We start from the raw sequence: 144,179 nt of genomic DNA on the forward strand, positions 1-144,179 counted from the left end.
TGGGTATGCCTTTGATGCTGTATCCTGTAGTGTCTCTGTCAATATGTACGCGTATGTCACACGTGTCAATGCAAGGAACTTGTCGATACACTGTGTGCAAGCCACAAATGTCTCTAATCACACAACAAGCCTAAACTGGTAAGCTCAAAGATGGCGTTGGTGTGTCACCCACCGCTCTACGCTTCCTGTTGTGGAGGATTCCTCGCCGCGAAGAAGAGGGAGACGATGCCTCGCCGCGCTCAACCGCCTCGCCGTCGTCATGCCGCCGCAATGCTCGATCGCACATACACATATACTCTCTCTCTCTCTCTCTCTCTCTCTCTCTCTCTCACGCATACACACACATACAAGGAGATGAAGAAGAAGAAGATGGAGATGGAGCAAGAGCACTCTTCAATTGCACAAATGAGAGAATGAATGAGTTTTAGGTTTAGTTGACTTTTATATGAGCTCACCCCTATCACACTTGGGCGCCCATGCTTAGCCAACTAATACCTTGAATGTTCCAGTTAGAGCGCGCCTCTCATCAGCGATCACTCTTACCCTTTTCCTATTGGACCGACAAGCCCGGTACTTGACTCTACCAAGTAAATAATACAATGTCCGTCGTAGGTAATAGGGTGTTCGTGAGCCGTGAGGGTTAACACAATATATAAGTGAGCTCCTCTAAAGGTCTCCCCGGATTCTCTATGCATAAGCATATGTAGATACCATCTATGTAGAAAAAATCAGTCTCCAAAGTAAAAGCGTATTGGGTATGCATAGATGTTTGTGTTAGTCAGGTTGTGCTGAAGTAGAATGAGACAATAAATGTGAGGAAGGCATGATCTATAGCTATCCTTATAGGCCTTGCCCCGACTGTAAAGTTCGAAATAGAGCGTATGAAACTTGGTTGAGCCAAAACATAATTCAATGTGCTAGCCCCGTGTCTGTGAGGAAAACAAGTGAACCCACTCGAACCTGGAGATCTTTGGAGGCCATTCAAGATGGCCAGTCCACATGCAATCCCCATATCTGTCAATTATCCTCCGTATCTAGTGTGCTCATCCTGCAAACACCTCGTCAATCCCATATCATTGAAATCCAGTCCTTTCAACATCTCCTCTGAGGTGTCGTAGAAAGCTGTCAGAGAACGACCCGTCCGGGCATTAAAGCCTCCCAAAAGAATGATATCTCCATCCCTAGAGAACTCCCACATGTCCTCATCCAATATCATGTAGGGTGACTATCCCTTGGGCGATGCATGATGAGATGTGATGGGGGAAAAATAACATATTGCAATGGTCCATGTCTCCTCTCTCACTCTGACCCACATATAACTGGCCTGCTCATCTCTCCGAACAATACGAATGCGGGGCTGAAGCTCCTCCCTGAATAGGACTGCCACACCTCTTGACCCACTTCCTCTATGCGTTGATCTCACATCTTGCCTACGAGTAGTCTCCCAATGGTATCCCGTCACTCTAGGTAATGTGCCGTCAGGAGTCTGATGCGTCTCTCCGAGTAAAAAATAATGTCTCTTCCCTTAAAGCTATCCTCAAATGTGCATATATCTAGCTTCATTGATCCATTACAATTCCATGCTGCCATTTTAAGGTTCGTCCCATAGGTCTTTCACCATCATGCAATGCATTTTTCCAACACCACTAATCTCCCTCCCTTAAACGAAGCAATTTTCCCTCTCTCCCTCGCTGCCTTGATTTTTGGCATCAACTCTTGCATATGTGCCACTTCTATAAGAGTGAGGTCATCACCCAAAAATATTCCAATTCGCTTGAGTGTTGGTCTCTTCTTCAGGAATTCCTTTTCCTAGCTTCCAGTGTAGGCAAACGTATAATGAGTGCTCTTTCCTTGGGACTTCCTTTCTCATCACTTCCCTTCTTGCCAACTCTCCAAGTACCTGTGTGTGTGGGTTCATAAATACCTATGCGCCTCAAGAGCTCTTGCACTTCTTCGTCTACTGTGTGTGGGTTCATAAATACCTATGCGCCTCAAGAGCTCTTGCACTTCTTCGTCTATTGTTCTAGTGTCTTTGAGACCTGTAACATGCACATGAAGGGCTCTAGTCTTCCTCTATTGCTCCTCCTCAATTTTCATATTGATAATAGTGGATGTCGGCGTGGCTTCATTTATCTTATCTTTTTTTCTTTCTTTGCATCCTCGATCCACTTTTCAACTTTCTCAACCTTCTCCTGTGTTTTGAATAGGTGCTCCGCCTATGAAGAGGTTGTTCGTGGCTTCTGCTCTTCCTAGAGTTTTCACCTGCTCCTTTATCATTGAGGGTTGAATTTCTCCCTCCTTTGTGGGGGTATTTTTGCAAGGTGCGAGTTCTCCCTTAAGTGCTTCGATCAATGTATCCTTTTCATTCATGCGTTCTTCCATTTTTTATTTCCAGGATTCAAAAGCAGCAAGTGCATCTTCTAATCTTTTTCATATCATGCAGTCCATTACATTTGCTTCTGCTCTCACTATAGTCTGCATTTTGACCTTCAACGATGTGTACATCTCATCGCGCATACCAAGCATCTCTTTGTCCAACTCTTTCCTCATATATGCATACATCTCTTTTTCAATGTCACCCCTCAAAAGCCTTAACTTTGCCTTAATCATCACCTATACCTTCTCATACATCAAGTCATCTTTGACTCTAGAAAGTTTCTATGCTCTCACAGCACCTGGCAATAGTGTGCTCTCTCGAATCCTCCCTAAATGTTGTTTTTGATTTAGGCGGGGTTTCATAAATATCATCATCCCCTACGTCAACTGATTGGTCCATCCGTAGGCACTTCACACACACACACACACACACACACACACACACACACACACACACACACCTCCTTTGGCGATGGCTACCTTCTGATCACACACCCTCGGGCTGAAACTGTACAACGACTGTATGCGCTAATTGTGTGCTTGTTTGCAGCCCAAGCCAGGTCACTCACTGTTTGCAGACGAGACACTAAGGGGGACTGGTTGCAGCCCAAAACTGCCCAACATACCTCTGTCGCACTGGTTGCAGAGTGCTTAGCAGACCCTCGACCTACTTTCGCCCTGCACGCCACCTGCTGGGTGCTTTCCACATGCTGCTACTGCCTACTATACCTGTAGCATGTGCATACCTATTGCATTTTCTTGCGTGCACCTGTTGCAAAGGTGGTGCATCACCTACAAGCTGCCTCAAGGTAAGGGGTGCACGAAGGCAGCTTCATCATGCAAACGAAGACAGCTGTGTGTGTGTGTGAGAGAGAGAAAAAATGAAATGAAATGTTATATTGAACATCTTTAGAAAGGCCAAAGTGACCTATGAGACCAAACTGATACAATCTTGGTGGATCTAATACAATGTCTGGGTACAAAATATAATGAACTAAAATAACAGCTAAAATGAGTATCATTGTCCAAGGATGCCCGACATCGGGCGCCGTTCGAGGATGTACTATATCGGTCGCTGAAGAGCACCATCAATGTCCGCCTCTATAAATAGTCGTATTGGACACCTCCCATGTTCTGCTAGAATAGTCCCGATCCTCTGCTGGAGCCTCAGGCAATGTCGTGGTGACCCTCGTAGACGTGGGCATCTAGCTCTCCTAAGCTCAATGGCTCTATCAGTCAATATACCTCTGGTATAGGTTGACTCAGAATTCTGTTGTAAAGCTTGCTCATCTATTTGCCGAGTCTCTCCTCTAAATAAGTAAGTGATCTCCCTCTGAATGTCTCCCACTATCTAATCTCCTCAAGAGACTCCCTGTGTCTGCGCAACTCTAGCAAAAACAACCCAAGCATCTCTGATCCTGATATCTCAAGACTCTAGCCAGTGTTTCAAAGCCCTCTCTGAATAAAGAGTGAAAGCAGCCTCATATCTCATACTTTATCCAACAATGACATATGTGATGTAACTCTGTCTCTGGCACTATATAACATAACTGGCAAATCCTGCTCTCTGTCGGTACTCACCTAAATCTGTCAATCTCAATCTCTAGCTGATGCGATATGTGCGCATCTGACTAATAGCACATTGTATCCCATGGGATAAATGAGTGTCCAAAGTTAAGGTCTGATCCCATATCCATCCTATGTGAGCTGGAGAAGATGCTCTCTATAGAAAGCCATCTTCATGCCAAGCTCTCGTGTAGGCTTTGTCCATGTCCTCTTGGTGTCTAACTGAATCAAATCCTGTCTGATGATGCGGGTAATCTTGGTCCGTGCGAGGGACAAGGAAGGTGCATCCAACGATTATTGGAAAGGGGGTGGTTTGTCCATACTAAATCCATGTAGCTGAAACCATGATGTCATTTGTGCATACCAACAAGATGTGTCTCCCTGTGAGGCAAATAGTCGAGAAGACTGCAAAGTTGGGCGAGCATATCTATCTCTAAGGATCTCACATACTGTGTATAAAAGAGAGATTTGGTAAGTGCCTCTATGACCAACGGGGGAGCAACAACATCTACATGAATAATCTTGTGCGGTAAAGAGACCTTGGCCATAATCATCCGGGAAATCATAGAGACCAGAGGCCTCTCCATACATCTCCATCCATCAGTATTGCCAGCTCAACTCTGATGGTCTACTAATGGTCCCTATATTTGCACCCCACAAAGCATAGCTGAAGTCATTAGTGTGTCAAATAGCTAGAGCTTTGTTCGAGGTTCTTGAAATTGAATCTACGAACACATCCTCTCCATGCTCCCTAAAGTTGCATATAATCTCGTCATCCTGGTCTCTGTTGCTGTCCTCAAGGAGAACTTTAGATCACTCCCAAATAAGTGTATGCATCTGCGTCTGTATACTCAACCGTCTACCGACCATATGTGAAGGTCGATACTTTGGTCTTGCCAAGATTCACCAACAATTCGCTATCACTAGCAAAAGAGTGCAATGCATCCAAGTGTCGCTGCATCCCCTTTGACGAATCTGAGATCAACACAATATCATCAGCATGCAGTAGTAATGAGATCCATGTCCCCGCTAGCTGTGCTCCTCTGTCGTCTCCCCTCTCAATGTAATCTGAAACCTCATCGACCAAGATGATATTTGTGCAAACCAACATGAAGTATCACCCTCACTAGCCAACTGTCATGATGACTAAAATGAAAAGACACAAATCTAGCAAGAGCCTCCACTACAATCGGTGGTGCACTCATCTCAGCTCTGATAATCTCGTGGGCACCATGGCCTTTGCCTGGATTAGCTCAGAGATCACGGATACAAGTGGTCTCTCCATGGATCTCCATCCATCATATGTTCACATTAGGCCCCCATATCTGCACTCCATGGAGAATGGGAGAAGTGACTAAAGTGTCAAATAGCCACAGCTTAGCCCATGGCTCTTGAAATCGCACGTGTGAATAAATTTTCTCCGGTCCTCGTAACACTGCATATTCCCTCAATTTCGCCTTTGCAACCCCTCTTATGGAGAAAGTAGGTCCATTGATACAACACCACGATATGTATAGGAATCTATATACTACACTATCTCCTGTCCATATGTTATAATAGGTGCATTGTGCTACCATCAATATGATTTTCCCACGATTATGTGCATACCTCTTATCCTTTGCAGTCTCAATGCAGTCATTATGATCGGCATAAAGTAGAGGTATCCATGTATCTTACAATTGTGCCCCTCTATCCTCTGCAGTCTCAACAGTCATTAATCTCATCAATATACAATCCTGACAAGTCGAAGAAAGTGGGCATTCCTACTTCACAACAATAATAGAGTGAACAGACTCTGAAAGACTCCTTGCTGTCTGCACTCTCCCTATAAACGTCTCATAGAATGCCATGGTATCCCGAATAAGCTCTTGTGGGACTCCCAAGTCAGAGATAGAGAGAATCTCATTTGACCTTTGATTTTCAAGGTAAAAACTTGTGCACTTCAGTTATAAATCCCAATAAATACCTTATATTTGGGCAGAAATCTCAGTTGTCTAACTCTCTTGTCAAAATGAGAAACTAATCAAGGAAAATCAAAGTCAAAGAAACTAATAAGCAAGGGATAGTAAGGCTTGCTTGCTACCAAAAAATGAAAAGAAAGCCATTTCAGGTTCTCAAATGAAGGTACCCATTTACAAACTAAAAACCACAGAAAATTTCAATGCCTCACATGTGAAGGTAGGTCTAGGAAGTACAAAGATGTAAAATATATTCAAATGTATGTTCTTCACTTCACTACATCTCATGTTCAAATGCCCAATGGTCCTACAGGTTCAAAAGCATCTGGGCTTTCTCACCTACCAACAAGGAGGCTCTTCTTCTTTGGCTCAGTCTCGACAAAGCAGATTGGACTGGCAACAGGGCTAAAAGGTTTTGGCCTAGGGAATGGTTTATGTTCAAGGTGTCATAGGCGGGAAGAAACTATGCTTGTCATATGCCTCTCTCCCTTCCTTTGAGGCATTCGTAGCTGCTCTTTTTTAAATAATTTAACACATTTTCTTCAGAAAAAAGAAAGAAAGCTTAGAAGCCTGCATTCATACCCAATCACCTTTCTCATTATATGAGTACATATATCAAGTTTTTTTTTTTTTTGGTTAAAAGATACAAGTAGGCCTCAATTTGAGAGCACATGTGTATCAATTTTTGCTGAGAAATATTACAGGCTGAAAAGGCTCATGACAATGGTAGGTTGTCAAACTGCCCTTTGAAAAAGATTAGTAATTTGATCCCTGTATCTTTCTACAATAGCATTGCGTCTTAACTTCATCGTTGGAGTTAAAAGACCACTTTCTATCTGCAAAAAACAAAGCAGAAATCAGTAAAAAAGTACTTGACAAGAAGTGAGCATGTAGAGAGAGAATGCTTTTGCGTGCACAGTTTCCTTGGAGTTCCACTACCCAAAGACAAGTACCCCAATACTACACACACACATACACATTTTTTTTTGTTTTTTGTAATGCTATATTGAATTACTAATGGGAAACCTCAAGGTGAGGAAAACCCATCAAAAAAGGTACATAGAGAAACTCGGAAACAGTCAAAGTAGAGCTCATAGTGATGGAATGGGAGCTCATCCAAGTCATCAGCAAAGTTAAGAGATTGCCAAAGAGAAACTTTGAAGAAAGGAAAACAATCAAGCTAATCATGGTGAAACATCAGGAGCTTACGAGATCGCCAAACCGACCATAGAATCCAAAATCGAACGGAAGCAAAGAAAAATGCATACTGCTCAAGGGGGGAAGCACTCCACATAATCAGAAATGTTTGCCAAAGCTTGGAAAACGGGTCTTACACATGCGGAGATGCAGTCAACAAAATCTCGTGCGCACGCACGCTCGTGCACACACACGAAGTGAGGTTAGACAGATTACTCCGATGATTTTATCCAAAGCCTAAGTTCCAGTGGTTTCGCAAGTACTCGTGACAATCAATCACAAATTTCCTTTCAACTTGTGAACTTAAAAGATGACAGTCTAAGAAAGAGAATTAGGGAAGCTACCGTAAAGGGGTCCCAGATGAAGATAAATGGTCCAATAGAGATTGGGCACTTTAACAAGCTGCAAATTGCCAAAACAAAAAAGAGTAATAATGTCACAACAAGAATTAAAACCTATCCTAAAAATATGGAAATTGGCCAAATTCCAACACTTACTACTTCTTCAGCTCAGATCGGATTAGCTTTTCATAGCCACTGGTGGACAAAGACTTTGCTTGTAGCTCTTCCTTATTGGGAACAATTAGAGCTCCTAGCCTCCGCTGATCCTGCGGACAATGCGATCAATGAAAACAGAAAACTGGAGATCATATTTGTACGACCAAGTTAACACAGATATTGATCTCAGGAAGGCTCCCTCATTTGATCCATTTTAAAAATTGGAGAAGTTCGACTCTCATAACATACCTGACCAACAACAATTATTTGTTGAATGTATGTACTCTGCAAAGCAGCTTCCTCTATCTGTGTTGGATCAATATTTTCACCTGAATAGAAGGTGAAAATATAAGCTTTCCCTGCTGAGCCCCAATAAATATTTTATAAAAAGAAAGCTAAAAATATACTAAGCACTGTGCACAAAACACCCCATGAACACGACAGTAAAACCATGTATGCTTATTGATGATTAGAAAGATTCATTGTAGGCAAACATTGTTGATAACCACAATTGACTTACCAAAAGATATCTACCACCCTAGAGAACAGTAACCCCAAAGTATCCCTTGGTGATCTCCAGAAGTGGCAATAAGAGAAGGCAGTACATACCACTCCCTAGCACAATTATAGACATACAATCTAGTATCAGCATATTCAACCTCTTCCTTTATGTGCTTAATGAGGTGGTGTTGGAAAGTGTACAACTTGTTGCTTGTGTCTGTGCTTTTTGAAGGCACGCAGTAGATAGTTATAGACGTTAATATGCATCTTGATTTTGGTCAAGATAGTTCAGAAGGTACTTCAGGAATCAGCCAGATCATAGTACTCCATCATTAGGCCCCGGATCATGCTTGAAAGTTCAGGATTAAGGAATCCAAACCAGATCCGTCTTGGATAAGTTTATCCTCAAAGATATCCGTGAAACACCTACACTGGATGGACCATGTTATGGAAGGCCACCTTTCATAGAACCATGAAGATCACCATCTCTCTCTTCAGCTTCTCTTTCCCTCTCTGCCAGATCTACCCCTACCTTGTTTCCAAAGAGCAGAGGATGTAACCAATGGATGCAAGCATGAAAACATGTTTGTAAATGACAAGAAGCATATATGCCCGGAGAATACACTTGATTTCTTGTACTACTACACACATATGCCTGAAGAATCCCCCAGCCTGCCCCAACTAATGACATAAAGGAAAGGAGTACAAATAAACAAATATATTACTACCATGAAGCACAAATAGAAATCATTTAAAAGCAGTCACATACAACAAAAGAAATAGACAATTCCTCTTAACCACTCATAACCTGTTGAGAGAACAATGGTGTCCTTGGCTCGACCATCTAACACCAAAGTTTCACTACATGCACGTGCTGGTCCAAAATCAATCTTTGGTGCAATCCAGCCAAGGTCTCCAGTATCAAGCCATCCATGCTTGTCCAAGACAGCAGCTGTACCCAAAGAATTCTGCAAAACAAATCAAACAATTGCTTTCTGACAGTGCATGGATGTGCACACACACGTGCATGCGCACACACATAACACACAAGCAAACTCTCTCTCTCTCTCTCTCATTTGTACACAGCTTATGGGACACCACCAGGGACAGGTATGCCAGGCTTGCTCTCGAGTCATCCAGACAGCTGGCATTACAGGGAGATACATCATGTTGGTATGCACAGATGAGCTCATGGTTTCAGAGGCATGGTTTCAGCATGGACAGGCTGCCCCCTTTCCAGTATTCTCTTGATGCACCATCCTTGGCTCTTACGCGGATGGAGACTACTAGACTCATTCGGCAGGATCTTATCCAGCTTGATAGCAAGAGGACATGGATAGAACCATCACGGGCGTTGGGTACGAAGAGGGTTTTCTATAGAGAACATCTTCTTCAACTCACGACAGACGGATTTGTCACACGGCCCAGTTACATGGACACACATCTATCTCATAGGTTACGATGTGCTATTGGCCAGATTCGCACATCTTCACACCAGCTTGGGATTGAGACAGGTAGATTCAGAGGCATACCAGCAGACAGTAGGATATGTCAGTTATGCCATGCAGAGCCAGAGACAGAGTTTCACTACATATGTCGCTCCACAGTCTACTATGAGATACGGGGACGCTTTCATTGTCTATTCAGAGATGGTTTTGACTCGTTAGACAGAGTCATGAGATATCAGGATCAAAGATGTCTCGGATTATTCCTACTTGAGATTCAGAGACATAGAGACGCTCTATTGAATGGGCAAAGACAGAGACAGTCCCAGAGACGCATCTCAGATTTCTTCAGTCTGAGTACCACAGAGTCAGAGAGGACACCACCACCAGAGAGCTCGGTTCCCACCCATACACACATCAGCGGTACTCTCATTGATCGAGCTATTGAGTTAGGGAGATCGAGACGACCGCGACTGAGGAGGGGGGCCACGCAGCACCAACGGAGATTGCGGCAGAGGATCCACAGGATTCTAGCACGACACCCAGAATGTCGGTCGGGATAGGCTTCATGCTACTGCTATATTGTATCATGGTGACACTTATCCCCACTTTGTACCTTTATGGCATGATACCATTGCTCAGCCTACCAGCCACCCATAGGAGTCGGTAGCACTCCTATCATTTCTTTGTTTGTAGTTTTCTTGTTTGTACCCAGACTTGGTACTAGACTCATCATTGTAATCAGTTGGTCTCATAGGTCATTTTGGCCTCTTGTAGACGTTAATATATCATTTCATTTCATTTCATTTCTCTCTCTCTCTCTCTCTCTCTCTCTCTCTCTCTCTCTCTCTCTCTCTCAGATCTGTTCATGTCAATGCGTAGAGCTTGTTGACTTTGCCTTCTGTCGCATATCCAAATTCTCAACCGTTGAAGAGATTTTTAAAGGTCTTCTGGAAAACTTCCCTTCAATTCCCGCACCGGATTTCAGCTTTTCTCACCTGCCACCACTGAGAGGTGTTATCTCTATCAGATTCTCCACAAGAATCCATGTGTGATCGAGGATCCTTTATGGCTTATGCCCTGTAAGATAGAGCGATAAAAACGGAGTGCGCCCGATGAGCGATGAAGGATGGGAGTAGCTAATAAGTCCGGGTTCGGTACACGAAGATTCTTCAATAACAATTTCTAAGTCTGGGATCAGGACACAGATTCTTCAATAACAATTTTTCAAAATTGTGCCCAAGTGCCCTGTTTGCTTTTTGATAGGATCAATATGCTTTGAGAAAAGCACACGCCTGATGCTCTAATACCACTGCAACAAACTTGGACACCCCAAGTCTAGAATTTGTCGCGAAACGAGACAGATTTACTTAAAACACTTCACAAAATTAAGTCACAATTCAATTGAGTCGACATGACCCCACGTAGTTCCATGCCCAGAGAGATCGGCCCCAAAGACTGACGCCCCTTTCGTATTTCTTTTATATTAATGCTTGAGCAAAGTACAATACCCGAGGGGTCCTCTGCTCTTAGACTCTACGTCTAGATGCCCTGAAGAGTGAGGCCCTTGGGTCCTTTTTATTCTCACAAGGGATGCCAAAAGCAGAGCCCCAAAAGCAATAAACTCAAATTCAAGTAGTCCAAAAGCTACTGGTCCCAAAAGCTAGCAGAAAAAGCATTGGCGCTTTTTGTGGAATTCCGTACAGCCACGTCAGCGGCCTGTCAACGCGTTTTACGAGCTTCCATACAACCAGCTGTTAGCCGTCAGCGCAAATCTGGGACTATCCGTACTGGTCTGCTGCGTTTTTGTTCGGGTAGACTGTCACGTCATCATTTTGTGACATAAAACATCTTCCTTGTTTTTCATACTCGATTTGTTCTTCAAGACTTAACTAGCCTCCTACAATTCCTAGAGAAAATTTTTTCATTAGATGTCAAACTTAGGGGTTTCCTGAGTTTTAGCCTTTCCTTTATTATCACTAATAGGTGAAGAGTAGTAGGCATTGAGCACTAATCCCGAGAACACACCATGAATCACTTTCGCTACACATAACAGATCGATGGCAGCCTTGGTGTTGTTCTGGGTGAGGGTGGTGCATCGTCTGATCGTGTACACACCCCCACTCTCAAATTGATTCTTCACCTCCCTCTCATTAAGAATCCCTCTCGATTCACCTCTCTCCCTACTCTACATGGAAGAGGCATATAGGAAACAACATTTTTCATTGGACTACAAGGACACTGTTTTTTTTAATTGATCGAGCAGGTCCTATGGCAGTTGGATGCATTAGGAGGATAGAGCATCCACAATAGAGACAACAGACAACGTCTCAGGAGAGGCAAGAGAGATCATTAGGATTGAGGAGGACAGAGACTGAGAGAGCCACAGAAGAGAAGCAAAGAAGAGGAGAGCAACGCAGACAGAGGTGCCTCCAATCAGACATATATATAGGCGTAGGGATCTACCACAGGATCCACCACTTGCTCTTCATCGGCAGAGATACCACTTGCTTATCTTGAGCCCACTAGGGTTCCTGGAGATTTTGCTCTACCTTCATATAGTTTTGACAAAGATGATGTTTCTCTTGCCATGCTCGTGACATAGTAAGAGGAGAGCTTTCCCCCTCTTGGACCCGAGAAGAATGTATATGTTAGGAGATCTGAGAGACTTTCTTTGAAAACCAAGAAATAGTCGGGGGCATTTATTGTATAATTTATGAACACTTTTTGGAATCACAACTCTGGTGTGGTTGGCTTTATACATTTATCTTGAGATTGTGCCATTCAACTGTTTATTTTTTAGAAGATTTTTCGTGTGGAGAGAGAGAGAGAGAGAGAGAGAGTTAACACATGACCTCCTCTAGGAAGAGCCTACCACTCTAACAGGCTGCCAATGGGCAGTAAACTCCTGATCAAGCAAAACCTGTAACTATGTAATTTTTGTAAATAATTGATTTTACTAGAAAATAATTATTTAAATAGTTGTGTGCACACCAAAATAGAATTAGTAGTTCTAGGGCCTTAGGTAGCCTAAACGTGGACTAGAGCACCTCAGGGAGACCCTAGCAGAAAAAAACCCTAAAGCCCTAGTGATTGGGAAATTGGGCCTTCAAAAGGAGTAGACAATGTGAACACCAACAATAATTCACGCTGCAAGCTGAGGAATTTGAGGTTCGCTCGCTATTGCTGCTCGCCCCCCCCTTGCTGCGCCATCGGTACCCTCCCCCCCCCCCTCTGCCCCTACACTGTCCCCCCACCCCCTTCAGCCCCTGCGCGTTGCCCCTCAGCCCACCCGCTGCCCCCCCTGTCTGCACGCTGCCCCAAAGGCTGCCCGCAGCCCGCTGCTCTCCTCTCGCTTTGCCTTCCCCACTCCATCCCCCCGCTCGCTGCTGCTTGTGCACCCGCACATTACACGGCTGCCCTCTTCGCCCTCGCCGTCCCCCCATCCCCGCCCCCTCCCCCTCCCCCCCTATCCTCTTCGCTCCCGAAGGCCCTCTGCACCTAGCTCGGCAGCACTTTCTCTTCGGAAAAGTGCCTGGTTGACTTGTTTGCAGGTTTTTTCTTCACCGCCCGCTTCTTCGACTCAGCAGTAGACACAGATGGAGGCTCCAGCTTCACCACAGAGGGACTCGCCTGAAGCCCCCTCGCCCGACCCCGTTGAGCCCACCATTCGACTTGCTCTTTCGCTGACAGAGCAAGCGAGCCTTGCCGCAGAGGTAGAACGCTTGCAGGCGACTTCTGTCATCTGGAAGGTTCTCGGCACTCGTCCTAGCAGAGGAGAGCTGCGAGACCTTCTCCAGGCCCGCCTCCTCGCAGAGGTGGGCAAGATCTTGGATGTCCAGATTCTCGGACGGGGGTACTACCAGATTGAGTTCGAGACTTCCGAGATGGCCTCCAAGGTCATAGCTATGAGTCCATTGGCCATCCGAGCATCACGCGCCCACTTTCGACAGTGGCGACATGGTTTTGACCCGACTTCGGATGTGCTAGTAGAGGAGGCGGACATCCCCATCTCAGTCTGCTTTCCGGGTTTACGGAGGGAGTACCTTCCACTTCTCTGGAGGATTGGCTCCGCCATCGGGACTGTCCTGGAGACACCTCGTACGACAGCATCAGTAGCTGCCAAGGCGGCTGGCATCCCTTCAGTTCGAGTTTTGGTCAAAGATACCCACACGCTCCTGAAGGTCATCCTTCTGCCTCGGGTGAGTGGGGGTTGGTTTAGATAGAGTGTGGAGAACTCGGGTCTCCCGAACCAGTGCTTCATTTGCAGACAGATGGGCCACCTAGCAAAGGCCTGTCCACAGAGGAGACCACGACCCGCACCTCAGCCTCAGCCTCAGCCTCAGCCTCAGCCTCAGCCTCAGCCTCAGCCTCAGCCTCAGCCTCAGCCCCAGCCTGCCAAGGCTGGGCCGCAGCCACAGCCAGCGACACAGCGCACAGATTCAGCGCCACCCTCCGAGCCTGGGGCTCCAGCGGAGGAGGGGTGGCAGCAGGCCCGTGGCCGTCGACGCCAGGGGCCACAGCGACAGCCTAGCACTCAGAGTGGCCCTCAGGTGCCTACTCAACAGCAGTGGGTTCCCACGGGGAACCACTTTGGTCCTCTTGAGCAGGAGGAGCCCCCTACGCCAGCCTCCACCTCCGCTTCACCCTCGCCAACCGCTCCGCCTTCCGATCTCCCCTCCTCCTCCTTATCCCCTCCCCCGCCCTCTGCTCCCGCCCACTCCCCACCTCGCCCCCCCCTTGTCTCTGTCGCCCCACCCCGCTTCTCTTCTCCCCCGCCCCCCCCAAGCCCCTTCTCCCCCTCCTCCTGCTTCAGTACCTCAGTCGGCTCAGGAGACTGTTCCCTCGCCGGCGGCTAGGAGATCTCTTGGCAGCGCCTTTGCCACGAGTCGCCTAGCGAGAGAGGGTCAGCCCTTCATGCGGCCCCCTCTGCAGATTCAGACATCTTCTCTTGCAGCTATCCCTCGTGGTTTGACGAGCATTGACCTCCGATGCCGCTGGGATTTCTTCGATTACGGGTTCACTCGCTTTATCGGCGATTCCGCAGCAGACCACGAGGCAGCCTGCTTCAGAGTCCACGCTTTGTTCCTCGCCGCTAGGGGGACAGAGGCCTTGGACTCGGCAGTTGGTTTCTCCTTCCCCCTCTGTGGTAGGACTGAGACAGAGTGGTCCCTCGACTCAGTGGTGGGATGGTTGCATACACAGGTTCTCGAGTTCTCTCACCACATGGGAGAACTTGGCGTTACAGATTTGCTGCAGACTTTGTGGCCACTGGCCAAGTTTGCGGTGACACCCCCAGACTCAACAGGATGTAGACACATTGTGGTGTACTTTTTTGCTCACACGCAGTGTTTGCCTTGCTATGTATACATTCATGAGGACTCCTGGACAGAGGAGGTTGCTTTACGCACGGCTCGCTCTACTTGGGCTTGGACCAGGCACTCACTGCAGTCTCGCCTATCTAGAGGACGCTTGGATGCGGATTACTCCCCATCCAAGCCAGCCTCGAAGATAGCTCGTCTTGCTGCTGCGACAGCATCTGTTCTCTCTCGCTCCCCATGAGGATCGTCTCGTGGAACGTGCAGGGACTAGGTGGGCCCCAGTTTCAGCGACAGCGGGGTCGATTGCGTCAGGAGCTTCAGCGTTGCCTTGTGGGAGGAGAGATTGATCTCCTTATGCTTTAGGAGCACCATTTGTCTAAGAGCCGCATTCGGCGATGTGGTCAGATTTTGCGTGGACGTTATGATACCTTTTGGTCAGCTGCTTTTGGACCTGGAGGCATCCAGGGAGGGGTATGTATGACTATTGCGGACTCATTGCAGCAGGCCATTGTGGGTAGAGGGATTATTGTGCCAGGCAGGGCTCAGTGGATTACTATGCAGGTTCAAGGTGGCCTTGTGGGTTTCCTGAACATCTATGCGCCCAATGTGGCGAGTGCTCGTGCAGAGTTTTGGTCACAGATTGTTGAGTCTTTGCCACAGGTTGACCAGTGGTGTGTAGGAGGGGACTTCAACATGTTGGAGGACCCTTCTGACAGGATCGGAGGCAGCCATGCTACTGTGCATGGAGTCGAGTTAGCAGCTTGGGAGAGGTTGTGTATGACTTTGAGGGTCTCGGATACATGGCAGCATTCTGGCTTTGTGAGGCCTCCAAAGAGTCTTGCCTTCTCTAGATCGGACCGCAGAGTGGGAGGAGTGAATCTATCGCACATAGATCGCTTCTACACTAGTGACCACTTCAGTGACTTGGGGGGATCAGTGGGCATCCTGGCAGGGACATCCTTCTCGGACCATGCACCAGTGATCCTCACAGTGGCAGACAGGCAGAGGAGTGGGAGCACGATGCTTCGCATCCCAGAGCGGGTCTTGTTGGACTCAACACTCAGAGAGAGGGTCGAGGCTCTATGGACAGAGGGCATGGACATCCAGGCTCCACCTGCAGACAGAGTGGCCTCAGGCCTAGCTCAGCTTAGCCACTTCTTTCTCCAGGAGTCTCTGGCTCGACGGGCTGCAGCGAGAGAGGAGGAGGAGCGTCTCAGACGAGGCATTGCTTCACTACAGAGGATGCAGGAGCAGCATCCAGACAGTCCATGGTTGGAGGAGCAGTTACAGCAGGCTCGACAAGAGCTTGCATGCACAGAGGAGAGGCGCCATGAGTTTGCCTTTCACCGACAGGCATCTCAGTGGACTCAGGTGGGTGACAGAGTGACATGTGCTTTTTTTGAGACAGTGGGACCTCGGCACTCGCATGCCAAGGTCAATCAGTTGAGGAGACCCGATGGGTCAGTTGTTTGTGAGCCAGAGGATATGCGTGCAGTTGCTACTGACTTTTACCGTGAGCTACTGTCGGCTGAGCCCGAGTCAGAGAGACAGGATGCTTGCAGGGAGCAGGTTTGGGCACAGATGCCTTGTCTTGTGACTGAGGAGATGCGCCAGAGGCTAGAGATACCTCTTCAGCTTGAGGAGCTGCACACGGCTCTTAGGGCCCTCCCTCGTGGTCGCTGTCCAGGTGAGGATGGGCTGACTCCCAGCTTCTGCTTGGAGTACTGGGACCTGCTTGGCCCAGATCTATGTAGTGCCTTTCAGTACATTCTGCACACAGGAGTGATGCCGGATAGCATGAGTGAGGGCATGATTTACCTCATTCCAAAGGAGGGTGGCTCCTTGGATGAGATTCGACAGTGGTGCCCCATCACCATTCTCAACTCAGCCTACAAAATTCTTGCCAAGGCTCTGAGTTTGAGGATTCAGCCACTTTTGGAGAGCCTTATACATGGGACTCAGACAGGTTTTGTCAAGGAACGCAGTATCCTTGACAACATCTTCACTTTTTGGGAGGCTTCTGCCCTTGCACGGCTCCGTGGGGAGGACCTTGTGATTCTTCTTCTCGATTTTGAGAAGGCATACGACAGAGTTGATTGGGACTTTCTAGAGGGCACGCTACGCAGAATGGGCTTCTCAGATGCTTGGATCAGAGGGGTGTCAGCTTTGTACAGACAGGCTCACAGTCAGGTGCTGTTGGCAGGAGGTAGAGAAGTGAGCGCTTCATGCTCACACGTTCGGTCAGATAGGGCTGTCCTCTTGCCCCTTTTCTCTTTCTGTTCTATGTGGAGGCGATGAGCAGATTTTTGGTGTCACAGCAGGTTGGTTTGAGAGGCTTAGCACTCCCTATACGGGGAGATGAGCTTCTCGACCCTGAGTTTGCCGACGACTCAGCCTTGTACTTAGAGGGCTAGGAGGCCAATCTACATAGATGTGAGCAGGCTTTGGAGACCTTCTGCTGTGCATCGGGCGCATTGATCAACTGGAGAAAGACAGTGGCTTTCTCGGTTGGCAGTGCTCCTGTGCCAGATTGGATGCTAGGAGAGGGTTTCAGGTGGATTCCTCCAGGGACTGCAGTTCGGTACTTGGGTTGTCAGGTTGGTCTAGACTTGTCCCCCGAGCAGCAGATTGCTCCTCTTCTCCTGTCCATCAGGAGAAAACTGTTACATTGGAGCTCAGCCCGACTTTCGCTGGCTGGTAGAGTAGTAGTTGCCAACCAGGTGTTGTTGGCGACTATGTGGTACATCACTTCTTGTTGGATCTTCTCGAGTTCTTGTATCAGCCAGGTAGAGAGGCTGATCAGGAACTTCCTTTGGTCAGTTCGTGATACTCAGATTGCCCGAGCCAAGGTGGCTTGGTCGGTCATCACACTTCCTTGTTCTCAGGGAGGGCTTGGGATCATTGATCCTGCACAGTAGAGCAGAGCCCTTCTTAGGAAGTTTGTCGTCAGAGGACTTCTTCCAGGCGAGGAGCCCTGGAAGGAATTCTTGTTGCAGAGGCTTCGTGCCAGGGTGCCTCAGTCAGGAGGCCCTTGGCAACCTTCGACCAGATGGATCTTTTCAGAGCTACGCCGAGTTGGTTTGAGCAGGAGACTGGAGGACAGATTCGCTGTGAGTTTGCTTCGATCTTGGGAGCTCTTACGGCGTGGCCTAGAGCAGTGACATCCGACGTGCATGGAGGAGCGCCTATGGCAGCCCCTCGTCTGGAACCCCATGGTTAGCACTCAGAGAGGCCACTTGGTTGGGAGTCGGCCTCATGTTTCTTGGGGTCCCATGGCGGCAGGTCCAGCGCGCTCTCTAGGTGACTGGCTAGAGTTCACAGGTTTGTCAGAGGAGGTGCAAGCTGTCCAACTGCAGGCCATGAGAGGGGTGCAGAGCATGTGTCAGGACATCTCAGAGTCAGTTCCAGCTGAGTGGCTCACGCCTCTCGAGCCAGTAGCACCCCGGTGGATGGGAGCCTTCACACGACTGGAGGCTCTCATTTGACCCGCAGGTAGCAGAGTGCTGTTTCCAGAGGATCCGAGTTGTGGGCATCTGTGGGAGGACTTGCGTCATAGACCCTGACCCAGCAACTCTTGAGACTGGACACTGGAGGCTATGGGCTTGGGAGTGTTGTCCACTGGCACGAGTACAGTGGGATCCTGGTGAGTGGCTATGGAGGGACCCCTTCTCTTCTGCCGACCGCCCAGGAGTCCCCTTCTTTCAGTACACTGTTCAGCTTGGACGTCACATACTTGCAGCACAGAGAGAGGCCTGCCCCGCTGCAGCACGTCATTGGCAGGAGGAGGGCCTCACAGTCGAGTTCTTGGCAGAGGCCGTGGGACTCCAGACAGCCGAGGCGAGTCACCTTGTTCCAGTGGCTGGTTGCACACAGAGCCACATCAGTAGGGAGTTGGCTGGTGCATAGTGGTCTCTCGGCCGCATGTGCAGCCTGTGACCAGTTGGTGGAGAGTCAGCGCCACTGTCTTTGGGACTGTCCCTCGGCCCAGCAGGTGTGGCTACGTGTTCTTCGGCTGATGCCTGCCCTTTCCACGGCTCGACAGTACACTTGGGGGGCAGCGGCTTGGTCCACCCTCACGGGCCCAACACTTCAGTTTGAGCTATCTTCCACCAGCAGGATGATAGTGTTACAGGGGGGGCCACCTACACTCCAGCCTGCTACAGAGATTACTCCACAGGAGTTGTGCAGTGAGAGAGAGGAGTGTTGGTAGCGGAGCTCATCAGCGGCCTAGCTCTCTGGTTCATCTGGCGGACCCGCTGTTTCCGCATCTTTGAGGCTCGTCCTGTGCCACCAGCAGAGACTGTTCGTGACTTTTGGCTAGAGCTGATCCATACTCTCAGAGGACAGCTTGAGGGACTACAGGGCAGCTCCGACCGCATGCGGGAGCGCCGCGAGGCTTTTCTTCGACTCTGGCGCCCTAGGTCTTTCTACACCATAGTCCAGGGGGTGCTCAGATGGCACTACTGTCCACCTGTGTGGCTCTCCCCTCCTCCCATCTCTTGATTTAGCCTCATTGTATATATGCTGTTTTTTCATTGGGAGAGTCTCCCCATCATGCTTGTTGTAGCCCTCTCTTGCAGAGGTGGATGTAGCCCTATGGGCAGTTTTCATTAACTAATAGAAGGATCTTTTTCTCGGAAAAAAAAAAAAAGGAGTAGACAATAGCCTCAGATTTTAGGCTCAAAAAATTACGTGCATCAGTGCGAGCACAGGAATAAGATGGGGTCCTCAGAATAGTGATCCTAAGGCAAGGATTATTTTTAATAAGGCCTTAGGATAAGCTAATTAAATTAGTTGTGCCCAGGCCAAATGGCCGGACAAGTGCGAACATGTGATGCAGGAGCAGTGCTGGTACGACAATGTGCCGGTTGTTTTCCTAAATAGCATTCATGTGACCAGTTGTGAGTTAATTGCACAGTTTAATAATGGCCTAGTGAACTTTTAAAGCTAAAAGCTGAATGGTTTTTAAGTTATAAAGTAAGTGTGCCACTTGGCACACTTACCCATGCAAACTCTCTCTCTCTCTCTCTCTCTCTCTCTCTCTCTCTCTCTCTCTCTCTCTCTCTCTCTCTCTCTCTTCTAGATGGCTATATGAGAGCCTCACGCCTCTCACTTAAGAGGTTGGCAGTGCACCCCCCTCCCCTATTGAGAGCGTGCTCTATGCACTAGAGCTCTCCATTGAAGCTTGAGGATCAGCCCTTGTGGTGTATGTGGAGACTTTGAGCTCCCATCACCTAGAACAAGGTTTCTCTTGATCAGAGGCTGCTGTGGAGGAAGATTGGTCGTGAAAAGTGGAAGGAAACTCCTCCTCTCGCGGTTAGCTGCTGTAAATTCTTTGTTTTCAGCCCCTAAACACCTCTATTAGCGTGACTTTCAGCAGGGCATTCATAGAATCTCATCCTTCTCTACCTACCCTACGCATACACCAAGTTTGATGCAATTCCATCGCAAAAAAGGCCTCCATTTCGGCATTGGAACATGCACATGTAACAATTTCAGGTTATGTGCAGAAAAATACAGCAAGCATATGTGTCCGTGTTTCGCATGTTTCTTCCTTGTGTTTATCTAGAATGACTAAGTATGAAGGTGACCAATTAGCGGAAGATATAGTCTCTTTTTTGAGAGCTTCCAAGGAGGTTTGTGGAAGATAGACTCTTGCTTACGAGAGCTTCTAAAAATCCCACAGAAGAGGGGAAGAATCCTCTTAGCAGTTAGAGAGTAGTTCCCTCACTCTCTTAGTCAGAAGCAGAAAAAGAACAAGAAAGAATGGAGGACAGGCATTTGCCCTGTTCCTGTGCTTGTAAAGATTCTCCCTTAGTAATAAAGATATTTGCTTTATTGTGGGGGGGGGGGGGGGGACCCGCCCATTTTCTGGTCCCCAATGATGTGTCTCTCTCTCTCTCTCTCTCTCTCTCTCTCTCTCTCTCTCTCTCTCTCTCTCTCTCTCTCTCTCTCTCCTCAATTCTCTTGATTATATGAATTGCATTTAAAAGTTAGTTTACGCTTCCGCCTTTTGTGACAAACCTCACCATGAAACTTCATTCGGATGTGGCGTCCATGGTGGCCAGTCTCTACAATGCTAAAGTCGAGATTATTTTGTTGAGCAACAATTGGGTCTCCTAAGTCAGGATCGAAGTACACCCACCATTCATGATGAGAAGGTAAAAGAGTCTGTCCCCTGATTAGGGCGTGCCAGCCAAATGGAATAGCCTCGTCAATCTCTCTCGTACGGGTAGCAACCCCTCTGCGGATCTTGTAGGTAGCTCCAATCACCTGTGCCCCAACCAAGGAAGCTTCTCCATCATCCCATCTAGCCTAGTTAATATGTGTCTTCTCGCCTAACTGACGGCCTTTTGAATCTCTCACATATGCATTCCATACAAGGGGCTACCTCGCTACCTCCTCAATACATGAAGGCGGGTAGCGAATCAAAGCAAGACATAATTCCTTCCAAATCCGTAGCAAGCAACACATAAATGATGACAAATGAGTCGCATCCAAGGGTGCATCTATAAAGATGAATCTGATGGTCGAGCGCCAAACACCTGTAGTATCTAGAGAGCCAGAACTACAAGATGTATGTGCAAGCATGGTGTAAAAACTATTTCCAAGGCTCACCCCTGAAAACGATCCGCAAACTATGAACTTTGCAAGCAATGCCTTCCTTCGCATCTCTTGACCACGAGTCCATTGGGACACGGTCATTTTTCCTATAGAGGAGGGAGGACTACCCCACAAGAAGTTGCGTACAAGGCGCTTCAAACGCGCCATGATGCCTGAGTGAAGAGTCATGCAAGATATGGTGAACCAAGCCGTCACAAGACAAATGTCACGTGCAAATCTAACCCTACGTGCATGTGGACAAGATGCAACTCCTTCTAGGGTTTAGCTCAGCCTAGAAAGTGTTCTAGCACCCTTGCGAGTGTTAGATTTACACCATTCTGCTGCTTCATAGGTCTAGGACATGCATGTATGGCTAGTGCCTCCAGGCTGGCCACCCTTTGCATATGCATTTAGACTGCATTGTCTGGCCGCCCACTTTGTCCGGGCACCCTCATATTTCATTTATTTCTTGTTGGGTCGTGGGGGATTTTTCCAGGCTTTGCCCTGCCTCCCCTTGGGCACCTATTTATGGGGCAACCCCCTTACCCACTTCCATCATCTGGTTATTGTGTATTGGGTCTTCTGCTCATGGTAGTCATGGGAGGCTGATCGCCCCCTCTTCACCATCTCTAGCATTTGTGTTCTCTCTCTCTCTCTCTCTCTCTCTCTCTCTCTCTCTCTCTCTCTCTCTCTCTCTCTCTCTCTCTCATGCTTCCGCACACAAGCACTCTCACATGGTATTAGAGCTTCAGGCTCTCCATCTCCGAGGCGCATTTCAGCATGAGGTTCCTCTTCCCAAGATGATTTCGGCCAGCGTTTTTACATCAGCCAGCGATCAGCATTCTGCCAGGCAAGCGAAGATTCCTGTAGGGTTTCTATAGCAGGAATCCCCATTTCCACCTGCGTTTTTGCTTCCTCCATTGGCGATCGCCTGTTGGCTGCCAACGCCAGCCATTTCTAGACATTTCTGTCGCGAAAACCCCTCCAAATCACTTGCGTTTTTTGCTGCCCCTAACGTTTTTGGGGAGCACCTGCGTTTTTGGTGGAAAACCTTGCGTTTTTGGTGGAAAACCTTGCGTTTTCAGCAGAGGGGGGCAGCGCCAGCATCAGCCACTCAAATCTTTGCCCCACCGGCTCAGCATCCGGTGCCTTGCCGGCGAGAATCCTCTTTAGATCTACTGTTTTCAGCCATATACACTTGCTGTTTTTTCTTTGTTTTCAGCCCACCTCAGGTTGTGACATTGATTCCCCACCCTCCCTACACCCCTGCACTGCTCCGGACATCGCCGGGAGCGTACGAGCACACTGAAAATTGCTGGACAGCAACGTTTTCATCACCTTGCAGTTGCGTTTTTGGGTGGACAGCAGACACATGGCTTGTGTTTTTCACAGAGAATGAAGTTACCTCCTGAGAGAACACCCCTTGGAGGTGGTCCGTGCGGTTTCTCAGTGACTACTGCAATACACGGTATTCGACATCGGCTTGATCATCTACGAGCATACGATCCTTGGGAGATCCATTCATTCCAGCCATCATTCGGCGGTTGTGCACTCCAGAGGGGGTGGTGACTTGTGGTTTGCTATGGACACACCTATGCATTCATATGAGGAGTTCACACGAGATATGGCCGTGCTCATAGCATATGGGATTCAGACATTCCCACAGAAGACACCATCTTGGGTGGCTAGACACTTACCACTTGACCTCGACACGTTAGATCACTTGCTTACACACGAGCGTCTACATGGACTTAGGAAGAGGATCTTGGATCTCTTCTTCGACAGGTTCATTGCTTGGATCTACAGACTCGAGTGGGACTTCCGTGCTTTGGACTCTCTTGGAGAGTTTACCCGCAAGATGTGGGAGATCAAGGATCCCGCGACTACATCCGGAGTCAACTGGAGCTTGGCTTGGATGGTAGTGCGGTTGCTCTTCTACACTCCTGATCATTTGGATTGCTACCTTCAGAGTTGCTTACACTCACCCTCAGTAACCTTCAACAGACTTATCCCCCGACCTGGGAAATAGGACACTCCCAGCTCATTCACACCGAGATGCGGTTTGGTGGCGTTGACGCGGATTCTATTTTGGTTGACACCGGAGGATTGGAGGCAGGAGATACAGACAAGACGGCACAAAAAGATTGGTATGGCCTTTCCTCTTCTGAGAGGATCTTCATAGTGCAGATTGCTCAATCTGGATTCCCTACTTCTACAGGATGATCAAGGTGCAGACAGCTTGGTCTGACCACACCTCTTCTTAGAGGTCCTTCATAGTGCAGACTGTTGAGTCTGGCTTTCCCCTCATCTTGGATCACCCTACCTATTGACAGGACACCATCTGGTGGTGGTCCGTGCAGTCTCTCGGTGACTGTTGCAGCTTACGATAGCTTCTACAGTGCAAATTGTTTAGTCTGACTTTCCTTGATTCGGAGGACATTACGGCGCAGATTGCCACATCTGGCCTTCCTAGAGTTTTACACAGCTTAGACACCTGGCCACAATGAGTTACAAGTTCATGCATTGACACGCTTCCGGTCATTCTCATGACAGTTCCTGGGCTTCCCTAGTTTCTCCACACGTTTTGACTACAGACACCACAAATCCTATTGGGCAAGACACTTGCAGGTCTATTGGCACTTCTTTTACGACAAGGAGTTGTTTTCACACTCAGTTTGGAACCTTCACGTAGTATCTTCACCCTGTATCAATGGAGTACAGCAGTTTGTTACATTGCTCCTGACGGCACTTTACCATGGAGATTTCTTGGCGGTCGTGACACCCCAGACCGCTGCTACACTCGCGGAGTTCGCTGAAGTATTGTCCTTCAGTGGACGTCGCAGCAGACATCTTCATCATTTGCCTCACATCTTCGGCTTCACGTGGTTTGTTCAGCATCAGTTGTTGAGAGGGGGTGTTAGATTTACACCACTCTACTGCTTCACAGGTCTAGGGCATGCATGTATGGCTAGTGTGCATCCGGGATGGCCACCCTTTGCATATGCATGTAGACTGCACTGTTTGGCAGTCCACTTTGTCCAGGCGCCCTCATATCTCATTTATTTCTTGTTGGCTCGTGGGGGATTTTTCCAAGCTTTGCTCTACCTCCCCTTGGGCACCTATTTATGGGGCCAGGGAGGTACCCACTTCCATCATTTGGTTATTGTGTATTGGGTCTTCTGCTCATGGTAGTCATGGGGGGCTGATCGCCCCCTCTTCACCATCTCTAGCGTTTGTGCTCTCTCTCTCTCTCTCTCTCTCTCTCTCTCTCTCTCTCTCTCACACACACACACACACACACACACACACACACACACACACACACACACACACACACACGCTTCCGCACACGCGCACTGAGCCTGTGCGCAGGACATGCATGTCTAGGCACTTAGAGTAGTTGCATAGCCTCTGATTGCACAAGCCATTAGTACCCTAGCATAAGCATTTAGCAGCCAAGCATAAGCATTCACCGCATACGAACCACCTCTTACCGCAGGTGAACCCACTCTTATAAGTCACTTAATAATAATAAGTGACTTGGGCAATTAAAAGCAAATCGAGGAGGCTGATCTGTCTGCTCGACCCAGCCCATAGCACATATAAGTGCAGCCCCTTGGGCACAAGGGAGAAGAAGCAGGAAGAAGAGGCAACACCAGTACCATCAGTACTACAACACCAAGGCCAGCAAAACCTAGCGCTTTGCATCAGCATCTCCAGCGGTTTTAATAAGCAGCACTAGAGTTTTACATTCAGCATTCAGCCCTCAGACCATCAGCATTCTAGCGTTTTTCAGCAGATCATGGACGTTTTAGCACCTAGCTACAGTAGCATTTTCAGCATGCCATATTCAGCCTCATCAGCGTTTTCTGTTTTCAGCCCGTCGCCGTCCCTGGCGAAAGCAGATCATCCCATTGCCTCGTCGCAGTTGCACATCCCTTAGCACCTTCATCATTTTCAGATTTCAGCCTCAATACCCCTTTAGCCTTGCAGTACCAAGCATCCACCGCAAGCATCATCAGCACCTTAGCATCTAGAACCATTGTACCAACATTGTGCAATCTAAAGCAAATACCTCTTTATTGCTAGAGAGGGGGGCCCTTCGAGGGGGGTGTCGGTCCTCTCTCTCTCTCTCTCAGCACTTTCACTCACAATTTGCATTCTCTCTTGTTTTGGTCCATTGCATAATCTCTCATAAAGTAAAGGGGGACTCTCTCTCCCTTCAATAAAAGGAACCTTGAATATGCATCGAGCACTCATCCTGAGCATTCACCATCATTCACTTCCGCTGCACATCACATTGGTATCAGAGCTCTTTGGCAGTGTTCGGTATTATCACTCAAGGAAAGAATCATAAAGAACTACATATTCTTTTTGGCTTCTTGTGATCGCACGTAACCCAAGACCACTTGGGTGTGTCGATCCCTAATCTGTGTTTTTGAAGAGTGACAGGTAACCCCAAAAAAGAAGGGCTTGTCTAGCCTCCCCTCATTCCTCTTTCCACTCACTGAGAGCGGACCTGCACTTAGCGGCAGGTCAATTGACGTGAGGTGGGAAACCTTAATGTGAGTGCACGGCCACCAAGGGGTGCACCCGTAGGAAGGAGTTGAGCTTGGGTAAGAGAAAAGCCTTCTTAAACTCAAATTGCAAGCAGTACCAAGTACCAAGAACCCCAAGTACCCAAGCACCTTGAGTACCCAAGCACCCAAGTCCCCCAAGTACCCCAAGCATCCAGAACCCAAGTACTTAGTGCATGGTCATCACCATAAGCGGAATGGATACTCCTAAAAGTGATGAGAGTGGAATTGGAGAAGATGTCCCTACTGAAACGGGCCCGTAGGGCGGTAGACTTTGCATTTCACTCGAAACTTTACTTTACTTGAACTTTGGGACACAGAGAAACTTCACAATTAAACCTGTGACCGGAATTAACACTTCAAGTGAGGAAGGAATGGAAGCTAGAGCGCTCCAAGCAGACGCCCACAACCTGTTGGCCCCAAAGACTGACGCCCCTTTCGGTAGATCACATGTATAGCGATCCCCTTGCGTCCCTGAACCTCCTAGGGGTATTAGGGATCGATTTAGGGTTTAGGGTTTAGGGTTTTGGCCCGCACCTGTTGGGCTACTTACCCTTTGAATCGAACGAGATTTCTCGCGTGAAATCTCTCCGAATTTACCTGTACCTATGGGGGATTAGCAATTAGCTAATCCAGTACATGGACAAGAGGCTCTTGCCTTGGCATATGCACATGAACCCACATAACTGTACATACACATGAATAGCCCTCAAGCGAGGCATCACAATTCTGTATTCAAAAGGGGAGAGAGGTGTGCGAGAGCGGAATCATCCTGCTACATAGTGCAAGGGAAGGCAAGCTTTTCATTAAAGCTTCATCACCTGCACCAACTACTCACACACACACACACAAACACACACACACTCACAATGAGCAAAATCAGCTTCCCCTTTTGAAATGGGCGCTCCCTCTTCATGCTGACTTAGAAAAATCATCTAGAGTCGCCATGTGTCCACTTTGCCTCTTTTGAGTTAATTTCCTAGTACCCACCGACTTATAAGTGTAGCGAGGGAGCCTAAATAACTTTGAACTGAGCTTAGACATACTTTTACTGCTCGGATTCCATTGCCGATCGGCCCGACCAACTCGTGGTGACAAGACCTTCCCATCTGTGGGTGAATCCGTTGGCCCCGTTGGCCATTTCACACTGGCCATACAATGTCCGGCCATTTGCAACTTCAAGAAGAGGGTCCAAAAAATTAAATAAAAATCAAAGGAAAGAAACCAACAACTACGGTTAGCACTTGCCTTGTCCTCGTGACATACCCCCCTCTTGAAATCGCAAACATCCTCGATTGCATGCCATATATACATGCCATTGATGATCTTGTGTTGTTGGCACCCTTTTATCATCGCATGTACCTGCAAGAAAGGTCTTAACACATAGATACAAATGACTTAATGAGACCTTCATACTTTTGTCATTTCCATCTATTATAGAAGTGAACATTATACCTTGCTGAAGAGCAATGCACACTTCTATTACAGTGAATCCATATGTACATTTGATGTGCAGCTCCATCATTACCCCTCCTTTGAGCACGTTGAGTTGGGGCATACGTAGGCTGTAACTCAAAGGCCTCAAGGTAAAGCTGCAATACATTTGGTGACTCCAAAAGTTCACACTCTTCCATCCACTTTGCATCCATAGGTGGATAGTTCTTGAACTTCACCAAATAGCGTCTTGCAACCTGTCTCTTAACTTTTCTTTCCTTATGTGCCAAAATCTGCTCGAGTACTAAGATCTCATCAAGTTCATCAACTTTTGGTTGATCCACTTGTGGCATATCTTATGGCACATCACCCACAAAGGGTCTTAGAAGACTCACGTGAAACGCATTATGAATCTTCCAAGTGTCAGGCAATTTCAGCCTATAAGCAACATCACTGATCTTATCAATCACTTGAAAAGACCCATAGTAACGCATATTGGGCTTAGGAAACAACCGTTCCTTGCCCTTCATCTTCTTTAACCTTGTCTTTTCAAACCTCAATAGAACCTAATCACTAGGTGAAAACAACAGTTCAATCGGTGACGCTAAGCAGCCCTTTTCTGCTTTGCCCGAGTCTTCTCCAAGGCAACTTTGATTTTCTTATACATTTCATCCATGTTCTCAACATATCAATCTGCCTCAAAGATCTTGTCCTTTGTATGCAAAATGGGAGGAACCTTTTTGCCACCTTCAACAAGCTCAAAAGGTGCCTTGCCTGTGGACGAATGCACCGTATTGTTGTATGCATACTCAAGCATAGGCAAATATTGTTCCCACTTGCCCTTTCAGCAGATCCAAGACAATAGAATTAGCCTCTCTTACTGTCCATCAGTTTGTAGATGAAACGAAGACCAGAACTTGAGCGTAGTGCCCATGTTCTCAAACAATCCTCTCCAAAACAAACTCGTCATACAAGGATCACGATTACTGACAATCGACTGAGGCATACCATGGTACTTGAACACATTGTACATAAACAACCGTGCCATCTGGTCAGATTTTATCTGCTTTTTGACAGGAATGAAATGAGCTTGTTTGCTGAACCTGCAGATAATGGTCCATATAACATCATTCCCTCTCGACGTTCTTGGAAGATCAAAGATAAAATCCATAGCAACGCTTTCCCATGGCTTATCTGGAATCGGCAGTGGCTATAATAACCTTGGTGCCTTTTGCCTGTCAAATTTGACCTTTTGGCAAATCACGCATGCTCGCACATAGGCATCCACATCTCTCCTCAAAGTAGGCCAATAAAAGAATGTCTCTACCGCTTTCACTGTTGCATAAATTCCACGATGCCCTGCATACGGTGGGACATATGTCGCAATGGCCTAGTGACACATAGTCTACTATGCATCATCATAAAACCATCCTTGAGGAGGTAAGTGCTCATGCATTGCCCATCTTGCAAGTGTTCAAAGATCCTTGAAAAATCTCATCTGTAGCATATTGTTCCTACATGTCATCATGCTCATGATGATAAGGAATTGACACAGCTAAAATTTGTGGCTTTCTTGATAACGCATCAACGTTCTTTTTGCCTTCCGCATGCATAATCTGAAAGTGGAACATAGAAAGAATGTTTGCCCATCACATATGCTTTTCGGATAACTTTGACCGTGTCAAGAAGTATCGCAAGGTTTGATGGTCAGTTTGGATAACAAAATCAGCACCTAAGAGGTAGTGCTTCCAACTAGAAAGCGCATGAATCACGCAGGTGGCGGGCTGAATTGGAAAAACTTGTGGAATTGGGGTCCTAACCACCTGTTCATGGACGGAAGGAACCTGTCTTAGAGCCCCAATAGACTCCGCAACGTGCGAGTGCTCCCTATCCTGCTCGGACGCATGAAGGACTTGGGCTTGAGCCTCAAGGGGCTCTATTGGCTGTGTGTCTGCTGTGGCACTGGTGGCGCTTGCAAAAACTCCATAAACAGCGCGTTCTACAGGAGTCCTGAATGCATCATCTTCAAGTTGACCAGTCATAAAGCCTTGCACTCATGGAGCATTCCCATCAACAAAAGGTACAGATAAGGGTGGCCTAGTACTCTCGCCAACCTCAAACACCGTAGGTATTGTCTGCCTGTCCTGCGAAGAGGAACCCTCTTCCATGATGCCTTTCCCTTTGTCGGCCATAGCGTAATTCCAAGATCTTGTACTCTGTGTCTTCACCAAAAACCAACTGAGTCTCACTTCTTAAGGAAAAAATGATTTTGTCTCGGCTACAGAACCATGAAACCGGCCAGTAGGGCGGTAGACTTTGGCTTTCACTTGAAACTTTACTTTACTTGGACTTTAGGACAGAGAAACTTCACAATTAAGCCTGTGACCGAAATTAACACTTCAAATGAACATGGCTTGGAAGCTAGAGCGCTCCAAGCAGATGCCCACAAACTGTTGGTCCCAAAGACTGGCACTCCTTTTGGTATATTTCTTTATTCTTATCAAACAGGGAATAAAACTTGCAATTTCCTACGAGCTGTCCAACATAATCTAGGCTGAGAAAGACCTGTTCTGGCCCGATTTCAGCAACATAGCTGTACTAGGAAACTTCACAGACAAAATCCTCACGCAATGGATGACTTTCCCGGCGCATAAGGGCACTTTCTAAAACCTGGCGAGAATCTGCAGCATGCTGCATTCTCTGTTTTTTGCCCCGAAAATGCACTAGATCACATGTACAGCGATCCCCTCACTTCCCCGAACCTCTTGGGGATATTAGGGATTGATTAGGGCTAAAACCCTAAATCTGCAAATTTACACAGCAGGCTGTAATTTCCTGTTTTGGGCTCCATTTTGTGTGCCAATCGCATCCGTAGCAAGCCCATGTACGCCCGCACCTATTGGGCTACTTGCCCTTTGAATCGGACGAGATTTCTCGCGTGAAATCTCTCCGAATTCACCTGTATCTACGGGGGATTAGCAATTAGCTAATCTAGTACCTGAACAAGAGGCTCTTGCCTCGGCATACACAAATGAACCCACATAACTGTACATACAAACGAATAGCCCTCGAGCGGGGCATCACGATTCTGTATTCAAAAGGGGAGAGAGCTACGCGAGAGCGGAATCATCGTGCTACATAGTGCAAGGGAGAAGGCAAGCTTTCCATTAAAGCTTCATCACTCGCACCAACTACTCACACACACACACTGTAGAGCTCACAATGAGAAAAATCAGCCTCCCCTCTTGAAACGGACGCCCCCTCTTCATGCTGACTTAGAAAAATCATTTGGAATCGCCATGTGTCCACTTTGCCTCTTTTGAGTTTATTTCCTAGTACCCACCGACTTATAAGTGTACTGAGGGAGCCTAAATGACTTTGAACTGAGCCTAGACATACTTTTACTGCTCGGATTCCATTGCCGATCGGCCCGACCAACTCGTGGTGACAAGACCTTCCCATCTGTGGGTGAATCCGTTGGCCCCGTTGGCCATTTCACACTGGCCATACAATGTCCGGCCATTTGCAACTTCAAGAAGAGGGTCCAAAAAATTAAATAAAAATCAAAGGAAAGAAACCAACAACTACGGTTAGCACTTGCCTTGTCCTCGTGACACCTACACCAGGAGGATTGTTTCCAGATCCTCCTCCATCGCCATCTACGCTACGGATTACACCAAATGCTATGGAAGCCTTCATGAAGTCTCAACAGCTACAGCAAGAGTCTCAACGGACCGCCATTGAAATAGAACGGGACGAACAGAGGGAAGCTCAATGCATAGCGGTTGAAGCAAAGAGGGTAGCTATGGTGATGATGCTACAACAAGAGTCTCAACGGGCCGGCATCGAAAGAGAACGGGGCGAGCAAAAGGAAGCTCAATGCATAGCGGTTGAAGCAAAGAGGGTAGCTATGGAGCTTGAGCATGAGCAAGCACGCGAAGCTCAACGCATAGTAGTTGGAGAAAGGAAGGAATAGAGCTAGAACGAGGCACAATGGGACCAACGCATGAAAGAGTTGAGCCTACACATACTCTCCCCGAAGAGTGAGCCACTCAAGGAGGCCGGCAAGTCATCACATAGCGCAGGTGGAGACAACGACTCTAACAATCCAGTCATTGAGAAGTTGATGTTCAATAAGTATGATGGTAAGATGGATGATACTGTGATTCATTCTTGGCTGCATCAATTTAATGCTTACTTTGCGTCTAATAAGAAAACCAGCAACAATAAAATTTTGATTGTTGCCATGTATTGTCACGTGACACATCCAACCCTATGTGTCCATGGACAAGCTACAACATGACCAGGATTCAATTCAGTCAAGTCAGTCTAGAATAGGAAGTGATTTGGCACTTTTGTGAGTCTGTTCGCAGACCGTGCATGTCCAGACACTTAGGGTGGGTTCAGACAAGGCGGTGGCAGCACCACACACAGACGCCTGCAGGCAGCCAATCCCCGGGGCACACGTCAGATGGGGTATTCACATAGCGCGGCCGAAATACTGAAAAAGGCAGGCCAGCTCATGGAAGCCATTCAGCGTTTTTCTTCCAACCCCCCTCCCCCCCCCCCGCCCAAAGGACTTCCACCCTCCACGTGGACTGCCGTGTCAGAGGCTGACCCTCATGAACATTAAGAACGTCAAGCTATTAATAAAATAAACTTTCATTACCCCCTCTTTACTAAGGTTTATGAAAATTACCAAAATACCCTTTTATTATGAAAATTACCAAAATACCCTTTTATTATAAATTTTCTTTTGGAGAAATTTACTCTCACAGCCAAAGGAAATTTTAGAAAATTTGAAGGGCATTTTGGCAATTTGACACTATTGACGGTATTTTTACAATTTTTGGAATTAGAGGGTTATTTTGGGAATTTTCACAAATCAAAGAGGTATTTTGGTAATTTTCCCAAGGTTTATTGGGACACTCGATAAATATTTTTTTCTTTTACTGTTGTTCCGCCGCCGCCTAATGTTCACAATAGACGACGGAAAAAAATCGAGTCATTTTTTGTTCCACCCTTTATGTGAACATTTGGGTGGCCGAAGTGTGCATTTTGTAACTCTTCCACCTGGAAAAGCACTTTTTGGAGTGTTTCTTCCACCTCCCCAATGTGAACCCAGCCTTAGATTAGATGCATATCCTCCGGTTGCACATAGCATGATCATCAGCATTACCATCAAAATCCATCAGAATCCATCAAGGGAATTTTCCAGTACATAAAACCTATTTTCCCTATTTTTTGACATTTTTCACTTATTTATTAAGCGACTTTTGTTGAAAACTAGGTAGGGCAATTTTGCTAAGATAATATATAAGCAAACAAGAGTTAGCACTTTCTGGCAGAGGAGGCAGCAGGAGCATTGCTCAACAAGGCCACTCTCAGCAAGAACAAGAACCCAGCAGCCTGGCGTTTTCCCCTCAGTAGGCCAACGTTTTCAATGCCTGCAGTTTGCGTTTTCAGCCAGCCTAATCAGCGTTTTCCCAGCCCTGCAATAGGTGATTCTGCATCAGCAAATTACAGAGCGTTTTTGAAACCAACAGCTTCAGCGTTTTGAACCGGCAGAAAATCAGTGACAAAAGCCAGCAAAAATCAGCGACAAAACTGCATCAAAACCAGCGACAAAACCGCATCAAAACCAGCGTTTTCAGTCAACAGCATTAGCGTTTTTGCAACAGCAGCGAGTCAGCATTCAAGCACTCAGTTTTCAGTATTAGCCTCGTCCTCGTCGTCCACACCGTCAACATCGACGTCACAGCATTAGACTCATTGCATCAACCCTTGTATCAGATTGTGCAATCAATAGTAGCCCCACTCTCGCCATCGAGAGTGGGGCCTTCGAAGGAGGGTTTTACAACTTCCCGGTGTCGTATTCTCTTCTCTCTCTATCTCTCAGTCTCAGCACCTTCACGCACATTGTCTATCCACTTTGTTTGTGATCACTTGTATTCTCTCATTAAAGCACGGAAGGCTCTCCCTTCCCTAAGTAAAGGAACCTTGAGCACAGTTCGGAGCACTCATCTTGAGCAAAGTTCAACATTTCACTTCCGCTGCACCTTACATTGGTATCGGAGCTTTGGCAGTGTTCTGTATCACTCAAGGAAAGAACCACATAATTTTTTTTGCTTGTTGCGGTCGCACGTAACCCAAGACCTCTTGGGCGTGTCGATTCCTAATCGTGTTTTTGAAGAGTGACAGGAAACCCAAGAAAGAAGGGCTTGTCCAGCCTCCCCTTGTGCCTCTTTTCAATCATTGAGAGCGTACCATGCACTTAGCGGCCGGCCAATCGACGTGAGGTGGGAAAAAGCAACCTTGGTGTGAGCGCAAGGCCGCCAAAGGGTGCGCCCATGGAAAAGAGTAGAACTCGGGTGAAGAGAAGATCCTTCTCTAACACAGATTGCAAGCGAAAGAAGACCCTCAAGAACCTCAAGACCCTCAAGACTCAAGAACCTCAAGACCCCCAAGAACCCAAGAACTCAAGACCCTCAAGAACCCAAGACCCCCAAGAACCCAAGAACCCAAGACCCACAAGAACCCAAGTTCCCCGTGAACTTAAGAACCAAAGATCACAGTGTATGGGCATCACCCGAAGCGGAATGGATACTTCGCATGGAGGTGATGGGCATGAAAGTAATGAAGAAGAATTTCCTCACCATGGAGGTTTTCCTAACCCTCCCCCTACGCCATCTATGCCAGGGATTGCACCAAATCCTATGGAGGCTTTGGTCAAGACGATGATGGACATGAAAGTAGTGAAGATCACAGTGTATGGTCATCACCCGAACCGGAATGGATACTTTGCATGGAGGTGATGGGCATGAAAGTAGTGAAGAAGAATTTCCTCACCATGGAGGTTTTGCTGACCCTCCCCCTAGCCATCTACGCCAGGGATTGCACCAAATCCTATGGAGGATTTGGTCAAGACGATGAAGCGAGTTGTGATGGCACAACAACAAGAAGAGAATCGCGTTACAATGGCACAACAAGAAGCGACTCGCATTGCGATGGCTCAACACGAAGCGCAGCACGTTACCTTGGAGCGCGAGCGCCAAGAACGACAGGCATCCTACGAGGAACGGATGATTTGCGAGCGTGAGCAAGCGCGCTTGGCGGACAAGGAACGAAAAGAAAGAAAGGCAGCTTTGGAGCGTGAGCGTGATGCTGCGCGCTTGGCGGCCGAAGAAAGACGAGCGGCCTTGGAGGCCGATCGAGGCACAGAGAGAACTACGCACGCAAGAAATGGTTCGACAGGTTCTCGCCTTGAAGTCCGAGCCAACCAAAGATGTTGGTAGTTCATCTAGTGGCGCAAGCCGAGATTCGGACTCCAACAACCCAATCACACAGAAGATCCCGTTCAGTAAGTATAATGGTAAGATGGATGCTACGGTTATTCATTCTTGGTTGCATCACTTTAATGCTTATTTTGCGACAACTAAGAAGACAGGAAATAGCAAGGTTTTGACGGTAGTTATGTACCTTGCCGGTGATGCCATCACGCATGGCAAGAAGCATAGTTAGCCGCACACCTAGAGGAAGCCGACGAATTCACATCCCTTTCCTTCAATTGGGCCGATTTCCAAGACAAGCTCAAGGCGCGGTTTATGCCACCTTAGTACCTCGCACGATTGAAGGACGATTGGCGCGCTCTCAAGCAAAATGGTATGCCAGTGATGTCTTTCTCTAATCATGTTTTGCAGCTCGGCACTCAATTACGCAAATCGGATGCGGAGCGCAAGGAGGCATTCCTTTATGGATTGGACGAGTACATCAAGTATGATGTCGAGGTGCTCGATCCAATCGATCTCAACAAGGCGGTCGCGATTGCTCTCGCACAGGATGAAGCACAACAAGGGAAAGCCCAAGGAAAACAAGACTTCCACAAGTACCTCTCAGACTTCTCAAAACCCTCAGAACGGTAAGAATGGTAAGAACGATAACTCTTCTAACCAATCTTCCAATAGTCTCTCAGAAAAGAACTCTCAAAGTGAACCTAAGGGTCAAGCTAACACAATTGCTAAACCTAAGCTCACTCCATATGAAAAGATAGCACAAGGAATTTTAGGAGGATACATCACGTCGGAAGAGCAAAGCACTTATTCTAAGGAAGGTCATTGTTTTCATTGTCACATTAAGGGTCACAAAAAAATAACATGTCCTAAGCTGGAATTGAATGAATCTAAAGAACCCACAGAACCCACTTCCTCTGTCAATGCAATAAATGACAACACGAGCGTGCCCCAAGTTTCTCTTGACCCTCCCATTGATGAGTCTCTCATTAAATGTTATGGTCATATGACGGGGCAACGTTTTGTCATATTGTTTGACCCACGCAGTATGCATGATGTGATTAGTCCCTCTCTTGTTGAGAGAGACCGCCTAGAGGTTAATCAAAAATCTCCTCTCGAGGTCTCTCGCTTCGCTCATGCTCCTCTGTCAATATAATCAGAGACTTTATCAACATACATACCAAATAAAGTAGAGGACAATGGGCATCCCTGTTTCACTCCGATAGTGGAGTGAACTATGTCAGATATCCCCTCTGGTGTGCATACATGAGAGAGAGAGAGAGAGAGAGAGAGAGAGAGAGAGAGAGAGAGAGAGAGAGAGATGAAATGTAATATTAACATCTTCAGAAGGCCAAAATGACCTATGAGACCAAAAGGTTACATGTGGTGAATCTAATACCAGGTCTGGGTACAAAAAGTACAAAGAACTGAAAAGAAAATAGTGGGTAGGGGTGGGATGAAAGATGATACAAAGGGAAGACAAAGGGTGAGCTGATACAATGGAGCTCTTTGACAGTCAAGGAATCATATACATATACATCAGTATCCGGGACGGCTCCTATGTCGCGCGAGTATGGTATGGATCCTCTGTCGTAGTCTGCGTCGATATCGAGAGGGCCCTCTCATCCGTGGGCGACTGGACCGCCCCAACTCTATCGCCCGGTCAAGCAATATGCCTCTGGTACCTTTGGTGTTGTTATGTTGTGGAGGCTGCTCGAACTCCTCTGTCTGTGACTGAAAGAAATCTGTGATCTTCCACTGTCGCTGGATCTCTCTCATTGTGTCCCTCTTCAAAGGTCCTCTTTGTGTTTGCGGATCTCCAATAAGTATAATCCAAGAGATCTCTGATCCTGGTATCTCATGACTATAGAAAGTGGCCCCAAACCCTCTCTGAATAGACAGTGCAAGCAGCCTGGTATCTCATAGTATACTGGGCAGTGACATATGTAATGTAGCTCTGTCTCTGGCTCTATTTGGTACATTTGACAAATCCTGGACTCAGTGGGTACTCCTCTAAATCTGCCTGTCTCGATCTCTAGCTGATGTGAGGATGTGCGTATCTGACCAATAGCACATCGTATCCCGCGGGATAGATGAGTATCCATGTATCCTGGTCTGATCACAAAACCATCCTCCGTGAGTTGGAGAAGATGCTCTCAACAGAAAGTCATCTTCGTACCTAACTCATGTGTAGGTTGTATCCATGTCCTCTTCGTATCCAACTGAATCAAGTCTTGTCTGATGAGCCTCGTAATCTCTGCCCTTGTGAGGGGGATGGAGGGTGCATCCAGAGAGTACTGAAAGGGGGGTAGCCGGTCCATACTAAAGCCATGTAACTGAAACCAAGATGCCATTTCTGCATACCAACATGATCTATCTCCCTACAATGCCAGCTGTCGCGAAGACTCTAGTGCTAATCGAGCATATCTGTCTCTAGGGAGAGCCCAAGTGCTACGCATAAATGAAACTGATCAAGTGAGTGCCTCCACTACCAATGGAGGAGCAGCGAGCTCTGCCGTAACAATGTCATGTGGTACTGAGGCCTTGGCCCTAATCATCCGCGAAATAATAGACACCAATGTCTTCTCCATACATCTCCATCCATCAATACTCCCAGCTCTGCTATGATGATCAACTGAGGGGCCCCATATCTCCACTCCGTACAGCATGGCCGAAGTGACCAGAGTGTCAAAGAGCCAAAGCTTTGTCCGAGGTTCCTGGAACTGAACCTTTGAACATATCCTCTCAAGTCTCCCCAATGCTGCATAGACTCTGGTCAATCGCGTATCTGTTGCACGCCTCAGGGAAAATACTGGACCATTGAAAACCGCCCCAAGATAAGTGTATGTATCTGCATACTCCAGTCTCTCGACCATATGTAAAAGTGGGGACGGACCTCCTTACCCACTGCGCCGTGGTGTTAAACACCATTACCTTGATCTTACCAAGGTTCACAGACAATCCACTGTCCCGTGCAAATACATGAAGTGCATCCAAATGACGTTGCATCCCTTCTGGAGAATCGGAGATCAGCACAATATCATCAGCATATAATAGCAACGGAATCCATGTCCCTGCAAGCTGAGCACCTCTATCACCCTCTGTATGTACATAATCTGAAAACACATCTACATATATCCCAAAGAGAGTCGGAGATAGGGGACAACCCTGCTTCACCCCAATGGTGGAGTGAACCATGTCCGACATGCCCTGAATAGTGCGTACCTGTCCTACCACTGTCATGTATAGCTAAGATCCCCCAGATCAGCTCTGTGGGCACCCCCATGTCTTGCAATTTGCGTATGATTCTGGCTCGTGGCACTGTATCAAAGGCTTTGCGGAAATCCACAAAGCTACAATATATCCTCCTGCCATGGTGTCTACCCTCCTCAATAATGGCTCCGAGTGTCAAAATCTGGTCAAGAGTGGAGAAACCTCTCCTGAACCCTGCCTGTCCTGCTGCCCGTATGCCCTCTCTCTCTGCCCATCCACTTAACTCATGCTCAAGAATTGATGCATATAGCCTAGCCAGAGTGTGACCAACCATGATGGTTCGTTAATTCCCGGGAAGCATAGGATCTCTCGACTTGAAGATAGGCACAATAGTGGACAAACTCCAAGTCTCAGAGAAACCCTCATACATGGCTCTATTAAACATCATAGCAAGAGGCTCTGCAAGCATATCTCTGGCATGGATAAAGTGCTCTGCTACCAGACCATCATGATCCTATGCTCTTCTTGTCTTCATCTTGTCAATGGCTTTCCTTACCCTCTCAGCAGTAAAGAAAGTACATGTTTCTAGGCATGCCTCTTGAGGGTCAGGCAAAAGTGGCTGCCCCGATGCTGTATAGAGAGATGTAGCATATTCCCCCCATGTCTTTGTGGAAGTGATGGTTGGCGGTGGAGAGTGCTCATTGAAAAGCCTCCATGCCTCACTAGTGTCCTGACTCATAAACAACTGATACACATCACACTCTAATTGAGATAGGTAAGCCCTCTTCTTTCGTCGCACTAGGCGGCGAAAGATAATACGTGACTGTCTATGTGTAGTAGTACCCATGAGCACCTCTCTCATCCTCGTCTCTCTACATTCCTCATCATACCAATTGAACTGAGGCATGCTCCCAGATTGTCTGCGTGTAGGCTGGTTGTGGGGATATGCCTCTGATGCTGCATCATGCAGCGTCTCTGTCAGAATCTGGGTGAGCTCATCTAGTGGTCGTTTTGGCTCCTGAGTGCATAGCTGCCTGTATATCTCATGAGTGTACACGTGATTCGTCGAAGGTATACCGAGTATGTGTGGAGGCCTCTCCCAATGGAGCTGTGTTGAACTGGAACGATAGAGTGAAAGACAAGATAGCATGATCGCCTGCTACCCCCAACCGGTCTAGTTCCCACCACGAAATCTTGAAAGGAAGGAATGAGTCCTGGCGGAGCCATAACATAATCCACTATACTAGCGCCATGCCAATGTGGAAAGCATGTAAAACCACCACTGTAGGGAATCTCTGTAGGCCATTCAAAATGGCCAATCCATGATCAGTCCCCATATAAATCAAGTATCTACCATACTCAGTTTGCTCTTCATCCTATGATAATCTAGACAAGCCCATTATCAAGCTCCGCATCAACTCCTCTGAGGTATCATAGAATATTGTCTGGTGATGGGCAGTGCAATCCCCCAAGATAATAATGTCGCCGTTTCTGGAAAACTCCCATATATCATTATCTCAAATAGAGAAGGGGGATTGTCCTCTAGGTGATGCATATACTGACGTACTAGGAGGAAAATAGCAAATAGCGATGTAGAGATATCCGCCTGTCTCTGCCTTCAATCTCATCCACATGTACCTCCCATGCTCATCCCTCCGAGCTATATGTATCAGAGACTTTAGCTCCTCCCTGAATAAGACTGCCACTCCTCCGGAACCTCGTCCTCTGTGCTCTGATCGAGTCTCCTGTCTGCAAGTTGTCTCCCATCTGTATCCGCTCACATGGGGCATGGACTGCCCCGGGGCTTGATGCGTCTCATAGTAGAAAATGATGTCTCTCCCTGTGAAACTATCCTCAAAGGCCCCTACATCAAGGCGCAAAGATCCATTACAATTCCATGTAGCCACTTTGAGTGTGGTCCCACGAGAGAGAGAGAGAGAGAGAGAGAGAGAGAGAGAGAGAGGAGCTTGTATTAAACATCTTCAAAAGACCAATATGGAAAACAAGAGTTTTCAGAGAGAGAAGCAAACCTTGTAATAGCCCTTCATGACTTGTGGGCCCTGCACTTTGACCAAGCCCCTCCTACCATGTGGAAGTGCCTCCCCAGATTCAGGATCCACAACTTTTATATTGGTGGCATATAAAGGTCTACCGACTGTCCCTAAAACCTGTGATTCAACAATTCAAAGTCCAGCAGCTTAATCTTACCTACAACAAGCAGCTATAAGAATAGCCATCTTTAGACTTGAAAGGTATAAATCAACAGTCCTATAAATTGACTTCTTACAAGTTTTTCACCATCAATGACACTGCCATTGTGAGGTGAAACACATTCCATTACTTTCATTTGGTACAATATTTTCAAATTTGAAGAGGGAGTTAGTAATAAACTGCAGGAAAAGAGAACAAACTGGGCAGAAAGCAATCTGTATGATAACACCTAGACATGTAAATTGAATTCTAACTTTGTGGTAAGACTCGGACGTATTTCTGCTTATGTTGAAACAAAAGTTTCATCAATTAAACCTCAAGCACTGCTAAACAATCTTCAAGCAAGTTGAGCAAAGATCATCAGGCAGAGCCAATCACACAGAGTCGCTTATAAGATTTTCGCTCAATTATGAGCGATTGCAGCAATGTAATCCAAGCTATTATACTGCTTACTACTTTCTACTAATCCCTTTCCTTTCAAGTGGTGTGTTGCGAGCCTACATGGATCAACATATAGTTTCATTCCACTCTGGGGTTAATATGCACACTTCTTCATTGGACAGCCCTATTCACTTATGTGCCAGTGAATGTTGCCAATACAGACTTTCAGATTAAAAAATGTGTTCTTTGATTTTGCCCTCGTCTCCAAAAGTAGGCAACAATTTGAAATTAAGTGGCTTCATTAAAAGTGCCAAAAGCATTGATTGGAAGCTAAATTCGATTCTGAACCAAGAGGCTATAAGAATCTCAATCATAAAATGCAGTTGGTATTTGGTATAATGTCAGAATGCTTCTATGGAAATCAAAATAGTCATTTACATTATTTGCAGAGTCTCGAGCCGCAACAACTGGAGAGCTCTCTGTCAGGCCATAACCATTCAATATAGTGATATCAATAGCCTGTTAGATAAGAGAGACAAGTCCTAATAGTCATAAATCAGATAAAGATCAGACATTTAAACCCATGAAGAAAGTGGTGCTGATGCAAGGAATAAAAACATTCTGAACTTCACCTCAAAAAATCGATCCACATGAGGTGCCAGGCTCCCTCCTCCACTGATACCTGCCTGAGCCACATGACAGATTTTTAAGGTGCAGAGCTAGTAGATAATTTGGAAGGGCATACTTGAGGCAAGACAGAAACGATGGATCAATACGAAACCCTCTTGCTCCACAGGCTCAATGCAGCTCAGTAGGAAAAACAAATACAAGTAACAGAAAGAGAGTAGCACCTTTTTGATTCCAATGGCTGCGTGTATTTTCTTGTATATCAAAATCCTCGCCAATATATGTAAAGGAAACAGAACAGCAGCCAAAAATGTTGCAAAACCCCATTCAAACACTGCAACCAATCTAAATGCTCTCAGCCTTGCTCGAGATAAGGCCTTTCCCTGAATTCATTAAAGCAGACTGTAAGCCCATCAAAGAGAATTATACACAAAATTACTTAGGAACAACAAACGCACCATACCTCGCACACTCGCTTGCACTCCTTGTAGACCATGCTAATGTGAATCAGGCTAAAAGCAATAAGTTTCTGCACACTGGATCCAGAATGAATCTGCTTTTGAACTCCACTGCAGAAGAAGTGAAATTATAACCTCATCTCAATTCTCCTGGAGTGACAATTCGAAAAACCTTAACATCAGGATAACAATTATAGACGCTTGAGCTACCAAAAAAATCTATCTAGCAAAACCTATTGCATGCTAGTGTTTGCAAAAGCACAATGCACACAACATAAACTGCATATATCCAAGCCTGACAGGAGCATGCTTCATTAAAAAACACCTTTCCATGACTCTGATAGGTATTATGACTATAGCTACATATCAGACACAGAAATGAACATGTGGTATCATAACTTTTGGATTTTCCTCTAAACACTAGCCAAAATTAGAATTCCTTTTGCATTTGAGTATGCACTTTCTGCATACTCCCCAGGGAAATTCCTCTCAATCTAGGAACTGCAGGACTTGCCAATTGAAGAACGTTGCACTTTGAGTGCTAGGAGAAAGCAAACCTTGTTAAACCAAGGGTGCAATCATGGTGAGCTTGCAAGAGGGTTACTGGACTAGTTTTATGGACCTTGCATAGTAGACTTGGCCAATAGACCATGGACCTTGACTGTTGACCCTGACAGTAGACTTTGCAAAGTACAGCTCCAAGTAGACCTTGCACAGTTCTAGTCCTAGCAAGTAGATCTTGAACCAATCACCTGTAAACTAGGTCTTGCACATTGGAATGTGCTTATGCTTTAGCTAAGGCAACCTTGGCAACCAGCCTTAGTGAGACTTCCAACCCTTGGCACTTAGTAACACCAGGCATTCAATGAGGGGCTGTGAGGGGATCGACAGCCGGGGCTAGCGGGCGGAATCTCGAGGCGGGGTAAACCCGGGGTAGTGCAAAAAATGAGGCTGTAGGGAGACTCTACTAGGTGAACTAACATGTGGAGCATGGGGAAGCCACATGCCAAGCATAGTCACAAAGGAATCAAGGGATTGGCCCTATGGACAAGGGGGACATCATCCTTGGGTTAGGGATAGGTTGGGACGGAGGTTGTCTAAGGGGACACAGCGAAGACATCCCATCATCAGATTCTTGAGGGGTGTGAGGCAGGGGCCGCGCAATTCTCCAAGTAAGGGGGGTCCCCCTCCCATTGGCACGCCCACCCGGTAGTGTCTATGCATGCTAGCAATCTCTGTCTATCCTCTCCCTCCCTCTCCCAAGCAAGGCCCAAGCCTCAAGTATCCCTTTCTCTTTATCTATATACTATCCACCATCTCTATGTTCCATCTAGTTTAGGACTATCCATCTCATAGGTCATTTTGGCTGTTTGAAGACGTTAATATAACATTTCATTTCATTTCTCCCCCACGTACTAGGCCCAACAAATTGCAATTCCAACTATTGCACGAGGATAGCCTCGAGGAGAAGTTGTCTACATGCCTCGACAAAGAAGAGAGTTAAGCTTCTTGAGATGTGTTGTGACAACTCTGTCACATGGTGTCACTTGTCAGACCAGAAGGGAGAGCAGCAGGGGCTAGCCATAATCCGCTGTAAAATGCAACGTGAAACACAGCAGCATGTAAGAAAAACCTGATGACATGGCAGCCCTTTCGCTGGTAAATTTTGAGCGCCGGTCAGAAAAAGCAGATTTAAAGGCATCGCCTCAATGAAAAGACAGATGTTTGAGGCAAGACAAATTGTGGGCACGTGGTCGCACCTTGTAAAATTCTCTCGAGTAATTAATAAAGAGATACCATGAGGGGTGCTTGTTTGAGGACAATACTCTCTAGAGCAGAACCTCACCGCTCTTGTGTTGTTTAGAAAGTGCAAGTGTGATTTTCCTAGTTTAAAGCGTCTGCCCTAGGAGCCTGGGTTTTAGTCTCGGTCGTTCTTCTTGTGCACTTTTTTGGTGTATGAGGGGAACGGCTGAGAGTGCCCAAACCTGACTCATAAAACAAAAAAATTTCTTAGTTCTTTTCAAGTCTTTGAATTGTCGTGATTACAGTGGCATTAGAGCTCAGCCTCCTCACAAGAAGACAATCCTACTTGATGGAGGCAAAAACAAAAACCTCCCACTGCCGCAAAGGCAACATACGGAACTTCAAAGAACCCTCTTGCTTCCCAAAATCGTTTTCTCACAGAACTCTCCGCGCTTTTACAGAATCCTCCTATTTCGGAGGCTCTTGCGATAATTCCTTGTGATTGTGGATATTGGTGATCTTGTTCTATGCACCTTATGTAAAAGGTGAAGATTTGTAGAATCATTACGCCATTTTGGGATGTACTTTGCTTTGGTCGGCGCCTCTTTCTCAACCCCAACTTTCAGTTGCTCCCGCTCATTCACCAGTTTCCTCTATTCCACCGACATTTATGGGATCTCTACCTTCTCATATGCCTTTGTTGTCACATGTGGCATTACCTAAAGGACGAACTCCGGAGAAAGAGAGGTCAAATCCCTAGTGAAAGATGCAGAAAAAGTTTAACCAACTTTCAAGTCTTGCCGAGTGGCCTTTTTTGAAAAGGTCAGTTCCCACCAACTTATGGGACCTTGTTCAATGTGTCAAATGGGGCCTACGGACACAAGGAATTAAAAATAAAGCAGGCCCACTCTCTGATCCCCAAAAATTGCGTAGAAGGCTAATGATGTGGTAGCTATACAAACGAATACGATTCACGTTGCAGATGTGGCAGGCCGTACGGATTTCCTCCATTTGTGTTGGGAGCTTCTGGTGCCATCTTTTGGGGTAGGATACTTTTGGACTTGACGCTTTTCATGTAAGTTGCTTTTGGAAGTCCCAGGGTCTATAAATAAGTTGCCAAGGCCTCTAGATTAGCTTGGGAGCATTGCTGGGAGAAGAGGACCCTTGGCAATGTACTTTGTGAAGCTTAATAATAAAGAAATACCAAGAAGGGGCACTGGTCTTTGGGGCCAGTCTCTCTAGGCGTGGAACTCCGCAGTGCCGTGTCGGCTCTCTCTCTCTCCGTTTTGTTTTGTTATTTCAGTTTTCTCACGTGTAGCAATAGATCATGGGCTTGGAGTGTCCAAGTCTATTACAATGGTATCCGAGCTCAAAGATTCTTCTTCTGCGGAGGATCCGATCCCTATTGCAACGCACATAGGTTCCCGAGGAGAATCTGATAGAGCAGTCAAGATTTTGTTTGTCAAGAAATCTTCGTGTCCCTGCCCAGGACTTATTAGGCACTCCCACCCTTAGTCCATCGTACATCGGGCGCGCTCCCGTCTTCATCGCTCTTGTCTTAAGGGGAATAAGCCATATACAACCCAAGAGCACACATGGGTTCTCGTGGAGAATCTGACAGAGATAACACCTCTCATTGGGGAGGCCAAGAAAAGTTGAAATGCGGCGCGGGAATTGAAGAAAAGAATGAAGAATTGGGCAAATTCTCAGAGAGGAAGTTTGCCAGGGGGGAATACAAACATCAACTGCAGGTTGACACGTGTGTGAAAGACTGAACTCCAGAGACCCGAAATTTGCGAAACACCTGAAGAATTACCCGATTGATGAGATTCACTCGAGATGGCATGAGACCATAGACTCTCCTCTCAAATCGAAAAGAAAGCTGAAAGGACAGATGAGTGCAGAAAAGCAAAAACTGTACTCGCAAAGAGAGTTGGATAGAGCTCTTGACAATAAGCTGAACCAGATAATGAAAGGTTTGAAGCACTCTCGGAAGAAGAGGAAATCTGCGGATTTCCCCGGTTATTTGGACTGGAAGTCGACTTTGGAGGTGGCAAGCAGATCTAAGAAGCGTGCTCATTTCGAGGATGACTTAGATTTTTCTTTGTGTTCAAAGAGTTCCCGCAGTTCATCGTCCTCTAGTTCTAGTGAGGATGAGAAAAGGGGGAGAAAAAGCAAGAAAAGCAGATTCCTGAAAAACTCTAGAAGACATGGGAGGCCATCTAGCAGTTCAGAGAAGGAGAGCTCGTCCTCTTATGACAGTGAATAGATGAGTAGGAAGACCAAGGAGTTCAAGGAAGGGGGTTAGGCCATCGGGTTTGAGACGTTTTCAGGCTACCTGAACACCCATCGAGCCCTTGAATTTATACAACAATTTGATGTCGCCTTCTCTGGAGGTTGGTTCACAGAACGCTCCAAGGTGTGAAGGGCGATATCTTACTTGAAAGGAACTGAACAAAATGGTGGTCTGCTTTGTTGTTAGCAGAGAAGTGCCTGCGACGTGGGTAAAATTCAAGAAAATTTTCACGTCAACTTGGATATCAAACGAATAGGAAAGAAATGTCGTCAAGGCTTGGCATCATTTAAGAATGACTAAGAAAGATGTCACGTGACACATCCCAACCCTACGTGTCCGTGGACAAGCTACACCATAGCAAGGTTCCCGTCAGTCAAGTCAAGTTTAGATTAGCAGTGATCTGGCAGTTTTGTGAGTCTATTCGTAGACTGTGCATGCCCAGTCACTTAGCATAGATGCATATCCTCCGGTTGCACACATCATGATCATCAAAATTCCCATCAGAATCCATTAGCATCAGTTAGGGGAATTTTCCAGTGCATTTAGCCTATTTTCCTATTTATTGGGATTTTCACTTATTATTTTTAAGTGACTTTCCAACAAAAGTAGGTAGGGCAATTTTGCTAAGTTAATATATAAGCAAACCCAAGTTAGCACTTTCTGGTAGAAGAGGCAGCAGGAGCTTCCCGCTCAACAGGCCACTTCTCAACTGTACCACCCCCCCTCATGACCCCCATCGCCATACCTCCCTCTTCTTCACCGTTTCCACAGATCTCCCATCGCCTTGCAAGTCCCCCTTTGTGGCGATAGTACCCGGCGGTTCAGCACAAGGCCTAGCGTTTTGCTTGCCAAAAACGCCACCATATCAGCCCAGCGGTTTTCCCACAAAAACGCCAGCCTAACAGAGCAGATTTTCAGCGTTTTTTTTTCAGCCTCTCAGCGTTTTTGATCTGCAGTTCAGCCTTTGAAGAAACGCAGATTTTCAGCACCAAACACCGTAGCAAATTCACCCCAAGAAGGTTGCAGACGGTGCCCCATTTTCAGCCATAAAAACACAGCCCAAAACAGTCATTTTCAGCCACCGAATCAGTCCCCCCGAATTCAGCGATTAGAAGATCCCAGATTTCAGCCATCAAGTCGTCGTCGTCACCACCGTCGTCGTCATCGGCATAGTCCCATTGCATCAGTCCATTGCATTCGCATTGTACACCTTTGTGCAATCAAAGTAGACCACTCTCGCCGACGAGAGTGGGGCCTTCGGAGGAGGGTTTTACAACCTCTCGGTGTCGTATCTCTTCTCTCTCCTTCTCTGAGTCTCATTCACTTGCACGCACAACATCCACTCACTTTGTTCGTGACCACAACACTCTACAAGACGGAAAGCTCTCTCTTTCCCTAAAGAACTAAAAAGGAACCTTGAGCAATAAAGATCACTAATCTTGAGAAAATACAACATTCATTCCGCTGCACCTAACATTGGTATCAGAGCTTTGGAAGTGTTCTGCATTACTCAAGGGAAGAACCACAAGAATTGTTTTTGCTTGTTGAGGTCGCACAAACCCAAGTTCGCTTGGGCGTGACGAGTCCTAATCGTGTTTTGTTGAAGAGTGACAGGAATCCCAAGAAAGAAGGGCTTGTCCAGCCTCCCCTTGTCTCTTTTCACTCATTGAGAGCGGACCGTGCACTTAGCGGCCGGCCAATCGACGTGAGGTGGGAAAAAGCAACCTTGGTGTGAGCGCTAGCCGCCAAGGGGTGCGCCCGCAGAAAGGAGTAGAACTCGGGTGAAGAGAAGATCCTTCTCCAACGCGATTTGCAAGCGAAAGAAAACCTCAAGAACCCCAAGAACCCAAGACCCTCAAGACTCAAGAACCTCAAGAAACCAAGATTCTCACGAATCAAGGACCTCAAGAACCTCAAGACCCTCAAGAACCCAAGTTCCTCGCGAGCTTAAGACCCCAAGATCATAGTGCATGATTGTCACCCAAAGCAGCATGGATACTTCGCATTCAGGTGATGAGCATGAGAGAGGCGATGAAGGATTTTCCCCACCAAGAGATTTTTCCAACCCTCCCCCTTCGCCATCTACGCCAAACCCTATGGAGGCAATGATGAAGCAAATGATGGCCATGATGGATAGACAGGAAGACAAGCGCCTTGCTTTAGAACGCGAGCGCGACGCAAGAAAAGAACCAAGGAAGGAAGAAGCGGCAGCAAGAAACGCAACATTGGAGGCCGAGCATGAAGCTCGACGAGAGCTACGCACTCAAGAATTGCTTGCCCAAGTTCTCGCCTCGAAGACCGAACCACCCAAAGATCATGGGAGTTCCTCTCGTGGTGCAAGCCACGACGCGGATTCCAACCATGAAGTTACAGAAAAGTTGATTTTCAGTGAGTATGACCGTATGATGGATGCTACTCTTATTCATTCTTGGTTGCATCAATTTAATGCTTATTTTGCGACAACTAAGAAGATAAGCAATAGCAAAGTTTTGACGGCAGCTATGTATCTTGCGGATGATGCCATTAATTGGTACCACGCATGGCAAGAGGCACAGCTAGCCGCGCACCTAGAGGCAACCAACGATTTCATGCCCCTCTCTTTTAGTTGGGCTGATTTCCAAGACAACCTCAAGGCGCGGTTTATGCCACCTCAGTACCTCGCACAGTTGAAAGACGATTGGCGAGCTCTCAAGCAAAATGGTATGCCGGTTATGTCTTTTTCTAATCGTGTTTTGCAACTAGGTACCCAATTACGCATGTCGGATGAAGAGCGCAAAGAGGCTTTTCTCTTTGGATTGGACGAGTATATCAAGTACGATGTCGAGGTACTCGATTCAATCGATCTCAACAAGGCGGTAGCGATTGCTCTCGCACACGAGATGAAGCACAACAAGGGAAAGCCTAAGGAGAACAAGACTTCCACAAGTACCTGGCAAACTCCTCAGAACGGTAAGAACGGTAAGAATGGTAAGAATGATAACTCTTCTAACCAATCTACCAACAGTATCTCATCAAAGAATTCTTCCAATGAATCTAAGGGTAAGGCTAACACAACTGCTAAACCTAAGCTTACTCTAGATGAAAAGGTAGCACAAGGAATTGTAGGAGGTTACATCACTTCGGAAGAACAAAGCACTTATTCTAAGGAAGGTCGTTGTTTTCATTGTCACATTAAGGGTCACATAAAAAGAACATGTCCTAAGCTTGAATCGAATGAATCTAAAGAACCCACAGCACCCACTACATCTGTCAATGCAATGAATGATAACACGATTGTGCCCAAAGTTTCTCAAGACCCTCCCATTGATGATTCTCTCATTAAATGTTATGGTTGTACGTCGGGGCACCGTTTTGTCATATTGTTTGACCCAGGTAGTATGCATGATGTGATCAGTTCCTCCTTGTTGAGAGAGCCTGCCTTGAAGTTAGTCCGAGATCTCCTATCGAGGTCTTTGGCTTTCGTCCTGGTATGGACGCTCTCATCACCGAGGAATGCCTTCATGTGTTATTTTCAATTCAACAGACTACCTTCACTAGAAGATTTGTTGTTTCTCCTCTCTCAGGATGTGATATGATTTTAGGCATTAAGTGGTTTCGTGAGACTGATGCTGCCATAAAATTTGCGGCTAATACTATAACTCTCAATGCCGACAGTGATTCTCCTACTGTCTTTCATGGAGTGGATACTTCTCCTTCTCCATCTCTCATTGCTAATATGCAGGACAAGATTAAAAGGATACGGGATAAGGAGATTCTCTCAGTCCCTTTTTCTTCACCGCATGACACACAGGATTTGCATGATTGTGTGAAGCATGATGATTTGAAGGATAATGATTTGCATGATGATTTGGATGGAAAAGACAAGCATGATGAATTGCATGAAGAAGATGTGATTGTTCACCAGGATGAGGTGTTAGTAGATGCTTTTTCTAGCGAAGCTAACCTCGTTGTAGATTCGATCAATCACAAAGATCCGATCTTGGCTCTCGAGCCTTGGTCCAAAGAACCCTCACAGGAAGTATTGTGTTCGCATGATTGATACGCACGCATTGTTCGAGTGTTCCATTCGTGAACGTTTCCTCTATTTTAGTCAACATCGTTATGTGATCCCTTTCCCTAGGCATGACATACTGTATGTTGAGCACGTTTCTCTCACGGATGAGCACGAATGTATGTGGACTGTTCATGAAAAGCTGAAAAGTTTGTATGTAAGGAGTCGCATTCCATGTCTCTTCCTTGGCATGACACAAATTTCGAACGAGCACATGATAGTATGAGCACCAAGCATGGGCATTTCTATTGTGATTCGCCACAGTTGATTGATTTAGATCAAACAGAAAGGATTCGATCGCATTGTTTGCATGTGTTTGATGAACGGGTTGTCACTCCGTTTCTATGTTCATCTACATTGCATACAGAGTCTTTAGAGAAGACAATATTTTTTTCCTTCACTTTAAATGGAATAGGTATGCTCATGGTTTTGTGTTGGAGATGGTTTCAGGAATTTTCAGCCATGGAGATTCTTGAAGACGAAAGAAGCAAGACTCTAAACAAAGTTGAAGCAAGGAAGGAGCCACAGAAGATTTTGTGTCGCTTTCGGCGCGGCCCAAAGAAGCAAGCGTTGCAGACCTTTATGAAGTTCAAGTACCGCACGACCCACACATCAGAGTGGGCCGACGAAGCGTCCCTTCCAGGATTCCGGACGCTGTTGGCGATCTCCCTCGACGCCATACAGTTTGGTACCAGTATCTCACTTTGAAAAGGAGGGGATGTCACGTGACACATCCCAACCCTATGTGTCCGTGGACAAGCTGCACCATAGCAGGGTTCCCGTCAGTCAAGTCAAGTTTAGATTAGCAGTGATCTGGCACTTTTGTGAGTCTATTTGTAGACCGTGCATGCCCAGTGTCACCAGAAGGTGTATTTTTCCTGTTGCCTTCTGTAAATAAGTACTAGATATTTTTATTTATTTTTATTTTTACTTGTTTTCCCCAGAACCCTTGAAAAGGTACAAGTGGACATTGCATGGCCAATGTGAAACAGCTGCGGCCGAATAGGTTTCTCACAACGGGAGTCTGGGACTAGTCGGGCTAGTTAACACTGAATTCTGTTGAGTATGGAAGCCTGTGTGCGCCAAATAAAATCTGGGCCACTCGGAAAGTCACAACTTTATAAGTCAGTGGGAACTAGAGAATTAACTCAAAAGGGGCAAACTGGACACATGGCGGCTCCTGGTGCATTTTTCCACTTCCATCAGCAAGAGGGGGCGCTCAATTTGAGAGAGGAGGCTGATTTGACTCATAAGTGACCTACAGAGTGTGTGTGAGTAGTGCGTGCAAGTCTACAGCTTTAATGGAAAGCTTGCCTTCTCCTCTGTCTTATGTAGCGCGATGATTTGCTCTCGTACATCTCTCTCTCCCCTTTGGCACATATGGTACCACTAGTTGGGCTACTCAGTTGAACATGTACAGTTCTGGGGGTTTATGCGCGTTTGCCAAGGCAAGAGCCTTTTGAACAGGAACCGGATTAGCTAATTGCTAATCCCCCACAGGTACGCACAGTTCCATCGCGAAAGATTGCGAGTTCGGAAGTTTTCTCGCGTGAAAACTCGTCCAATTCACAAGGGAACTATCCCATTGCGTGCGGGAGCCCTTAGGACACGCGTAGGCGTGTTCGCTCCGCTAAAAACGATCCGAAACAGCGAATTACAGCCTGCTGTGTTTTTCTGCAGGTTTAGGGTTTCGCACCTAAATTGCAAGGGAACACCGGGGGAGCCTCGTGAGAGCCTTGGGATGCGTGTACAGGCTTTTGGGCACCCGGCAGTGAAAAACAGGGAATTACAGCCCGCTGAATTTCTGTGACAGCTCACCAGAAAGCTTCCAGATAGCGAGGGAATCCGTCCTAGATAGGTGTTTTTGACCTACAGGGGTTTTTGCGCCGTTATGCTGCCAAAATCAGGCTGAAAACGCAGAGGTGTTTTTGACCTACAGGGGTTTTTGTGCCGTTACGCTGCCAAAATCAGGTCGAAAACCTGCGTTTTCAGCCCTCGCCAGGTTTGGACAGCTTTGTGAAAGCTTGTGCGAAGTGGTCGGATCGTCTACCTTAATTTGAATAAAGAAATACCGAAAGGGGTGCCAGTCTTTGGGGCCTACAGGGTGTCGGTCTCGTGTGCGCAGTGACATTCTAGTCGCGGGACGCAACCGTGTTCTCTTCCCTTCAGAGTGCTCTGTGTAAAGTTAACAGGTAATTGAAATAGTACCGCCCTCTACGTTGTACAGGCCGGTTATATGGTTCCATCGACGGGATAGTCACTTTTTCTTCAAAAAGTGCAACGTGGATTATTATTGGTGAAAGCAACACAGAGCTTGTCGTTATGGCAGAGAAGAGAGACCAAGTACCTGAAGAGGGATCTTCCTCACATGGCACAGGGAAAGTTCCTTCAACTCTTCAAGAAGACTACAGGTTGTTTAGAACTCAACTGCGTTGCTGCATGGACATGTTTCAGCAGTTGGCTAACAACCCAAGGATGCAGGAGTTCTTACAGGCTCCGACACAGGGTTTTCAGCCTCCTGCACAAGGCACGACTGAGCCGTTGCAGGAAAAGGAGATTTCCAATGCGCAAAGGACTCATGATGCTCGAGGGAAAGCCCATGTGGTTGAGCAACTAGCGGTGTCCAATGATCCAAAGCAGCTTGCTTTAGCTGGACAGGAACCGTTTGTGAATGGTCAAGGGAGTAATGAACACGCTATGCGTCAGACCCTTCCATTACCTAATACTTATCCTGGTTATTTTGGAGGTGGTTCAGTGTTTCAAGCTATGGCTGGACCTTCCACAGGTTATATGCCAGGGAATGTGTTCGGGACAATGCAAACAAGCATAGGTAACCCTATGTACGCGAACATGGGTGTCCAACCAACTTTTCAGGGTGCCTATGGCTAGTTTCGAGTGCCTAGAACAGAATTTGGTATGGCTGGTTTTTCGCAGCCATACGTACAAAATGCAGATATGACAGGTAAAACAGTTGATGTGAGTGCTGGAATGAACAATCATGGAGCACCACTGTTACAGGCACCTGTTTATGATAATGTGGCTCCTTTGAGTCAGCTTAAGGATTACAAGGAAGGTGGGCAGGGAGTGAAGTTTGAAACTTTCAGAGGAACTGAGGATCAATTGAAGGCTTTGACCTTCATACAGCAGTTCGATGCAGCTTATGCTGGAGGAAACTTCACAGAATCTTCAAAGATACGCAAGGCTGCCACTTTCTTGAAAGGGAATGCGCTTCAATGGTGGACCGCATTGTTGAACCAGGGTCAAGCCCCAACAACGTGGGTCCAATTCAAACAGCTTTTTGCGCCTGCATGGTTGACGAACACTTTTGAAGTGGATGTGATGACAGAATGGCACGAGTTGAATGCTAAACAGTGTGCGAACTTGGAAGAGTACAATAAAAAGTTTTGGGCCGCGCTGTTGCCAGTCACCTCTTACAGGTTTGTGCCATTGTCAGAACAGATTGAGAAGTACTGTTGCGGATTGCCCAAGAAAATTAGGGACTACTGCACAAAGACTACTGTCATGAATATGTTTCAGTTGATAGAGAATGCAAGAGTGGCCAGCAATCTGTCGAAAGGAGATTCCAATGAATTTAATAGCCACAAGAAAGGGTCCCAGGGCAAACAGTTTTCAGCCAAGGGCAATGTTGCAGCAAAGCCTTCTGAGCCTCCCACAAAGAAGCCCTCCACTGAAGAAGGTGATACATCCAAGAAGCAGTCTAAGTCTTCTTCGGGACGAGGACAAGGATAAAAGAGGCATTTTTCTGGCAAAACTTTTGAAGAACGGAAAGCTCTTAGGGAGGCCAAGAAATGCTACATTTGTGAACAGGAAGGACATTTTGCAAATGAATGCCCACAGAAGAAGTCACAGGATAAGGATGACAAGTCAGACCATAAAGGGAAGAAGCCAAAGCCAAGTGCAACACTTGTTCCAGATTTGGCTGGAGACCAGCCAAACACAGATGCCACGGAGCTGTGCAGAGCTTGGGGCAAAGTTAGAGACCAGACAGTGCTGGTTTTCTTTGATCCAGGAGCCCGTGCAAATTTCATATCACCAGAATTGGCATCAAAGTTGGGCATTCGTGCAGAGGAGATGGGTATGACAGGGAAGCAAGTTTGGCATGCCCAGGTCATTCAGAGCCCATTACTCCCATTTTGGGGAAGCTTCGTCTGCACATTCAGAGCTATGTGGATGCGGAAGAATTTCATATTATGCCACTTGAGGGCTGTGATGTGTTACTGGGTATCCCATGGTGTTACACGTTGCATGCTATGGTGGATACTTACAACAAAAAGATTACCCTTGTACATAGAGGAAAGACTCATGTCCTTGATGTAAAGCTTAAAGGCGAGTCTGTTCCACTTATTTCTGCTTTTGCTATTTCATCTGTAATAAAGAATCATCTTTCTGCGTACTTGATCTTTGCAAAAGAAGTACCTCAAGTTGTATCTGATTTGTCTACCTTAGATAAAGACAGGTCAACTTTTTTGAGTGGTTTCAGTGATTGTTTTTCGGACTCTTTGCCAGGGGAGTTACCTCCTGAGAGACCTAAGGATCATACCATAGATCTTGTGCCAGGTTCTAGTCCACCGAATAGACCACCATACAGGGTTAGTGCAGCCTTGTAGAAAGAGATTATGAGTCAGGTCAACGAGCTTTTAGAGAAGGGGTTGATTCAGCCCAGTTCATCCCCTTTTTGTTCGCCTGTACTCTTAGTGCAGAAGAAGGATGGTTCATGGCGCATGTGCATTGACTATCGCGCCTTGAATAAGAATACCATCAAGAACAGGTTCCCCATACCAAGGATAGATGACATTCTTGATCGGCTTGAGAGAGCGTCATTGTTTACAAGAATAGACCTAAAGAGTGGCTACCATCAGATACGCATTAGGCCAGAAGATGTCCATAAGACTGCGTTCAGGACAACATTTGGTCTCTATGAGTTTCTTGTTATGCCATTTGGTCTCACAAATGCTCCGGCCACGTTTAATAGAATGATGGACAGAATTTTTAGACCACATAGAAACTTCGTAGGTACCTTCTTTGATGACATGATTGTCTATTCGAAATCCGAAGAGGAGCATAGGGATCACTTGACTGCAGTGTTCAATGAGTTACGTAAGAACAGACTACTCATTAATGCGAAGAAGAGTGAATTCTTTTTGCAAGAGATTCACTTGGGCACATTGTTTCAAAGGATGGGGTACGCATGGATCCCGCTAGAGTGGAAGCAATTAGGTCATGGCCAGACTTGAAGTCCGTACATGACATTCGAAGCTTTCTAGGCTTATGTTCCTACTCTACAGGAGGTTCATCCGAAATTTTGCTGAGATTGCTTCTCCACTCCATGCACTACAAGGAAAAGGAGTTACTTTCAAGTGGACAGCCAAGGAAATTTTAGCGTTCAAACACTTGAAAGAGAAGCTGACTTCAGATCCTGTAATCATTTTGCCAGATCTTTCGAAACCTTTTGTGGTTCAGTGTGATGCGTGTGGCCATAGTCTTGGTGCAGTTCTAATGCAGAATGGCCGAGTAGTCGCATATGAGAGTAGAATTCTTTTGAAGACTGAAAGGAACTTGCAAGTCTATGAGAAAGAATTGTTGGTAGTAATTCATGCTCTCACTAGTTGGAAACACTATCTGCTAGGGGCTGATTTTGTTGTCCAAATAGATCATCAAACCTTGCGATATTTTCTCACACAGACGAAGCTGTCTGAGAAGCACATGCGATGGGCAAACATCTTGTCAATGTTCCATTTTCAGATTGTGCATGTGCAAGGGAAAAAGAACGTGGTGGCTGATGCGTTGTCACGAAAGCCCCAAATTTCAGCAGTGTCAATTCCGTACCATTGTGAACTAGACGAAATGAAGACACAATATGCTGAAGATTCAGATTTTGCAAGGATCTATGACCAGCTTGTCGATGGGCAACATCATGAGCACTATATGCTTAAGAATGACTTTCTCATGATGCATGGAAAGTTATGCGTTACCAAACAGTTACGGCCCAAAATTTTGATGGAAAGTCATGCTCCACCTTATGCTGGGCATCGTGGAATTGATGCGACAGTGAAAGGGGTTGAGGCATTCTTCTATTGGCCAACTTTACGTCAAGATGTTGACACATTTGTAAGATCATGCTTAGTATGCCAAAAAGTCAAATTTGACAGACAAAAGCAACCGGGATTGTTGCAACCATTGCCGATCCCTGATAGGCCATGGGAAAGCATAGCAACGGACTTTATCTTTGATCGTCCAAGGACGCAAACAGGCAATGATGGGATTTGGACTATCATTTGTAGGTTCAATAAACACGCCCATTTCATTCCTGTGAGGAAGAAGATAAAGCCAGACCACATGGTCAAGATATTTATGAGCAATATCTTTAAATATCACGGGATGCCTCAATCAATTGTCAGTGACAGGGATCCACGTATGACGAGTCTTTTCTGGAAGGCATTGTTTGAGAACATGGGCACTACGCTAAAGTTCTCTTCTTCCTTTCATCTGCAAACTGATGGACAGTCAGAAAAGGCAAATTCTACTGTCCTGGACCCGCTCAAATGTTATGTGTTAGAGCACAAGGCAACTTGGGAACACCATCTTCCATTGGTTGAATATGCTTACAATAACACTGTGCATACGTCAACAGGTAAGGCACCATTTGAGATAGTGGAAGGAGGGAAGAAAGTCCTGCCCATTTTGCAGACTAAAGACAAGATTTTTGAGGCAGACAAGCATGTGCAAGATATGGATGAAACATACAGGAAAATAAAGATTGCTCTTGAGAAGACTCTGGCTAAGCAAAAGAAAGCTGCTAATTGTCACCGTCGTGAACTTGTATTTTCACTTGGTGATTGGGTGCTTTTGCGCTTTGAAAAGGCCAGGTTAAGGAAAAGGAAAGGCAAGGAACGCTTGTTTCCTAAGCTCAGTATGCGATATTATGGTCCTTTTCAGATTTCAGAAAAGATCAACGATGTAGCTTACAGGTTAAAGCTACTAGAAGGCTGGAAAATACATAATGCTTTTCATGTCAGCCTTCTAAGACCCTTTGTCGGTGATGTGCCAGAGGATATGCTTGATGAGGAACAACCCGAAGTGGAAGAATTGGATGAAATCCTTGTTCCTGAACAGATATTGGCACATAAAGAAAGAAAGATTAGAGGAAAGGTTGCAAGACGCTATTTGGTGAAGTTCAAGAACTATCCATCATTGGATGCCAAATGGATGGAAGAGTCTGAATTGGTTGATTCACCTCAGCTATTGCAATTGTATCTTGAAGCCTTTCAGATGGAACCCACAGTGACTTGATGTAGCCTTTTCTCGAGCAAGGCAAGAGCATGGTTCATGATGCTCAAGAGAGTAGTTAAGCAATTGTATCTACTCTTTCCATACAGAATTTAGCTACAGAAGTTTGTGCTTGAGAGTACACTAGAAGACTTCTATGCTTGATATATGTGTCGTAGCCAGGTTGGTGGGATTGTTTAATCGTCCAACGCTACATTTCCGGAAGCATGTATATCTGGGATTCCCATCATAGAATATATGTGATATCAGGAGATACTGCATGTATTATTGGCATGCAAGCAAGGTCGCTTGCAGTATTTCAAGGGTGGGGTGTGTCACCAGGAGGTGTATTTTTCCTGTTGCCTTCCGTAAATAAGTACTAGATATTTTTACTTGTTTTCCCTGGAACCCTTGAAAAGGTGCAAGTGGACATTGCATGGCCAGTGTGAAACGGCTGCGGCCGAATAGGTTTCTAAATTCTCACAACGGGAGTCTGGGTCTGGTCGGGCCAGTTAGCACTAAATTCTGATGAGTATGGAAGCCTGTGTGCGCCAAATGAAATCTGGGCCACTCGGAAAGTCACTTACAACTTTATAAGTCAATGGGAACTAGAGAATTAACTCAAAAGGGGCAAACTGGACACATGGCGGCTCCTGGTGCAGTTTTCCACTTCCATCAGCAAGAGGGGGCGCCCAATTTGAGAGAGGAGGCTGATTTGACTCATAAGTGACCTACAGTGTGTGTGTGTGAGAGTAGTGGGTGCAGGTCTACAGCTTTAATGGAAAGCTTGCCTTCTCCTCTGTCTCATGTAGCGCGATGATTTGCTCTCGTGCATCTCTCTCTCCCCTTTGGCACATATGGTAATGCCCCACTAGTTGGGCTACTCAGTTGAACATGTACAGTTCTGGGGGTTTATGCGCGTTTGCCAAGGCAAGAGCCTTATGAACAGGAACCGGATTAGCTAATTGCTAATCCCCCACAGGTACGCACAGTTTCATCGCGAAAGATTGCGAGTTCGGAGAGTTTTCTTGCGTGAAAACTCGTCCAATTCACAAGGGAACTGTCCCATTGCGTGCGGGAGCCCTTGGGACACGCGTAGGCGTGTTCGCTCCGCTAAAAACGATCCGAAACAGCGAATTACAGCCTGCTGTGTTTTTCTGCAGGTTTAGGGTTTCGCACCTAAACTGCAAGGGAACACCGGGGGAGCCTCGTGAGAGCCTTGGGATGCGTGTACAGGCTTTTGGGCACCCGACAGTGAAAAACACGGAATTACAGCCCGCTGAATTTCTGTGACAGCTCACTAGAAAGCTTTCACATAGCGAGGGAATCCGTCCTAGACAGGTGTTTTTGACCGACAGGGGTTTTTGCGCCGTTATGCTGCCAAAATCAGGTCGAAAACCTGCGTTTTCAGCCCTCGCCATGTTCGGACAGCTTTGTGAAAGCTTGTGCGAAGTGGTCGGATCGTCTACCTTAATTTGAATAAAGAAATACAGAAAGGGGCGCCAGTCTTTGGGGCCTACAGGGTGTCGGTCTCGTGTGCGCAGTGACATTCTAGTCGCTGGACGCAACCGTGTTCTCTTCCCTTCTTAGTGCTCTGTGTAAAGTTAACAGGTAATTGAAATAGTACCGCCCTCTACCTTGTACAGGCCGGTTATACCCAGTCACTTAGCATAGATGCATATCCTCCGGTTGCACACAGCATGATCATCAGAATTTCCATCAGAATCCATTAGCATCAGTTAGGGGAATTTTCCAGTGCATTTAGCCTATTTTCCTATTTATTGGGATTTTCACTTATTATTTTTAAGTGACTTTCCAACAAAAGTAGGTAGGGCAATTTTGCTAAGTTAATATATAAGCAAACCCAAGTTAGCACTTTCTGGTAGAAGAGGCAGCAGGAGCTTCCCGCTCAACAGGCCACTTCTCAGCAGTACCCCCCCCCCCCCCCCCCCCCCCTCATGACCCCCATCGCCATACCTCCCTCTTCTTCACCGTTTCCACAGATCTCCCATCGCCTTGCAAGTCCCCCTTTGTGGCGATAGTACCCGGCGGTTCAGCACAAGGCCTAGCGTTTTGCTTGCCAAAAACGCCACCATATCAGCCCAGCGGTTTTCCCACAAAAACGCCAGCCTAACAGAGCAGATTTTCAGCGTTTTTTTTTCAGCCTCTCAGCATTTTTGATCTGCAGTTCAGCCTTTGAAGAAACGCAGATTTTCAGCACCAAACACCGTAGCAAATTCACCCCAAGAAGGTTGCAGACGGTGCCCCATTTTCAGCCATAAAAACACAGCCCAAAACAGTCATTTTCAGCCACCGAATCAGTCCCCCCGAATTCAGCGATCAGAAGATCTTAGATTTCAGCCATCAAGTCGTTGTCGTCACCACCGTCGTCGTCGTCGGCATAGTCCCATTGCATTAGTCCATTGCATTCGCATTGTACACCTTTGTGCAATCAAAGTAGACCACTCTCGCCGACGAGAGTGGGGCCTTCGGAGGAGGGTTTTACAACCTCTCGGTGTCGTATCTCTTCTCTCTCCTTCTCTGAGTCTCATTCACTTGCACGCACAACATCCACTCACTTTGTTCGTGACCACAACACTCTACAAGACGGAAAGCTCTCTCTTTCCCTAAAGAACTAAAAAGGAACCTTGAGCAATAAAGATCACTAATCTTGAGAAAATACAACATTCATTCCGCTGCACCTAACAAAAGATACATTGGATGATTACTATCAGAGGTTTTGGGATACTTATTTGCCAATTTCTTCGTTTCGGAAGATTACTTCGAGGGACCAAATTGAGTGGTTTTGCTATAATTTTCCAAAAGAGATTCAAGAGCATTGTCTGGAACATAAGTAACTCTATTCAAAGACTTATGGGACATGCTAAGCAAGAATTTGGGATGCATGCCGGCTCATTGACTTATCCTACGCACTAGACAGTATCCACCTCGATAGGGCAAGAGTCTGGCAGTGAAGAGAATGAATCACAGGAACTGGATGACAGCTCATCATAGGATTCCGGAGCAGTAAGAGATCAGATGGTAGCGCATCCAAGGGTTCTGACAAACTAAGGGAACCAGATGCACGTTCATCAGAGGATTCCGGAGAAGAACAAGGATCACATGATAGTACGTCTCAGGTTTCCAACGATTGAGACTGACGTGCCAACAGACAGGGGAGGCTAGCGAGGCTACCCATTGTTGGGGGATATATGTTCGCGAGGTGAGCTGGGAAGGCACGGGGGGCCTCTAGTTATGAGAGATGGAAGAGAGACAAAACAGCAGACACAGATAGATGAATGCCAATAGGAACCCAACAGGAGTACTACATCATTAAAACTAGAATAAACTGTACAAGATGTGGTCTAAACGACCTCTAACAATCACCATGATGACAATAAAAACATTAAGTAAAGCTTAAGCAATAGCTCCAGCTTTGACAATCAATCAAAACAGTTGCTTGGCTCTCAATCGACCATGATATTGGAGTCTTCTTGATGCATGTCCAAGGCCTCATAGTTGCATGCTCTCGAGCCCCTCAATGGACGTAGACTCACCATTACTCCAAACATCGGTAACTGCCCATCTGCTGTTGAGCTCACCCTTGCTTTCTCAAAGCCTCTCTTTTCTTCTCTGTCTTTAGCATTCCTGCACCCATGGGCATTGAAATTGCTTTTCAACCCTTTTGATTCCTTGATTGTTTGTTTCCTTTGTGAGTTGGACCAAAAAGGATCACCCTCACCCACTGAGCAATTTCGCCTTCTTGCTTGACATCATTCGAGGCCCGTCATGGCCGCTAACGGCTGCGAGTCCCTCTCTCCCTTCATTCTTCATCGTTCCCTGCCTGCGTCCATGTTGCCTGCGCCCATGTTCCACTTCCCCTTGCTTTATTTCCCCCCCTTCTATTCACACTCAATAACCCCATAAAATTGGATTCAATTTGGGTGGCCGGCTTTACTGGGCGGCCATACCCCTTGCTCTTGGTTATATGTCGACCAAAGCAATGACTTCCACAACATGTCTTGCCAATAGCTCGGCCAACATACAAATTGGATCAAGCATTGCTAGGCACGACATCTTTCTCCAACAAATCCTGACTAGCACTCACATCGTGAATTCTTTTGTCCATAACAATGCCTCGTGAGGCCACTCACCTTTAAGATGCAAGCATAGTGAGACCATTTGGAGGAGAGCCTTCCCTTAGCATTCGGTTAAAATTGTCCGCAACTTCCTTGCTACAGTCATAATGGGCATATCCTACAATCAATGTTTTCCAATGGATGACATTTTGAATTGAAAGCTCATCAAGAACTTTATGTGCTTTCGTAAGGGCACCACAGTTGACATATGCATCAACCCAAGCATTTCTAAGAAAAACACCTCTGGTTGCTTCTTGCCACCGCCATATCGGGCATGATCTCGCAATCAATAGCTCCTCAAGCATTTATTGTGCTCTCTGAAGTGACTCATTTAGCATAAATATATACCAAACACTGATAAGTACAACATTTGGTACACATATCAATCAGCATTGCCAATCATTACATTTGAGGTACATATCAGTCAAAGCATTGCCAATCATTACAATTGTTACACATCAATCAAGGCATTGCTAAAGCACCATATTTGGCCCAAATATCGACCAAACCAGTGAGCTCAAATTTATACCTACCAAAGCCTTGCCAAGCACAATACTTGGCATACATATTAACTAAGGTATTGCCAGGTATAACATTTGGCTTGCATATTAATCGAAGCACTGCCAATCATTGCCGAGTACCACATCTTCTTCAATGCCATGAAGCTAGTCAATGAGTGGCACACATATTGATCAAAGCTTTGCCATCCGCAACATCGACATGCATATCAACCAAAGCATCGGCAATCAAGACATTTTTCTCCATTAGCCTACACCCAAGTCGATAACAGATGCCATTTAATTTGCCCGAGTGGTGATAATATCAAAAACCCTGTATCCTGCCTGAGTTTCCCCTTGTGGGCACAGAGCGTCACGACACCATAGATCCCAGGGCACAAGGAAAGGAAGTAGAGGGAAATAGCTAGTAGATCAGAGAATTCCACATATCCAAAATGAAGTGCCAAGGTTGAGACCATTTGAGATTGGCCAGCTTTGAAGAATGTTCACGAAGTTCGCAGCGCAGCTTTTTGGGTTTGTGCTCTCTGGCGACACTTGCTGCTCAGAGCCGATTTCACAATGTTCACTTACCACGAGAGTTTGCAATACGTTTTGTCTCAGAAGAAACTTTCGGACAAGCAGATGAGGTGGACAAATATTTTGTCGCAATTTCATTTTCAGATTGTCCATGTACACCGACAGAAACGTGGTGGTCGACACATTATCTCGCAAGCCACTGGTTTTGGCTATTTCGGCGATTCATCATCATAGCTTCGAGGATGTGGTAGATCAGTAAGCCACCGATCTAGATTTTGCAGACATCTTTGACCGAAGAGTGGGAAAATAGTTGCAGGCTATTCCCTCTAAGAAGAATATTTGATGCGGAAAAATATGTTGTGTGTTGCACAAGCATTGCGGAATAAGGTTTTGACAGAGTGCTACTGTCCACCTATTTCAGGCCATCGCGGCATAAACACCATTGCAATGTTTGGAGCGGTTTTTCTATTGGCCGAGGATCAAAAAGGATGTGGAACGAGTTTGTTCGTAGTTGTTTAGTATGCCAAAAGGTCAGGTTTTACAAGCATAAGGCATCTGGTCCTCTGCAACCTTTACCTATACCTAGCTGACCATGGGAAAGTATAGCAATGGACTTCATTTTTTATCTTCCCAAGAATCAGAGTGGGCATGATGGCATTTGGATAGTCCTTGACAGATTTAGCAAACAAGCTCATTTTGTTCCGGTCAATCATTTGGCTAAGCTATTTGTCTCAGATTTTTCGACTACATGGTATGCTTGAGTCTACAGTTTTACATAGAGATCCCCATTTTACAAGTTTGTTTTGGAGGGAAATCTAGGAGAATATTATGGGCTGGCCGCCCATTTTGTCCGGGCGCCCTCATAGTTCATTTATTTCTTGTTGGGTCGTGGGGGATTTTTCCAAGCATTGATCGACCTTCCCTTGGGCAACTATTCCCCCACTACCACCATCTGGTCATTGTGTATTGGGTCTTCTGCTCATGGTAGTCATGGGGGGATTGATCGCCCCCTCTTCACCATATCTTGTGTTTGTGGTCTACTCTCTCTCTCTCTCTCTCTCTCTCTCTCTCTCTCTCTCTCTCTCTCTCTCTCTCTCTCTCTCTCTCTCTCGCACAAGTGCACTCACATGGTATCAATCGCCAGTGTTGAGGGCGCACCACCCGCATCAAGGTACTCCCAAGAAGAACCAGCATCAGTGTTTTTATGCAGATCTGCCAGCGTTTTGCAAACAACTGGGCACGCGATCGGAGAGTTGCGTTTTCATCATGGAGGACCCCTCTCCACCTGCGTTTTTGCAAGATCTCATCAGCCTTGTTTACATTTTTGCTACTGGCTGCCAGCCCTAGCCTCTACAGGCCTTTTCCTTGCCGGAAATGACCCTCTTGCATTAGCGTTTTTGTCTGCCCTTGGCGTTTTCTGGAGAGCTGCATTTTTGGACAGCTTCTGTGTTTTCAGCACAGAGAGGGGGAGGGGAGCCTTGCCCGCCATGGATCTTGCCTATCACACACGGCTTCGCATCCGGTGCGTTGCCGTCGAGAATCTTCTTCTTCTGCTATAGATTTCAGTCACCTATACCTACTGTTTTTTCTCTGTTTTCAGCCCGCTTGGGGCTGTGACATTGATTCCCCACCCTCTCTACACCCTCTGCACCGCTCCGGAACATGCCGGGAGAGTAGGAGCACGCTGAAAATTGCTGGACAGCAGCGTTTTCACCACCTCGCAGTTGCGTTTTTGGGTGGACAGCAGCCTCTTGGCGTGTGTTTTTCACAGAGGATGAAGTTACCTACTGCCAAGACACCATCCAGTGGCGGTCTGTGTGGTCTCCCAGTGACTGCTGCAGTACACGGCATCTCTTACATCGGCTTGATCATCTACGGGCATACGATCCTTGGGAGATCCATTCATTTCAGCCATCATTCGGCGGTTGCGCACTCCAGAGGCGGTGGTGACTTGTGGTTTACTATGGACACAACTATGCTCTCATCGTAGAAGTTCACACAAGATATGGCCATGCTCATGGCATATGGGATTCCGACATTCCCAGAGAAGACACCACCATCTTTGGTGGATGGACACTTACCACTTGACCTCGATATGTCAGATCACTTGCTTACACAGGAGCATCTACATGGACTTAGGGAGAGAATCTTGGATCTCTTCTTGGACAAGCTCAATGCTTGGATCTACAGACTGGAGTGGGACTATCACAAGACGGGCACCACGTGCCAATAGACAAGAACAGATTGAACAGACTTTTAGCACTTCAAAAACAACTGAATTGAAAGAGAGGGACGACACACGGCACGGAGTGGCGAAATTCCACCCCAGAGAGTAATGGCCCCAAACCTTGGCGTCCCTTTCGGTATTTCTTTATATTGCATCATAAAGTACAAGCCGGTACTCCAGACTCTGCACCTTCTCCAGGAAGTATGCCAGAGAATGAGCCCTAACCTCATATTTAAAGGCCCTAGGCCCCAAAAGCAGTTTACAGTAAAAAGCCTTCAAACTCAAAAGCATCTGGTCCAAAAGCAAAGCCAAAAAGCTGCCAATGTAAATCACGAAAATCCGTACACCCTGCCACGTCATCATGTCAATTTTCAAAAATTGCAACGTCATCAATTGCGGGTCCTGCTTTATTTTAATCTTTATGTCACTTGGGGCCCCATCGAACGGGATCCCCATAAGTTGGTAGGACTTCTTCTTCTGTTACTTGTTCTTCTTAAGGTTTAGGCCCCTCGGCCAACATTTACAAGTTGGCTCCATTCTTTAGGGCTTTGAAACGTCAGCAATTTGTTACATCTCCCCTTCTTGAAAGAGATTGCGGACTATCTGCAAAACAACTCAAGTTAGCTCAAAAAAAATTCCGAGGGACAATCAGTTTGCTCTTTTTTGTTAAGGAGTTAGCTTCTCCTTTTGGCTCTTTTGATGGAGTAATCCACAGGTATCTTGATGCACTAAAATTACATACCCAGGCAATCTCATCCAATTGACATATTCAGTGGTTGGAACATCACGATGTAACACAAATGCTCACATATGCATGTTACAAGAGATAGAAACATAAAGCCGCCGATGAACACTCCCCCCGCAAATAACCATCCAGGTCTGGGCCATGAGCTGTTCAACGCCTCCCTCATCACTCCTCCCGCAAATAACCTAAAAAGGTCCGGGCCATTAGCTATAGAGGCCTTTTACAATCAAACGCCCCCAGACCGTAGCCTGCGTCGTTTGGAGGTGCTGAGAATAACCACTACTCTGACTTCTTAATACTCCCCCCGTAAATAACCACGCAAGTTCGGGCCATGAGTAACAACAACAATACTCCCCCCGTAAATAACCACAAGGGTCTGGGCCATGAGTAAAAACAACACTTTTCAATCCTTCAATACTCCCCCCGCAAATAACCACAAGGGTCCGAGCCATGAGTATGAACAAGCATTCTCAAACATCATTTCTTACCCTCCACCCGAAAGTAAAGTCACCAATCACTGAAACCAGTATTAAAAACCAGAGTCAACAATTCAAATCGGCACCAAGACAGGTTCAAAACAGATACCATCCATTTCAAACAAATTTCAAACAGGATCAGCAAACAAGTTCTCAAACAGAACTCAAACAAAATTCAAACTTAAAAAGCAATCTCGACATCAATTGAGCTCGAAAAGTCGACTGACTTTCCATCCTGAAACCTGCACCAAAATATTAGGGTTAGGTTCATTCCATAGGGTCGTAGCCGAGCACAGCATGGTCCATCAGCTCTTGGACAAACAGTGTTTCTTTGGCGGCGATGGTAGTCCCAAGATAGCAATCGCACTGGACCTCCAAGGTCATCTGCTCGTGAAGAGACATCTACTGGGAGATGTCGAGAAACTTCAAGTTATAATCTGCTAGGGTTTCCATGGCAAGCATTTCAGGATACCCCACTCTGCCAGAAGTTGCACTCCGAAGGAAGATGTCAAAAATCATATAACTTAGGGCAAATTATTTTTATTGAAAGCTTGCCAAGTCCTTGGAAGTGTGCGGCTTGGTAGCTATAGACATTTGCATGATACTGTCTCTGAGAAAAACAACAGCTCGAAACAAACCTTGGATCCTTCTCTTGCAAGTGATCTTAATGGCTTATGCCCTGTAAGACATGAGCGGTGAAGACGGGAGCGCGCCCGATGCGCGATGAAGTAAGGGTCGAAGTGGCTAGTAAGTCCGGGTTGGAGGGCCCCAAACCTTGGCGTCCCTTTCGGTATTTCTTAATATTGCATTATCAAAGTACAAGCCGGTACTCGGGATTCTGCACCTTCTCCAGGAAGCATGCCAGAGAATGAGCCCTAGCCTCATATTTAAAGGCCCTAGGCCCCAAAAGTAGTTTACAGTAGAAAGCCTTCAAACTCAAAAGCATCTGGTCCAAAAGAAAAGCCAAAAAGCTGCCAACGTAAATCACGGAAATCCGTACAGCCTGCCACGTCATCAGCTAGAGCAAAACACAAAAATCCGTACAGCCTGCCACATCATCATGTCAATGCAATTTTCAAAAATTGCCACGTCATCAATTGCGGGTCCTGCTTTATTTTAATCTTTATGTCACTTGGGGCCCCATCGGACGAAGTCCCCATAAGTTGGTAGGACTTCTTCTTCTGTTACTTGTTCTTCTTAGGGTTTAGGCCCCTCGGCCAACATCTGCAAGTTGGCTCCATTCTTTAAGGCTTTGACACGTCAACAGTTTGTTACAGGGACTTCAGTTCTTTGGACTCTCTTGGAGAGTTTACCTGCGAGATGCGGGAGATCAGGCATCCTGCGACTACATTCGGAGTCCCCCGGAGCTTGGCTTGGATGGTAGTGCAGTTGCTCTTCTACACTCCCGATCGTTTGGATTGCTATCTTCATAGTTTTTTACACTCACCCTCGATAACCTTACAACAAACTTATCCCCCAACCTCGGTAGAAGGCCACTCCTAGCTCATTCACATTGAGAGCCACACCGAGATGCAGTTTGGTGGTGTTGTTGGCATGGATTCTGTTTTGGTTGATAGCGGAGGATTGGAGGGAGGAGATACTGGCAAGACAGCGTAGACAGATAGTTCTGGCCATTCCTCTTCTCAAAGGATCTTCACAGTGCAGACTGCTCTCTTCTGCATACAAGATGATTATGGTGCAGACAGCTTGTTCTGACTACACCTCTTCTCAGAGGCCCTTCACTGCGTAGACTGTGAGTGTGGTTTTCTCCTCATCTGGGATTAACCTTACTTACTAACAGGACACCATCTGGTGGTGGTGGTCCGTGGGGTCTCCCGGTGACAATTGCAACCTACGGTAGCTTCTACAATGCAGACTATTTCTGCTAGCTTTCCTTGTTTGGGAGGAGTTAACGGTGCAGATTGCTACATCTGGCCTTCTTGGAGTTTTTCACAGCTTAGCCACCTGGCCACACTCGGTTGCAGGTTCATGCATTGATAGGCTTCCGATCATGCTCATGACGGTTCTTGGGCTTCCCCATTATCTCCAAATGGTTTAGACACCATAGATCCTATTGGGCAGGACACTTGCAGGACTATTGGCACTCCTTTCACGATAAGGAGTTGTTTTCACACTCAGTTCGGGACCTTCACGCAATATCTTCACCCTGTATCAACAGAGTACATCAGTTTGCTACACTGCTCGTGATGGCACTTTACCATGGAGATCTATCAGCGGTTGGGATACCCCAGATTGCTGCTTCACTCGCGGAGTTCGCCGAGTATTGTCCTTCAATGGACATCGCAGCAGACATCTTCATCATTTGCCTCACATCTTCCGCTTCACGCAGTTTGTTCGGCATCCGGTGCTGAGAGGGGGTGTTAAGACTTTTGTTGCTTCACAAGTCTAGGGCACATGTACGGCTAGTGTGCCTCCAGGCTGGCCACCATTGCTTGCATATGCATATAGGCTGCACTGTCCGGGCGCCCTCATAGTTCATTTATTTCTTGCTGGGTCGTGGGGGGTTTTTCCAGGCATTGCCCTAGTTCACCTTGGGCACCTATTTATGGGGGTAAGGGGGTACCCACTTCCACCATCTGGTCATTGTGTATTAGGTCTTCTGCTCATGGTAGTCATGGCCCCCTCTTCACCATATCTTGTGTTTATGGTCTATTCTCTCTCTCTCTCTCTCTCTCTCTCTCTCTCTCTCTCTCTCTCTCTCTCTCTCTCTCTCTCTCTCTCTCTCTCTCTCTCCCCCCCCCCCGCACAAGCGCACTCCCACAAACAACACAGTTCATACGTCTACGAGGAAGGCACCATTCGAGATTATCGAGGGTGCTAAGAAGGTTCCATCTATTCTAAGCACCAAGGATAAGATTTTTGAAGTAGATTAGTACATTCAGGATCTGCACATTGCTTTTGCCTAGGTGCTCGAGGCTCTTGAGAAGTCTTAGAAACGGCATAAGAAGGCAGCAGACAAGCATCACCGTGACTTACAGCTGATGATTGAGTGCTTTTACAGTTTGAGAAGGCACGCCTATAATATCGAAAGGGTAGGGAGAGACTTATTCCAAAGTTGAGTATGTGATACTATGGCCCTTTCTAGATTTAGGAGAAGATCAATAATGTTTCCTTCAAATTGAAGCTACCAGATACTTGGAAGATTCACAATGCATTTCATGTGAGTCTATTGAGACCTTTCAAAGGTGATGTGCCAGTGGACAGAGAGCAGAGGAGCAGAAATGACGGAGGAGATTCTCATTCCAGAACAAATATTGGCTCACAAGGAAAGGAAAGTGAAAGGTAAGCTGACACACCGGTATTTAGTCCAGGAACTATCCGGCTTTGGATGCAAAATGGATGGAGGAGGAGGATCTAGCAGATACTCCTTGGATTTTAGAGCTTAACCTTGAAGCTTTTGGTCTAGCACCGACTATTCCAAGAGTAATCGATGAATCAACAGGTTGAATCTCGTGCGGTGAGGACTGCACAAGAGGAAAATTACTCCGCTCCTTTGTCACACGTTACCTCGATGGAATGAAGTCAGAAATTTCTTTTGAGAATTCAGGGATACTAACAGGCTGAATTTATGTAAAGAAGTACTTTGAAATGGGAATTTCAAATATTAATATGTTAAATGTACTCTTTTATATGTGTAATGTTTGAGTGCATGTTTTGAAAGGCAAAATGACTACAACATTTCTTGTCTTGTTCGTATGAGGGAAGATGTGGATATGATAGTAACGAGGTTTAGTCAATCAAGACACTTGTCAGAGATTAGTGTAGTCTAGGTGTGATTGCCAAATAAGTTACAATGATCATGATTCTCATCTAAGATCTCGATGGGGATAGTGATGTGAATGTTCAGAGACTGTTGTCTTCGTGCAAGTGTTGGATTAATGTGGTGTAGTACGTCGGTACTTAGAGTCAGTTCTTTCAAGACGGGGGTATATCACAAAGTGATCACATGGCATTACCTAAAGGACGGTGGACTCCGGACAAAGACGGGTCAAATCCCTAATGAAAGATGCACAAGAAGTTTTACTAACTTTCAAGTCTTGTCGAGTGGCCTATTTTTAAAGTTTAGTTCCCACCAACTTATGAGACCCTATCCGATGGGGCCTACGGACACAAGGAATAAAAAATAAAGCAGACCCACTCTCTCATCCCCAAAAATTGGATAGAAGGCTGATGATGTGGCATCTGTACGGACGCCCGCGATTCGCGCTACTGACGTCACACGCCAAACACATTTCCGCGATTTGTGTTGGGAGCTTCTGGCGCAAGTTTTTGGAGGAGGATGCTTTTAGACTTGATGCTTTTCATGTAAACTGCTTTTGGAAGGCCTAGGGCCTATAAATAAGTTGCCAGGGCCTCTCTCTCGAAGATTAGCTTGGGAGCACTGCTCGGAGAAGAGGACCCTCGGACATTGTACTTTGTGAAGCATAATGATAAAGAAATAACAAGAAGGGGAGCCAATCTCTCTGGGCGCAGAACTCCGCCGTGACGTATCGTCTCTCTCAGTTTTATTCAGTTCTTTCAGTTTTCTTACGTGTGTAGCAGTAGGTCCTTAACTTGGAGTGTCCAGGTCTATTACACTTGTACTCCGTTCCATATCCAAAAAAATTCCTTCTCAATTTCTATTGCTCTTGCTCCTACTCTACAATCCTCTTTAATGAGAGCAATTCTTTCCACCATGGCTAATGAAAATCCTATTCTTTCTCTTCCTAAACTTCTACACTGCCTTCTACTTTACCACCACCACCTGCAACCTTTTATCCTCCCATGTTTCCACCCTATCAAATATATCCCCAATTATTTTCCCTATTACTAGACGCTAAACATTAAAAGTTGGTGCTCCATGGTCAAGTTTGACACTTTCTGAGGAATTCGAAATTGATTGATAGCTTTGTAGTCTACCCAACAATTTGTGTCGCCTTCAATAACGGAAGAGTCCACAATTTCTAAAGAAGTTGGTTTTTTGAAGAAAATGGTTTGCAATGGTGGAGCGCCCTTATAGCCAAACCTTCTGCTCCCAAGACTTGGGCACAATTCAAGAGGTGAGTGGCAAGAGGGAAGGGTGGTAGGTTGGGCGAGGGGCGAGGGGAAGGATATTGGAGGGCAAGAGGTTAGGGGCAAGGTGTTCGGCAAGGGGATGGGAGGACATATGGGCTAGAGCATGGGACAATTATCATTTGAGTGATTTTATACCAAATGGGAGCGCACACAAGCTGAAAATAAATAAACTTTCAACCAAAAAGAGACAAGGGAGACGCATAATATTTGGGACCAGAAGATGGGTTGGTCCCCCCCCCCTTTTAAAAAGAATCTTTATTCAGGAGAACCTTTTTACAAGCACAAGAACCGGAATGACCCCTCCGTTCTAAAGTATCAGACTCGATGGTCAACTCCTTCCCGTGCGGGAAATTCCCGAGAGACGAGCTCTCAATTCTGTTTCCGTCAGTACCTAGAGCGTGAAGCCCTACAAATCATTCTTGATTTTGTTCCCAGAATCCCTGAGCATAGGCCGAGGCCTCTTTGCTCCTTCTCCGTGGAGTACTTGCAAAAGCACAAACACGAAACAACTCCTCGTATCGCGAATTCGCAATTGGTACCTGTCGCTCCGAGTGCGGTAAAGTGAACTCACTGTACTGGCTTCTCTTGATGACTTGCAGATTCCCGGCGAAGGTGCCCCTTGCTGTTGATTCTGTGGAGTTGAGAGAGGGACTGAGTTGCTTTTATAAGCTCCTCAACCCACTAGGAATAGGGAATGATAGACAGGCCCAGAATAGGAGGTGGCAAGTAGCGCTAGAAGGAGGAGGGGGCTGGCGGCTGGCCACTGAATTTACGAGAGAGAGAGAGAGAGAGCACGATGGCTTTTATTTTCAACCAGCGTTGGTTATTTTTGAAAGCCTTGCTTTATTTCTTAGTGGGCGGCCGGTCACTTTTTTTTTTTTAAATGTGAACCTGAACAAAACTCAATAAAACTGAGTGAGTGGAACATTGATGCTATACAGTCATATTCCAAGTGTCCTCGGATGCAGTTCTTAGGCACAGATGCAATGCAAACATAGATTCCTCGTAGGAAAGCATCTGCTTTTCCCAGAAAACACTTAAAAATATTCCGCTTTTTAAAATAAGCTTCTCAAAAACCATCTTTATTCTTGTGCTTGCGTTTTTACGCGTATTCCTTTTTCCAGTTCGGAGTTCCTACCAGACCAATGGAATTTTCCCTTTTTGATGCTCCCGTCACCCATCACATGACACATCAAGAATGTCCGTTTCTCGGTCTCCCCTACCGAACTAACAGTACAACCTCTTCACGATGCTTAGTGTCACCCATCATATGACACATCAAAGTTGTCCGTTTCTGATGGCTTTTAATAATTCCAGTAGATCTACAGTTCCTGACCTAACGGTTCAAGTGTACACAATTAAATATCCTAATTTCAATAAAAAGAAATTACTCAAAAAAACAAGAAAATAGTCCATTTAGCAACATCCCTTTGGCTTCTAACCAGTTGTCCTCAATTGTAGTGCTTGCACGTATCCTTCCAAAATCTCGGGATAAGATGCTCATTCGTGCTCGGTTATCCACTGAGCGTCCATAGTAGAAAGGCTCTTGAACTTTACCAAATACTTCTCTGTAATCTTCCCGAACTTGAGTGGCCGCTCGTGATGATGAATGATTTGCTCCAGTTGGAGTATTTCTTCTATGTCCTCAACCGCAAGAGGTTCCTCAACAATAGGCTAGCTTGGAGGCGGTCCGACATATGGCCGGAGTAAACTAACATAGAAAGCATTGTGGATCTTCCAATTAGATGGTGGATCTAATCAGAACGTCACATGGTCAATTGTCTTAAACCGCCCATAATAACGATCGGAAAGTTTTACCAATTTCCCTTTATGAGTCGCTTGTTTCTTTAGTCTTGCCTTCTCAAACTTGAGTAAGACCAATTGACTGACTGTTAAGTCCACATTCCTTTTGTGCTTGTCTGCAGCTTTCTTCTGTTTTCTTGAGGCAAAATTGCTCTCTTAACTTTGAAGGGTGAGACCTTACTTTGTCTATCACAACTGGATGATGTGGCATGGCCATGATCTGAAGAGGAGGGGAATAACTGATCCCGAGGTTGACCAGATGGAACAAAGTATGGTGCGGCAAGCCAGTAAATTGCAGCAACATTTGCACCATAAAAGGCGGTGTAATTTCCAGGTTGCTAGTGTCTCTTTTTGGCCACTGGTTTTTTTGGATGAAAGTTATTGAAAGCAGGGCAACAACTTTTGATGGTCAGTTGACTTTTGATCTTTTAGGCTACTTGTTAAAGGAGATGGCCAAGGGCCTATAAATATGAGCATTGAGGAAGCCTCAATCTTAGTTTTTGCATGGATGAGTACTCCTCCCCACAGTCGTATCTATGAAGAGCAATTAATAAAAAATACCGTGAGGGGCATCTAGTTAGGGACCGAAGTGGAACCATGCGACTCTGTGTCCCATCTCAGGTGTGTAATGTTCTTTCTATTCAAGTTTTTTAAGTGTTAAAGTCCGTTCTAGTTGTTACTTTCTGTCGGCACGTGGTGCCCTTTCGGTTACAGAGGTATCAGAGCGTCAATGGTTAGCTTTTCCAACAAGCAAATAGGTCCTACCTCAATTACAACTAGAAACTATGGACTCAGATGAGTATCTGCAATTTCTCGTCAACAGGTTGCAAGATTTTTTTTCGAGGCATCCTAGGCACAATTTGCTCTCTTTACAAAATTTGCAACAATTCTTCAATTTCATGATGCCTCCAATTATGCTTCAGGTGTTACCTCCTCTGCTACCCGATAGTTCAAGAGCTTCAACTCATCATCCGAGAGATTCTGCTATTCACTTGGCTGTGTTTTTCCTCAGATGGTTGTAGGACCTCCACCACTTGCACCACCTTTGCCCCCACATCCACCACCTCCTCCTCGAGTTCCCAGTTTAATCCCTTATGCTTATCCATACTATCCAGCACCACCACGAATATCTCAACCAAAGGATTTTAAAGACTGGATCTATATTCAAATTCTTCTTGAGATGTGTATTTAGCAGATTCTTACTTTAAAAATCTAACCCTGGAGGATCCAGATGAGAGATACACCTTGGGGTTGCCTTCTTTGCTACAAGAGTACCACCTTTTCAAACAAGTGACCACTATGCAGGAGCTCATGGACTGCGCTGCAGTCAGCTAAAAACCTAAAAGGTAACCTTGTTTTTGTGCCTGAAACGGCCCAAGACCAGAACCACCCACGTGCATAATGCCATGTAATGTGTCTCTCATCCAGACTATTAAATACTGTAGACTGCACCCATAGCCAAATTAAAGAGTGTCCATGCTGCCCTGGAGGAGCTGCCAATGTATCCCATTGGCTGCGAAGATTATGCAACACCTCTAACCAAATAGCAGTCAAGGTAGTAGATGTCAAGGACGGCGGTGAGCCCAAGATGTGTGGCACGTGGCTCTCGAACCTCAGTGTGAGACTTCAGCCCACCAAGAGTGCCAAAAATAAGAGCACCTGTAGCAAGAAGTGAGTAGTGCTCTCTGTAGGAGGGGTTGCCTCTGTGCAGTATGCTGAAGTCCCACTCACACACAAGAACACTGCAAAGTGCATGCAAGACAATCAAGGTACACCACAAGACACAAAAGGAGAACACTTGCGAAAATGAAACAAGTCAGTATACTATCATTGCAATAAGATGACTACAAGACCATGACCTGAGACCGACGACTGGCTCACAACACCCCCGGCTCCAGACCAAGACTCAAGTAGAGGTACAATACGGGTGCACATGCTAAGGTCAAGACTCAAGACTAGTACCACTCTGAGGAGAGTACCATACTTACTCAAAGTGACCGATAGGACTATTGACTCAAAGCCTGATCCTCCCTATGGTCCAAGCCACTACAAATATACCCATGGAAAATATCTACATGAGAGGTCTTACTATATCTGCTACCAGAGACTGAGGGTAAGACAGGTGTTAGCCCACTAGTACAAGGGGTACCTGGCCCATCCCTTAGTACAATGGTTTACACGGCTACACCTTGAAACTGTCCACACTGCACCTGGTCCACCCATTGGTACACTAGTCCACACTGCTAGTCTTGTATATTGGTCCACTAGGCAAGCCTTGGTACCCTAGACCACTTGTGCCTACTGTTGGAGCATCTTTCTAGTTGGCTCACACCTTGCCTTTGGAATCACTCTCCAAACTTTACAATTGCCACACCTTTACACTTGTTACCACTGCCACCTGTCACCACTGCAATAGGTGTACCATTGGCTACAAGATGTTTGCGGTTTATGATGCCACCAAGGTGGGGAAGAAGCATCCGATTAAACCCTCTGCCCTAGTGAGACCAGGAGTTCCATCGGTGCCAATGAAGTCCAAGCTCTCCAGCATACACATCACTTTTTTCTACATTGGGCCCCTCCCTATTCAACCACCCCCACCACCAAACCACCCTCAATCAGAATTGATATCCAAAATTAAAGGAAGACGTGAACATGGCAGCCGCTCAATTCTTCTTCCACGACGACATTTCCTCCCATGCGGCTCGGTGAGTGTGCAAACTTCAATCGACACCATTTGTGCTTTCCTAAAGCTATGTGACGTATGTCTCTATCTTGTGATTCATTTGAATGACGACATGCTTCCTCTCTTTGACAAGAGTCTCCATACTTCAAGCCATGGTGACAAAGATTGGGGAGTACAACTCCACTTATGTGCCTCATTTGTCAAAGACACTTTGCACTTCCTAGCTTGATAGTGAAAATTGGAGTTTAGAGTAAGCGACAGAAGCAATGAAAAGGCACTACAACAAACTCATGGAATCTTTCTTATCTCATTGGATAGAGCAATACCCATAAGAGGTCTATCCCGTGGAGTGCTCCCTACTCTCGAGAAGAGATGTTTTCCACCAACTCCCATGAAGCGTCCGGTTGTGGAAAGTCCACTGACGTGCTTACGACCGATTACAACATAGAGATCTAGAACCAGACCACAAGGTGGGCATGATCGTGAACAGTGAGGCAGCAAATGCACAAGAACATCATAAAAAGAAGAGAAGAAAGAAAGTTCTATAAACAACATAGAGATCTTAGGACCAGACCACAAGGTGGGCATGGTTGCGAATAGTGAGGCAGCAGATGGACCAGACCACAAGGTGGGCATGGTTGCGAATAGTGAGGCAGCAGATGCACAAGAACGTCATAAAAAGAAATGAAGAAAGAAAGTTATATAAACATCATTTGATGGACAAAATGTACCATGAGCCCAAAGCAAGGTACAACCGATGATGATATCTTTCATCATAAAGTGTCACATAGATAAAATGCGAATTTTTTCTGCTTGTCTAGGTAAAAGGAATTACTCTGTGCAAGAAAAAGCTCATTTTTTCTAGACAACTGAACCTCTTCAATATATATCAATACAACCTGCCAGAAATGTTACACACAAAAGTAATCTACCTTTTTCAACAAAATATTGAGAATGTTAAAAGATGTTTTATGCAGTACTAGACCCTCAGCAGACAAACTCTCACCATTGCTAGAAGCTACACCACGCTCATCTAATTGTGCAAGCAGAAACTACACATCCGTCTGGAATGTTAGTCAAAATTACCTGTGCAGGATATCAAACACAAGTGGTACAGACACAAGAAAGTCAGGAGCATACTTCTTCAAGTCTTCCTGGAACATAGCACGACAACAATGAATAAAAACATAAAGTGGAGCAGCACCTTGTCCTATACTTGTTAGAAAACAGAAAAAAAATCAAAGATCCTGACCTTTAAACTTTTGACATTAGTGTACACTTGCTGAATGCCTTGACTTAAAGAGAAATACTCGCACGATCTTTCGTACATGTGCCATGGAGGAAGCAAGCTAACAAACCTATCTCCAGGTTTGATATCAACCACTTTTTCAAGGTGCTGAACCTGGCAAACAAAGTCATACTTGTAAAACCCAACAGGTAACTGTATTACACATTTGAATGGGAAACTACTACAGTTGAACTTTAAAAAGCCTCTCAAAAAACACTTGCCTGGTGTAGCAAATTTGCATGTGTAAGCATGACACCCTTGGGATTACCAGTGGTACCACTGGTGTAAACTAGTGTTGCTAAATCCTCTGATTGAATATGGTCAGTAACTGAAGACCCTACAATTGAAGCAGCAGGGAGAATTCAGAGTTGCCATGTCCATTCTAGAGCAACATGGCACAGAAAATTTCAGCAAGCTATGCACTACTTAAGCTTAACTGACAAGTTCTTGACTCAAAAGCTTAATCTCAAAAAGTTGTGGTTTTGCAATAGGTCCATAATGCAGCACACATGATTACTTTGGTGGGAGTAAAGCAATCTGTACTTGGATATGCACAAGGATGATCATTCCACATGTTAAAAATAATCATCATCTGACCGAAGTCCTAAACTTTTCGATTCCATACAACAGCTTGTAAATTTGCAATACAACAGGATAAGTGGAACATACCTGTATTGGACACAGTGACAACGAAACGAGAAGCATCCCGCCCTCTTGCAAGAATTTCATCATATGTGTACACTTCCAATCCTCCCCAAAAATGGGGGTTGTCACCCCAAAGAAGCACGGCAAACTTTACTGTGCATCCTTGAAGTCGAGGAATCAGCTTGCTGAGCAGATCTTGGTTGTCGACCACCAATGCAACACTGCAAAGAACAAGTGAAGTTTAGCTCAGGAATGCTCCACATGCATTAAGGAAGCATGGCTGAGAACACTCCATTATCAACCATAAAACATGCAATAAGTGAAACGTATCACCTGTCCGAATGACTGTATATGTGCATAAGCTCCTCAATTGATGACCTTGTACCTCGTACTGCATCAACAGCTCCGGCAGCCATGATACCTATCATCCAAATTGAGAGCGTTGAGCCAAAAACAAATGATTTAGGAATGGTTTTTTCCTTGAACACACATGATTCAGCATGTCCAACACGGCTGTACAAAAGGGCATACTTACCCGCACAATTATCAACTGATATGTAGACACCCATTAGCCTAGCCCAGTACAGGAAGTAGGAATCATTCAAACAAACTACTAAGCATAACCTTTTGCATAGGACTAACGAGGTGAAAAGTCAAAATGGCCTACATAAAAGGATGAGAAAGAGTGTGTGTGACCCACCACTCAATGCCCCTCTCTATAGAATTAGAAAAACTAATGTCGACTATCTCTCACAGTAGCCTACATATACATAAGACGATCCTTAGTTGATGCCCTCTTACAAGAAACAGGATGAAAACACGTTTGACATCATGTCGTTGCCATGTGGCCATGTGGCAGTAATCAACAAGCTTTATCCAACAGTCCACAATTGCTCACAAGCATTCCGTGCTTTAATAAGGCCTTATGTAGGCCAAAAATATCATCAGACACCTAACAAGATGCCTCAGGGTATATACAGTGGCCCCCTCTTGTAGTAGCCATCATGGAAGCATATCTTCAAGCCAAGCTTATAGAAGAATCAATGCGATCATTTTCCCATCATTCAATTTTAGTGTCTTAAAGAAGCTCCTACGCCATTTAGCTTGGAAGATGACCAATGCTTCAATAGTTCTGCACACTTTCCAAATGCATGGCTCTTGAATGATCAAAATGGCAAATTTATGCATAACAACATCAAACAAAAATCTTCTTTCTAAACCCAAAAAATAGGGATAATTACTGGCACAATAAAACCTTAAGACACCAAAATTACCTTGATCTGCAACAAGCCATCTGCATGAGTTTTCTGCAAAAAGTGCAACTTTTTCATTTGGCATAATCCCAGTGATCCTCAACCCTTCTGCGAACTCTAGGATTGCTTTTCTTAGCTGAAAATAATTAAAACATTGATAATCCCACAATGCTCTAGTATACTCCATAAAAATCCAATAGAAAATTTGCAATCAGAATATCAAATGTAGACTTAAATAAATAGACTTTGACCACAAATAAGATGTTAATCAAGTACAATCAAAGCTAATTCATCACAATCATCATTGTAACCATAGTTGCCACAAGTCTCAGAAATGGAGAAACAGAAACGGGCAGGCAACCAGAGAAAAGGAGTTTAGGAGCTCAAAAGAAAATGGGTAATGCGAAATGGGAATATAAATAAATATATAAACATACTAGATAGTATATTGTAAGTTGTAGCCTATATTGACACTTAACATTTCTCGTAGCAATCAATTGCTAGTTATGATATCAAGAGTTAAAGACTAAAGCACACTACTTAGTACTCCAGCTCCTGGGACAAGCAGAAGTTCCAACTTCCATTTCAACAAAAGAGTAGATACTACAGAAGTTATGCAGCATAGTCGCATATGCTGTGAATCATACATAGAGGAGAAAACAATTCTGCTTAAGAGCATAGATCTCTTTTTCTAATCTATGTATATACTATGGAGGAAAAACATGTTCTCAAACCAGTCTTGAAAGTTCTCCCTCGAGAGGGGTCACTACAATAAAAAATGTCTATCACGTGGGTTCAACAGAAGGGAATATTTTTATTCTATAGATTCTCACATTTTCACATACACAAGGGTGTTGAAAAAATGATCTTGAAAAAAATAATTACACATTGAATAGGAAAAGGGTCCCTTTTATTTTTGAAAAATTCACAACTAAGGGGTTTTATATTTAGTCCTTGAATGCACGCGATAGATAAGATACTGACCACCGCGAGAGTTTTACCCACTTGAAAGGTGAGAGTAACTTCTCCGGATTCGGCACAAGCAATCTCGGAGTGTTGGTTTAATTCAATGAATCTTCTCTTTTTGGCTTATTGTTGAGCACGATTGATTTTGTCACAAATTGGTGACGTGGCTGGCCCCTGGACACACACACAGCACCTGAAATGCGCCGACAGGCTAACGTGGCAGCAGGCCAGCGGGAAAAGCACCGGAAAACGCGCTGACATGCTGACTTGGCAGGCCGTACGGATCGCTGCGAGCTGACATGTTCCAGTGCACGGACGTCCATAAATTACGCTTGCTGACTTTTGGCAGCTTTGGGCATAATGTTTTTGAGTTGAAGCTTTTGAGTTTGAGTTTTTAGGGCTCTGCTTTTAGGCAACCCTTGTAACAATAAATAGGTCTTTTGGGCCTCATTACTCAGAGCATCTGGACGCAGAGTCTGAGTGTGAGTTCCCAGGGACTCGCTTGTGCTTTGCACACAGATTAATATAAAAAGAAATACCGAGAGGGGCGCCAGTCTTTGGGGCCAATACCTCTTGGCACAGAACTACGCCGGGCCGTGTCGACTTTATTGTGAATTGTGAATAAGTTTGAAGAGAATCTCTGTTGTGTCGTGGTAGAATCTTGACTTGGGGTCTCCAAGTTTGTTACAATGATATCAGAGCACAAAAAGATTCTTCTTCTACGGAGGATCCGATCCTTTTTGCAGCCCACACAGCTTTTGGGAAAGAATCTTCGTGCCCCGACCCCGAACTCATTAGGGACTCCCACCCTTCATACATCGCGCATCGGGCGCGCTCCTGTCTTCATCGCTCTGTCTTATAGGGCATAAAGCCATAAAGAATCCCAAATTACACATGGGTTCTCGTGAAGAATCTGACAAAGATGAAACCTCTCAGTGGGAAGGCAACGAAAAGTTGAAAATCCGGCGCGGGAACTGAAGAAAAGAATGAAGATTTGAGCCAAAAAAAAAAAAATCGATGGACATGTTTGCCAGAACGGAGTACAAATGTCAACTGCAGATTGGCATATGTGTGTACAGATTGATTAAGTACTTCAGGGATCCGAGATTGGCGAAACACCTGAAGAATTACCCGATTGATACGATTTACTTGAGATGGCGTGTGGACATTGCTTCTCTTCTCAGGTCAGGAGGAAAGCCGAAAGGACAGACGAGTGCAAAAAAGCAGAACCTGTACTCGCAGAAAGAGATGGACAGGAACTCTTGAAAAGAAGATGAACCAAAGGACCACCGGAAGATGAATTTGAAAGTTACAAAGCAACACCTGAGTGCGGAAGAAAAGGAAAGATGAAAGCAGAATTGGTACCACATTGCGTGGGGCCCGACCCAAATTAGATGAACGAAAGTACAAAACTTTGTCGCACTTGGGGCAAAGTGAAAGATCAAGAATCCCTCATTTTCTTTGATGGAGGAGCCAAGGCCAACTTCTTTTCACTTGAATTGGCGGTTCGATTTGGAATTACGCCCGACAGGCTGAGGCCACAGGTGAAGGCAGTTCTAGCGGCACCCAAACGGGATGTTGCCATTGCACCAATCATTAGCAAACTTCGTTTTCAATGTCAAGGGTGTTTAGGGCACGAGGACTGTTTAGGGAAAAGGTTCTGACTGAGTGCCATTGTCCACCTTTTACGGTTCACCGCAGCATCGACACCACCTTGCAAGGTGTGGAACGTTATTTCTTTTGGCAGAGACTCAAGAAGGATGTGGACGACTTTGTTTGCAATTGTTTAGTATGCCAGAAGGTCAAGTTTGACAGGCATAAGGCACAGGGATTACTACATCCTTTACCCATTCCCACCCGCCCCTCGGAAAGTATTGCAATGGATGGCCTTTCGACGGTCATTAACAGATTCAATAAGCAGGCTCACTGCTCTATTGTAAAGAAGACAGTTAAGCTCGATCCTTTGGCAAAACTGTTCGAATATATGGCATGTCTGAGTCCATTGTTTCGGACAAAGATCCCCGATCTACTAGTTGCTTTGGATGGCAATCTGGGAGAACATTGGCACATGGTTACAATTCTCGTCCTCGTTCCACCCGCAGAAATAGCCAATTCAATGGGTTTGAATTTGTTGAAGTCTCCTTCTTTAGATCAAAAAACAAAATGGGAAAAGTATTGCCTTTGGTGGAGTTTGCCTACAACGACACACGGGAAAGACGCCGTTTGAAGTGTTCGAGGGTGCTAAGAAGCTTCTTCAATTTCTAAGCACCCAAGACAAGATTCTTTTGAAGAAGATTTTTGAAACAAAGTCTAGAAGGCATGGAAGGCCATCTAGCCATTTAAAGGAGGAGAGGTCGTCCTCTTTTGACAATGACTAGATCAACAAGAAAACCAAGGAGTTCAAGTAAGGGTGTCAGGCCAAGACACCCATCGAGCTGTCACCAGCGTGTGACTACTATCTATCCTTTTTGTTGATTTCTTTCTTATTATCTATTTACTTTCACTTTTTGGAAACACCCCTCGCGAAATCTAACTGCCCTGCATTGCATAGCTAGTGTGGAATTGTCCAGAGGGAGTCCAGGCCTGAGGGCAAGAGAGCACTAAGGTTGGACAAAGACTATGGTTAGCCAAAGTGGGGTCATTGACTAGCCAAAGTGGAATCCTTTGCTACAGAGGCTACATTTCAGTTTTGGATGTGGCCGCAGTGTACAAAGAGGGTCGGATGACCTAGAAAGATACAATGGCAGCATCTCCTAAAATTTAGGGAACTGCTATTTTGGGACCTGAAAATGTGTTGACGTCATTATCTCCGGAATGACAAGGGGAACATTTTCTTACTCTGCCGTGAAGTCAACTGGGCAACCGGTTGGAATATTTTTAGACGGCAACCCCGAAACGGGAAAATGCTTGTAAATGTGCCAAGTGGCACCTTCTGGTGCACTTGCCTCATGCAACAAGAAGTGGCGCTGAATTTAGGAGGGAGAGAGCCTCATTTTCAGATTTTGTCACAGGTTAAGAGCTATGGAGTGCTTGCTTTCCCTCTTATGCACAGTGCGGTGCCAGGAGTGATGCCCTGCACGCTACGCACTGCCCTCTCTCTCCCCTTTGGCAGTATGTTATGCCCCTCTAGTGGGCTCTTCATTTGACCAATGTACAGTTGTGTGGGTTCATGCGCGATTGCCGAGGCAAGAGCCTCTTGCACAGGTACTGGATTAGCTAGCGGCTAATCCCCCCGCAGGTACAGGTGAATTCGGAGAGGTTTCACGCCAGAAATCTCGTCCGATTCAAAGGGCAAGTAGCCCTACAGGTGCGGGAGCTCGAGGACTTGCTAAGGATGCGACCGGCACGCGAAACGGAGCCCGAGACAGTAAATTACAGCCTGCTGTGTATTTTTGCATGTTTAGGGTTTTGGCCCTAAACGGACCCTAATACCCCCAGGAGGTTCGGGGATGCAAGGGGACCGCTGTACAGAAGATCTGGCGCATTTTCAGGGCTGAAAACAGAGAATTCAGCGTGCTGCAGATTCTCGCCAGGTTTTGCAAAGTGCCCGTATGCGTCGGGAAAGTCAGTCAATGCGTGGGAATACTGACTGTGAAGGGTCCTAGTACAGTTATGCTGCCGAAATCAGGCCGGAACAGTTGAAATTCAGCCAAGGTTGTGCGGGGCAGCTTGTAGGGATCCACAACATTTATTCCCTCTTTTAAAGAATAAAGAAATACCGAAAGGGGCGCCTAAGTTAGGGGCCAATCTGGTGTCGGTCTTCTCATACAGGTGCATTCTAGCATCTGTATCCCATTCCCCTCTCTTGTGTCACTATAGCGCAGGTAAAATAGACGACTAATAATGGGTGAAAGCTAAATCAAGGTTTGAAGTAAAGTCTACCGCCCTTTTTGGATTGAACAGGCCGGTTACATCGAGCCCTTGAGTTGAACAACAGTTTGACGTCGCCTTCTCTGGAGCGTGGTTCTCAAAACATTCTAGGGAGCGAAAGGTGGCATCTTACTTGAAAAGAACAATGAATATGCAAGAGATGTCATCATGCCTTGGCATCACCTGAAAATGACTGAGAAAGATACATTGGATGACTATTGTCCAGAGGTTTTGGGATACTTGCAGAAGATTCTTTTGAAGACCAGATTGAGCGGTTTTGCTATGATTTGCTAAAGAGATTCAAGACTATGCTTTAAACCAGAAGTCTGACTCCATTTAGAGACTTATGGGACATGACTAAGCAACGATTTGGAATGCATGCCGGCTCATTGACTTATGCGACGGACAGGATAGTATCCACCTCAAAAAGGAAAAAGTCTGCCAGTGAAGAGAATGAATCAACGGAGCCAGTTGATAGCTCATCACAGGATTCTGGAGAATCAGAGGGTTCCGACGAATTAAGGGAATCAGATGCAAGTTCATCAAAGGATTCCAGAGAAAGAAGAATCAGATTACAGTGCGTCTTAGGATTTTAATGATTGACTCTGACGTGCCAATGGACAAGGGAAGCAAAAGACGCTACCCACTGGTCCCAGGGCACAAGGAAAGAAAGGAAAAAGGGAATCGACTGGTACATTAGAACATTTCCCAGAACCAGGATAAGAATTTTATAACCGACCGGTACATGAGGGACTTGGACACTGCTTTTGCCATAAAAGGCAGCAGATCGACATCGTCACGATTAAAGGAAGAAGATTGGGTGCTCTTACGTTTTGAGAAGGCACGCCTAAGAAGAAAAAGGGAAAAGAGCGGCTTTTTCCAAATCTTAGCATGAGGTACTATGGCCCTTTCCAGATAAAAGAAAAGATAAATGATGTCTCCTTTAGACTGAAGCTGCCCGATACTTGGAAGATTCCCAATGCTTTTCATGTGAGTCTATTGAAGCCTTTTAAAGGCGATGTGCCCGATGATGGGGAGCCAGATGAGCAACCCGAAGTGGAGGAAAGCGAGGAGATACTCGTTCCAGAACAAATATTTGCACACAAGGACAAAAAGATTAAAGGTAAAGTGATTAAGCAGTTCTTGGTTAAATTCAAGAACTATCCTGCATTGGATGCGAAGTGGATGGAGGAGGAGGACCTAGTAAATACTCCTCAGATTTTGGAAACTTTCCCTTGAAGCATTCGATTTAGCATGGGTGAATCTAGTGCAGCGGGTTTGCACAAGAGGGGAGTCACTCCGCTCCTTTGTCAACGGGTTACCCGATTTGAATAGTCATTGATGTCCCTTTTGGGTTTCAGGGATACTAATGGGCTGACAGTATTCTGTTGTGTGACTTTATGAGCTGGAATTCCCGAAAATGAAAATGATTGCTTTGTACTTGACTTGTTTGAGTGTAGGAATTGAGAGATGAAATGACTGCAGCATTTCCGTCTCATAAATCTCTATAGACATGATTGCAATAAGAATTAGTTAATCAGGCATCTGTGAGGTCCCGACTAGATCTAGTTGCGATTACTACATACGTTGCCGATTAAGTCTGAGATTTGGAATGAATTTGTATGTGATTTGTCATGTGATGTCCTGTGATGTCCGGTGATGTGACTGTCGATTTGTATAAGTGCTAGATGTGTTGTGTCTAGTGTGTCGATACTAACAGTCAATGTCTACTAAGACAATTTATGGCCTCTATCTGTTTTGCGGGCGTAATCGAGGGCGATTACAATTCTTTCAAGAGGGGGGTATGTCACAAACTGGTGACATGGCTGGCCCCCGGAGACACACACAGCCCCTGAAATGCGCCGACACGCTGATGTGGCAGTAGGCCAGTGGGAAAAGCACGCTGACATGCTGACGTGGCCGACTTTTGGCAACTTTTAGGCATAATGTTTTTGAGTTGAAGCTTTTGAGTTTGAGTTTTTGGGGCTCTGCTTTTGGACAACCCATGGAACAATAAACGTGACTGACTTTTGGCAGCTTTTAGGCATAATATTTTTGAGTTGAAGCTTTTGAGTTTGAGTTTTTGGGGCTCTGCTTTTGGGCAACCCATGGAACAAAAAATAGGTCTTTTGGGCCTCATTACTCAAAGCATCTGGACGCAGAGGCTGAGTGTGAGTTCCCAGGGACTCGCTTATACTTTGCACACAGATTAATATAAAAAGAAATACCGGAAGGGGCACCAGTCTTTGGGACCAATACCTGTTGGCACGGAACTACGTCGGGCCGTGTCGACTTTATTGTGAATTTGTCACGTGACACATCCAACCCTATGTGTCCGTGGACAAGCTACAACATGATCAGGGTTCAGTTCAGTCCAGTCAGTCTAGATTAGAAGTGAGGTGGCACTTTTGTGAGTCTATTCGTAGACCGTGTATGCCCAGTCACTTAGTGTAGATGCATATCCTCTGGTTGCACACAACATGATCATAAGCATTCTCATCAGAATCCTTCAAGGGAATTTTCCAGTGCATTTAGCCTATTTTACCTATTTTTGACATTTTCCACTTATTATTTTTAAGTGACTTTTGTTGGAAAGTAAGTAGGGCAAATTGAGTAAGTTTGTATATAAGCAAACCTAGGCTAGCACTAAATGGCAGAAGAGGCAGCAGAAGCTCCACGCTCAATAGACAACTTCTCAGCGGAACCCCCCCCAAGAGACCTAGCGTTTTTGGAGCAAAAGCCAAGACCTAGCGTTTTCATCACCAGATCAGCCAACGATTTGCTTTGCAGATCCCGGCGACAGCAAGACCACAAGCCTAGCGTTTTGATCCCAGATCTTCACCTCAAGTAATCCTTAGCCTAGCGTTAGTAAAAGCCAGATCACCCTCCCTTCTGGCCTAGCGTTTTCAGCAGGTAAGACCTCAGCCATGCAGCGTTTTTCATCAATGAAGCACCTGCAGATTCAGCCCTCAGATTCAGCCCTAAAAGAGTAGCAGATTCAGCCCAAAGATCATCAGTTTTCAGACCTACAGTAGATGCAGATTTTCAGCCCTACAGACATGCAAAATCAGCGTTTTCCTTAGCGTTTTCAGCAACAGCAGATTTCAGCCCATAGCGTTTTTGGACAGCAGATAAAAGATTGCAGATTTCAGCCCTTAGGTCGGTGTCGTCATTCCCGTCGTCGTCGTCGACATAGCCTAGACCGGCATCAGTCTCATGCATACAGTTTGTACCGGTTTGTGCAATCATAAGTAGACCACTCTCGCCGACGAGAGTGGGGCCTTCGGAGGAGGGTTTTACGTCTCTGGTGTCGTATCTCTCTTCTCTCTCTATCTCTCAGTCTCATACACTTGCACGCACAGTGTCCATTCACTTTGTTTGTGATCATAGCATTCTCTCATTAAGAACAGAAGGCTCTCCCTTCCATAAGAACGAAAGGAACCTTGAGCACAGTTCGGAGCACTCATCTTGAGCAAAGTTCAAACAATCATTCCGCTGCACCTAACATTCGTGTCAGAGCTTTGCCAGTGCTTTGTAACACTCAAGGAAATAACCGCAAGAACCACATAATTTTATTTTATTTTTTGCTTGTTGAGGTCGCACGAACCCAAGTTCACTTGGGCGTGTCGATTCCTAATCGTGTTTTTGAAGAGTGACATGAAACCCAAGAAAGAAGGGCTTGTCCAGCCTCCCCTTGTGCCTCTTTTCACTCATTGAGAGCGGACCGTGCACTTAGCGGCTGGCCAATCGAGGTGAGGTGGCAAAAGCAACCTTGGTGTGAGCGCAAGGCCGCCAAGGGGTGCGCCCGCGGAAAAGAGAAGAACTCAGGTGAAGAGAAGATCCTTCTCCAACACAGATTGCAAGCGAAAGAAAACCTGAACTTAAGAACCAAAGATCACAGTGCATGGTCATCACCCGAAGCGGAATGGATACTTCGCATACAGGTGATGAGCATGAGAGAGGCGACGAAGAGTTCTCCCCACCAAGAGATTTTTCCGACCCTCCCCCTTCTCCATCTACGCCACGAGTTGTACCAACTTCCATGGAGGTGATGGTCAAGTCGATGTTGGACATGATGGCCCAACAACAAGAAGCCAATCGCAAAGCAACTCGCCTTGCGCTGGCATAACAAGAAGCGAATCGAATCGAATTGCGTAGGCACAACAAGAAGCAAATCGCATTGCTTTAGAACGCGAGCGCGATGAACGAAACGAAAGAAAAGCACAAAGAAAGGTGGAACGGGAAGCTCAAAGAGCGGCCTTGGAGGCCAAGCGTGAGGCTCAAAGAGACCTCCGCACTCAAGAATTGGTTCAACAAGTACTTACCTTGAAGTCCGAACCAACCAAAGATCGTGGGAGTTCCTCAAGTGGCGCAAGTCACGATGCAGACTCCAACAATCTAGTCACAGAAAAGTTGACTTTCAGTAAGTATGATGGTAAGATGGATGCTACGGTTATTCATTCTTGGTTGCATAAATTTAATGCTTATTTTGCGACAACTAAGAAAACAGGGAATAGCAAGGTTTTGACGACAGCTATGTACCTTGCCGGTGATGCCATCAATTGGTACCACGCATGGCAAGAGGCACAGCTAGCCGCGCACCTAGAGGAAGCCGACAAATTCACGCCCCTTTCCTTCAATTGGGCTGATTTCCAAGACAAGCTCAAGGCGCGGTTTATGCCACCTCAGTACCTCGTACGATTGAAGGACGATTGGCGCACTCTCAAGCAAAATGGTATGCCGGTTATGTCTTTTTCGAATCGTGCTTTGCAGCTAGATACCCAATTACGCAGGTTGGATGATGAACGCAAAGAGGCATTCCTTTTTGGATTGGACAAGTATATCAAGTACGATGTCGAGGTGCTCGATCCAATCGATCTCAACAAGGCGGTAGCGATTGCTCTCGCACAGGAGATGAAGCACAACAAGGGAAAGCCTAAGGAGAACAAGACTTCCACAAGTATCTCGAAGACTTCTCAAAACCCTCAGAATGGTAAGAACGGTAACTCTTCTGACCAATCTTCCAACAGTCTCTTAGAAAAGAATTCTTCCAATGACCCTAAGCGTAAGGCTAACACAATTGCTAAACCTAAGCTCACTCCAGATGAAAAGGTAGCACAAGGAATTTTAGGAGGATACATCACGTCGGAAGAGCGAAGCACTTATTCTAAGAAAGGTCGTTGTTTTCATTGTCACATTAAGGGTCACATAAAAAGAACATGTCCTAAGCTTGAATCGCATCAATCTAAAGAATCCACAGAACCCACTTCCTCTGTCAATGCAATTACTGATAACACGAGCGTGCCCCAAGTTTCTCTTGACCCTCCCATTGATGATTCTCTCATTAAATGTTATGGTCATATGTCAGGGTAGCGTTTTGTCATATTGTTTGACCCAGGTAGTATGCATGATGTGATCAGTCCCTCTCTTGTTTAGAGAGCCCGCCTAGAAGTTAGTCAGAAATCTCCTCTCGAGGTCTCTGGCTTTGTTGCCGGTATGGACTCTCTCATCACGCAGGAGTGTCTTGGTGGTTTGTTTACAATTCAACAAGTTGCTTTCAGTAGAAGATTTTTTGTCTCTCCTCTCTCAGGATATGATATGATTTTGGGCATTCAATGGTTTCATGATCTTAACCCTCTCATTGATTGGGAGGCTAACACTTTCACTCTCTATGCCAAAAGTGATTCTCCCATTGTCATTCGTGGAGAGAACATTGTTCATTCTCCCTCTCTCATTGCTAATATGCAGGACAAGATTGAAAGGATTCAGGAGAAGGAGACTCTATCAGTATCTTCTTCTCCAAAGCATGACACAGGATTTGCATGATTATGAGAAGCATGATGATGATTTGATTGACAATGATGAGCATGATGATTTGGATGACAATGACAAGCATGATGATTTGCATAAAGAAGATGTGGTTGTTCACAAGAAGGATGAGTTAGTGAATGCTTTTTCTAGCGAAGCTAATCTCGTTGCAGATTCGATCAATCACGAAGGATCGATCTTGGCTCTCGAGCCTAGGTCCAAAGAACCCCCTCAAGAAGAACTGATCTTGGCTCTCGAGCCTAGGTCCAAAGAACCCTCACAGGAAGTATTATGTGTTCACATGATTGATACGCATCCGTTGTACGAATGTTTCATTCGTGATCGTTTCCTGTACTTTAGTCAGCGTCTTTATGTGATCCCTTTTACTAGGCATGACATATTGTACGTTGAGCACGTTTCACTCATGAATGAGCACGAATGTATGCAGATTATTCATGAAAAGCTGAAAAGTATGCATTCAAGGAAGTCACATTCCATGTCTCTTCCTTGGCATGACAAAGTTGTAGAAAGAGCACAAGAAAGTATGAGCACCAAGCATGGGCATTTCCGTTGTGAATTGCCACAGTTGATTGCTTTAGATCAGAAAGACAAGATTCGATCTCATTGTTTGTATGTGTGTGGTGAACGGTTTGGCACTCCGTCTATTTGTTCATCTACATTGCATGCACAGTCCATTAGGACGACAAGATTTTTTCCACTCACTTTACATGGAATGGGTATGTTCATGGTTTTGTGTTGGAAATGGTTTCAAGAATTTTCAACCATGGAGATTCTTGAAGAAGAAAGAAGCATGACTCTCGACGAAGTTGAAGTATCAAAGGAGCCTCAGAAGACTTTGTCGCTTTCGGCGCGGCCCAAAGAAGCAAGCGTTGCAGACCATTACGAAGTTCAAGTATCGCACAACCCACACATCAGAGTGGGCCGACGAAGAGTCCCTTCCAGGATTCCGGATGCTATTGGCGATCTCCCTCGACGCCATACAGTTCGGTACCAGTACCTCACTTTGAAAAAGAGGGGATGTCAAGTGACACATCCAACCCTATGTGTCCGTGGACAAGCTACAACATGATCAGGGTTCAATTCATTCCAATCAGTCTAAATTAGAAGTGATTTGGCACTTTTGTGAGTATTCGTAGACCGTGCTTGCCCAGTCACTTAGTGTAGATGCATATCCTATGGTTGCACACAGCATGATCATAAGCATTCCCATCAGAATCCTTCAGGGAAATTTTCCAGTGCATTTAGCCTATTTTACCTATTTTTGACATTTTCCACTTATTATTTTTAAGTGACTTTTGTTGGAAAGTAGGTAGGGCAAATTGAGTAAGTTTGTATATAAGCAAACCTAGGCTAGCACTAAATGGCAAAAGAGGCAACAGGAGCTCCACGCTCAACACGCAACTTCTCAGCAGAAACCCCCCCAAGAGACCTAGCGTTTTTGGAGCAAAAGCCAAGACCTAGCATTTTCATTACCAGATCAGTCAGCGATTTTCTTTGCAAATTCCGGCGACGGCACCACAAGCCTACCACAAGCCTAGCGTTTTGATCCCACATCTTCACCGCAAGTAACCCTCAGCCTAGCGTTAGTAAAAGCCAGATCGCCCTCCCTTCTGGCCTACATTTTCAACAGGTATGTCACGTGACACATCCAACCCTATGTGTTCGTGGACAAGCTACAACATGATCAGGGTTCAGTCAATCCAGTCAAGTCTAGATTAGCAATGATCTGGCTCTTTTGTGAGTCTATTCGTAGACCGTGCATGCCCAGTCACTAAGTGTAGATGCATGTCCTCTGGGTACACACAGCATGATCATCAGTATTCCCTTCAGAATCCATCAGATTCAATCAGGGGAATTTTCCAGTGCATTTAGCCTATTTTCCCTATTTTTGGTATTTTCACTTATTATTTTTAAGTGACTTTCCAACAAAAGTAGGTAGGGCAATTTTGCTAAGTTAATATATAAGCAAACCCAAGTTAGCACTTTCTGGCAGAAGAGGCAGCAGGAGCTCCCCGCTCAACAGGCACCTTCTCAGCAGGAACCTTCAAGAACTCATCGCCAACACCCATCAGCCCAGCGTTTTAGCATCGCCAACAAGCCTCCCATCATTGGCGTTTTCCCCCCAGCAGGCCATCGCCAGAAAAGGTTTTCCCCTTGGCGTTTTCATTCCCTACCGGCAGCCCTACCTAGCGTTTTTACTAACTCTAGCAGCCTCTGCAAGTTCTCAGAGTTTTCAGCCCAAAAACGCTAGCAAGCTCCTGCAGACCCTCAGCGTTTTCAGCCAGCAAATTCAGTGCTAAAAATGCAGATCTGCAGCAGTCAAAAACGCAGATTTTCAGCAGATAGAAACGCAGCAGATTTAGCCTAAGTGGTTGCAGAAGATCCCCCAATAACAGCCCATAAAAACCGCAGCCAAAACAGTCATTTTCAGCCACCGAAACAGCCCCGAAATTCAGCGATTAGAAGATCCCAGATTTCAGCCCTAAAGTCGTCGTCGTCGTCACCGTCGTCGTCGTCGGCATAGTCCAAGTTGCATCAGTCCATTGCATACGCATTGTACCACTTTGTGCAATCAAAAGTAGACCACTCTCGCCGACGAGAGTGGGGCCTTCGGAGGAGGGTTTTACGACATCTCTGCTGTCGTATCTCTCTTCTCTCTCTATCTCTCAGTCTCATACACTTGCATGCACAGTGTCCATACACTTTGTTTGTGTTCATAGCATTTTCCATCAAGAACGGAAGGCTCTACCTTTCATAAGAACTAAAAGGAACCTTGAGCACAGTTCGGAGCACTCATCTTGAGCAAAGCGCAAACAATCATTCCGCTGCACCTAACATTGGTATCAGAGCTTTGATAGTATTCTGTATCACTCAAGGAAAGAACCACAAGAACCACAAGAATTCTTTTGCTTGTTGAGGTCGCATGAACCCAAGTTTACTTGGGCGTGTCGATTCCTAATCGTGTTTTGTTGAAGAGTGACAGGAATCCCAAGAAAGAAGGGCTTGTCCAGCCTCCCCTTGTGTCTCTTTTCACTCATTGAGAGCGGACCGTGCACTTAGCGGCCGGCCAATCGACGTTAGGTGGGAAAAAGCAACCTTGGTGTGAGCGCAAGGTCGCCAAGGGGTGCGCCCACGGAAAGAGTAGAACTCGGGTGAGGAGAACATCCTTCTCCAACACGATTTGCAAGCGAAAGAAAACCTCAAGAACCTCAAGAACCCCAAGACCCGCAAGAACCCAAATTCCTCGTTAACTTAAGAACCCAAGACCACAAGAACCCACGACTTCAGAATGGTCATCACTCGAAGCGAAATGGATACTTCGCTTGGAGGTGATGAGCATGAGAGAGGCGAAGAAGAATTTTCCCCACCAGGAAGTTTTTCCGACCCTCCCCCTTCACCATCTACGACAAGGATTGCACTAACTCCTATGGAGGCTTTTGACAAGAGGATGATGGACAGGAAGTTAGAAAGCGAAGCAAGAGATGCTGAACGAGAAGAAGAAAGAAAAGCCGACGAAGAAGAAATGGCAGCCATAAAGCGCCAGTACCAAGAAAGAATGGCAGCCATAGCGCGTAAGAGCGAGCAAGCATGCTCGGAAGCCAAAGCACGAGAAGCAGAATTTGATCGAGCGAACAAAGCAAGACAAGCAGAATTTGATCGCGAGAACAAAGCCCTCAAAGAAAAGAGCGACCACCACAACAAAGAGTTTTAGCAACTCTATTCTCAAGTTCAGGCACAGATGCAAGAGATTTGGGGAAAGGAGACTGTCTCAGTCTCTTCTTCTCCAAAGCATGATACACAGGATTTGCATGATTGTGTGAAGCATGATGATGATTTGATTGACAATGACTTGCATGATGTTTTGATTGACAATGATAAGCACAATGATTTGCATGATGATTTGAATGACAAGCATGATGATTTGGATGACAAAGATAAGCATGATGATTTGAATGATATTGCTAAGCATGACGATTTGGATGACAATGACAAGCATGATAATTTGCATGATCAAGATGTGATTTCTCACAAGCATGATGAGTTGCATGAAGAAGATGTGATTGTTCACAAGGATGATGTGTTAGTGGATGCTTTTTCTAGCGAAGCTAACCTCGTTGTAGATTGGATCAGTCAAGAGGAAGCGATCTTGCCTCTCAAGCCTAGGTCCACTGAACCCTCACATGAAGTATTATGTGTTCGCATGATTGATACGCACGCATTGTTCGAGTGTTTCATTCGTGATCGTTTCCTGTATTTTAGTCAGCATCGTTATGTGATCCCTTTTCCTAGGCATGACATATTGTATGTTGAGCACGTTTCTCTCATGGATAAGCACAAATGTATGCGGATGGTTCATGAAAAGCTGAAAAGTATGCATTCAAGGAAGTCACATTTCTTGTCTCTTCCTTGGCATGACACAATTGTAGAAAGAGCACATGACAGTATGAGCACCAAGCGTGGGCATTTCCATTGTGTTTTGCCACAGTTGATAGCTCTAGATCATAGGAGGAAGATTCGATCGCATTGTTTGCATGTGTTTGATGAACGGGTTGTTACTCCGTCTCTATGTTCATCTACATTGCATACACAGTCTTTAGAGAAGACAAGATTTTTTCCCTTCACTTTACATGGAATGGGTATGTTCATGGTTTTGTGTTGGAAGTGGTTTCAAGAATTTTCAGCCTCGGAGATTCTTGAAGGTGGACCTACGTCCATAGAAGAAGTGGAAGCATTGAAGGAGCCACAGAAGACTGTCGCTTTCGGCGCGGCCCAAAGAAACAAGCGTTGCAGACCTTTATGAAGTTCAAGTACCGCACGACCCACATCCAAGTGGGCCGGCGAAGAGTCCCTTCCAGGATTCCGGATGCTATTGGCGATCTCCCTCGACGCCATACAGTTCGGTACCAGTACCTCACTTTGAAAAGGAGGGGATGTCACGTGACACATCCAACCCCGTGGACAAGCTACAACATGATCACGGTTCAGTCAGTCCAATCAAGTCTAGATTAGCAGTGATCTGGCACTTTTGTGAGTCTATTCGTAGACCGTGCATGCCAGTCACTAAGTGTAGATGCATATCCTCTGGTTGCACACAGCATGATCATTAGTATTCCCTTCAGAATCCATCAGATTCAGTCAGGGGAATTTTCCAGTGCATTTAGCCTATTTTCCCTATTTTTGGTATTTTCACTTATTATTTTTAAGTGACTTTCCAACAAAAGTAGGTAGGGCAATTTTGCTAAGTTAATATATAAGCAAACCCAAGTTAGCACTTTCTGGCAGAAGAGGCAGCAGGAGTTCCCCGCTCAACAAGGACCTTCTCAGCAGGAACCTTCAAGAACTCATCGCCAACACCCATCAGCCCAGCGTTTTAGCATCGCCAACAAGCCTCCAATCATTGGCATTTTTCCCCCCGCAGGCCATCGCCAGAAAAGCTTTTCCCCTTGGCGTTTCATTCCCTACCGGCAACCCTACCTAGCGTTTTTACTAACGCTAGCAGCCTCTGCAAGTTCTCAACGTTTTCAGCCCAAAAACGCTAGCAAGCTCCTGCAGACCCTCAGCGTTTTCAGCCAGCGACATCAGCCCTAAAAACGCAGATCTGCAGCAGTCAAAAACGCAGATTTTCAGTAGATAGAAACGCAACACATTTAGCCTAAGTGGTTGAAGAAGATCCCCCAATTTCAGCCCATAAAAACGCAGCCAAAACAGTCATTTTTAGCCACCGAAACAGCCCCAAAATTCAGCAATTAGAAGATCCCAGATTTCAGCCCTAAAGTCATCGTTGTCATCACCGTCGTCGTCATCGGCATAGTCCAAGTTGCATCAGTCCATTGCATACGCATTGTACCACTTTGTGAAATCAAAAGTAGACCACTCTCGCCGAAGAGAGTGGGGCCTTAGGAGGAGGTTTACAACGTCTCTGGTGTCGTATCTCTCTTCTCTCTCTCTCTCTCTCTCTCTCTCTCTCTCTCTCTCTCTCTCATACACTTGCATGCACAGTGTCCATACACTTTGTTTGTGTTCATAGCATTTTCCATCAAGAACGGAAGGCTCTACCTTCCATAAGAACTAAAAGGAACCTTGAAAACAGTTCGAAGCACTCATCTTGAGAAAAGCGCAAACAATCATTCCGCTACACCTTACAAGGTAAGACCTCAACCATGCAGCGTTTTTCAGCAATGAAGCACCTGCAGATTCAGCCCTAAAAGAGTAGCAGATTCAGCCCAAAGATCATCAGTTTTCAGCCCTACAGTAGATGCAGATTTTCAGCCCTAAAGACACGCAAAATCAGCGTTTTCCTTAGCGTTTTCGACAACAGCAGATTTCAGCCCGTAGCGTTTTTGGACAGCAAACAAAAGATTGCAGATTTCAGCCCTTAGGTCGGTGTCGTCATTCCCGTCGTCGTCGTCGGCATAGCCTAGACTGGCATCAGTCTCATGCATACAGTTTGTACCAGTTTGTGCAATCATAAGCAGACCACTCTCGCCGACGAGTGGGGCCTTCGGATGAGGGTTTTACAACGTCTCTGGTGTCGTATCTCTCTTCTCTCTCTATCTCTCAGTCTCATACACTTGCACGCACAGTGTCCATTCACTTTGTTTCTGATCATAGCATTCTCTCATTTAGAACGGAAGGCTCTCCCTTCCATAAGAACAAAAGGAACCTTGAGCACAGTTTGGAGCACTCATCTTGAGCAAAGTTCAAACATTCATTCCGCTGCACCTTACAAAATTGTGAATAAGTTTGAAGTGAATCTCTGCTCTGTCGCGGTAGAATCTTGACTTGGGGTCTCCAAGTTTGTTACAGCTTCTCAGCCTCTACCTCTTTGCTCTACACTTCTCTCCTCTTCTCCAACTCCCGTGGGGTATGCAAACCAACATGCAAAAATCTCAAGAAAGGCACATGCAAGTAGCAGAAAAGCATCTTCACAACTTGAAGGCACGACTTAGAAAAAATGAAGGGTAAGGAGAAGCTTTATCCAAATCTTAGTATGAAGTATTATGGGCCCTTTCCAAGTCTCGAAAAAGATAAATCGACATATTCTTTCAACGTAAGTTTCCAGATACTTGAGAATTCGCAAAGCTTTTCATGTGAGATTACTACGAACTTTCAAGGGTGACAGACCAGAGGACAGGGAGCCAAAGGAACAACCTGAGGTAGAAGAAACCAAGGAGATTCTTATATCTAAGCAGATCCTAGCACACAAGGAAAGTGAACAGTAGTGCCACAAAATAATGAAGTGGCTACACCTCACCGGCACGCGCGCACAGAGAAAGAGAGAGAGAGAGAGAGAGAGAGAGAGAGAGAGAGAGAGAGAGAGAGAGCGGTGTGCTGATGTGGTCAACCGTGCAACGATGCCGATGCAGCCTTCGGATTTTCCAGTAGAAATTCTTCAAGATATTGCGGATGCTGACAAGCACTTGAAATTTTAAGTCTTTGAGCGCATGTTTATAGAAGGGATTGCTTTTGAGGGTGCCAGCTTTTTGTACCAGTTGCTTTTGAGCCTAGTGCCAATAAATTAGTGCCTTGAGGGTCACTTTTTGCAGATTAGTGCATGGTTGCACAATTGCACAATGACTCCCCAGCAATTGTACTCATATGACTTATCGATATAAAAAGAAGCACTGAAAGGGGTGCAAACTGGGGGCCAATGCATCTGGAAGTGATACTCCGCCACTTCGTGTTTCGACTACAAATTGTTTGCATGCAGTTCAAGTGATATCTATTTTCAGTTTTGTTCATGTGTTTGTTGTGGATTTACCGCCTCACTTGTCGGTTCCAATGGAATCAGAGATTTGAGTAGATTCTTCTTCTATGGAGGATTCAATCCAACTTCTTGCAGCACACACCATGGATTCTAGCAGTGAATCTGTCACAGGCTTGGACACTCCCAAGTCGGAAATCTGGCACGACACACGAGAGAATCACTGAAAAATACTTCGCAACTTTATCACACTTTAAATCGAGTCGACAAGGCTCGGCATAATTTCATGCCCAGAGGTATTGGCCCCAAAAGCTGGCCCCCCTTTTGGTATTTATTTTTATATTAATGCTTGAGCAAAGTACAACATCCGAGGGGTCCTCTGCTCTCTCACTCTGCGACCAGATGCCCTGAAGAGTGAGGCCCCTTGGGTCTATTTATTCTTACAAGGGATGCCCAAAAGCAAAGCCCCAAAAGCTTCTAAACTCAAAAGCAAAATAATCCCAAAAGCAACTGGCTCCAAAATCTCGCAGAAAAGCAACCTGCACAATTTGCGAAAATCCATATAGGTTGCCACGTCACCATTTGTCAGCACAAATCGCGGAAGTCCGTACTACCTGACATACCCCCCTCTTGCAAGAATTGTAATCACCCTCGATTACGCCTGCAAAATCAGACATAAGCCATAAACCAGTTCAGTAGACATTGACTCTAAGTACCAACGCACTAGACGACACAAATCCAGCACTTGTACAAAGACGACAGTCACATCACATCACATTCAGATTCAGATCATATCACGGAGTCTAGGAGCATGATTCCTGGCAAAGTATTTAGACATCGCATCTAGATCCACACCGGACCTCACTGATGTCGGATTAGCTAATCCCATATTGCTATCATGTCCATAGATTTCGTTCTGATCTAGGACCATGATTCCTGGCAACGTAATTAGTAATCGCATCTAGATCCGTCCCGTATCTCACTGATGTCGGATTAACTAATCCCATATTGCGATCATGTCTATAGATTTCTCGAGACCGAAATGCTGTAGTCATTTGGTCAATCATTCCATCCGTACTCGAGCACTGTCATGTGCGAGTAATCATTTCCAGGGATCCCAATCCATCCATCACACACTGAGTTCATACTGAACAAAGTGGTTCAATCATTCACTTCTAGTTGTGTGGCCATCTCATCCCACAAGAACTCTTGATGCGCTCACGACAGTTCCCTTGAATCATTCATGATTCTTTTCGTTATCAGGTTCATTCTCGAGCTGTCATTGCTCAGAATTCATCATCGTCTCATTCTCGATCCTGTTATCTGCACACAAATAGCAAGTTCTTCCTGAAAACATTAATTTCATACATAAATCAGATTCATCTTTGAAAATTCCTATTTCAAATTTCTTCATTCACACTTAGTTCATACTGAACACGGTGTTTTAATCATCTAGTCATCTCATCCGTCCAGAAGTCTTGATGCACCTAAATCCTAGCCATCTCATCCCGCAGGAACTCTTGATGCACTCACAACAGTATCTACTCATCTCATTCATATGGGAATCTTGATGCACTAGAATCGTCATCATTCATTCGAAGTTCATGATTCTTATCTCGAATCGTGGTCAGGTTCACTCCGGAGCTGTCGTTGCTCCCAATTCGTCATCATCTTATTCTCGATCTCACTTGCAAAACAAGCAAAATTTTAAGCAAGTGGTTCACCTCGTTGCAAATGAGTCGAGGTCCAGTTCCATGTTTCCAAATGCTTTCATATGCATGTTCCTCACTCCTACTAGTTATCTGCACACAGACAGCAAGATATAAGTATCCCTTTCGGTTTCCTTTCCAGAATCTGTTCTGAAGCAAGTATCTCCTTCCCTTGTAATATCTCTGAGAGGTGTTATCTCTATCAGATCCTCCACGAGGACATGTGTAATCTGGGATTCTTTATGGCGTATTCCCTGCAAGACAGAGCGATGAAGACGGGAGTGCACCCGATGTGTGATGAAGTAAGGGTGGGAGTGGCCAATAAGTCCGGGGTCGGGGCACGAGGATTCTTCAATAACAATTTCCAAAATTGTGCCCAAGTGCCATGTCTCCTCTTTGATAGAACCGGTATGCTTTGAAAAAAACACACGCCTATTGCTCTGATACCACCGTCACAGGCTTGGACACTCCAAGTCAAAAATCTCGCACGACACAAGAGAGAATCACTCAAAAATACTTCACAACTTTATCACACTTTAAATTGAGTCGACACAGGTCGGCATAATTCCGTGCCCAGAGGTATTGGCCCCAAAAGCTGGCACCCCTTTCGGTATTTCTTTTTATATTAATGCTCGAGCAAAGTACAACACCTGAGGGGTCCTCTATTCTCAAACTCTGCGTCCAGAGGTCCTTAAGAGTGAAGCCCCTTAGGCATATTTATTCTTACAAGGGACACCCAAAAGCAAAGCCCCAAAAGCTTCTAAACTCAAAAGCAAAATAATCCCAAAAGAAACTGACTCCAAAATCTGGCAACGCAATTTGCAGAAATCCGAACAGGCTGCCACATCACCATTTGTCAGCACAAATCGGGGAAGTCCGTACTTCCTGCCACATCAGAATGCCACGTCAACATGTCCGTACTTTCTGCCACGTCAGCATGCCTGTATTGTTTGTTCGTACAGTTTGCCCGGGTGGTGATGCCACATCATCTATTGGTGACAGAATCCAATCAGGAACATGAAGTAGCTTGGCACTACTTCAAAATGATGTTTCCGAAGTCACCCCAAATTCAGAAGAGGAAAGGCAAGTTGACAAAGAAGAGCTAGGTGCTCATCTCGATGAGACTCGATCTGAGTCTGGCACATTTATGGCGGCAAATGCAAATAAAATCTTGTACTACTTGGCTTCTCAAGTATTCAAAGGATCCCCTTTGTCAGAAATACATCCGGGATCAACCGCTGACACAAGTTTACGAGAGATGGCAGTTGATTACTAACCCTAATCTCAAGTCAGTAATGAAGTTAAAGCTCACCCGAAAACAAAAAAAAGTCTATTTTTTTCAAAGAGGAGTTTGAGAAAGTAGTGGAGCACCAAGTCAACAAGCTGATAAAGCGCTTTCAGCATTCACAAAAAGGATGGAAGTCCAAGTCTTTTCCTAGATACTTGATCAACAACCCACTCTCACAGACCTTGAGGAGTATGGATCCAAACGGAAACATTGTCGACGTGTTCACTTTAAGGACGATTCTCGTCCTTGTTCCAACTCCACCTCTATTAAAGAAGAGAGAGACAAAGATCAAGGAAACGAAAGTCTCAGGAAAGAAAATCTCGGAAACACTCTAGTCGTTCAGAGGAGGATGATTCTACGAATCCTTGGATAATTCTCATGATAAATCTCCCACTTTTGGATCGACATTCGAAAGAAAGAGAAATCAATTGATCCGATATAGAACCTCGCAAAAGCAAGAAGAAATTTAAAGATGGTAGCTAGAGCATCAAGTTTGATATTTTTTCGAGCTACAAGGATACCCATTGAGATTTATCTTTTAATCAACAGTTTGATACCGCATTTTCAGGAGGCAACTTAATAGAAGCTTCCAAGGTTTACGAAGCGACATCCCATCTTACAGGGAAAGCACAAATGTGGTGGTCGACGCTTTCACTGCTCGGAAAAGCGCCTCGTAACTGGGTGTTGTTAACATCTATTTGGTTGACTCCCAAGTACGAAGTCGATGTCTTGACTGCATGGAACCACCTCAGAAGGAAAGAGAAAGACACTTTGTCTACTTATAGCCAGAGATTTTGAGATACCTACCTACATGTAGCTTCTTTCCGGAAGGTGTCTCTATAGCAACAAATGTAAAGATACTGTTGCGGTCTACCCAAACAAATTCAACATGATTGTCTGAGGAAAAAATCTTCCAGCATTTAGCAACCTTATGGAACATTCTTTGAACAGCTACTCAATGCTCTCGAGATCCTCGACTTATGCTACGGACGAGCAAGTGTCCAATCTATAGAAAAAGACACTTCAATTGTGGAAAACGAACTCATTTTATACCAATGAAGGCCGATCCTTTGGCGCAACTATTTATCTTGCACTACCAATTTGTTTCAGAGAGCACAATGTGAAAATGTGGGCACTATACTTAAATTCTCTTCTTCATATCATCTACTAAACGATGGACGGTCAGAGATTACCAACTTGGTGATATTAGACTTGAAGTGCTATGTCTCTGAAAATAAGTTTCAAGGGGAGAAGTATTTACCACTGGTGGACTTTGGTTACAACAACACTATTCACACTCCAATGGGGACGGCACCATTTGCGATTGTCAAGGTGGCAAAAATGTTCCTAAATCGCTACTTACAGGATCTGGCCACTGCTTGTGCTACAATTAAGGAGGCTTTGCAAAAGTCTCAAGAACGTCATAAGAAAGCAGTAGACAAGCATCAACACAACTTGCAAAGAATAAAGGTGATTGGGTGCTTCACAATGCTTTTCATGTGACTCTATTGAGACCTTTCAAGGGTGAAGTGCCAGAGGACAAGAAGCTAGGAGAACAACCAAAGGTAGAAGAAACAGAGGAGGCTCTTATACCTGAACACATCCTAGCACACAAGAAAGGAAAGTGAAGGACAGGTTGGTCCGCAGATCTTTGGTCAAGTTCAAGATTATCCAACTCTTGATGCAAAGTGGATGGAGGAGGAGGACCTGGTAAATACTCCTTGGATACTAGAGTTTTACCTTGAGACTTTTGGTTTAGTTCTATCTATTCCAGAAGTGCACCTCAAATGAGCGGGTTGAATCTGGTGCGATGTGTGCTGCACAAGAGGGGAGCCACTCCACTCTTTTGTCACAAATTGCTCCAAAGCGGATAGAGTCGACCAATTTCTCCTTGAGATTTTGGGGGTGACTATTGGAGTAACACTAAATGTCCAACTAGAGGCTTTGAAACCGTGACTTCTTTAGCAACTTACAAGAAACAGCTCTCAATTGTCTTGCAAAACTTGTTTCCCAAGTAATTTTTTCTATTAACATTTCTAATTGTCACCAACAGTCCTACCGGACCTTCCTTTTGATACCTGACTCAGGTTTTGGATGCATTAGGCAGTTTGGAGATCTCACTCTCTTGTTATGTTTCATATTTTAATGCAGACTGTTTTGTCTTTTTCAAAGTTAAGCTTCAGAAAATAATTTACTTCAGTTCAGAATTATGAACTCTACCTTAATTTCTCTAGGCTCTCTAATGTTTGTAATGTTGTGGTTGCTTTGCTCTGGAATAATCAATGCTCTAGATGCCCTTTGTATGGTTCTTCCTGGGTATCCTCGTTTTGAGGTACCCCCCAAGAAATAAACTCACATAAACTATTTCTTCCTTTCTTTTGCTGGTGGTGGTTTGGGTTGAAGAGGGGAGGGGAAAGGGAGAAAGTGTTGATGTTGCATTTTATAGAACTATGTCTTGACTATAATGTGAATGAAAGAGCTTTGATCACCATACTTACTTGGGTATAAGTCATTGTGGTGAAAGGATGATGGTGGGGATCCACAAGTGCAACTCTATCCCCGAACTTCTCAGCAGCTGTCCTCCAGATATCCGGTAAGGCCCTCCATTCTGATGATGGAAACAATCCGTTGCCTTGACCCGTAGACCCCGCAAGCCCTAGAGCAATCTTTCTGCTTTTCTTTTCTACCTCTTGAAGTGGCTACCATTAGTAGACACGACCAAAAAGACCAAATAAAATGCATCAGCATCTGCGAGACCACTAAGAATTCATGTAAAGAACTATCCTCAAATACTGAACACCAACGTGCCAATGAAAAATATAAGTTCTGCTGATTATCTAGTTCTGTCTTGAAGAATGGCTAGAACAATTTGTAAAACAGCAACCAAAAAACAGTGAAAATAAGCTCATCAGCTGAGCTTTTTGCGTTCTCAACAATTACTTTAGTCACTGACATGGTTCCTTGCTTCTTCTAGCCTAATGACCCACTACAATAAATGAAAAAGCAAAAGCACACCTGAAGAGTGCAGTACAATTGTTTAAAGCGATGGTAGCGCGGAAGACTGCATTGAGAGAGGCCCTTTACATGAATGATTGCATCCGGAAGCACGTGCAGTCCATGGATGTATCTCTTCCTCAGCCTAACATCCTCACCAGCTACGGCACCGCTTACACGAGGTCGCGATAACACAGCAGACGTTGTTTCCAGCATGACAGCAAGGTCCTTAGTGAATATTACACACAAAACTGAGCAGGAAAAGGACCGTCAAGCCGTGGAGAATGGCACCCTTGAGCTGGGTCTGTTGATAGTGTCTTAAAGTGGGCAGGAGAAATTTTTCCGGAAGAAGGGGTCTGCGCAGGAACTGAAAATGGTGTGTGTGTGTGTGTGTGTGTGTGTGTGTGTGTGTGTGAGAGAGAGAGAGAGAGAGAGAGAGAGAGAGAGAGACGTATGTGGATTGTGGAAGTTGACAAACGTGCCCGAGAGATCAAGGGGGAGAAAAGTAAAAGAGAGGGGAAAGTGTGCGTAGGTGCATGTGTGTGTGTGTGTGTGTGTGTGTGTGTGTGTGTGTGAGAGAGAGAGAGAGAGAGAGAACTCGGAGGAAGGTGAAAAGATGGCCCTAACCAACTCAGAAAACGACTATTTTCGCGCATAATGAAGAGGATGATTAAGCTGTGATGAAATTCGATGGGCAGCGAGATACCTGGCTGCAGAATAGGGATTGCGACACAGAACGTACCCATCTCTGAAAACAAGTCGCGACTCGCCAGTAAAGGCGCAAGCCTCTCTGCACGTACACGTGGCTCGCTATCACGACGCCATGTGTCCACTCCACTCAGGCAAGGTTGCCAACGATTGCATTTGCAAATTTAGGCCCGTCACACATGGCCGACGGCCATGACTGAGCTAGCAGCCTCTGGGCGGCAGTCCTGGCGGCAGTCCTTTCTCTTGTGTAGGTGGGCAGTCCGGGATGCAAGTCACACACACGCGGCATCCATAGCCTGCACAGCCAGTCAGCAAAGCGATTCCACCTTTGGGCGTGAGGAGGGCGGTGTGGGGGGGTCGCCCATTATTCTTGAGCAGCGGTCATGAGTTGGCAAGCCAGCTCAGCTTTGTTGTGTGCATCCACTGGCTGCATGTGACTGCAGTTCGACCATGGCGCCCATATCGATAGGTCCAGCTCAGTTTTCACTATGTCCATCCGCCTATGTCTGACAGGGGCCTTGGACTTTCCTTTCCCTGCAAAGAGCATGATATGATGATATTACTCTAATAACCTTATCGTCTACCCTTTAATATTAGGTAGACGACAACGTTAGAGTTAATATTAGAGGGTATCGTTTAAAACAAGGTTGTCTAAAGCAGACGAAGGCATTGCCTTTATAGAGAGAGAGAGAGAGAGAGAGAGAATGAACAATGGAAGCTCCACAGAAGATGCATACTCCATAGTAGTTATTGGTATGATACTCGGAGAGACAGCGACAATGTGCAGAGAGTGATACATATCGAGAAACACACGTGCTAGAAATGGAACGATTGCCACACGCGCACGTACGCTCAATACAGTGCATCAATCACTCTCTCACAAACACACAAGAAATTCTATGCAAAAGTGCAGAAACTGCACCTGGTGCAGTAGCGACAGTATGTACAGAAAAACATGCTTTCGTCAAAAATTCATGTCGAAGTCTTCACGCACGAAGCCTAGACTATCTTCTACACCAAACAAAAATAGCAATTGCATGCATGTCTTCCACATAAAAACAACGCCCTTGCACGACGAATCTTGATTGGCCAAAGCCACTATGGCCATGGTGGCAAAATTCCTCCCCATAGACCCTACCTAACGGTAGTGCCAATAAACGCCACTAATGTGACATTTCTTTTCACATGAGCGGCAGCTCGAGAGAGAGAACATATTTGTTGGACACGCAGATGTCAAACACCTTCGCACGACAAAGCAGTGCATAGAATTGCACCCAGCCCTCTCCTGTGTAGAGAGAGAGAGAGAGAGAGAGAGAGAGAGAGGAGAGAGAGGGAGAGATATACAGAGCTTGTGCTTCTATTCATTTATATTATGAAACTCCTTTAACAACAGTTTCTGAAGGGATTGTCGCAATGTAGCATGTGCAAGATAAGAGATCATATTCAGAATTTCTTTCTCATCAACCACGTGTCAAAGTATAGACACTTTGATTGACCCCTCGGTACTCTTGCAACCTAGAATTGCTTTCGAATTTCTGTGCAAACAACAAATAGAAAAGGAGTCGATTAATAAATTCTACTAACAAATTTGTTACCATATACATGTGGTAGTGATGTGGTAGTGATGTGTGTGAACACACTAGGACCGCCGGGGCATTTTTTCCCTCTTTAGGAGGTTTTTTCCCCCGTGCATTGTATATACGCCCATCACTCTAGGGCTACCTATCTTTCCATTGCACACTAAGTAACACACTCTCTATTGTGTGCCTTGAGCTTCCTTCGTCTTCTCCAAGCTGTGTGTGTTTCTCTGCAACCCTAATTCCAACAATTGGTATCAGAGCAGGTCACGTCCTCCCGGGCTTAGTCGCCAGCTGCTCCAGCACACGCCTGCTCACTTTCTCCGATTTCAGTGAGCTTTGGCGAGCGTTCGCAAGTCGACAAATATTTTGGGAGGACTCGAAGAGCTTGGACTGCTCAGAATTTTGATTTGGGCTCATTTCGGCCTCCGTTTCCACTACGGGCAGTACTGCACAGGCTATTTCGTCATTTTGTGCAGATTTTCTGTCAGTGCCGTTTTCTGCAGAACAGGTGCCTTATAGTCTTCTACGGTTTGTGCTATATAGCACAAGTTGTTCCCGCTCCATTTCTCCTATTTTCGGGCAGTTTTCACATCAGGTGCAGCATTTACCATGGCTGACAACAACAACACAGATGTGTTCAAGATGTTTGCTGCTGAGGACAGGTTGGATGGGGACAACTACCCTATGTGGGCTTATATGATGCAACATGTTCTTGTGTCAAAAGGTGTCTGGAACATTGTGCAGGGCATTGATGTACGTCCTGGTTCTGAAGATGTAGGCGATGTTGAGGATGTTGCAGGTCTTGCTGCAAGGATTGCAGCTGTTAGAGTTGTTTTGCCTACGGCAGAACAAGCTCGTTGGGATGTTAAGGATGCGTAGGCTCATGCATTGATCGCGTTGTCTGTGAAGCGCACCATTATTCCTCACATCCGCTCAGCAAAATCTGCAAAACAGGCTTGGGATATTCTAGCAAGTCTTTATGCAAGCCGCAATGAGGCTAAAATTGCTTTGCTGCATAAAGAGCTACAGTCAAAGATTATGCATGAGGAAGATGATATGGACACTTTCCTTGCTAGTGTCAAGGATATCAATGAGCAACTCATTTCTGCAGGTGAAGTCATTTCGGACAGTTCCCTTGTGCAGACTGTTCTTGATGCCTTACCAGATTCCTACCAGACTTTTGCTAGTACTTGGAGACTCATGACCCAAGGAAATCCTGAAGTTGTCAAGTTTGATGCATTATGCACATTGCTGTTGCAAGAGTCACTTTCTAGAAAAAACAGGACTAGGCAGCGTGCAGTTGAACAGGCTTTTATTGCTTCTCAAAGAAAGGGTGGTAACAGTAATGCAGCCACTTCTTATGGTTCTGCTACGAGTGGCAAAAATTCTGTTCCTAATGCTTCTGCTGGCAGCACTTCGTCTGGCAATTCTGGTGATAAGGGCAAAAAGAAGATGCGTTGCCATTATTGTAAAGCCAATGATCACTTGATCAAGTCGTGTCCTAAGTTGAAGGCCAAAGAGGCTAAGAAGAAAGAGGGTGGTTCCACTGCAAATGCTGGTTCCACTACAAATGCAGCCATTGTTGAGTCTTCTGTGAAAGAAGATTGTGATGCTGATGTTGATGCAGAATGGGCTTTTAGCGCAGAGTGCACTTACAATCCTGCTGTCCATGATGCATGCTTGTCAGTTGCTGCAGATTCACATGTGTGGTATTTCGACAGTGGTGCTACAAAGCACATTACCTCACATCGTGAATTGTTTACCTCTCTCGAGTCTGTCCCTCATGGGAATTCAGTCACTTGTGCCAACAACGCCTCTTATCCAGTTCAGGGAGTTGGAAAGATTGTGCTCACTGCTGCTAATGGCAGTTCCTTCACACTTGTTGATGCACTTTATGTACCTGGGATCAAGAAGAATCTCTTGTCTGTATCCGCACTTGCTAGACTTGGACTTGTAGTCAAATTTGTGGATGACAGATGTACAGTTCATGATCTCAGTTTTGGTGATGAAATTGTTGCATCTGGGCTTTTGTGCCGTGGGCTGTATAAGCTCACTTTGTATGACAAGTGTGGACAAAATTTTGCAAATGCTGTTGCAGATTCAAGGGCTATTTCAGATGCAAAACTTTGGCATGCACGTTTTGGTCATTTGAATTTTGCCAGTTTGTTGCGTTTGCAGAAATCTGATATGGTTGCTTCTTTGCCGCCTCTTGAAGCACCTGTCAAACATGTTTGTGAAGACTGTATTCTGGGTAAAATGCAGCGTTCTAAGTTTCCAAAGGATGGTTCAGTTAGGGCCACATGCAGGTTGCAGCTTGTGCATAGTGATGTTTGTGGGCCCATGCAAACTCCGTCCTTGGGCAATTACCTGTACTTCGTGACTTTCATTGATGATTACTCCAGGCATGCATGGGTATTTCCGCTTAAAGCGAAGTCCGAAGTTTTTATGTGCTTCAAACAATTTTTGGCTATGGCTGAAAATGTCTCAAAATGTACTATGGGCACCCTCCGTTCCGATCGAGGGGGGGAGTATATGTCTCATGAATTTAATGCATTTCTGGCTAGTCGTGGGATAAAACACCAATGTACAGTGCCTTATACACCTTAGCAAAATGGTGTTGCTGAGAGGAAAAACAGGTCACTAACGGAAATGGCACGATGTATGGTTAAAAGTCAAGCTTTGCCGCATTCTTTTTGGCTTGAGGCCATCATGTGTGCCACTTATGTACTTAACAGGTGTCCTACGAAAGCTTTGCAGTCTATTACTCCATATGAAGCATGGCATGATAGAAAGCCTTCTATTGAGCACATGCGTGTTTTTGGCTGTTTGGCATATGCTTTGGTGCCACAAGTGCAGCGCAGAAAATTGGATGATAAGGCTGTCAAATGTATTTTTGTTGGTTATAGTGCTGAAAGCAAAGGTTACAGGTTGTATCATCCGCAAACAAAACGTATTCTGGTTTCACGGGATGTAGTGTTTGTGGAAGATTCTGTTCAGCCCTTGCTGTCATGTACTAGAGACAGTAATGTAAGCTCACAGGACATTTATGACACTTTGTTGCCTCTTTTCAGTGGTGGAAATACGAATGTAAGTTCCAATGAGGCAAATGTACAGCCTATGGGGGTTTCTGAAAATGTTTTAGAACAGCCTATTACTGATGCAGTTGTACATGATGTACTTGATGAGGAAAGGGCTGAAAATGAGTAGGCTAGAGGTATGCCAAAATGGCTGGTGCACACTTTGCGTGACAGTAAATTGGATGCACCTTTATCTAGTCGTACTCATTCAGGCTCTCGCCATGCATCTTATGCATCAGATTGTTATGCTTTGGCTGTGTCTAGTTTACATGATGTTGAGGAGCCTCTGTCTTTTGATGAAGCACAGAATTCAGAAAATTGGATTGCTGCCATGAAATCAGAATATGATGCACTTATAGAGAATGACACATGGACTTTATGTGATTTGCCTCCTGGCAAAAAGGCCATTGGTACGAAGTGGGTTTACAAGTTGAAACGCAAGCCGGATGGTGAGATCGATCGCCATAAGGCTCGACTTGTTGCAAAGGGTTATGCACAACAAAAAGGCATAGATTATGAAGAGACTTTTTCTCCCACTTGTCGTATGACTACTGTACGTTTTCTATGTGCATTGGCAGCTCATTTTGGTTGGGATGTACATCAATCAGACATTGTTACTGCTTTCTTGAATGGTGACATATTTGAGGAAGTTTATGTAACGCAACCTCGCGGTTTTGTCATAAAAGGACAAGAGGACAAAGTGTGCAAATGTAAGAAGGCTTTGTATGGGTTGAAGCAATCTCCTCGTGCTTGGTATGAGAAAGCTGACACTCATTTGGTTAAACGAGGCTTTCGTAACAGTCCAACAGAAAGCACATTGTATGTAAAGCGTGAGGATGATGTATTTCTCATTGTGGTTCTTTATGTTGATGATTTGCTGATCACTGGACCAAATGAGAGACATATTGCTGAATTTAAGGCTGATTTGAATGCTACTTTCAAGATGAAAGATTTGGGGCTGTTGCATCATTACTTGGGTATACAGTTTAAGCAGTGTGATGGTGGTATTGCCTTGTGTCAGAAAAGTTACATAGAGACATTGCTATGTAAGTTTGGACTTGAGGATTGCAAACCTATTGCCACTCCCATGGAAACAGGTTTGAAGTTGAGTCTACATGATGCTGGCGATCCTGCTGAAGTCACTCTTTACCAAACTGCTGTTGGCTGCCTCATTTATGTATGCAACACGAGGCCAGATATTCAGTTTGCAGTCTCGCAGGTCAGCAGATTTATGCATAGCCCAGGGTCTAAGCATTGGCAGGCTGTCAAGAGGATTTTTCGCTACCTTAGTGGCACTTTACATCTTGGCTTGTTTTATCCCAAGGGGGGATCATTGCCGCCAGACTTACATGCTTTTTCAGACTCAGATTGGGCTGGTTGTTTTGACACGCGAGTGTCCACAAGTGGTTTTTGTTTCATGCTTGGCAGTTCAAGTATATCATGGTTGAGCAAGAAGCAACCTACTGTGGCCACTTCGAGTTGTGAGGCTGAGTACAGGGCAGTCTTCACAGCTACGGTTGAGTGTGTATGGCTCAGACGCCTTATGGCTGACTTGGGTGTTGGACAGGACACTGCCAACACTATCTACACTGACAGTCAGAGCGCATTGGCAGTTGCGAGGAACCCAGTTTTTCATGCTCGCACAAAGCACATTGAGGTGCATTACCACTATGTCAGGGAGAGGCTCTCAGCAGGAGAGATCAGCTTGGCTTATGTGCCAACACAGGACAACCTTGCAGATCTTTTCACAAAGGCATTGTCTCGTGAGAAGCTTGAAGCTTTCCGCAAAGCTTTGGGCTTACTCCCCTTTGTGGACTGATCCTGTCCTCAGGGCATGGCACTTCCCTTTACTCATGTGCCAGCTCTCGTTCACCGCATCACTCCAGGGGGGATTTGTTACCATATACATGTGGTAGTGATGTGTGTGAACACACTAGGACCGCAGGGGCATTTTTTCCCTCTTTAGGAGGTTGTTTTCCCCGTGCATTGTATATACGCCCATCACTCTAGGGCTACCTATCTTTCCATTGCACACTAAGTAACACACTCTCTATTGTGTGCCTTGAGCTTCCTTCGTCTTCTCCAAGCTGTGTGTGTTTCTCTGCAACCCTAATTCCAACAAAATTACACTCTTACAACCTTAAACTACCTTGTTTGGTACACATGTCTCTTTTGAGCGCATCCAAGTTTAACAAGGAGCCCCATAGCCCTGCGCTTTTGTTGTCTCTGTTGAATCCCATAGGAAGGTGAGTAAAGTGGTCGGCTCGCCGTCTAAGATTTTGAGTAGAATGTCGAAGACACATGTAATTTTCTACAACCCGATCGATACTTTCTTTATCGTTGTCAAGCTTCATCTTCTGCTCTACATGTTGCTTCCTTAATTCCGCTATTTGCACCATGAGTTGCTTCTTTGTCGTCATAGAGTCCTCACACTCCAAGGATCAGATTTCAACCTATTAGGCTATGGAAAAACAAAGAAACGATTAATTGAAATTAGAGCAGATGAGAGGAGGGAGATTTCACTCAGTGTCATGCACAAGGAGGAAGAATATAAAAAACAAATAGCCAAGCTCCAACAAGATCTATAAGCCGCACATATGCAACTTAAAGCCGAGTAGATGATTACGAGGACACCTTTGAACTAGTTGACAAGGAAACAAAAGAGTTGCAGTTCTTGCAATGCATGGAAGAGGGAGAGGGCACTACATCCCTCCCCAAGATAGCACCACTTGAGCAAGAAGAGGTAATCGGGCCTATAAAACACCATTTTAGATGAAATTGAAAATTCCACAACTTTGGGATTGATTTCAATGCCTATATACTTCTACTTCTCGTTTGATTTGGGAAAATTTTGTTTAATTTGAGAATGTTAAAAATAAGTTTTTTCTGTTCGGTCCTTGTCCTACATTAGACAAAGAGATAGATTCTCAAGAAAATGGTGGTGTTGAGAAACACCCTTTTTTCCGTTAAAAGTTTATTGTCATGTTGGTGTTAATAAACACCTCATAAAATCATACATAGGTAGGGAAAATTTTAAAAACACCAAGATATGAATATGAAATGCTATTCAATTTCTCCTATTAAGCTAGCTCGTGCCTTCTCCACAACATTGGATGGGATCTTTATTGATCTTGCAAGTCTTCCACCCCTTGGAGTCCATGACCACACAACTGTATCAACACACTCCCAACACTTTGGGTCAACAAGATTGCAACACCAATTCTTTTTCCAACAATCCCCATACTGTTCTTGGATTGAGGGATTTTTTTTTTTTTAATGTTTTGGTGCCCAATATTGAATGAAAACTTTCTTGTAGTTAGAAGATGGGCTATCCACATCAACGTCTTACTCTACAACTCCTAGCCATATCGGATATTTTGGATATGCGAAACTTCTTGCAGCCTTGCACTTTGAGGGCCGACATAGTGATCATTCAATCCTTCATATCCTTGAAACTCATCTATGTCTTCCTTTATCTGTTGCATTCGATGACTCCCTTTAGTCTTTGGCCAAAATGATATATATTCACCAATGTGTTTATTGGTTGGTCGTTTTGAAGTTTTTCCATAAAGAATAATTGGCTCCATGTATTTTGTAGAATCATGGTTCTTTCCCTTTAAGACATAATATCCTTTTCAAAAGTAAAGATATGTCTTAATCCCTTGAATAACCAGAGGAATATCCCTCACATAGTCTGCTATAGGTACCACATATGGACATCCTGCTAAAAATTTTGGTTTTCCTTTATCATCTTTTTTCCACAACTGAAATCCTGTCTCCCTTGGAATCCAATTAGGTGATTTGGAATGAATTTTTGTACTGCATTAATGGGATTTGACCTTGCACATAGAAACAAAATCGAAGTGGCTTAGAATGTCCAACTAGAGCATCCTGTCCATCACACAGGTACCCTTTAACAAATGATTTGAAGTCCAAGCTCGATAGGTGGACCAAGAAGGGCACCATAATGCTGCTTGTCTGGCATCCCAAAGATAGACCCTATGGACCTAGGTCCATGTGCTCATGTTGCATGCGCAAATATGCACATGTTTTTGCCCATAATGTCGTACATGTGATTTACGTTTGGATCACAAATTTAATCTTGTGCAATTCGCAAAATGATTTAAAAAAGGTGCAAGCAAGATCCCGCCACCATGTATGGGGGTATGTAACAGCCACACTCTTAAATATGCAAGTGTGTCTGTGTTGCAAGCGACATAAAAGGCAAGAGTATGGACATGTTTGAGTGTATTTCTATACCACACATTTAAATCTAAAGAAAAACCAAAAGATCACTTTTTTTGAAAAAGAAAATTTTCAAATTTCAAAAATTTCAGGGTTGCCTCAAGCTTTGCCATAATGGATTTTCAATCCCTTTGATCGGTATCGGGCAAAAAAATAACACACATTTTTTGAGGCAAAATTATCGATTTTTGAGGCCATGAGGTCAAATTTTGCTTCATAGGTGTCATTCCACTCGTAGTGTCATGATATTCCAAAATGATGAACTATGCCATGTGGCGCATCCACAGTCATTGATCCTATCTAGGGCCCTTGTCTCAAGTAGTCCCGTGGATGTACATCCGTCTAACACGTTTATGTCTTTGAAGAAATAGAAAAAATGGCGGTACACACATATCACATGATCGAATGTGTGACCACATTGCGTATGTGGGATGTAATTTTTTGGTGAGCTCTTTTTTGGAATCCGACAAGCAGATTCCAAAAAGATTCTCTCTCTCTCTCTCTCTCTGTGAGATGTGTGTGTGTCTTGCCGGTGGTTGCATGTGTGTTAAAAAAAAGGGAAAATTGGTTCAACCATTCTACCACCCAAGCTTGGTAGATGGGTTAAGGTATTTCCATCTTGAAGAACATGTCTTGAGTTCAACTCTCCTCGTTGGATAGATCTCCAAGGTCTCTTGGGATAGTTTTCTACAACGTTTGATCAATATGCTTCTTCTTCTTTATCATCATCTATTTCTCTCTCTCTCTCTCTCTCTCTCTCTCTCTCTCTCTCTCTCTCTCTCTCTCTCACACACACACACACACACACACACACACACACACACACACACACACACACATCGGCAAACACTCCTCGATCAAAGATTCATCATTTATAAATCTCTCTCTCTCTCTCTCTCTCTTACCTCTCTCGTGTGCACTCATACAAGCACATAGTCTTCTCAAATATTGTGATATATGTTGGGCAACAATCTTAAACACCAACGTGTGAAGTGTCCTTCTATTTTGTAACACTTGTGTGCACTCGTAAACAATCACACTTGTATACAAACATGGAAAATATACCCATAGCAAGGCACACACACTCTTTTCAAACATCATGATATACACCATGCAACATGATTAGCCATCAACCGAACAATGATACATGCACAAAAAATGCTCGCAACAAGCCAATTTCGACGATTAACACTCTATAAAAATCAAATTCGAATTTGAACAACATTTAGAGACTCCAATAACAAAACCACATACTAATACGAAAAGGATTTAAAGTACACAGATTAAAACAACAATTACAATAAGGTAGATATGGACAAAAACAAAACATTACAATATGCTAATATGATGTCAAGGGCTTATTTCTCTAACATTAGTGAGGAAAGGTGAAATCTAGTTGTCATCATCGCTACTGTCATTGTTGGATTTGTTGTTGTTGTTGGCTCCATTGGCTTGTCCTTGCACATCAATGTATGTCATCCACACTTCTACCCAAGCCTCCACATGTCGTTTGAAGGCTACACACTCATGTGGGGTGCAAAAACCATGTACCCCCCAAATCATGATTGCATTGTTGGGTAGAGCTGTAACTTGCTCGATATCCCCTTCGGTTGGATGTGCATTGATATCAAGGTCTTGCATGGCATTGAATATGGCGCATGTGGCCTCGTTGACTGCACATAGAGAATCCGGGTAGTGTGCACTCTATGACGTGCATATGTCATAAAATATAATATCTAACTTTACTAAATGATTTTCTCATATTAAACTGATCATTTAATATGAGAAGATAAAAGGGGAACAAGAGTTAGAATATAAATATGTGCTTCTAGACCTATCTCAACAGAGGACCAAAAGGAGAAATGGTTGCATCTCAAGAGGGGTCCAAAAGGAGACGGTCTACCAAAGAGCAATGTGTAATAAGTGCTTCTAGATTTACCTCAGCAAGGGACCAAGAGGAGAGATGGTTACAATTCAATAGGGGTCCAAAAGGAGGTAGTCTATCAAAGAGCAACAACTTGCTAATGGAGTTTAAAAGACCTTAGGGTTAGCTTCATTAAAGACCTCCAAAAGCTAGTGTTAAAAAGTCCTTTGACGTTAGGCGGGCTGGCCTTGAGGTGGGAATCCTACCCAAGCATGAGGTGCTTGTCGGCTTGCTAAGTGTTTGTGGGAACCTTGCCCAAAATCTTGAGGTGATTCTTAGATGCTTAAATGACTAAGGCCTTGAAGTGTTCAATTCAAAGATAAACTCTCAAGAGACATAAAAAGTTTCCATGCTTGATTTGTTAAGTATGGAGCCTGATTTACCCTTGTAATTTTCTGTGGTAAAAGCGCACATTTGTAAGGCCCCCATTATGAGGAGAAGCCATCGTGCGTGAAGGAAAATCACTCACCGGAAACCAAAATTTTCACGGACAAGAATCAGGGGCAACTTTAAAGGCCTCGGGGGCGGAGGCCCCCGAGACTTTTTTTTTCGCCGGAATATTTCTTTTCGCCGGAATATTATGGCCGGACGGCGGTCGGAAAGTGGTCGGAAAACAACCGGTCGGTTGGCCGATGGCCGGTAGTCAATGGCCAATGGCCGGTGGTCGGAAGTCAATGGCCGGTGGCCGGTGGCCGAATTCAATGGCCGGTGGCCGAATTCAAAAGCGGACTTGTCTTCTCAAGGGCGGCCACACATGGGCGGATTGGAGGGTCCGATTTGGACTTATTCGCACAAGGGCGGCTACACATGGCTGTCTCTCATAAGAGAGGGCAGCCCTTTTGGCCTATAAAAGGAGGCCATTTCTACACACATTTCATAGTGTGAAGTTGATGCAACAAGGTGAGTGTGAGGTGGTGAGAGTGAAGCAAGGCGGGAGCTCCATTAAGGGTATAATCCCTTTGTAAACTACTTCTTGTTTTGAAGTACCAAAGCCATTGAGTGGCTGCTTTCCCGTGGACGTAGCCCACATTGGGTGAACCACGTATATCGTGTGTACTCTCTCTCTCTCTCTCTCTACACTATAATCTCGTGTATATAAATTTGTCTCTCTCCATTAAGTAATCTACTCAATTATCTATTTAGCTACGTCTTATTTCTTAACATGATTAACTAAGTGCTTGAAGTATTCAATTCAAACCAAATGACTTAATAAGCATAAAAGACACATGTTCAAATGATCCCTTCACATGTGGCCCCCATGATGTGCTTGAATCCTATTGGATAGGTTTTAAAGGGGTCCAATGAGAATTCAGATACATAAAAAAAAAATTTAAGTACTTTCTCTCAAAGAGAAAAAAAAGAGGACACATGTCCAAATGAAATAATTAAATAATACGCGAGAGAGAGAGAGAGAGAGAGAGAGAGAGAGAGAGAGAGAGAGAGAGAGAGAGAGAGAGAGAGAGAGAAAGTGCAAGAGCTCCATCTCCTTCTCCAAGCTTGTCGAGAAGTGGAGAGCCTACACCAACACTCTTGGCTATGGAATGCAAATCCAACCAAGAGTCATTCTTCAATGCTTAATCTTGCGTATATTCTTCATCTTCATTACTATGCTATTATGCTATGCTAAGCAAGAAGAGTGATGATAAGTGAGAAACTATTTCTTTCTCCTATGGCTGATTCTTCTTTCTCTTTCCTATCCTCAGTCCCCGCTGGCTCTCTCCACCTTTGAAGGTGTTTGAGGCCTTGGGACTGAAGCTTGGGATAGTTAATGCTTTTTGCAAATTTTATATTATGCTTGTGATGCATGAAGCTTTCCCTTTTCATAGCATCGATCACCAGGGTCACAAGGAACACAAAGATTGTATTGTACCAAGTCTCTCTTAATGGGAGAATCTATAATACAAACGGCTTTTGGAGGGGGGACCGGCTCCAAGCAAATCCGGTTCTCAACTATTGTCACATTCTCTAATACCGTCTCTCTTGCAAAAGTATTGTTCATGCCTAGTTAATTAAGTACTATGTTCATGTTGCTACCATCAATTAAGTTCACCCTCTATGTTCTCAAAGTGATCTCACAAAAATGCTCACTTTGATTCCCTTAATTCCGCTATTCTCAAAGTTCATAGTCCATTTCCATTACAACATACAACATTCATAGCATATACATTGTTAAGAATGTAATTAGCGTGCACATTGTTGATGGGGTCACGCGGGGGGTGGGTTGGCACGTTGATCGCGTTGTACGTGATTTCTCCTAAGCATGGCAAATATGTGAATGAGAGAAAACTAAAGGAATAACTTTTGAAAAGAGATAGAGAAACTTGCGAATGAATGAATGAAACTAGTGGTGTTTTGGCTATTTATAAAGAACCCCGAGCATCTTTACTTCAAAGATCATTCGCACCATGTCCTTTGTAATATTTTCACATAAAATAAAGCGGAAAAATATATATCACTAAAAGATTAACCACCTTTGATTGACTTTCCTTCAAAATTAAAAATAGTTACAAAACACCAAACATAGTAGCAAGCACATAGCACATGATGCTCATCGAAAATTAAAACATAGTATGACCAACCAGTAAGCTTTGGTGTGCCATTATATAGAGAATAAGTTCATATGGAGTAATGAATACAAATCGGGATTTAAGTTCCCGATGGCCGCAAATCATGTGGTGGTTGCACTACTGGGGCATGTGCAGGTGGGGGACTCCATGGGCAGTGTGGAAAATAGTGGCTGATAGAACGGTTAACCATGACTTGGCCAACTTGGAACTTTAGCTGGAGGTCTACTTGGAGGAGGAGCACTTGTCACACTCGATGTCATAATAACTAATATCTAATTCTCCTAAATGATTTTCTCATGTTAAACTGATCATTTAATATGGGGAAGTACCAGGGGAGAAAAAGCTAGAATATTGGTTAAGCTGGCAGACCGATCACAGTAGGGATCCAAAGGAGGGAAAATAGGGATTCAAAGGGGGGGCCATCTGCAAAAGAGCAATGTGCAACAATGGGCTTCAAAGACCCTAAGGTTCAGCCCATTAAGACTTCCAAAATGCTAAGGTTCCAAAATTCAAAGGTTATGTTCAATGGTCAAACTGCTCTACGTAAAATTGGATTCTTATGTGAAGACCATAAAGTCTTCACATAGGCGAGCCTTTCTTGTAGTAGGGGATGAGAGAGAAACACACACACACACACACACACACACTCTAGCAAGCTCTCTTTACACAAAGGGAATAGGGGACACATGTCAGCTCCCTAGACCAATTGCCCCCAAGGTGCATTCAAATCCTACTCGATGGCCATAGAGGTGGACCAATGAGAATTAGGCTAGAATAAACCTAGTTTAATTCATTTAAAAACACTTGATAAAAGAACCGATAGAAATTAAGCTCTCTAGAAGACTATTGGACAGTCTTCCAAGGGGTCCAATGAGCATTCAACAACCCAATGGCTTGCCTGATTCCTATTAGCCAGAAGACTAAGGGGTCCAATGAGAGTTCAACTGCATTATTTAAATACCTAAAGCTCTCACAAAAAAGGTGAAAGGGAGACACATGTCAAAAGGCTATCACTTATGCTTCTTAATTATCATTGGCTAAGCTTTGCATGGTCCAATGGGATGCCAACATGAGTAAAAATCAAGAGGGGTCGACCAAGAGAGAGAGGGGGACTGATTTTGGCAAGGCATTAACACACACACACACACACTCACACAATCTCATGTGTGAAGTAAAGAAGACTCTCTCTCCTTCTCAAGCTTTAATGGAAAGCTCATCATCTACTCCAAGCTTGTGAGAAGGGAGGCCTACACCAACAACTCTTGGCTTTGTGATGCAGATCCAACAAAGAGCCAAGCTCCAATGCATGCTCCTCTCCTTTACCATGCTCTAATTACTAAGATATGTTAAGCTATTATGAGTTATTAGGTGAGAAGGTATACTTATTTCTCATAAGAATACTCATTCTTCCTCTCGATCTACTTTCATACACCGCTAGCTCTCACCATCTTCGAAGGTGTGTGAGGTCTTGGGTCTGAGATCGTGAGGGAATTGATGTTGTGTTTTATAAGTGTGAGCTTGGTGCTTGAAGCTTCCATCTTCATTGCACCGGAAAGTTATTGAAGGAACACCAAGTATTGTATTGTAAAACGTCTCCCTTGATGGGGGAAACCTGTAATACAAAGACTTTTGGAGGGGGGACCGCCGACTCCATGTAAATCCGGTCCTTAACTGTTGTCAATAGCTTAATTTCTCTCTCTTTTTGAAGTATTGTTCATGCCTATCTAACTAGGTGTTATGTTTTTGTTGCTCTTTCCACCCAAGCACTCTTGCTATGCTCATTAGGAATCTATTCTAATGAAATGCTAACTATGTCTATGTTATTTTCTGCTACACACAAGCTACTAGACCATTAAATGTTACACGTGACTTTTGGTGACGTCATAAAGGAGAAGGAGGTGGCTGTGATCGTGCTAAACATGATACCTTGCCCACATGAAGAGTGGATTCTAGACCAATGCTACGGTTGAGCACGTGCCAAAAACAATTTGCGATCATGGTCAATGTTGATGCATTGTCGTTGTAGATGCTCGTACTCCAAAGCCAAGCCACCACAACTAGCAAGACAATCCAAAATTTCATCCCCACCCTTTGTGAAGGTACCCAATAACCACTTGTTTACGATAGCACAAACATTAGCAAACATTCCAATGGCACATTAGCAGACTATTCAATGACCAAAACCAAGCATAGAGATGCCCTCTTTGACTTACCGAGAAAAGAACTCACTCTTCTCCAGTCCAAGCCGAAATGGTGCTCCAAGGGCATCTAGCATCCATGGAAGGTCCTCTAGTGGCTCTCGAATTAGGTCACTATCAAACTTGAACCCATCGTTTTGTCAGCTGCCACATCTCCTGCTTGATGATCATATAATGGAATCACTAGGAGGCCTTCAATTTTATGTATGAACATGACCAACAACAATGTCTGGACTGTAATATGGTTACTATTTAAAACGAAAACACACCAATGTCTATCAACCATGAAATTCATAGAGAAATGGCCGAGAACTTATTCAATCCGTGAAGTCATCTCTCACAGCATATGTGCATGACACCATCCGGAGAAAAATGGTGCAAAGATGGCAAAAATTGTACAAGTGGGCCTCCGTAGTAATGAGGGTTAAGTGGTCGGCTCAGCATGCCATGACTACTGCGCCATCTGGTAGTAAAAACGTTGCAGCTAGGGTGAACACACTAGCAACGAGCTCCGTAGAGAATACATTCCATCGGGATACGCCACCAATGCTAGCATTAAGTTTTCAATGTGTGGGAAGGTCTGCCCACACAAGTCACACCCCTCCAAGCCGCTGATCAGGCTCCATTTTTCCGGAGTGTAAGAGAGACCAATCAAACGTTGGATCACTCAATGGATCGTGCATTGCACAAAACCATGTGAACGAAGATTGATTGAGTGCTTCTCAACTTCAAAATTGAGAATAGACGCCAAAGTGTCATAAACTCACTCACAAGTGTTTTTGGATCCATGAGAGCCTTTCGTAGATGGTGTAGATCAGCAAGTACTGCAAGATGTACCAGGACTACTCCAACACTTATATTTCTGCCATTTCTACGTTAGAGTGAGCTGAAACTGTGTCAAACGTAATTTTTTTTTTAATGTTAAGCACCATCAATTTTTTTTAAAAAAAAGCATTGATTTGTGGTTTTTTTTCTCACCTAGTGGAAAGGAGGCAAGTGGTTGAATCAAAATTGGGTGATTGCCCTCGTTTTGCCTAGTAGCAATGAATATGGTTTGCTCAAGACCCCGCGATCTTGAAGCCTGGGAAGGACTAGATCTCTGTCACTCTAAATGACGTTCGGAGTTGCCCTGCTCATAATCTGACCCCCCGCCTTGATGCTCGCTCCTCACACTCTGAAACTCCTTCACGAACTCTAAAAATTACAATGCATTTCTCTTCAATCAACTTAGCTTTTAAACAAAGAGCGAGACCAATTTTCTTAGGCCTCCTATGAAATGGATGTCCCAAATTTGATTCTTATGTCATTTCTTAGTATTGAACCACTTCTACATGCTTTTGTTGAAGCGAAAGAGGAACCACTTCTACATGGTTTTGTTGAAGCGAAATGGATGTCCCAAATTTGATTCTTATGTCATTTCTTAGTATTGAACCACTTCTACATGCTTTTATTGAAGTGAAAAAGGAATCACCTCCACCCCTGGGAGGAGTTCGCATTGTTGTCACACTCTCTCGATCTTTTCCAATTGTCTCCACTTAAAATCCTCCTTCAAGTAGTACCTCAACTTCTTCATCAGTGAGATTTGTTCCTAGATCAACTGGCCAAATTGTTGGAGGAGGACTTGACCTTGGTGCTATATTATGATTCACCACATAGCAATAAATAACATGTCTGGGACAGAACCAAAACCAATTTCTGAGTAGCCCATTTGGATGTTTTCTATACCTCTCAAAGGATGGTGCAGGATTCCCTTTACTACATGCCACTATATTTTGTCCACATCTTATTTCCCACATAGCTTCATTGACCTTTTGTTCCAAAACACAAAACTTCGTCTTCTTTTTGGATTTCTCACTCCCATCTGCTACCCCTGAATTTTTCGTGAAAATGATCTTTGGCCTTCCATGTGTTGTGTGGTATCGTGTTTTTGCATTGTACTTTGGTCTATGTGTCGATTCATTCTCAACATCAATCACAATCGGTGGGCCTCACTTTTGCCGAACGGTTTCTTTGTCTCCTTCAAGAGAGGTGCAAGCCTTATACATGGGTGTTCTAGATGTAGCCTCATTTACTACTCTTATCACTTATGTTGGACTAGAGGAAACTCTTTCCTTGAGTCTCTTTAGTGAAGGATCCTTTCCAATATGTTTACCTTGAGAATAAGAAACTACCTTCGTGCTTTGTAGTATTACATTTTCCATATCTGAAGTACATGCATCATACAATGCTTTTTTTTTCTTGAACCCTTTGCCTGCAAGCTAGCTACCATGCTTTCTCTCGACCAAGTTGGTTCTTGGAGTGTTTGCCCCATCAACCATGCAATTTCCATTTTTCCACCATTGTCGAAGGAGGCGAGACTCCGTTGAAGTTGCCTCTTTAGAGGGGGCTAAACGCTACTTTTTGCACATGTCTTTTTGAGTTTGTTGAGATGAAGAAAAAATGTACGTTGTGATGTGTGTAATGGAAATGGCCTATCAACTTTGAGAGTAGTGGAATTAGGAAATTAGGTGAAGCACTTTTGTGAGATTACTTTGTGAGCATAGCGGGTGAACTTAATTGATGGTAGCAACATAAACATGATACTTAGTTAACTTAGCATGAACAATAATTTTGCAAGAGAGAGAGTTTAGAGAACATGACAATAGTTGAGGACCGGATTCATACGGAGCCGGTCCCCCCTCCAATAGGCATTTGTATTATAGTTTCTCCCATCAAGAGAGACTTGGTACAATACAATCTTTGTCTTCCTTGTGACGTAGGTGATACAATGAAGATGGAAAGCTTCATGCATCACAAAAATAACATAAAGTATTAACTATCCCAAGCCTTAGTCCCAAGGCCTCAAACACCTTCGAAGGTGGAGAGAGCTAGCGGGGAATGAGGATAAGGAAGAGGAAGAAGAAACATTCCATAGGAGAAAGAAATAGTTCCTCACTTATCATCACTGTTCTTGCTAGCATACATAATAGCATAGTAATGAAGATGGAGAAGATGGCAAGCTTAAGCATTGAAGCATGGAACTTGGTTGGATTTGCATTCCATAGCCAAGAGTGTTAGCGTAGGCTCTCCTTCTCACAAGCTTGGAGAAGGAGGTGGAGTTCCTCAACTTTCACCAAGTGAGAATGGATCCTTAAAATGAGTGTGTGTGTGTGTGTGTGTGTGTGGTGTATATCCCCCTAGCACCCCCCTTGCTTGCTTGGGGTGAGTTGTAACTTTTACACATGCTGCAAGCTCATTGGACCCCTCTCCCTCTAGCCAATCACTTGCAACATGCATTCAAGTACATGGTAGTCTTTTGACAAGTGTCCTCCTTACTCCTTAGAGAGAGAGAGAGCTTGAAAATATCTAGATATTTGTTGGATGGAACTAGAAGCTCATTGGACCCCACTTTAGTCCAACCAATAGCATTCAATCACACCATGTGGTTAAGCATAGGGAGAGTCTCACATATGTCCCATGTGCCCTTTGGGTGAGTGGATAGTTAAGTCAAAGATTCCCCTAACTTTGGGACTTTCATGCATAGGAAGCTTCTCAAGCACCTTCTTGATTAAGTTTGTAGGGTCTCTTTTTGACTCAAGCACCTTACCCCCCCACCTCAAGCTCAGCCCTAGCTTGCCTAAGCTCAAAGGACTTTTAACACTAAACATTGGAGGTCTTTAATGAAGCTAACATAAAGGTCTTTTATGCTCCATTAGATGCACATTGCTCTTTGATAGACTACCTCCTTCTGGACCCTTATTGAGATGTAACCATCTCTCCTCTTGGTCCCCTATTGAGGTAAGTCTAGAAACACTTATTGCACATTGCTCTTTGATAGACCATCTCCTTTTGGACCCCTATTGAGATGCAACCATCTCTCCTTTTGGTCCCGTGTTGAGATAGGTCTAGAAGCACATGTCTCTATTCTAACTCTTGTTCTCGCTTATTCTCCCACATTAAATGATCAGTTTAATATGAGAAAATCATTTGGTATAGTTAGATATTATATTTTATGACAATGTGTGCCACCATGCTTTGTTTCCAATGAAAAAGTCAAGATCGCTCCCGATGTTGTAGAACATTGTCTTTACCACCATTGCATACGGTGTGAACTGCATTCCATTCGCTTGTCTGCCATGAATCCATGGGATTCCTCTCTTTGACATCCATGACCCTCCATAACTTCATTTATGCACTTGTTAACCCTCATGGCACACGGACACCCATCACCTACGATGGACGCGTATTATGTATTTGGTAGAGTCAGGTACCGGGCTTGTCGGACCAATAAGGAAAGGTAGAGTGATCGTCGATGAGAGGCGCACTTTAACTTGGACATTCAAGGGATTAGTTGGTTAAGCATGGGCGCCCAAGTGTGAATGGGGTGAGCTCCTATAAAAGCCAACTAAACCTAATTTTTACTCATTCTCTCATTTGTGCAATTGAAGAGTGCTCTTGCTCCATCTCCATCTTCTTCTTCTTCTTCACCTCCTTGTGTGTGTGTGTGTGAGAGAGAGAGAGAGAGGGAGAGTGTGTGTGCGATCGAGCATTACGAAGGCACGACGGCGGCGAAGCGGTTGAGCGCGGCACGACTGCAGCTTCTTCTTCATCGCGGCGAGGAATCCACCACGAAGGCGAGCGTAGAGCGGTGAGTGACACACCCTTTGTTTTCTTGAGCTTGCTAGTTTAGGCTTGTTGTGTGCTTGGAGCCGTGTGTGGCTCGCACACGGTGTATTGGCAAGTCCCTTGCTTCGACAGTGCGGCAAGGAGCGCACATTTTTGGCGCCGCTGCCGGGGATATGCCCTACACTAAGCTCGGTTAGCACTTTACGCTTCCTTGTGGTGCAATTTCTATCATAGGAAAGGCAGGGAAGGAGTGTGTGGAAGATTTCTGTTTTTTGCGTTTTCTGCAATTGCTGTCAAGTTTCAATTTCTGCTATTGTCTGCGTTTTTTCAATTTCTGCAATTTCTGCATTTTCAAGTTCGGCGTTTTCAATTTCTGCAATTTTCTGCATTTTTATCAATTTGCTGCAATTTCTGCGTTTTTTCTGCATTTTCTGCATTTTTCTGCATTTTTTTCAATTTCTGTATTTTCTGCATCAAAAAATAAAAAATAATTTAAAGTGAAAAAAAAAATATTTAAATTTTTGAAAAAAAAAAGGAAAAAAATTTGAAAATTAAAAACGCGAGCGAGTGGGCGGCGATATTTTTCGAAAATAAAAAGCGTGACTCTTAAAACGGACGGGTTGGTTTGTATAAAAGATAGATCGGGATCATTTTCCCAAGGCCAAGGCCAAGGCCAAGGCCAAGGCCAAGCCCAAGGCCAAGCCCAGGCCCAGGCCTCAGTCCTCAGTCTTATGATATATACTAGACTCACTCTTATATATATACCCTACTCCCTCAAGAGAGAATGAGAGCATGTGGGACAAGTCCTCCACTCTCCTCCTTTCTCTTCCCACTTGCACCCTTAGACTTTCTAGTTTAGGCCTAGTTCCTTACTGGAAATTGACAGTTTTAGGGATTCCGAGGGCATAGAGTGACCAAACGGAGGGCTGTAAAGCACGGCACGACCCTCTGACCGATACGCTCGTTTTGAGCTATCACACGGCCCATTCCACGACACGCTTTAAAAAATCTAGCAAAAAAACAAACAAAAAACACGCTAAAAACTAGTCACAAGGCCTCCTAGAGCAGCTTTTTGACACCTTAGGGTATCAAAAGCACATGCACTTACGCTCTGGGCGGTGCTAGAACACGAGCATATTGAGGGTGCCTCTGTTCATACGGACACCCATTACCCATCCACGATAAGCTCTAGACCCTCAGCGGGGACACAAGGTAGCACCACCCAAGACCCTAAAATAGCCGCTAGTGATTCCTCCTCCGACTCAGAAATCATGGAAGCATACCCTACCCAAAACACTGAGAGAGAAGGCCATGCACCTCCCGAAGCTCCACAGCCTAGTACTAGTATGTTTAGCCGTTTCATGGAAACATTAGGTAGAGCTACTCGCTCGGAACCTGATGCAAATGAAGCACACGAAGGGGGTGGGGAAGTGGAATCTCCTTTCACATCGCACGTGGACCCCACACCCCCAAAGAGTGTCCATGTGGATATCCTGCCAACTTCTTACCAAGAAGGCCCTGTTGAGCTGCCTCCTTCAGAAGTTCCCTCTAGAGTACCGTTGGTGACAAGTAAAACCACGGGGAGCAACATTGCTTCTACCTCACAAGAAACCATTAACACGTCGACTCTAGAAGGATTGTTCATTAATGATCATTGGACATACGACCTCCACACTGAGGTGTTGACGGATCTACACTCTGGCCACGCCTACCATGTAGGATGGATAGAGATTGTACAATCCACCTCTAGTGCCACGAGCATCGAAGATCAACAGAAAATGATCTGTAATGTTATCCATGGCATTATTCAATCAGAAAGGCAAAACCGAGGGGTAAATATACTCTCAACTGGCCCCATGAGATTTTTGGATACGAGTAAGGCTCAACAGCCTACTCTATCTCAAATGGAGACTCCTCTAATGAGCCCCATGGACCCATCTTACGTCATTTCACCTGGGGTCTCTATGCAATCTGAGCCTCCGAGCGACAACTTTAGCTTCCCTAACTTGGCTCAACCCTCTATCAAGGAAAACACAGTGCTCACTCCAGGGATAAGCCTGACAGAGAATGTACCGATGACATCTACGGTTAGTGCAGTGCCACTACCTAGTGTCGTAGTACCTAATATGGGGCCTCGACCGTATGTGCCTCTAGCCCCTTATGCACACATGGCCCCCACACCTCCAATTGTACCACTTGCTTATGCTCCTCGAGTGCCGCTCCCTAGCTCTTATCCGAGTGGACCTATGCCCGGTTATGTTCCATATCCTGCATCATCCACACATATGCCAAGACCGGTACCCGTTCCTCTCCCACATATGATTCCAAGAGTACCTCCACCGGCCCTACCTCCTCACATAGGTGACTTGGCAGCGTTTGCTCAAACCATAGGTCGATCTATCGCGGAAAATATGCGTCATGCATCTGATAGAGAGCCTAGAAGTAAGGCAGTACAAATTGCCAAACTCACGCAAAAATTCAATGGGGACGAAGATGCTAGAAAACACATTGAAGTGTTTGAACAAGTATGTGATTCCTTAGGGGAACGCAACGAACTACATAAGTGCAATGCCTTAAGCTTGACATTAAGTGGGAAGGCTGGAGATTGGTATAGGACCCTAAGGGTGGACGAGAAAACAATCTACCCTACCCTTCGAAGGTTGTTTCTAAAGGAGTACATACGAGAAGGTGTGCTTTGGGGTGTAGCATCTCAGCTACAGAAGGCCGAACGTAAGGAAGGAGAGTCAGTAAGGGACTTCATTAGTCGTCTAAAGCACTTAAACTCTCGTTGCCCTGTAAATGAGCGCTTCAACAATAACCAACTGCTTGATCGATTCATTCGAGGGTTGAGGAATGAAGGAATCTATAATGGACTAGTGATTAGAGGTATCACAACCTGGGAAGATGTCACTGCCAATGCAATCCAATTAGAGGACAACTTGATGATAGCAGGCATGAGGGTGTCTACTGACACGAGATCCACTAGCTCACAAGCCATTGAGTATGAACCCATGACTGCAAAGCCCATTGCCAATGAGCCAAAGGTATTTGAGACATTCTTGACAGACCTCACCAAGGCAATCCAAGAGTCTCTTAAGGATAATCGACCCCCTCAAAATAGTCACATGTATCCAAGAAGGGAGCAACAATGGTGTTCCATTTGCTTAGGTCCACATAGCACTAGTGAGTGCCCTACGTTTAGAGTAAAATTTAATGGAACTTGCAACGCATGTGGTAGGTATGGTCACCAAGCTAAGGATTGTTTAATGATCAAACGTATGATGGCAAATAGACCACCTGTAGCCTGGACGGATGCGCCTCGAGCTCCTGTATTGATGCCTACTCCACCTGTTGAGCAACTACCGCAACACATGGTCCCTAGATCTCAAAATGTTGTACAAGCTACACCGTTACCACCTCCTGTGCTAGGACCGCAGCCCCCGCATCCAAGAGTCGCCCCTATGAACCAAGTGGGTTGCGAGCCATCTAATGCTTATGCAGATGGTTGTGAGGAGGAAATAGACACTAGTATTGCCTACGGACTTGATACATTGGAAGAATGTCCTATATACTACATGGAAGATTGTTGGGGACAAGTCAAGCCGGTTTATCAAGCTGCTGCTCTCGCATCCAGAGGTCAAAATATCAACACCCAGGCTAGGAGGCCACCTCTTCAATGCTACGAGTGTGGTGGACCACATCGAGTAGCGGAGTGCCCTATTAGGCTGCAAAAGAATGCTGCACAGATGCAAATGAATCAAGGGAGCACGTCTGCAATGCCAATACTCACATGTAATCGTTGTGGCATAGATCACTTGATTGCCCAATGCCCCTATAACCCAAATGCGCCTAAAATCACACCCCTGAATTTGGTCGAAATTGCTAGTGTGACATCGCCAATACCACCCGTCGCACCCGCTTATGCGATTACACGGTCCATGCTTCAAGGGCCAGGACATATCCTCGAAGAGAGAGATACCGCGTCAGTTATCCAAGCAAAGAAAAAGAAGACACGAAGGAAGAAGTCGCAGAATACGGAAAATTCAAAGCCAAGTTCCAAAACAAACATAGGAACAGGAGATGACCCCGTGTATATGAATGACCTCGAGGATGATTCAGATTCAGTCGAGACAATGGAGACTAGAACCAATACCACAAAGGGAAAGACCGACAAAGAAAACCGTAACATGGAACCAAATGAAAACCGAATGAGAGAAAACCATAAAGAGCCTCTGAAAACACCACAAGTGTTTCCAAATCCAATCCAAGACCCCCAAGATAAACCGCAGGGGCAAAAAGGGAAGAATCGTAAAAAGAAGATTGGGACGTACCCAAACCCTGTAGACGAGATTAAGCAGGTGAAACATCTAAGAGGTTTAGTGGAGGAGACTCAAAGGAAACTAGAACCAGAACCCATGCAGGTCAAAATTCATGACACAGTGTTTCCCACGCAAGTTCATCCACCCCACATGAACCATAGACCGTTAGCCATATCTAGTATCATCCAAGAAGGGAGTGAGGACAGGACATCAGAAAGTGAGCATACACCCTTCTTGTTGGAAAGGATGTTTAACGAAGGAATACCTGATCCCATTGAGGAATATGAGATTCCATCCTCACCAGTTCCTAGTCAAGGACCTACACCCTGCAAAACACCAATGAATGTTGCCAAACTAGTGGACTTCATGTCTTCTGAGGTCCGAACCACGATCATAGCAAAGCTGTATGGAGATCCTGAGTTATTCCTTGCACTTCGAGCATTCCTTAACGGAGAGCTACGAACGGGATTACCGCAGTTTGCGCAACCAAATAGGCCTGACTCGATTATGATTGATGAGGAAAATCATGTGCAATCACTTGACTTAGATGGACACGAGTCTGTGATCGAGGTACCCATTAACGAATTAGGGCAGTATTTTGAAGGCGACGAGTCTAATGCGACCCTACCCATCACTACCAAGGGATTAACTATAAAGGGAATTCTTGATGGTGGTGCGGGAGTTAGCATCGTTACAAAAGATTGTTGGGAATCCATGGGAAAACCCCGCCTCAGTGTTACTAACATTGTGGTAAAGATGGCAAATGGTACCATAGCCAAACCTATGGGGATGCTCAAGGATCTTAAGATCAAAGTTCTAGGACACAAGGTACGACATACGTTCATTGTAATGGATTTCTCTAAACACCTTATGTCATATGAAATGATTTTAGGACGACCATTCATGAGGGAAGCACAAATGGTTCACGATTGGTCTAAAAATCATGTCTATTTGCAATTCCAAGACTCTGTCCTTAGAGTGGATTTGGTGACTGGTAAGGTACACCCCTTAGGGAGTAAAAACATTATTGATCATCGCTCTGACACCACGGTTCACTCGGCCCCACTACAATATTGTTACACTTGTAAGAAGGATACAGACATTGGCCAAGATTCTCCTTATATGGATGTGTTACCGGGTATGACGGAATCAGACAATGTGGATTGGGTCCACCTAGCATCAACCATAGACACTTGGGGAAATAGGGGGACGACCTGGGTAACACCTGAGGGGGATGAAATGCCTATACCCTTAAATATGCTACAAGCAATGCATATCGCTTTTGACAAGACTCATCCTAATGTCACGAAAAAAACATACAAGTGGGTCCCTAAAGCTTCTTTAGTGACCATAGCTAGTGCTAAAAAACAGAAGCCTTGTAAGAAACGTATCACTCGCTCCAAGAAAAGTAAGAAAATGTTGCGATGGATCCCTAAACGACTATTGGAAGCCCAAGGCTACTATCAAGGAAATGATCAAATCTGGGTGCCAAAACGTAGATTGTGCTCTTACCTATCACCTGACCCAAGTGAGCCCAATCCCGTAGCTCCAAAACGAATCAATGATCGTGGAAAGAAAAAAATCACAGAATGCTACACACCTAGTCCCGAGCTAGTTTGGGTACCAAAGAAAGAACGATTTGTTCCACCTAGCTCAGGAAGGGGGGAGTCCCATGAAGATTCTAGCTCATCATGTAATACATCCATAGAGGTAAAAGCTTCTACACAGTCTCCATCTATAGTAGTGGACCTCAATGAAGCTACAAAAGAATCCACACCTCCCAGTGTTCAAGAATCACCTGATGAACCACTTCAAGTTCGATCCTGGGAGAGTACCTTACCACCGTTGCAGCTTGACAAGGCACCTAGGGTAATAGAAAATTACTGGCAAAAATCCTCACCTATTACCAACTGGAACAATTGGTTTCAAAGGGTGACAAGCTCATTTCAAACGGTATGACCTACCCAAGGAAGGGGGGAGTGTTTGCTGACAGTCATCATTCATTTGTTTCCCTCTCAACCTTTTTCCCTGACCTCTTAATCTCCGATCTTAGGGAATGTATATATATAGCCTTATACTCACAAAAAAAGAAAAATAGTAAAGAGCAAGAGCGCCTAGCAATGAGAGAGCACCCTATCAGATCTTACATATAAGTCCAAATTCACCGTGTCAAGTCAAGCAACACACAAAAACAACTCTTATGTTTTAAAGGCCTAACCAAATCTATCTGTCTTGTTAGAAATGGCTACTTCACCAGAGGCATGCACTTCTATTTTTGATGAAAGGTACCCCTTGTCTTTTCAACAAGTGTTCTACGTATGCTACCCTATACTTTCTTGCGAATGGGATTTGATAGAGAGCCTTGCATGTGAGAGAAATTTTGAGGAGTTAGAATGGCTGATACGTCTATGGCTAACTAGTGATCCCTACCCAGTGGCGAATGTGTCTCCAATGGCACATGCTTATTCTTTTGCACAAGATGAGTATCCACGCATCACGAGGTTCTTGATTAGCATGCTTGCACAAGAGGATGATGAAGAGAAACTAATAGAGACCGAGGAAGACTATGGCCTCACGGACAACGATTTTATTTATCTAGATGATGAGGATAGAGGCCTAGCCTTAGGGTGGCCACCCGGTTTATATAATATCCTCTTTCCTTGATTCTAAAAGGGGTGACAGATAGGTAGGTTAGGGGTCTAGATTGTGTTTTGAGTTTGTTTTTTAGGAGTTTTAATTTTTCCCACTGATGTGCCTCCTGGAGGTATTCCTTTTGTTTCCTAGTGTGTACAGGAGCGTGTTGCTATTGATAGGATTTGGACCTTCATGGAACCTTTCTCTCGTTCACACTTCATATCAAGCGCGACCATCAACACAAACAGGTGTTTCTTGTCCATTAGCATTGCCCTTATCTTTTTTGCATCCATGTTTGTCTGCTTTGATTGTGATTGGTAGTATAATATTCAGCGCATTGGCTTAGTATCAAACATTTAATTCAATGTAATGTTTTGTCATAATCACTTGTTTAGGTGTAAAAATCAAGCAGTCCGACTAAGCTAGTTTGACCAAGCTAGGTATTAGAAATCTTCTCTTAATACCATGGGGAATGCCTTCCTAATAAGCAATGGTTACTTAGGTTCTTAATCCGATTTAGGCAGCATTGTATGAAATGTACTAGGGCTTTCTAGTGGGCTTAACCCTATCGACCTTTAGCTTAAGTATTATAAAGGGAGTTTACTAATGTGATGAGCCTGGGGAATGTAACAGTGTTATATGACCCCCCAAAGTTACAAAATTAAAATGATGAAAATGAACAAACAAAAAATCAAAGTGCCACAATGTAAAATTTTAAGCTGGAAAAGAAATCTCGGCTTGATTTGGTACTTCACTCACATGTATCGCCTATGGTACTAGAGCCCTAGAGGTTCCCAGTGTGGGCGCTTTTCCTTGAGAAGCAAAAAACCCAAGGCATACAAAATAAGCACACACATCAAAATTGAATCACTGTGAAAAGACTTTGGGGAGTCAAAGAAAAAGTAATCAGTCAGGCGATGATTTCATGAGAAATTCCTTTTATGGTAGCTTAACTACAAGGTTTTCTAGATATAGCCTCTAGTCAGCCCTTGAACATGAATACTTGGCTCTCGTGATTAAACAACTTAATTGACCACAGAAAATTAAGAAGCTTACCCATGGTATTAATATTCGATCTCTAGTGCTTTTCGATCGTCAAATTAGCGACCCCAGACTTGTTTAATTTTTTGCCTTTACATCTGTTTATGCATTTGATTACATTGCAATTTAATGTTCATTGCTAACAAATTGTTTGAAATTCTTTGACCAATCAATTTTTCTATCTAAAACTGCATATGCTTTTTAAGAGAATGCAATTACTGTGCCAATGTTGTTTGATTTTGCAGTGACTGAAGAAGGCTAAGGACATTCATCTCAAATGCTCTTCCACCTCGACGAACCAGCTTCAACTCAATAGCTTCCAAGGACGGAATCTACATCAGGAAGGGGGGCATGTTAACCCTCATGGCACACGGACACCCATCACCTACGATGGACGCGTATTATGTATTTGGTAGAGTCAGGTACCGGGCTTGTCGGACCAATAAGGAAAGGTAGAGTGATCGTCGATGAGAGGCGCACTTTAACTTGGACATTCAAGGGATTAGTTGGTTAAGCATGGGCGCCCAAGTGTGAATGGGGTGAGCTCCTATAAAAGCCAACTAAACCTAATTTTTACTCATTCTCTCATTTGTGCAATTGAAGAGTGCTCTTGCTCCATCTCCATCTTCTTCTTCTTCTTCACCTCCTTGTGTGTGTGTGTGAGAGAGAGAGAGAGAGGGAGAGTGTGTGTGCGATCGAGCATTACGAAGGCACGACGGCGGCGAAGCGGTTGAGCGCGGCACGACTGCAGCTTCTTCTTCATCGCGGCGAGGAATCCACCACGAAGGCGAGCGTAGAGCGGTGAGTGACACACCCTTTGTTTTCTTGAGCTTGCTAGTTTAGGCTTGTTGTGTGCTTGGAGCCGTGTGTGGCTCGCACACGGTGTATTGGCAAGTCCCTTGCTTCGACAGTGCGGCAAGGAGCGCACAACACTACTAGAAAAGAATATGTGCTTCCATGTCTTCCTCTTTCATCTCACAAGTTGCAATAGTGGGGAGATCTTGCATGCTATATGCCAAACTTCAAAAATATGTTCATAAGACAACAAACCCTGGATCGTAAATGTGGCATGCCATGGTCACCCAATCCGCCACTCGGTGAGTGTGATCAAACTACACCCAAGTGTGCCAAAGATCTCTAGGTCCACTTTGTCGCATTCAGCTAACCAAATCCAATCCAGATGTAGGATCAACTATAGGGATCTTAAACACAAAGCACCATTCCCCTTCCACTCCTTGCCCGGGAAACCTACTTCTGTGAAAAAAAACACATGTGCAATCTCTTTTTATCCGCGGCAAAGAGTCCACACCGAAGCTTTTCTTTGTTGGCCCATTTCTTGTTGCAACCACGGACCTTTCAAACATGTATTTTAGAGTTAAATTACTTTGAAATATTATGTCCAAACAAGAGAAATAAGTAAGCATCCTCACCAATTGTCCTCCACTAAGGGACCCATTGCCTTAGAAACATTTAAAAATTCTTGCTCACCAAGTATATGGCTAGAGCCCCCCTCTTGCATCAAAGTTGTTGTCACAATTTCCTTTGCTACACACATCTGTACCTTTCTTGCATCTACATGTCTATCCACACTGAGACTCTTGCAACCATTTCTTTGGTTTTATCCGTGACCCCTTTCAATGAACCATCCCTCATGTCATGTTTGTGAGTTCCTTGATGTACCATTAATTAGCTCATACTTTCATCTCTTGGAATGACATAATATACGAAGCAATTACATGTACACAAAAAAATGGGTGGTTGACAGCAATAGTGGAAATTCATGCACTTGCCTCATGATCTTCGCTTGTTGAGCTTGGGAAACTCGATAAGGAGGAGGCTTGTCAGGCAGTGAGCTTCCTGGTAGGAGCTCAATTGCATGGTCATCATCCCTCATTTTAGAGGTAGCTCACTAGGGATGTCATCAATGAAAACATCTTGGGATCCATTTAGGAAATTAGACAACTCTAGTTCCTCTTGATTCCCTTTATTGCAGGGATATGGTGCTCCCCAACTCATTAGCATCTAAGTAAATGCTCTTTTCCCTGTAGGTGAATAGATTCTCCTTTCAAGGGAGTTCATGTTGGAAGCCATGTGGTTAAACCATGGTGCCCCAACGATAACATTCTCATGTTTGAGAGGGGAGATGAAGAAATCCTCTTTGTCCACATAGCTTTGGACATGAAGCCTCAAGTTTCCAATTAAGGAAGTAACTGAGACGTCTTGTCCCTTGATAGCTCCATCAGATTTCAATGTATCTCCCATCTTGTGGGCTTGTATGCCTAGCTTAGTGGTCAACTCCGTGGATATGAAGTTGTGAGTCGAACTAGGGTCAAACAAAATAAAGGCATCATGCTCTTGCATCTCCCCCCAAGTATAGGAAAGGAGAAATCCTTGGCAATGAGCATCCTCTTTTGGAGCTTCAAACATAGAGGCTCTAGGACTCTCATTGCGGACAATTCTCTTGGGGCAAGAACGATAACCATGGCCTTGCTCCCCACACTCAAAACATTTGTGGTCCTTACAAAAATCTTCTAGCTCCTTAGGAGAGAGTTTGTATTTACCTTTGTAAATTCCCTTCTCCTTGGATCGATTGTTGTTGTTGTTGAAATAGCCTTGGTAAAAATTTTGGGTATTGGTTTTCCCCTTGGCATCACTTTTGTCTTTATTTTCCATGGGCTTGACATTCTGTCTAGCCCCTTGTTGGAAATTGATGCGCGAAGAAACCATGGTGTGGTGGATTACTTTGGTGATAGAACCAGGCCGTTGAGAGTCGACATACTCAGCCATCTCTTTGGGTAATCCCGCACAAAATTGTTTCTTTTGCACAGCAAAGCCTATCTTTTAAAAGACAATAGCCTTGAGATGAAAACCCCAAAACTTGTCCACATATTTGTGGATAGACTCATGAGAGAGAAGATTTAAACTTCACCATTTGGTAAGCACTTTGTCCTTTGCATCACTTGCAAGGAATTGCTTCATGATGGAAACTCGTAGGCTTCGCAATTTCCATGAAGGCTAGCCCACCCTTGACGAGTCGATTTTTGGAAGTGCATAGCTACATGGCATAGCTTGGAGGGCTCCATGAAGCCCTCATCTCCAAAGGCTGCATCAAATTGTTGGATGAGAGCCAATACTTTGTCAGTAGCATCAAAGGTGCCATCATAGGTGAGAAAAGAGATACTCTTTCCTCCCTCTTTGAACTTCATGAGCTTTTGGGACCTTCGCCATTCAGAGTAAGCTTTGCGATGTCCTCCCTCTTGTATTCTCTAGGAGAATAGCCATAGATTTCATCGGTAGAGGAGGAAGGTGAAGAAGAAGGAGAAGAGGGTGACCTCTTTCTTGCCCTTTTCTTCCTTTGTTTCCCGTCTTCCCTTTTGGAGTGACGAGGAGAAGTACTATGGGTTAACCATTTCCTCTTGGGAGGAATTGACGATCGTTTAGTCCGCCTTCTTTGTGGAGCCACATCTTCATAGGAATTTAGGGATTCATTACTTTTTGATCTTTGGATTCGTCCTCTTGTATGGGAGAGAGTCTTCTTTTGGGGGTCTCATCAAGAGGCGTCCTAAGCTCTCTCTCCTCTTGGAGAGGAAAGGAAATCCCATAAGCACGAAGTTGTTGATTAAATTTGGCTTGCAAAGCGCGGTTGCCCATAGCTTGTTGCAACCTAGTGACAAGATAATTAACAAACATGGGGGCATCATCATTAGCACCTTCATGTGAAAAATCAAAGTTATCAATGTTCATTCTACTCTCTTGGTTATTGTCTATGTTAATTAAACTTATGTGTTTACTTAGTGTATGCTTTGGCAATTCAAAACCTTAGTTGCTACTCCTCTTAGCCTTTGAAAATAGGCACTTAAGTATCTACACCCATGGCTTGAATTGGTTAATTATAGAGAGTAGTGGAGTGGGTCTAGCATAGCAAAGTTGTCGAGGGATAGCTCCTTTCGGACTTCTTATGGCTCAATAATGGTAAAGCCATACACAAGTCTAAAAAGACTCATTATTAAGACCAAAGCTCCTGAGGTGTGCACCATATCCCACATAGTGGGCTCAACAAAATCCACAATAGATACTAGTCCCACTTACCCTAATATAATTAACAAAATCAACCATTTATAGGCTACTTAAGGACCTCTCTTCTTAAGTAAGAAAAGAGAAACCCAATGCTCTGATACCAATGTAATGGAAATGGCCTATGAACTTTGAGAGTAGCGGAAATAGGAAATTAGGTGAAGCACTTTTGTGAGATTACTTTGTGAGCATAGAGGGTGAACTTAATTGATGGTAACAACATAAACATGGTACTTAGCTAACTTAGCATGAACAATACTTTTGCAAGAGAGAGAGTTTAGAGAACATGAAAATAGTTGAGGACCAGATTCATACGGAGCTGGTCCCCCCTCCAATAGGCATTTGTATTATAGTTTCTCCCATCAAGAGAGACTTGGTACAATACAATCTTTGTGCAATGAAGATGGAAAGCTTCATGCATCACAAACATAACATAAACTTTGTAGAAAGCATTAACTATCCAAAGCCTCAGTCCCAAAGCTTCAAACACCTTCGAAGGTGGAGAGAGCTAGCGGGGAATGATGATAGGGAAGAGGAAGAAGAAACATTCCGTAGGAGAAAGAAATAGTTCCTCACTTATCATCACTCTTCTTGCTAGCATACATAATAGCATAGTAATGAAGATGGAGAAGCTAACAAGCTTAAGCATTGAAGCATGGCCCTTGGTTTGATTTGCATTCCATAGCCAAGAGTGTTGGTGTAGGCTCTCACTTCTCACAAGCTTGGAGAAGGAGGTGGAGTTCCTCAACTTTCACCAAGTGAGAATGGATCCTTAAAATGAGTGTGTGTGTGTGTGTGTGTGTGGTGTATATCCCCCTAGCACCCCCCTTGCTTGCTTGGGGTGAGTTGTAACTTTTACACATGCTGCCAGCTCATTGGACCCCTCTCCCTCTAGCCAATCACATGCAGCAAGCATTCAAGTACATGGGTTGTCTTTTGACAAGCGTCCTCCTTACTCCTTAGAGAGAGAGAGCTTGAAAATATCTAGATATTTGTTGGATGGAACTAGAAGCTCATTGGACCCACTTTAGCCCAACCAATAGCATTCAAGAACACAGTGGTTAAACATAGGGAGAGTCTGACATGTGTCCCATGTGTCCTTTGAAAAAGGGGTGCCCTTTGGGTGAGTAGAAATTTAAGTCAAAGATTCCCCTAACTTTGGAACTTTCATGCATAGGAATCTTCTCAAGCACCTTCCTCATTAATTTTGTAGAGTCTCTTTTTGACTCAAGCACCTTACCCCCCCATGTATGGGAAGCTTCTCAAGCACCTTTCTCATTAAGTTTGTAGGGTCTCTTTTTGACTCAAGCACCTTACCCCCCATGTATGGCAAGCTTCTCAAGCACCTTCCTCATTATGTTTGTAGGGTCTCTTTTTGACTCAAGCCCCTTACCCCCCATTAAGTATGACAAGCAGCTCAAGTACATTAGTCATCAAGCATGACAAGCACCGCAAGCACCTTAGCCATCAAGCATGCACCTTAGTCATCAAGCACGCACCTTAGTCATCAAGCACGACAAGCACCTTAAGCTTAGGTCGGGTTCCCACCTCAAGCTCAGCCCTAGCTTGACTAACATCAAAGGACTTTTAACACTAACCATTGGAGGTCTTTAATGAAGCTAACTTAAAGGTCTTTTAAGCTCCTTTAGATACACATTGCTCTTTGATATACTACCTTCTTTTGGACCCTTATTGAGATGTAGCCATCTATCCTCTTGGTCCCCTGTTGAGGTAAGTCAAGAAAAACTTATTGCACATTGCTCTTTGATAGACCATCTCCTTTTGGACCCCTATTGAGATGCAACCATCTCTTCTTTTGAGCCCGTGTTGAGATAGGTTTAGAAGCACATGTCTCTATTCTAACTCTTGTTCTCATTTATTCTCCCACATTAAATGATCAATTTAATATGAGAAAATCATTCGGCATAGTTAGATATTATATTTTATGACAATGTGTGCCACCATGCTTTGTTTCCAATGAAAAAGGCAAGATCGCTCCTGATGTTGTAGAACATTGTCTTTACCACCATTGAATATGGTGTGAACTGCATTCCATTCGCTTGTCCGCCATGAATCCATGGAATTCCGCTCTCTGACATCCATGAACCTCCATAACTTCATTTATGCACTACCTAAAAAGAATTTGTGCTTCCATGTCTTCCTCTTTCATCTCACAAGCTGCAATAAGGAGGAGATCTTGGATGCTATATGCCAACGTTCAAAAATATGTTCCTAAGACAACAAACCTTGGATTGTAAATGTGGCATGCCATGGTCACCCAATCTGCCACTCGGTGAGTGTGATAAAATTGCACCCAAGTATGCCAAAGATCTCTAGGTCCACTTTCTCACATTGAATTAACCAAATCCAATCTAGATGCAGGACCAACTATAGGCATCTTTAGTACAAAGCACCGTTCCCCATCCACTCCTTGCCCGGGAAACCTACTTCTGTGAAAAAAAAACATATGTGAAACCTCTTTTTAGCCGCGGAAAAGAGTCCACATCAAAGATTTCCTTTGTTGGCCCATTTCTTGTGTCAACCACGGACCTTTCTAACCTGTATTTTAGAGTTAAATTACTTTGAAATATTATGTCCAAACAAGAGAAATAAGTAAGCATCCTCACCAATTGTCCTCCACTAAGGGATCCATTGCACTAGAAACATTAGAAATTCTTGCTCACCAAGTACATGGCTAGAGCCCCCCTTTTGCATCAAAGTTGTTGTCACAATTTCCTTTGCTACACACATCTGTACTTTTCTTGCACCTACATGTCTATCCACAATGAGACTCTTGCAACCATTTGTTTGGTTTTATCGGTGACTCCTTTTGATGAACCATCCCTCATGTCATGTTGGGGAGTTCCTTTATGCACCATCAATTAGCTCATACTTTGATATAATATACGAAGCAATTACATGTACACAAATAAATGGGTGGTTGACCGCAATAGTGGCAAGTAAGCTTGCCACCAAGTTTGTCGCAAAACTTGCCCATGCAAGGTTATTTTATCATACTTCCATTGAAATGTGTTGTGTTTGACTTACAAAATTAACCAATTTGAAAGAACTTTTATTGAGACATTGTAGAGCACCTGTACACTGACTTTTGCAACACACTCTAAGAAACGCGATGTTGGAGGTTTCTGATTTGGTAGAATGCTGTGGATCATACTTATGTTTCATAGCATCCATTGGATGAACCTTTCATAAGGTCGGTGGAAACTCAAACACCATGTTACCATTGTGTACCTTTAATATTTTGGACACTTGTTTGGTTTTCACTATCTTTCAAAGAAGCTTCGTCAAGGTGTCGGGCTTCGTCATTGCATTAAAAAATGACTATTTGTACTCCTTACCTCGGTAGAGTTTTGCAATGCTTGCTCTCCAAAAAGCTGTTCCTTGCTTGGATAGCCATGCCACTCGAATTTGAGACCGTGTTATCTTTGACTAGCACCACAAAATTTGTAGAGAGAGATTCTTCCACAAGTGATTGCTTGTTCTCTCCATTGTCATTGTCAACTCTTCACTCCCAACCATGACAATTGCATGCACATAAGTAAATGTTTATGGTGCAACATGCTCTTGTAGATATTTAACCCCCCAAAAAATATTCCCATTGGTAAAGGGAAAAGCACATTCCATGACATGATAGTAGAGATGAAAAGATAAGCAGAAGATTGCAAAGATGAGAGTGAAAGTATTTAAATGTGTTTGGAAGAGTTAAGAGTATTTTAGAAGAGTTAAGAGTACTATAGGGTCCAATGGGAGTTTAGAAGAGTTAAGAGTACTAAGGGTCCAATGAGAGTTTAATTGCATTATTTAAATACATAAAGCTCTCACAAAAGGGGAAAGGGGGACACATGTCATAAGGCTATCACTTATGATTCTTAATTATCATTGGCTAAGCTTTGCAGGGTCCAATGGGATGCCAACATCAGTAAAAAGCAAGAGGGGTTGACCAAGAGAGAGAGGGGGCTGATTTTGGCAAGGCATTAACACACACTCACACAATCTCATGTGTGAAGTAAAGAAGACTCTCTCTCCTTCTCAAGCTTTAATGGAAAGCTCATCATCTACTCCAAGCTTGTGAGAAGGGAGGCCTACACCAACAACTCTTGGCTTTGTGATGCAAATCCAACCAAGATCCAAGCTCCAATGCATGCTTATATCCTTTACCATGCTAATTATTAAGCTATGCTAAGCTATTATGAGTGATTAGGTGAGAAGATATACTTCTTTCTCATAAGAATACTCCTTCTTCCTCTTGATCTACTTTCATATATCCCTAGCTCTCACCATCTTTGAAGGTGTGTGAGGTCTTGGGTCTGAGACCATGAGGGAATTGATGTTGTGTTTTTAAAGTGTGAGCTTGGTGCTTGAAGGTTCCATCTTCATTCCACCAGCAAGTTAAACACCAAGTATTGTATTGTGAAATGTCTCCCTTGATGGGGGAAACCTATAATACAAAGACTTTTGGAGGGGGGACCGCCGACTCCATGTAAATCCGGTCCTCAACTGTTGTCAATAGCTTTAATTTCTCTCTCTTTTTGAAGTATTGTTCATGCCTATCTAACTAGGTGTTATGTTTTTGTTGCTCTTTCCATCCAAGCACTCTTTCTATGCTCATTAGGAATCTATTCTAATGAAATGCTCACTATGTCTATGTTATTTTCTGCTACACACAAGTTACTAGACCATTAAATGTTACATTGGTATTAAAGCACAAGGTCTCTCTTTTCTTGCTCAAGAGGAGAGGTCCTCAAGCTAACTATAAATGGTTGGTATGATTTATTGCAATTGAGTAAGTAGAATACGGATCTTTTAGCCTTGCAGTGCGCCTGCTTCTGTGAAAATAATAGGGCATCACCGTCGAGAGCTATGGTCTTAATAGTGGAGTCCAACGGGGATTGTCTATGGCTTACTATTGAGCCATTAAAAGCTTGACAAGAGCCGGTACTGTTTTGGTGTTGAAAGACCCTGTCTTCTATTCCATGCAATTAATAATATTGGAGCCACGGGTATAGGAGCTTGAGTGATTTTCTAAAGGGGTTAAGAGGACTAGCAATTAGGGCTTGAAGTACCAAAGTACGCTTAAAAATTCACACCTAAAAGTTGTTAGAATGGTTGACAATAGTAAAGAGAGTGAAATTAATGTTGATAGGTTTGATTTTTCTAACAAACAGGCTACTAATGATACCCCTATGCTTGTTAACTACTTTGTTTCTAGGCTTCAACAAGCCATGAGCAATCCACCCCTCCAAATGAAGTGCAACGGTATCTACACACTCATGGGATTCTCAAAACTCGCCACCAAGAAGAGAGAGTACCTAGGAAGCCTCCTTGTGAGACTTCCAAAAGAGGTCTCTCTCCGATAAGGGAAGAAGAAGAGGACCTGTATGAAGGGCTCAAAAATCTACTACTTGACGACGCGTATCCTTCCCAAAGGAGAACTCAAGTTTCAATGGTAGAGCCCCCACCGAAAGAACGAGAAAGAAGTGAGTCTCTTGTCGCCTCGGCGGAGATGGCTCCACGAAGACGGCAGGAAAAATGCTCTCCATCACCCCCTAAATGAAGAAGACCATCACACACTTCTCCACACCATAATTCAAAGAGGGACGAGAGAAAGCAAGAGAAGAAAAAGGCGAGAAAGAGGTCACCCTCTTCTCCATCTTCTTCATCCTCTTCCTCTTATGAAGATAGTGATGGTGCAGACAAGGAGGAACAAGGGAAGAAAAAGGTGACAAAGAGGTCATCCTCTTCTCCATCCTCCTCAAATTATTCCTCCTCTAAAGAAAGTGATGGTGCAACTTTCGAGCCACCAAAAAGAAGAGGCCATAGAAAATCCTATGTCACGTGGAAGGGGTCGTCCAAGCTCAAAAAGTTCAAAGAGGGAGGAAAGAACATCTCTTTCCTTACCTACGATGACACCTTTGGTGCTACGGACAAAGTCTTGGCCTTCATCCAACAATTCAATGCGGCGTTTGGAGATGAGGGCTTCACGGAGTCCTCTAAGCTATGCCATGTAGCTATGCGTTTTCAAAAGTCCGCCAGGCAATGGCGGTCTAGCCTACGGGAAAACGGTGAAGCTCCACAAACATGGAAAACTTTAAGAGCTTCCATCATGAAGCAGTTTTTGGCCATCGATGCCAAAGACAAAGTACTCACCGAATGGTGAAGCTTGAAGCTCTCTCCCTACAAATCTATTCATAAATATGTAGACAAGTTTTGGGACTTACATCTCAAAGCCACTGTCTTCAAAAAGATGGATTTTGGAGAGCAAAAACAACAATTTTGTGTGGGTCTAACTGAAGATATGGTGGAGTACGTTAACTCCCAAAGGCCACACACCATATCTGCGATCATACACCATAACATGGTGGCTTCACAAATCAATTTCCAACAAGGAGCTAAGAGAAATCTTAAGCCCACGGAGAACAAGGACCGTAATAACAAGCCTAAGGGGAAGGACAATGTTTAAAAGTCTCCTAAAGGCAACACCAACAACAACAAAGCTAAGGAGAAGGGAGTTTATAAAGGCAACACCAACAACAACAAAGCTAAGGAGAAGGGAGTTTATAAAGGCAAAAATTAACTCTCTCCAGAAGAGCTTGAGCGTTATCATAAAGACAACCCGGTTGTTTCAAGTGCGGGGAACAAGGGCATGCTTATCGTGCTTGCACCCACAAGAATACACAAAATGGGCCTCCTAGAGCTACCTTGGTCGAAATCCAAGAAGAGGATGCTCACCACAAAGGATCTCCTCTATGCCATGCTTGGGGGAAGGTAAGAGAACATGATGCTTTTATTCTCTTTGACCCTGGTTCTACTCATAATTTCATATCCACAGAGTTGGCCACCAAGCTAGGCATCCAAGCCTATGAGGTGGGAGATGTCCTACCCGTCGATGGTGCTTTCAAGGGGCAAGAAGCTTCAGTCACTCCCTTAATTGGGAAATTGAGGCTCCATGTCCAAAGCTATGTGGACAAAGAGGACTTCTTTATCTCTCCTCTCAAGCATGAGGATGTAATCCTAGGGGCACCATGGTTTGATCGCATGGCTGCCAATGTTCAATTCCCTGAAAGGCAACTCTACTTTAGGTTTAGGGAAAAAGATATGTACATAGATGCTAAGGAATTGGGTAACACCATACCCATTGTACATACGCAAGCTTTCAATAAGTCAGTAAAGAGATCTATTTTTGTGTAAATGATTTTTGTTAAAGATTCTCAAAATGAACCTAATGTTGAGGCAAAAGAAACTATAAACCATCACAAGGAATTAGAGTTATATTCCAATTTTCTCAAGGGATTTCAAGATGTTTTTATTGACGACATCCCTTGTAAACTACCTCCTAAATGAGGCAATGATGACCATGCAACGAAACTTTTTCCAGGAAGTTCATCGCCTAATAAACCTACTTATAAAGTTTCTCAAGCTCAACAAGAGGAGATTATGTGGCAAGTGCATGAGTTATTTGAGAAGGGCATGGTTAGGCCTAGCTCATCTCCATTTTTTTCACCCGTGTTATCAGTGAAAAATAAAGACGGCACATATCATATGTGCGTCAATTATAGAGCACTAAATAGGATAAATATCCAGAATAGGTTTCCCGTTCCACGGCTAGAAGACCTATTTGATAAGTTGCAAGGATCGACATACTTCAGTAGGATTAACCTAAAACCTAAAAAGTGGCTACCATCAAATAAGGATAGTTGATCAAGACATTGTAAAGACCGCATTTCGCACTACGTTTGGTCTTTACGCATACATTGTCATGCCTTTTGGCTTGACCAATGCACCAACCACATTTAACTGCTTGATGGAGAAGCTATTCAGGCCTCACCAAAAAACCTTTACTGGAGTGTGCTTTGATGATGTCATCATCTACTCTAATTCATTAGACAAACACAAGCAACATCTCCAGGTAATATTTCAAGTCTTACAAGAGAATAAACTTTATAGTAATCGAAAGAAAAGTGAGTTTTTCTTACAAAATATTCAATATTTAGGTCATATTATCTCTCAAGATGGCATCCAAATGGATCCATCAAACCTAGAGGCAATAAAAGGATGGCCTAATCCAAGGAATCTACATGAACTAAGAAAGTTTAAAGGTATGTGTGCATACTATAGACGCTTCATAGAAAAGGTCTCACAAAACGTGAGACCATTACATGACCTAACAAAGAAAAAATTTAGGTATACATGGTCTGCCAAGGAGAACAATGCTTTCGAGAAGCTTAATGAAAAGCTTATCTCTCAACCTGTGATTACACTGCAGAATCTCTCAAACCCATTTGAGGTCCAATGTGATGCTTGTGGTGATTGCCTTGGAGCTGTTTTTCTCCAAGAAGGGCACGCCATAGCCTATGCAAGTCGAAGGCTCGACCTTGTTGAGCAATCCCTAGGCATAAATAAAAAAGAACTCCTCGCAGTTCTACAT

The 144,179-nt window shown here is 44.7% G+C and overlaps 1 protein-coding gene across 1 annotated transcript; it reads right to left on the reverse strand.

Annotated features, from left to right (window-relative positions):
* Positions 1 to 6,452: 6,452 nt before the first annotated feature.
* On the reverse strand, positions 6,453 to 103,372 carry LOC147436069 (long-chain-fatty-acid--[acyl-carrier-protein] ligase AEE15, chloroplastic-like). Its single transcript, XM_086488964.1, has 18 exons — positions 102,783 to 103,372; positions 102,266 to 102,466; positions 78,422 to 78,536; positions 77,481 to 77,568; positions 77,172 to 77,368; positions 76,724 to 76,839; positions 76,467 to 76,616; positions 76,301 to 76,368; positions 41,660 to 41,765; positions 41,421 to 41,579; positions 41,202 to 41,255; positions 41,008 to 41,088; positions 40,008 to 40,145; positions 8,904 to 9,063; positions 7,844 to 7,923; positions 7,595 to 7,704; positions 7,442 to 7,499; positions 6,453 to 6,736 (listed from the first exon to the last, which is right to left on the reverse strand). The coding sequence occupies exons 1-18, from the start codon at positions 102,975 to 102,977 to the stop codon at positions 6,635 to 6,637; spliced, it is 2,178 nt and encodes a 725-aa protein (XP_086345090.1). The 5' UTR covers positions 102,978 to 103,372; the 3' UTR covers positions 6,453 to 6,634.
* Between the last annotated feature and the right edge of the window lie 40,807 nt (positions 103,373 to 144,179).

The sequence above is a fragment of the Adiantum capillus-veneris genome, chromosome 18, assembly GCF_014529385.1.
Source record: "Adiantum capillus-veneris isolate H3 chromosome 18, ASM1452938v2, whole genome shotgun sequence".
In the NCBI taxonomy this organism is placed as follows: domain Eukaryota; kingdom Viridiplantae; phylum Streptophyta; class Polypodiopsida; order Polypodiales; family Pteridaceae; genus Adiantum; species Adiantum capillus-veneris.

Excerpts from the sequence above, each read along its gene's own strand:
- LOC147436069 (XM_086488964.1), bottom strand. The coding sequence starts at position 102,977 with ATGCTGGAAACAACGTCTGCTGTGTTATCGCGACCTCGTGTAAGCGGT. Across the intron at positions 41,256-41,420 it reads CAGCCATTGGAATCAAAAAG|GCAGGTATCAGTGGAGGAGG; the intron begins GTGCTACTCTCT and ends CATGTGGCTCAG. Across the intron at positions 6,737-7,441 it reads TCATCTGGGACCCCTTTACG|ATAGAAAGTGGTCTTTTAAC; the intron begins GTAGCTTCCCTA and ends TGTTTTTTGCAG.